The sequence below is a fragment of the Odocoileus virginianus genome, chromosome 1 (assembly GCF_023699985.2).
Source record: "Odocoileus virginianus isolate 20LAN1187 ecotype Illinois chromosome 1, Ovbor_1.2, whole genome shotgun sequence".
NCBI lineage: Eukaryota > Metazoa > Chordata > Mammalia > Artiodactyla > Cervidae > Odocoileus > Odocoileus virginianus.
Genome location: NC_069674.1, coordinates 103,880,397 through 104,002,292, shown reverse-complemented (window position 1 = coordinate 104,002,292; position 121,896 = coordinate 103,880,397). Strand labels below are relative to the sequence as shown.

The window sequence follows — 121,896 nt, the reverse complement described above, 5'->3', positions numbered from 1 at the left end:
GGCACAGAGTAGAGAGGAGAAGCCTGAGGCTCAATTTTGGCTCCTCTTTTTGTTTTGTCTCCTCCCCCTGAGCCTGCCCTATGTAAATTGGGCTAGCCAGGAGGGCTATTTGTTTCACCTGAGGTTCTCACTCCCATCCTTGGACCTTTCTTTGTTCCATTCTCACGGGCTCTTCTCATCTTTTATCCACCACTATTTTGGACTTGTTTTTCCTAATCTAACTACCTAAAGTTCCCTCCTCAAAAAATGGGAGGCCCAATTCTTTGGGAATATGGGCATCGAGATCTCTCTGGCTCCTTCCTGCTGAACTGGGATGGAGAGGGGCATTGGGCCTCCCCTTCTTGCTAGTCTCAAGCCTCAGAATCCTTAGACCAGTGTCCATCTAGGGGTGAGTGATATTTTCTGTGGTCAGCTGTAGTTTTATATATCTTTGTTGAATTGCTACTGCATGTTATAGCTTGTTGACCTGGGCAGAGACAAGATGGGTGAGACAATCGATAATACATGGAGCAATCATAAGTAGAATCAATATGGTGATGACAGGGATTAGTAGGGGCATTAGCCAACTGCGACTTCTCCAGCACCAGTAGAAGGATCCCACAAAGAGAGACTGTACTCACCCAGAGAACTCTCCAGGTCGTTCTTTGAGATCCTGTAGGACCTGAATGTTTTTCTTGAGTACTGTGAGACTTTCTTTAACTTAGTTGTAGGTATTTACCCAGAAGCAACACATGTCATTCAAGATGGCTCAAGTCCCTCCTTGTTCAGGGATCAGGAGATCCATCTCCTGTCTACTTTGGAGGACAACCCCTGCCAAGCTGTGTTGGCTCTTTAGAGCTATCCTGAGAAATCTTATCCCCAGAAACTTAATTTTGGGGGTGTTCACTAGAATGGCACTCATTCGTAGTCCTGAATAGGTATCTGAGATCTCCCAGGGGCTCACAGGTGTATTGAGTGTCTTTCTGTTTTCTTCCACTGCTTGACTCATGAGTGGTGAATCCAGGAGTTGTGTCCTGGTACCCTGACTGCTGTGGGTAGAAAGTATTACAGGGTAGGGGCCCTTCCATGTAGCTGCAGTTGAGCCTTTAGGGACCCATCTTTCCAGACTTTAATTAGGACTTGAGTCCCTGGACTCATATAGTGGTGGCTCTTTAGAATTCTTTGGGAAAAAAAAATAAAGAATCCTTTGGGTCCTGGTTGACACCCTACAAGCATATGTCCTGTTGGAATTGCCCAATGGCCTTGGTATAAGACCAGAGGGTCTGAGCCTCTGGATCTAGGAAGAGGCCATAACATAAACCAAAGGCCTCCCATAGAGCATCTCATGAGGACTCAGACCAGCCTGTTCCTTAGGGGCAGTACAGGTGTGGAGGAGAGCTCTTGGGAAAGCCTCCTTCCATCCAGGGAGGTCTCCTGGGTTATCTTTTTTATCGCCGATTTTAAGAACTGGTTGGCTCTGTTTACTTTTCCTGAAGACTGAGGCCTTCAGACACAATAGAGATAAAAGTAATAGCCAAAGCTTTAGAGACCCCTTGGATGAACTTAGAAGTAAATGATGTCCCATTGTCATTTTGTAATGACCTGGGCAGGCCAAATCTCGGAATGATTTCATGGAGCAATTTTTTTAATCACCTCCTCAGCCTTCTCAGTCTGCGTGGGAAAGCCTTCAATACATCCTGTGAATGTACCTGTCATGAATAATAGGTAGAGATAGGCTCAATACAGGACAGAAATGGTATGAACCTAACAGAAGCAGAAGATATTAAGAAGTGGTAAGAATTCACAGAAGAACTGTACAAAAAAGATCTTCACAACCCAGATGATCACAATGGTGTGATCATTCACCTAGAGCCAGACATCCTGGAATGTGAAGTCAAGTAGGCCTTAGGAAGCATCATTACCAACAAAGCTAGTGCAGGTGATAGAATTCCAGTTGAACTATTTCAAATCCTAAAAGATGATGCTGTGAAAGTGCTGCACTTAATAGGCCAGCAAATTTGGACAACTCAGCAGTGGCCACAGGACTGGAAAAGGTCAGTTTTCATTCCAGTTCCAAAGAAAGGCAATGCCAAAGAATGTTCAAACTACCACACAATTGCACTCATCTCACATGCCAGCAAAGTAACGCTCAAAATTCTCTTACCCAGGCTTCAACAATACATGAACCATGAACTTCCAGATGTTCAACCTGGATTTAGAAAAGGCAGAGGGACCAGGGATCAAATTGCGCTGGATCACATGAGATCTTTGGCTGTGGCACGTGACCTCTTAGTTGCAGCAGACAGCATCTGAGCTCTGGTTCCCTTACCAAAGATCTAACCAGAGTCCCTGCATTGGGTACGTGGAGTCTTAGCCACTGGATCTCCAGGGAAGTCCCTATTTTAGGATGTAACTTGCCAATATTTTGTTAGAGATTTTTGCATCTATGTTCATGAGAGATATTTTAATTTGCATCCCTAATTTTCTTGTAATGTCTGTCTGAATTTAGTATCCAGATAATGATGAGCTCACGAATGATTTAGGACTTATTCTTTCTGCTTCTATCTTCTGGAAGAGATTGTAGAGTTAGTATAATTATAATTAATTCACAAATTATAAATTATAATTATACAGTCACAATTATATATTAAATTATGTCATGTATTTTAATTATAATTTCTTCAATGTTCGGTACAATTTGCCAGTAAATCCATCTGGACTTTCTTTTGCTCTTTAGGGTACAGTCTGGCCAATTTTTTAAGCTGTTTCTTGGACTCAAGTTAAGCCCATTGAGGGGTTCAAAGCCTCATTCTCCTCCACCATCCCATCCACTCTAATCCTGACGTTTATTTCCACCTTCTCTCTGTGCCGCCTCACTGTTGTTTTTGTTCTGCATTCTCCTCCTTGAAGCTCTTGTCTTTTCACTTTTCCACTAATCTCTGCTTTGCTTTCCATGGGCCCATTTCAGGCAGTTCTCAAGGCTGTGTATAAATGGAAAGTTAATCAGCTGACAGTTAAGAATCATGGCTTTTTCCAGGAACGCTGGTTTTCCTTTGTGAGTCTGGGGCTCCCTTCATGGGTAAGCCGACCACCAAACTGAGCGCTGGATTTCTGAAAGCTGAGAGAATGATTGAGTACTGTGTCAGATATTGTGTCAGGAACCTCGTTGAACCTTATTTTGGTTAATCCTCACAACAGCCTTTGGATGGAAGTATCTCCTTTTGATAAAGAAGGAAACCAAGGCTCAGAACTAAGCTCTGAGAGCAGTCTGTGCTGAGCTGAGATTGCCAGATGCTTGTCACAAAAGCATCAGACCCTGGGAGGGTGTGTGCGCCCATGCCTACACGCACATGTGTGTAAAAGAAGTATTTCATTAAACACATTATTTTTTTGCTGATTTAAGCTGACAATTTGTATTTAGAATGATTTTGCTATATTTTCTATCTTTTGGCAAAAGCCCTTTGCTTCAAAATAATTGGATGGAATGTGCAAAACTTCTGTTTTCATAAAGTCTGTTGTTTATTACCAAGCAAAAAGTTAACTGCAGGATTGTTTTTTTACCAGTAACAGACACCAGCGGCCCTGCGTGGAACCAAGGTCTGGTCACAGGTCCCTGCCCCAAACTCTGTCCTCTCCCTAAACCACAGGTTTCTGTACTCTAATACCCTCAAAAGAGAATTAAACAGTCATTAGCTACTGTATCGGGCTTCCCTGCTGGCTCAGATGGTAAAGAATCTGCCTGCTATGCAGGATACCCAGGTTCAATCCCTGGATCAGGAAGATCCCCTGGAGGAGGGAATGGCAACCCACTCCAGTATTCCTGCCTGGAGAATCCCCATGGAGCCTGGTAGGCAACAGCCGGTGGGGTCACAAAGAGCTGGACACGACTGAGCAACTAACACGAACTAAGCTACTGTATCTGTTCCTGATGGTTTTTGTCTTGGGGAGGGAAAAGTGAGGATGGGGTAGGTTTTAAAGAGGAAGGAAAGAGTGACAAAGGAAAGAGTGACAAAGGAAAGAAAGTTGGCAGCTTCCCCTAAAGCTAACTCTCTCTGTTCAGCGCACACACCACTCACCATCTCCTTGTGGCTGATTCAAGGGTACAGATCCACGTGCTCAACTCAGTATCTTTAAATGAAGAATTAACTGAAAACTTCAACTTGAGGTGAGCAAGTACATGATAAGTTTATTTTGGGAAAGAAGCTAAAATAGCTCTGACTTTACTTGGCTGCCTGAAAATCTTCCAGCAGAAAATTTTCATTTTATTAATGAATTAAATGCACAAAATATAAAACTACATTTTATGCTGACTTACATATAAGTGGCAATGAAATTTATAAAATGAGAGAACTGTCTCTGTAGTAAAACATTTTTGTTAAGACTACTAAATTATTTAAACATTTTTACTTAATGCAAAACAATAAATGTTCACTATTATGAATTTCGGTTTATGCAAAAAATATTGTCAAATATTTAAAACTAGAAAATGCTGCAATGTTTTTATATTAAATGTTTAAAAATTCAAGGTATAACAAATCAATTTTTCTTAATATAAACTGTATCACAATATTCTGGAATTAAATGCTGTTTTGTAACAGAAAAATTATTTCTACAAAAATTTCAGGACCAAAACAGTAAAAAAGCTTTTGGGTGAGTTTTTTCCAGTTAAGCATCTAAATCGCCGATTTCAGATTTCAGTAGAAGTGGGGTCCACAGAGGCTCACACAGCAGGAGGTGACGTGATATCTACTGCGGATGCGGAGGAAGCAGCCCTGACATCCTAGGCCAGCAAGGCGCAGCAGGGCAAAGGCCACTCGCCCACCATCCCAGAGAGATGCAAGAAACAAAACCGACACCAGCACCCCCAGGCAGCAGGGAGGTCACATCTGTTCTAAGACGATCACTGTAAGAATCTGTTAAAAAACTGTAACAGGGGACTTGTGACTGTAGCCATAACATAGATCCAGGATGCCCTTTACATCCGCGTTTATTTGAGCTCCACGGGCGTTGAGTTGGGTGGAGGTGGTGCTGAACCTGCAATGTAAAACAAGGAGTCGATGAGTAAAGATATCAAGATGGCCTGTTTCGCAATTTAAACATCTAACCTATTAATTGTATTTTTTTTCTGCAAGGTAATTTTTTTTAATATGTATCATCTTTTTTTTTTTTTTTTGATAGGTAAGAAGTGGGTTTATTTAGAAACAAGCTCCCCAGACAGAGTGTGGGCCATCTCAGAAGGTTGAGAGGCCCATGTGTACCATTTTTAAAAGTCTTTACTAAATTTGTTACAATATTGTTTCTGTTTATGTTTTGGTTTTTTTGGCCAGGAGGCAGGTGGCATCTTAGCTCCCTGATCAGAGATCAAACTTGCAACCCCTGCATTGGAAGGGGAAGTCCCTAACCTATTATTTTAAATAAAAGAAAAGAAATGTCTCTGTACTGATTTACTAAAGTAGTAATCCTATTTACCGGATTATAACTGTAGTCTACATAAAATTCTAGTGTACTGTCCTACCCTCAAGGCACTAATCACGTGTCAGAAACATCGGCTTCCAACTCGCAGGCAGCTGGTGGTCCCCGAGTCAGTCCTGCACGTGCTGAGAAGACTGCTGACCAAAAAATGCTGAGCGCATTGAGGAGTGGGGCTGGGCAGGGGGCGGCTCAGCGCCATCCGGTTGCCCTGCCCCAGCGGAGGCTGCGGGCCCACACCCCGGCGCGGTGCCCTGCACACCGTTCCAGGGACGACATGCTGCCACTCAGCTAAAGGCATGGGTCTGGCAGTGTCAGAAGCACCTAGCGGGGCTGCAAAAATTGCAGTGAGAAACAATAGTTCTGTGTCTAGTTGAAGGAAAACCCATTCAAGAAGACGTGATAAAGTCTAGGCTTGCAGCGGCTGGCTGCGGTGGAGGGCAGGGAAAGGTGGTGCTTTCCATGGAAAGAAAAGGAATGCTCTGGGTGGGCGATTGCTGTTTATCAAGTGAAAAGCCGGGATGGGCAGGAGGAGAACCGGGAGACCCTGGGCAGAGTGTGACCGAGGTCAGCCGCAGCACCCGGCAGAAGTCTTGGTGAGGGAGGGGGAGGGTCGGCAGGCAGGGACACTCAGCGACCCAGAAAATGTGCAGAGGCCGGTTGGCTCAACTGCATGGTGCTTCTGCCAAGTTACAGGGCCTTTCCTGCCTACTCGGTCTTATACTAACTTTGAACTGTGAAAAATTTCCTCTGAGGTTCAGAGGGTCTTGCTGCAAATTCAAACACATGGATATTATATAACACGTGCAATGATTTACTTCCCAGTAGAAAGTATATAACCTTAGACTAATGTGCAGTAATAGTTCTTTAATCAGATAAGATATTTTGGTGGTGGTGAAGTAAATTCTGTCTACTTAAGACCATGCAGAAAAACAATGCTAAAACCCCTCGGAGACCCTCCGTAGGTGGGCCTTGGTGCCTGCCACATCTGTATTTAAATTGGGGTCCTCTCGTGGCCTTTCATTTGTACTCTGTTGCTAAGTCGCATCTGATTCTTTTGCGACCCCATGGACTGTGGCCTGCCAGGCTCCTCTCTCCATGGGATTCTCCAGACAAGAATACTGGAGTGGGTTGCCGTTCCCTTCTCCAGGGGATCTTCCTGACCCAGAGGTTGAATCTGTGTTTCCTAAGTGGCAGGCGGATTCTTCACTGCTGAGTCATCTTGGAAACCCCTTTCACTTCTTTACCATTATTTAAACCCCCAGCTCTCTCACGGTGCCTAATAAAACGTACGTCTTTAAAGTGAACTGAAATATGCTCTATCTTGTGTGATCTGCATAAAAGACTCATCTTATTGTAGTAATGTAAGTGGTCCTTCTTTCGCTGTCCCCGGGCTGTGTCACTAGAACTCGACTTTTTAGAGGGGTAGATGGCATCAGCTTTTATAGTCAGGACACCAGCCATTTGGAGAGGGATCTCACAGGCTTCTGAGCTACATCAGCTTCAGGTTCAAGAACCACGTCCATGGACTGTTCTGTGTGTCTGAGACACGTTTTATATTTGGACGAAGGTCAGTTTCTCTAAAAATACTCACTCGGAGGAGAAGACTCTGGAAAAAGAACAAGTAGATCAGTTTTTCAATTCAATAAAACAGGATGATTTTAAAAGAATTACTTTTAATAATTACTGAAAACTGTGGAGGGAGGGTGTCATTAAGACAGTGGCTGGGGCAGCGAGGTGCCCACTGGATGGGAAGGTGCACAGAGATCACACATAAAACATCACATAAAACTCCTGAGATGCTTGAAGGGACACAGCACAGTTCCTTCCTCCTTAATCAGAGAACTGAAGCCTCAGGGTGAACCTAAGTTTCCTAAAGGTAAATGGTCAATAATTCCTAGAGCTACATACTCCGGGAGACAGTGAAGGCCAGGCAAGCCTCGCCTACTGCTGTCCGTGGAGTCGCAGAGTCGGACATGACTTGGCGACTGAACAACAACAGAAAATAAACATAGCAGATAGACTTGAACATGGACGCAGCCAAAAATAAGACCAATTGTCCCTGTGACTGCGACTGTTATAGAGTTTCTGGATAGCAAATGTCAGGGAAAGGACTAAACTGTTAATATCTAAAGTTTAATGACGAAGTGTAAAAAGTGCTGACAGTGGCACAGCTTCAACCTGAACTGCTAGTGGTTTTCACAGCCATGGCTTTTCCGAAGCTGCCTCAGAGAAGACCAGTCATTGCGGGAATCAGAACCTTTTGGATCCAGGAGACTAAAACCGATGTTATGTGTGTGGTACAACACAAGAAACATCAGAATTTTCGACTGAAAGAAAATGTAAAGCTACAGAAATAGTGACTTTTGCTATTCCTCTGAATAGAGGAAAAAAACAAAATACGTATTATCCTCGTGTGCCTGTAACCTCAATACTTCCTGTAGGTTTTTTATGTGACTTTTGGATCTCTCATTATGATACAATTAATGAGACAAGGGGTCTCGGTGGCCACGCTCCTCACCTGGGGCTTCCCTGGCGCCTCCGGGAGCCTCTGGGTCTGGGGGCGGCTCAGCGTCCAGTGGGGATGGAGATGAGACAGAGGATCGAGGGGTTTGCGGGGTCCTCTTGTCTGAGTCTGCTTGCTGCTGTAACCACTCATCCTTATATCCATTGCTAATCAGTTTGGAAAAGTTTGTAGGTGAACTGGGTCTTTGACCAGGTCTCAAAAAGAGAAAAATGAAGCACTTAAGTACAAAGGTGAATGAAAATGCAGAAGCAAACATATTCATGTTAAGTTACATATGTTATTGTTCCTAAAGACATCATAGAGATGGTTCTCTTCTCTCCCTGCCTCTCTCTCCACCTCTTTCTCAATCTCTCTCCACTTTGAAGCATAAAGAAGTGACCACCAAGCATCTCCTGGACACTTCTACTTAGTTCGACTCACACTTAGCTCAGCTTCCAAAAGCCTTTCTTCAGAACAGCCAATGAGAAGAAGCTGAATTCCAGCATTCTCCAGAGAGCTTTCTCCTGAAAGCACTCTCCCATCCCTGGGCAGGGATGAGTGACTCAGACTCTACCACTTTGCAACAAGTTATTATTATTTCCTTAATGAGTTCTGCCCAGTTCACATTACAGATTATCTTCTGCTTCTTTGCACAGCTTTGCCTTCTATTCACCTCTGTGGCTGTATCTTTACAGACCTTATTGCAACCTACGCTTAGGAGGCAAGGAGATCGACATGGCCAAAGCAGCACGGACTCAGGTTTCAAACAGGGCACGGACATCACCTGTTCCTCTGAGCCTCGGGTTTCTGACTTGTGAACCACTCTGTTGTTATTAGGGGTCTTCCTAACGGCTCTGAATGGCTCCCTGTTTGTGTGTATAGACAGAGAGATAGACATGGAAATATAGATGTATCTATATATCTATAGATATATATAGAAATATCTATATAGATATAGATAGATGGTAGATAGATGGGGGTATGCATGGGTAGACAGGACAGAGAGATGGATGACAGATAGATAGGGGGATAGACAGAAGGACGAATGGATAGAGAGATGGACAGTTAGGCAGATGATAGAATGTTTTTGCCCTCATGGTGTGAGTGCGGTGCTCTCATGACATTTGTCACACATAATGTGACTGACTGATCGCTCCCCTTCCCCTCCACCCATTAGGGGAGAAGCCATTTGAAGAATTAGTCGGACAATTAACAGCATTAGTTCTGGCACTAAAATGGGATTCTGGGAAAGTGAAGAGAAACAGCAGGCATCAGGGGCCCTCTCTCCAGCTGGGCGACTACCCTAACGTCAGGGCACCTGATGGATGCTCCAGCGGAATGCAGTCGGGGGCTCACTTGGCGTGGACCCCGGGGGTCAGGCCCCAGGGACAGAAGGTGGCAGGACTGAGTGGCGCACACGTATCAGGACGAGTGGTCCCAGGTTGGCAGGTTGAGCCTGGGTGAGGGGGTTCCCGAGAAGGGGAAGGCAGGACTCGGGCTGATGGAGGAGAGAACTCAGCCCGGCGCTCACAGGCACCAGAGACGAGAAGGGGAGAGAGGGGACACAGGGCCCGGGAGCATCAGGAGGGAAGGGAAGATGGGAAAAGAGGCCAGCGGACAGGCCGGGCCTCCGGAGGCTATGCAACTGCAGCGACACCCCGAAGCCTGCTGCTGGGAGGCGAACAGCCTTAGGCGGCATCCGCCTTGGGTGTGGAGTGTGGTTGTCACCTGACCAAAGACCAGATCCACACCGAATCCAGACTGCGCTGCCCAGCCCGTGCACTTACATGGGTGGAAAGGACAGTTTGCTTCCTGCAGGGTCTCTGTGGCCAAGAGGGGTCCCCACTTTGCTTGGATACTTAGACTTGATGGCTGGCAGCCTCACCTGCAGAGAAGGGAATGGCAAACCCTTCAGTGTTCTTGCCTTCACAACCCCATGAACAGTATGAAAAGGCAAAAAGATAGGACACTGAAAGATGAACGCCCCAGGTGGATAGGTGCCCAATATGCTATGAGGGAAGAGTGAAGAAATAACTCCTGAAAGAATGAAGAGATGGAGCCAAAGCAAAAACAACGCCCAGCTGAGGATGTGACTGGTGAATGAGAAGGTGGTTAAACAAGAGATGGCAACAGTGACCATTGACATTTTAGGAATCAGTGAATTAAAATGGACTGCAATGGGCAAATTTAACTCAGATGACCATTATATCTACTACTGTGGGCAAGAATCCCTTAGAAGAAGTGGCGTAGCCATCATAGTCAGAAAACTGAGTCCAAACTGCAGTACTTGGGCGCATTCTCAAAAATGACAGAACCGGTCTCTGTTTCTAAGGTAAACCAGTATCACAGTAATCCAAATCTATGCCCCAACCAGTAATGCTGAAGAAGCTGAACGGTTCTAAGAAGACCTTATAAGACATTATAGAACTAACACCCCCCAAAAATGTCCTTTTCATCATAAGGGGACTGGAATGCAAAAGTAAGAAGTCAAGAGATATCGGACTAATGGGAAAATTTGGCCTTGGAGTACAGAATGAAGCAGGGCAAGGCTAACAGAGTTTTGCCTAGAGAACGCACTGGTCATAGCAAACACCCTCTTCCAACAACACAAGAGAAGACTCTACACATGGACATTCACCAGATGGTCAATACGGAAATCAGATTGATTATATTCTTTGCAGCTGAAGATATAGAAGCTCTATACAGTGTACAAAAACAAGACTGGGAGCTGACTGTGGCTCAGATCATGAACTCCTTACTGCCAAATTCAGACTTAAATTGAAGAAAGTAGGAAAAACCACTAGACCACTCAGGTATGGCCTAAATCAAATCTTTTATGATTATACAGTGGAAGTGACAAATAGACTCAAGGGATTAGATTTGATAGGCAGAGTGCCTGAAGAACTATGGACAGAGGTTTGTGACATTGTACAGGAGGCAGGAATCAAGACCATCCCCAAGAAAAAAGAAATGCAAAAAGGCAAAATGGCTGTCTGAGGAGGCCTTACAAATAGCTGAGAAAAGAAGAGAAGCTAAAGGCAAAGGAGAAAAGGAAACATATACCCATTTGAATGCAGAGTTCCAAAGAATAGCAAGGAGAGATAAGAAAGCCTTCCTCAGTGATTCATACAAAAAAAAAAAAAGAAGAAGAAGAAGAAGAAAACAATAGAATGGAAAAGACTAGAGATCTTTTCCAGAAAATTAGACATACTAAGGGAATATTTCATGCAAAGATGGGCACAATAAAGGACAGACATGGTATGGACCTAACAGAAGCAGAAGATATTAAAAAGAGGTGGCAAGAATACACAGAAGAACTATACAAAAAAGATCTTCACAACCCAGATAATCATGATGGTATGATCACTCATCTAGAGCCACACATCCTGGAATGTGAAGTCAAGTGGGCCTTAGGAAGCTTCACTATGAACAAAGTTAGTGAAGGTGATAGAATTCCAGCTGAGCTATTTCAAATCCTAAAAGATGACACTGTGAAAGTGCCACACTTGATATGCCAGCAAATTTGGACAACTCAGCAGTGGCCACAGGACTGGAAAAGGCCAGTTTTCATTCCAATCCCAAAGAAAGACAATGCCAAAGAATGTTCAAACTACCACACAATTGCACTCATCTCACATGCCAGCAAAGTAATGTTCAAAATTCTCCAAGCCAGGCTTCAACAATATGTGAGCTGTGAACTTCCAGATGTTCAAGCTGGATTTAGAAAAGGCAGAGGAACCAGAGATCAAATTGCCAACATCTGTTGGATCATAGAAAAAGCAAGAGTTCCAGAAAAATATCTACTTCTGATTTATTAATTACACCAAAGCCTTTGACTGTGTAGATCACAATAAACTGGAAAATTCTGAAAGAGATGGGAATACCAGACCACGTGACCTGCCTCTTGAGAAACCTGTATGCAGGTCAAGAAACAAGTTAGAACCAGACATGGAACAATAGCCCAGTTCCAAATTGGGAAAGGAGTACATCAAGGCTGTATATTGTCACCCTGCTTATTTACCTTATATGCAAAGTGCATCATGTGAAATGCTGGGCTGGATGAAGCACAAGCTGGAATCAATTTTGCAGGGAGAAATATCAATAACCTCAGATACACAGATGACACCACCCAAGAGGAACGAAAGAGCCTCTTGATGAAAGTGAAAGAGGAGTGAAAAAGCTGACTTAAAACTCAACATTCAGAAAACTAAGATCATGGGATCCAGTACCATCACTCCAAGGCAAATAAATGGGGAAACAGTGGAAACAGTGTCAGACTTTATTTTCTTGGGCTCCAAAATCACTGCAGATGGTGATTGCAGCCATGACGCTTGCTCCTTGGAAGGAAAGTTATGACCAACCTACAGAGTATATTAAAAAGCAGAGACATTACTTTGCCAACAAAGGTCCGTCCAGTCAAAGCCACTGTTTTTCAAGTAGTCATGTATGGATGTGAGTTGGACTATAAAGAAAGCTGAGTGCTGAAGAATTGATGCTTTTGAACTGTGGTGTTGGAGAAGACTATTGAGAGTCCCTTGGACTGCAAGGAGATCAAACCCGTCAGTCCTAAACGAAATCAGTCCTGAATATTCATTGGAAGGACTGATGCTGAAGCTGAAACTCCGATACTTTTGGCCACCTGATGTGAAGATGACTCACTGGAAAAGACCATGATGCTGGGAAAGATTGAAGGCAGGAGGAGAAGGGGACGACAGAAGATGAGATGGCTGGATGACATCATTGATGGACATGAGTTTGAGTAAGCTCCAGGAGTTGGTGATGGACAGAGAAGCCTGGGGTGCTGCAGTCCATAGGTCGCAAAGAGTCGGATATCACTGAGCGACTGAACTGAACTGAGCCTCACCTGTGCAGAGAGACACAGGATAGAACGGGCTTGCTCCCTGCACTTTCTCAGCCCTGCATGACTCTGTCCATGGTTTGGGGGCAATGCAGCGCTTCAGCCTTTAACAGGGCATGTGCACCGACTCTGTTTACCATCTGAAGGCTCTGGGTATTGCTGGGAGGTGTTGCCAGGAACATGTGTGTTCCTGAGAGCAGCCCATTCAGTGATCGTGCAAACGCCAAGACCCAGGTTCAGGGCTGGGACTGGGTGTCCTGAGGGCAAACAGCCAGCTAAATACAGGCAGCTGACCCTGCACATGGGGCTCAATTTTCTGAGCCCTGAAATAAACTTCCAAGGTTTCTCCTTCAACTAGACACTGGGACGTGGGCCTCAAGGCTACTCCCTGGCGAGGCAGGGTTGGTGGGTATGTGTGTGTGTGTGTGTGTGTGAGTGTGAGGGTGGCAAGGCTTGCTCACCGCCAGGACACGGCTGCTAGTTTTAACACAAACATCACCAGCTCACTCACAGATCCCCACATCCCAGGAGCCACGCCAACCATGACCAATGGCCTCTGAACTGAGACACCACCATAAAGCCACCGACTAGAGATGGCCTACACGGCTCCCTTGAAACAGCGAAGCACTGTCTCCTCTTCCCTTCCTGTCCACACAGAGTGTTCTGGGGAGTTTTAACTTAAACCCTCAAAGAGAATGGGCTCGCTCAGAAACTGGATAATGTCCTTCTGGGCAGATAAGAAGTGGTGGCCAACTTTCCCCGTGTCAGCTCCTTAAACAAAAGGCAGTCTCACCTCACAGGGTTGATATTCATAAGAAAAGGAAGCTAATTTATTTTGGTCTCTGGCTTTTGTATTTTCCAATACTTTGACCATCTGATGCGAAGAGCCAACTCATTGGAAAAGACTGATGCTGGGAAAGCTTAAAGGCAGGAGGAGAAGGGGGCGACAGAGGATGAGATGGTTGGATGGCATCACTGACTCAATGGACATGAGTTTGAGCAAACTCTGGGAGATGGTGAAGGACAGGGAATATTGGCGTGCTGCAGTCCCTGGGGTCGCAAAGAGTGGGACATGACTGAGCGACTGAACAACTGGCCTTTGAAAAAATCAAACTTAAAAGGCAGATTCCGGGGCCAGGAGACACGCGCAGCTGACAAACAATGCCATGCTATCTATCTGGTGCTCCTGTCACCTTTTTTTTCTCCTTTTCAAGTTCCTCAGCCTCTCTTTGCCAAACCGTCTTCATGTCAAAGTCGAAGGGGCCCATTCTGGACTCGAAGTTGCCAGTGGCCTGATCGGGGTTAAACTCTTCATAAACCATGTAATCGGGTATGGACACAGCAGGGACCCTGCAGAAAAAGAGGGGAGGGCCCGCCAGCCGCTCAGGGTCACTTCCGGATTCCCCCCTCCCCCGCCCCACCTGGTACCGACCTTCTCCCGGCCCCGCCCACCCCCACCCCACCCCTCGTTTTCTCGGCTCCTCCTTCAGCCAGGATAAAGCTCCAACTCTCAGCTGCAGGAAAGGAGGAAGGGGAGGGGCTGAGTTGAGCAGTGGAGGGAAGGGAGGGAAGAAGGGAGGGGAAAGAGTGCAGGGGCGTGGCGAAGCCTCCCGCACGCGGGGCCGGGGAGAAGCTGGGCAGTCGGCAGAGAGCCAGGATGCCCGGGAGGGTGGGAGAGAAAAGGGCTGCAGGAGGCTGCAAGGAGGCTGCAGGTGGGGCGGCCGGGAGCGAAGTCAGAGGCTGGGGGTGCCAGGCTGGGCGGTGGCTGCAACGCGGGGGTCAGGATACTCACTGTCTCTGGTCTGCCGTCGGCGGCTTGCTGTGGTGGATGTACCAGTCTGGCAAGGAGTAGGCCACCGGGGAGCCCTTCGTGGTCCCGGGGGCAAAGTGCTTCAACAGATCTCGAAGGCAAAAAGACATAGCGGTGAGCATCACCGTCCCCATCGGAGTCTGGGCATCACCAGCCAGCAGGTCGCTGCTGACGCGGGAACTGGGCTTCCTCCGAGGCTCTTTGACTGGGCTCGGAGGAGGGGGTTGGGGGGGGACGTCGGGGTGTCCCTGGTTCTCACCTGCCAGTGCCCGTGCTGCCGGGTGCCGAGAACACCCCCTCCCTCTGCCCCCCCCTCCCCCTCCCATCCAAGCATCCTGGAGGTGGCGAGGGGGTGTCGTTGCTCCAGAACGACGACTGTGGAGACAAAACTCATCGGGCTCGGGCTGGGGGCCGGGGGCCGGGGGGCGGCTTGCTATCTCCTCTCTCAGCCCAGGAGGGTCTGTTCTCTGTCCCTACTCCTTCACACCCGGGGCATTTCTGGGGTAAGCCTCCAGGCTTCTGGTGGGAAGCGGGCACCGGCCCCTCTAAATCATGAGAGTTGGGGTCCTGTTAACCGGTGTCTCCTCCAGGCACAGAGACTCACTCCAGCACGTCTCCATCCCTCTCCCCCAGGCTGGAGGCTTTACACAGCGGGGGCTGGGGGGGGGGGGGTGGGGGTCGACAGTCCGGAGCTGGGAGTGACTGGTTTTGCCTGCTAAGGGGGCAGTGGCCAATACTATTAGTAGACATTTTAAACTTTTCTACTTTTCGAACTTTCCATTTTTTAAATATTTCAAATGTAGACAAAAGTTCCCTCAAATGGTATGAACTCCCCTATACTCTTCACCCAGATTCCCCAAACACCATGCTCCGTTTCCCATTTGCTCCTCCTTCCTCCCTCTCTCCCATTAGTATTAGTATTGTCACTGTCTGTTGCTCTTTGGGGGAACCACGTGGGGTTTTTCCATTGACAGTTATGACATAATCACACTGCAGTGATCAAAATCAGGAAGTCAGTGTGATGCAATCCTTTTATCCAGTTACAGATCTTATTCAGGTTTTGCCAGCTGTCTCACTGATGTTCTTTTAGCCCGTGGCTCAGAGTGAGGAGGGGACCCACTTCTGTGCTTTACACGCAATGAGTCACACAGTCTGTTCTGGGCTTTGCAGCATCACAGCCCAGATGCCACCATCTGCCATGTAGCCCAGACTAAGGAACGGCGGCCAGAGAGAAAGGTCAGCGTTTCTCAGGGTCGCTCTCCACAAAGGCCTGGCAGAAGGTGTTGAGACATGACTCCTAAGCTGAGCAGCAACTTGAGTTAGCACAACTGAACGAGACTTTCACAGTGAAATCACGGATAAAGGTCAGATGTTTGTCAGCGTCACCACTGACGCTCATCCCAGCGTCTGTCATGCAGAAGATACTAATATACACCTGAGGGATGAGGAGACTGAGCAACAGGAAACAAAGATGCTTCACGGGCAAGTGGAGAAGGGCTGACCCCTTCTTACCCCCCAGAAGGGTGACTACAGTGCAGAGACAGCGACTGCAGTTAGACAGCGAGACTGGCGTGGGAGTCACCCCAGGGTGTTGCTCAGGAGAAATCCAAAGAAAATCCCAATCTGGTGAATGCACAGTCTAGTCGATCTTTCCCATAAACGGCAGCACGTCCCTGAAGAGTCTGCACCCTGGGCTGTATCAGGCAACCTGGACGTCCTATGACTTTGAGCAAAATTCCTACCCTTGACAGTAACATGTGTCCAGATCCCAGATGGCATCTGGATGTCCAGATGACAAGGTTACACCCCCCCCCCACACACACACACACACAAAAGCACTGCTCACCAGGGCGGCCACCTTGCTTGGCCAGCTTCACGTACTCCGAGTCTGTCTCCTTCACCCAGTACCTCCGCATCCCGAGCGTGTGCCCGCTGGGGGCTTCCCTCAGGTCGCTGAGGCCAGGAATCTGCGATGCTGGTGGGGCATCCATGGCCTTCTCTGACTGCTTCACAGGAAGGTCGTAATACCAGTCTAGGGAAGAGGCGGCCCAGGGTCAGGATGTTACTCATGGAGCCCAGGCTGGCTTGGTCCCCTGCCCAGGAGACATCAAGGAGGGCGTCTCACCCTCCCCAGGACACCAGCAAAGCAGAAACTGCCCTCTTCTGAACACCTGCTACCTGACGCATCTCCCTGCCGGTCATGTAGTCAGCAGATCCTAAAGGCTGCCAGCAGCAGCCACAGTGCCCAGCAGGAGAACACCCTCAAGGAGGCTGGCTGGCCTCTGCGCCCAGCTGCCCCACTGTCCCAAAGCAGTGAGACCAGAGCCCTTTCCTGGGGGTCTTAGCCTCCCAGTGAGGTTTCCAAATTCCCTACATGTGTATCTCTCTTCTCCTTCAATCTTCCCTGAATTGGGACTTGACTGCATTTCTGGACATGTCAGGGCGTACACATCCCTGATGGAGTAAGAAATGGCAATTCACTCCAGTGTTCTCGCCTGTAAATCCCATGGGCCAGAGGAGCCTGGTGGGCTATACAGGCTATGGAGCCGCAAAGAGTCAGACATGACTGAGCATGCATATGCACCCACACGTTCCTAAAGGATCCAAAATCACTTAAAACATGGGCAAGTCTCTGGACTATGTGGCCAAAAGTTGGCCAAGATTTGATCAACTTAGACTTTCAAAACACTGAGATTTCATGATAAAAACTCTCACCAAAGTGGGCATAGAGTGACCTATTTCAACATAATAAAAAGCTACTATGACAAACCCACAGCCAGCATAATACTCAATGGTAAAAAGCTGAAAGCCTCCCCACTAAGCTCTGGAACAAGACAGTGATGCCCATTCTTACTACCTCTATTCAACATAGTACTGGAATCCTAGGCAAAGCAGTCAAGAATAAAAATAAATAAAAAGTATTCAAATTGGTCAGAAAGAGGTAAAATTGTTATTATACACAGGTGACATGACAATATATATGCTGCTGCTGCTGCTAAGTCGCTTCAGTCGTGTCCGACTCTGTACGACCCCATAGACGGCAGCCCACCAGGCTCCCCTGTCCCTGGGATTCTCCAGGCAAGAACACTGGAGTGGGTTGCCATTACCTTCTCCAATGCATGAAAGTGAAAAGTGAAAGTGAAGTCGCTCAGTCGTGTCCAACTCTTAGCGACCCCACGGACTGCAGCCCACCAGGCTCCTCCGTCCATGGGCGTTTTCAGGCAAGAGTACTGGAGTGGGGTGCCATTGCCTTCTCCGGATACTATATACAGAAAACCCTAAAGACTCCACCCAAAAACTACTAAAAATGATAAATGAATTTAACCACATAGCAGGATACAAGGTTAACATACAGAAATCTGCTGCATTTCTTTGTACTAATAATGAAATATCACAAAGATAAAGTTAAAAAAAATCCTTTTAAAATAGCATCAAAAATAAATAAGTAAAATAAAATGCTTAGGAATAAATCCATCAAGGAGGCAAAAGACACATATGCTGCTAACTGTAAGGAAAATTGAAGATGATTTAAAGAAATGGAAAGATATCCCATGCTCCTAGGTTGGAAGAATTAATACTGTTAAAAAGACCATCCTACCCAAAGCAATTTACAGCTGTAACATGATCCCTATCAAATTACCCATGACATTTTTCACAGAACTAGAACAAATAATCCTAAAATTTATATGGAATATTAAAAGATCCAGAATTTTCAACCAATCTTGAGGAAAAAGAAAAAGCTGGAGACATAATTCTCCTAGACTTCAGACAATACTACAAACCTACAGTAATCAAAACAGGGTGGTACTGGCACAAAAACAGACAGACCAATCAATGGGCTAGAATAAAGAGCCCTGAAATAAACCCACACACCTGTGGTCAACTAACCTTTGATGAAGGAGGCAAGACTATACAATGGGGAAAAGACAGTCTCTTCAGCAAGTGGTATTGGGAAAGCTGGACAGTCACATTTACATCAATGATGCTAGAACAGACTTTCTTACCATACACAAAAATAAACTCAGAATGGCTGAGAGAAAAATATGACATGACACCATAAAGCTCCTAGAAGACAGCACAGGCAAAACATTCTCTGACATAAATCATAGCAATGTTTTCTTAGGCCAGTTTCCAAAGGCAATAGAAATAAAAACAATAAGAAACTAAGGGGACTAATCAAACTCACAAGCTTTTGCACAGCAAAGGAAACGTAAGCAAAATGAAAAAACAAACTATGGACTGGGAGAAAATATTTGCAAACTATGTGATGGACAAAGGTTTATGTCCAAAATACATGAACAGCTCATATAATGCAATAACAACAACAAAAAACCCAAACAACCCAATCAAAAAATGGTCAGAAAAGCTAGATAAACATTTCTCCAAAGGAGACATACAGATGGCAGACAGGCACAACATCACTAATTATTATTGTTGTTATTGTTCAGTCGCTAAGCCATGTCTGACTCTTTGTGACCCCATGGACTGCAGTATGCCACACTCCCCTGTCCTTCACTGTCTCCCAGAGTTTGCTCAAGTTCATGTTCATTGAGTTGGTGATGCCATCCAACCACCTCATCCTCTGTCACCCGCTTCTCCTCCTGCCTTCAGTCTTTCCCAGCGTCAGCGTCTTTTCCAATGAGTCAGCTCTTTGAATCAAGTAGCCAAAGTATTGAAGCTTCAGCTTCAGCATCAGTCTTTCCAATGAATATTCAGGGTTGATTTCCTTTAGGACTGACTGGTTTGACCTCCTTGCAGTCCAAGGGACTCTCAAGAGTCTTCTCCAGCACCACAGTTTGAAAACATCAATTCTTTGGTGCTCAGCCTTCTTTATGGTCCAACTCTCACATCTGTACATGACTCCTGGAAACACCATAGCTTTGACTATTTTGGCCTTTGTCAGCAAAGTAATGTCTCTGCTTTTGAATATGCTTTCTAGGTCGGTCATAGCTTTCTTTCCAAGGACAAAGCATCTTTGAATTTCATGGCTGCAGTCACCGTCTGCAGTGATTTTGGAGACCAAGAAAATAAAACCTGTTACTACTTCCACTTTTTCTCCTTCTATTTGCCATAAAGTGATGGGACTGTATCCCATGATTTTAGTTTTTTGAATGTTGAGTTTTAAGCCAGCTTTTTCACCTTCATCAAGAGGCTCTTTAGTTCCTCTTCACTTTCTGCCATGACAGTGGTGTTATCTGAGGTTACTGATATTTCTCCCGGCAATCTTGGTTCCAGTTTGAGCTTCATCCAGCCTGGCAATTTGCATCATGTACTCTGCATATAAATGAAATAAGCAGAGTGACAATATACAACCTGACATACTCCTTTCTCAACTTTGAACCAGTCTGCTATTCCATGTCCAGTTCTAACTGTTGCTTCTGGACTTATATACAGGTTTCTCAGGAGGCAGGTCAGGTGGTCTGGTATTCCCATCTCTTTTAGAATTTTCCAGTTTGTTGTGATCCACAGTCAAAGGCGTTAGCGTAGTCAATGAAGCAGAAGTAGATTTTTTTTTTTTTTTAATTCTCTTGCTTTTTCTATGATCCAACAAATCACTTGATCTCTGGATCTTTTGCCTTTTTTAAATCCACCTTGTACATCTGGAAGCTCTCAGTTCATGTACTGCTGAAGCCTAGCTTGAAGGATTTTCAGCATAACCTTTCTAGCAGGTAAAATGAGCACAACTGTACCACAGTTTGAACATTCTTTGGCATTGCCTTTCTTTGGGATTAGAATGAAAATTGACCTTTTCCAGTTTTGTGGCCACTGCTGAGTTTTCCAAATTTGCTGACATACTGAGTGCAGCAGACAGATGCACATCAAAACTACAATGAGGTCACTGTAGTTCTGTAGACTGGTCATCATCGAAAAGTCTACAAACAAAAAATGCTGTGGGTGGGGAGGAAAGGGAACCCTCCTACACTCCTGGTGGGAATGTAAACTGGTGCAGCCATTATGGAGAACACTATGGTGCTTTCTTATGAAACGAAAACAGAACTACCATGCAATCCTACAATCCACTCTTGGCAATACATCTCGAAAAGAAGAAAACTCTAATTCAAAAAGTTACATGCGCCCCAGTGTTCACAGCAGCACTATTTACAATAGTCAGGACATGAAGACAACCTAAATGTCCATGACAGGTGAATTTATAAAGATGTGGTACATATAATGGAATACTATGTAGCTGTGAAAAAGAATGAACTAATGCCGCTGCAGCAACGTGGACAGACCTAGAGGTTATCATACTAGGTGATGTAATCAGATGTAGAAAGACAAATACCATGTATCACTCACAAAGGGAATCTTAAAAGATGATACAAATAAACTTAATTACAAAACAGAAGCAGACTCACAGACATAGAACACAGACTTAATGACGACCAAAGGGGAAAGATGAGGGGAGGCAGAAATTAGAAGGTTGTGATTCACAGGTACACACTGCTATATATGAAATAGAAAATCAGTAAGGAACCACTGTCCAGCACATGGAATTATACTCAGTATCTTGTAATAACCTATAATGGAAAGAATTTGAAAAAGAATGTGTATATATATATGTGTAACTGAATAACTTTGCTGTACATCTGAAACTAACACAAACCCACATTGCAAATCACCTATATACTTCAATTAAAACAAACATACTGAGACAGAAGTAACAGCTTTGGTGAACAGGTTTGTTAATTTGACAGTAGCAGGACCGAGTGCCACCTCAAGAAGGCTGGATGGTGAACAACCTGACCTGACACCCACCCCCGGGGGGCATCCTGGCAGGCCCTCCTGCCACATGCTGGCCGCACTCGCTCCGCCCATGCCCCTCAGCTTTCCTGTGGCTCGAGGCGGGAAGCAGGACATCCTGAGAGGTCAGATGGGAAAGGGGAGAAGCACCCTGATGGGCTGCTGAACAGAGAGGCAGGGGCTTTGCCCTGGGCAACCTTGCGCTGTGGGAACACTCTCAGGCTGCAGATTGGTTGGGGGCTGAATGTGGCTCCCGTGGAAACATCCAGTTGGGTCCCACAGAACTGAAGTGTGGTGAGTACAGATAAAGGGTGTGTCCAGTGGTTAAAAATCCGTCTGCCAATGCAGGGGACGTGAGTTTGACGCCTGGTCTGGAAAGATCCCTCATGCAATCTTGGAGCAACTAAGAGCGTGTGCCACACTCCTGAGGCCATGAGCTGCGACTCCTGAAGCCTGTGCGCCCCAGAGCCTGCGCTCTGCCTGCAAGGGAAGACACTGCAGTGAGACGCCTGCACGCCACAGCAAGGAGCAGCCCCGGCTCACCACAACCGGGGAAGGTCCGTGCAAGCAGCCAAGACGCATGCAGCCAAAATAAACAAACACATTTTAAACAGTGTATGAGACTTCTAGCAGATGAGAGCTGATAAACAGGAGGGTGGGAGGGCAAAGGGGGATAAGTGAAGGCCAGCTTACTCTCACCTCCCTCTCCACTGATCTGCTGGCCCCTACCTCCCCCAGAGAGTGGTCACGGGTGGTGAGCGGAACAGGCCTTGGCAGAGCCGAGGCCCCTCAGTGGGCACTCAGGACGGAACCCTGCAGGTGGCTTGGGTGACCACCTGTGAGGGTCCCTGCCAGGAGCAAGAGGTGTCGGCAGAAGCCCGGGGACCTGCAGTTATCAGGCCCACTCATAATCCCACAGAGAGAAGACACTCCGGGCTGTTGGTGTTCTGGTGACACTCTGCATCTGAAACTGATGAACCCACATGTCCAAATATAAGAACAGACATCACAGCTGACTGAGAATTAGGGGAACAAAATCTAGGAGGGGTGTGAAATAAAAAAGATGCCACAACCATGGCACAAGTGTCTCTAGAATTTAAGAGCTTACTGGAACTAGCTGTCCAAAACGCATGGCAGTCAGGGTCTAACACAGGACCAGCTCCCGGCAGGTGCAATGGGTGATTTCCAGAGTCCACTTGGCTAGGCCACAGTTCCCAGACTGAGGTCTCCTGAGAAGGAATTCTGCCCCCAGATGGCCTTCCAACCCAGGACTGTAGCATCAGCTCCTTCTTGGCCTGCTCCACAACTGTGTGAGCCAGTTCCTTAAAATAAATCGATGTCTCAGTCAATCTCTCTTTCTCTTTCTAAACACACACACACACACACACACACACACACACACACACACACAGGCACAGATGTTGTTGGGCTCTAGAGAATTCCGAGTGGTACAGCAGGATCACAGGAATACAGTGCTGAATAGATGGCTTTACACAAGCACACACAGATCCCAGGAACAAGTCACCTTCCTCCACAGCTAAAAGTTAGCCATGCAATTTCTACTTAGAACTACAACTGAGTTCACTGTGTAAAAAATGAATGTTCATGGAAAAATCTTTAAAATATCTAAACAACAGTAATGAGATGAACACTGTAGTGAAAACACAATAGAGGGAAAAGGAGAAAAGAGAAAAAGGAGGGGAAAAAAGCCAACAGGAAAGCTTTAAAGAAGTTTGCCTGAGCTCACAGAGTTAGTTTTAGAACCAGGAGGAAGGGCTTAGGAGCATCATATCTGATCATATTCAGCTCAAATATTTTCTTTCAGAGGGAAGGCATTCGGTTCTTGCTTTATTTTTCCTCTCTGTGTTTTGATTACTAATTAATCCACAGAGAACAGAGTAGTTTCTACGTCTCATTACTGGAAGCTTCGGGCAGGGACTGAGCTCTACTGTGGTTGGCTGTTTATGATGGCGTGCCCTGCTCAGAGTCAGCACATGAGTCACTGTGAACCAACTGTCTCTCTCTCTCTCACACACACACATATACACAGTTGAAGGGTGAGAATTATCGTGTCCTCAACCATGATTAGTACTTGTCTGGCACCAGATCACTCACGACCGTGTAGATTTCTTTACTGGCTCCCCTGTCTCCTCCTGGCTTGCTTTATCTATGAGCCCAGCTCAGAGCTGACTGTTGGTTGACTCAAATCCTGCAGTTCTCTGGTCTTTGAGCCATGAGAGGCAACCCAAAGGCAGCATCCTGGCAACCAGCCTCAGCCTTGGAGAACAAGGCAGCTTTCTGAAACTCTAAGCCTCAGCTTTCTAATCTGCAAACCAGGCTAACAAGCCCTCAGCAGGTTGTCCTGAAGTTCAGTGTTAGCGTGACAGCGTTTAGCACACAGGGGAGGCTACGCAGTAGGGCTCTGAGACACCAGAAATCCAGGCTGAGAGCCCACAGTGGAGACTGGGACCCAGGTCTCCTGTGCCCCCTGCCCCCCATTCCAGCACAGCCACAGCCTCATCAACAGCGGTCACAGCGGAGCTCTGGGCCAGAAGCACGGGGAGACTGTGAAGGCCACACTCAGTCCCACTGCTGGCAGTCCATTTGCCAACCCCTACCCCGGCCTTTCCAACAGAGCTTCGGGACCCTCTTCTTCTCCATCCTCTTACTCCAGTCCTTCACGAGATGGGGAAGAATAAAACCAAAGTCAAAATCAGACCACAGCAGCTAGGTCTTCTTCTTTCCCTTCTTCCAACTTCACAATGAGAAGCCCACTGCAGTGCCAACCTCCACTGGAAGCTTACTTCCTGTGTTCAGCTGCCTAAAGCAGGAGACACAGTTACCCTGGTTGGAGTCTAAATTAGGAGCAAGAGATAGGTGATCAATGAAATACACAAGGATGCAGCTGAAAATGAAAGTGTCCAAGTCAACACAGGGTTCCTGTTACAGAGAAATTTTCAGAGATGCTATTGCTCCAAGAATTGAGTAGCTCTAACAGCAGTGGGTAGCCTGGCTTTCTTTTGTTGAAAATAGGGAAACAAATGAAAAAACCCCAGAAGCCAAGTTCTCCTCTACCCCTAGATCCCCACCTTACTTTTAAGCCTTACTTCCACCCTGGGCACATGGGCAGTGTGTAGCTTTCTTTGATGGTACCCCCGTGTTAGTCCTGTCCCCTCCCCACCGCCTTCTCCTCACACGCATGCAGGACACAGATGAGCCTGTCCAGTAGCAGAGCAAAGGCAGATCTCCTCTCCTCTGGTCACTCACCGCAGGGCGCGTAGCGGCTCGCGGCCCCATGCAGCTCCTTGCTGGTATTCCTCATGCCCTGAGACACGCTGGGCCGGGGGTTCACGGGCGAGCCAGGAACCGTCGGCGGGGCTGAACTGCAGAGGCTGGGCCCGCACCCCTACTCCGTCCGTCCTCCTCCACCTGACAGGTATGCAGGAGTCTCACCATTCAGGTAGTGCGTGCACGCCCAGGCAAGGCATCAGCAGGGACGCGTCCCGGCAAGGTATATGCATCAGGGGCACGCACGCAGAGTAGCCAGCAGGAGACAGCAGGTTCCGAAGTCCCGCCCCGGTCCGGTGCTCCCCCATTTCAGGAGACAGGGGTCCCTCCCCGTCCCGGCCCCACAGGCCGTCTGACCCCGCTCACCTGCCGACCTAGGGTCTGGGTGGGTGCCACCTGCAGCGTCGGAGACCAATCTGTTCCCGCTGGCGGCGGAGACCAATCCCAAACTCCCAGAGAGGCGCGGAACTACAGCAACCCGCGTCGCCGGGGCAACGGCCTGGGCCAACCGGCGGCCGCGGAAGGAGCACAGGCAGCCAATCGTAGCAGTGAGAGGGCAGGCCAATCAGGTCAGGGGCGTGGCTTGGGCGCCTACAGTCAACTGCCCGGGGCTTGGGCGTTGTCTAGGATGGTGGCGCCGGCGAGGCAGAGCGGCTCCTGGGGCGTGCCAGCCTCAGAGTTCTGGTGAGACCTCCGCCCTCCTGACGACCTGGAAGACTCAACAGCGGTTTTCTTGTCCATCTCCGGTGTATTTAATACATTGTTAAAAAGAGGACGAGTAAGTACCTGGAAAACTCAAAAGACAGCCATTTCTGCCAGTTGTGTATTAGTAGTAAAATTACTGTGCACACGTCTTTCCTCATACGTTATTTTTTCAGTATTTCTGGTTTGGAAACTTGGTTTGTAGTCCTCTTGTGATTCCACCAGCCCAGGCAGCAGTTGGAGCTAAGGTCGTCTTTTGCTAAAAAAGAAAAATCACGGTGTCTTAACGGTGGTCATTTGGCAACTTTAAACAAGGCGCTGCTTTTGCTACTACACAAGTTAAGCATTAGAAATCTAGCAGAAGAGAGGTGATGTAACCATTTGGTAGGGAGAAGAGAATTCTTGTGATGGGAGTTTACTCTCACTGTGGGTTATCCAGCTTGCATATAATATTTTCAGGATCCTCAGCTGACCCAGTTTTTGAAAGTAAGCAAGACGTCACTTTTCAATGACAAATGTTTGTCCCATTGCAGGTAAACATGTAGACTCTCACGAAGTGTAACAGGGTTTCCTGTTGCATAAGTCATTGTTTGCCAAGGGGACTGTGGCCAAGAGAAGGTGATTTTTTAAAATAGTGTGTCCTGGGCTGATGAATAAGATCTCAGTGATCCTGCTGCAGAAACAAGATAACAGATGGTTCTGTGGAGTCAGTTGTGATATTTTAAGGAGACAATAAAAACTCTTGATTTGAAAAAAATTAAATAAAATAGTGTATCCTACTGATTGACGCCATCCTGACTAAAGAATATCTCTATTTCTGAGCTTGGTTAACAGAAGAGAAGGGAACTTACTCAAGCTGACAACCCTCTTTACTAGTTGAAATCATCATTTGAGCTATAATGAAGAGTGATCATTCCTCAGAATAAAGTTCTGACTTTTGGAATGTGACTGAAATCACAAGTATTTGCAGATGCCAAATCAAATAAGAATGTAAGTGAGTTGCTATACAAATGAAAACATGACACAAGAAAAATCTATTATCAAAATTTCTCAGTGTTTATTTCCTATACTTTAACACATATGACCTTTCTTTCATACAACAGCCTGGAGTTTTTAGAAGGATCCAGCCTTTCCTCATATACAATCTCACTTCATGTACAGATTTAGTTAGCAGTTTATGGAAAGAAAATGAATTATTCAATTATTTGTAGATGTTTGTTTAAAATATATCTATTTTATATGTGGATAAATTCTTAGAGATTTATATCTTACATAGATATTGTATATGATTATATCCTGTTTATGGGTTTTGGGGGAAGAGGAAAACGTGTATTTGAGTATAAATTCCGATTTTTTAAAGCCCTCTGACTACTATCTCTTGGTTTGCTCAGGTTGTTGACTGAAGCTAATATTGCTAAACTCCTGAGATACATCTTCAGGCTCAAGCCCATCCTTGTTTCATCTTCCAACCCAGTAAATAAATTCCTTTCCCTAAACATTACTCCCAGGAGACTCAGTCCTCCATAATATGCAGCATATTCCTTAGACTCGGGTTTCATAAAATGGAGGAGGTTTCCACATTTGGTGTTTTCTGTTTGATGATAATCTGATCATTTCAAGACAAATGCTTCCTTTTCCACACATTTCTGTATTTCAGTATTATGTAGCAGTTTAGGTCTTCAGTCCAGTTGAAAAACAAGATTACCATCTGTGGAAACAAGATTATCATCTGTGGTTGGCATAGAATGAGACAGGATTTCTTTGTGTCCTTACCAGCATCTCCCCTCCATTATGTGTTAAAGTGATAATAATCTTTCTCTTTGGTAGAAAAACTTCACAGTTTACCATAAATTTAAACAGATTACCTTTCTTAAGATGTAACAGTAAAATGTTTTGGAAAAGTGACAGAGTAAAAACAAAATATAAACAAGTAACAGAACAGTTTAAATCATTCTAATTTAAATTCCTATAAAGTAATTGTATTAGTTTTGAAAAAATACAAAATAAATACTTCATATTTGAAAAACAGTAAGACTATTTATCATGTATGATTTATTATTTATAAAGCTAAGTTGTTGCAGGCTATCAGAAACCAATGTTTTTTTAATTTGTTTGGCCATGCCACTTGACTTTCAGGAGTAACTCCCTGACCAGGGATCTAACCCACAGCCCCTGCAGTGGAAGTGCAGCCTTAATCACTGGACCGTTAGGGAAGTCCTGGACGCCTATCTCCATGTGCTGCCTGCATTCACTGCCAGCCCTGCTGTAGGAGACAACTCCCAGTTTTTTCTGCCAGTCACAGTGGGTTTGATCACTGGGGTGGGGGAACCTAAGATCACAAGTGAACCAACTGAACCTGCGTGCTGCAACTGCTGACCTGTAGACCTGTACAAGGTGATGAAGGTCCTGCATGCTGTGACCAAGACCAGCCAAATAGATAAATAAATATTTTTAAAAATAAATAACTGCAAATAGGTTGGAGTCTTCTGCCAAATATAAGCTTTGGGGTTGTGGTCTCAAGTACCTCCTATTTCCAAACTTATAATGGCAGTAGATGAAATGCAAATAGAAAATAATTTACAACTCGGGGAAGTCATGGGATGCCAATAAACACGGAGGATCAGAGACCAACAAGAATGAAAATAGGAAACTCTTCACTGAAAATAAGTCTGCCATGCACCACCCTAAGTCACCATGGAAACAAGCCATGGAAAGATGGTGACTCATCAGATAATGAGTAATCTCCAGACAGGTTTTATTTTTAATTCAGTTACTTGAAAAGGCTTTTAAAATAAGTACATACTTAATGAAGTAAGTATGCACTTAAAAGACATGAATGAGGGTTTCCCTGGTGGTTCAGTGGTTGGGAGACCCTACCAACACAGGGGACACGGGTTTGACCCCTGGTCTGGGAGCATCCCACATGTAGTGAAGCCACTAAGCTTGTGCGCCACGACTGCTGAGCCCAAGGGCCGCGGCTGCTGGGGTCCATGGGCCTTGGAGCCCATCTCTGCAGCAGGAGAAGCCGCTACAATGAGAGGCCTGCACGCTCCAGTTGGAGAGTGGCCACCCCCACCCTGACTCCTGGCAATGAGAGAAAGCCCACGCACAGCAACCAAGACCAGCACAGCCAAAAATAAATAAAAATTTTAAAAATAAAAACCTAAATGAAAGAATGATAATGATTTTAAAAATAAATTTCCAAGCAAAAGAAACAAAGCAAAAACAGGTAAACAAGAAAAGCAGAACCCAGGAGAATGTGGGTCTTAACCACGTGGGGACAAAAGCTCAAACTCACTCATCAGAATGCAAAAAGAAACTCTCCTGAGGTACCGTTTTTAAAAAGCTATTCAATTGGCAAAGATTAAAAGGTTGACTATACACCATGTTGGTGAATAGGAGGAAAATATCATAAATTCCAGTGGAAACTTAGCTGGTAGAGTCTCTGGAGAGGACAAAGGCAACATTTATCAAAATGACAGACACAAAGAGACGTGGGCCCAGCAGTTCTTCCTCTGGCTGTGCATTCTTACAGATATACTCACACTCGGAATAACCTCAACCTGTGATCATTATTGCACACTGTTCTCAATATAAAAACACTCATCAGGGTAAACGGATTGGTGCACATTCGTACACTGAAACCCTAGGCAACCATGAAAGAAAGAGAAAGATCAACTCAAAGTGAGTCACAAAAACTTCCAAGGAACTTCTTTGGGGGCCCAGTGGCCAGGGCTCCATGCTTCCAATGCAGGGGCCCAGGTTCGATCCTTGGTTAGAGAACTAGATTCTGCTTGCTGGAGCTAAAGATCTGTGTCTATGCCACAACAAAGACCTAGTACAGCCAAACAAAGCAAAACAAAACCCAAGATATATTTTTTCCTAGTATGAATTAATTTATTATGCTTGGCAGATTTTATAATATATTTTTAAAAGATTAAAAACTGTTTGAAACTTTCATAAAACGTTTACTGAGAGAGAAAAGTTACTACCATAAAATCAAAGCTATTTGATCAGATAGCTTTGATAATCAAATTATTTAAAATTTCTTTTTTTCATCACCACCACCACCATCTTGGTCACCAAGATATATTTTTACCTGAAAAAAGCAAGACGTGAAACATGGTTTCTAGCAAGTTACCTTTCACTTTCAACAAAGTGAAGAGGTGGATATATAAAGATAGATAGATGCACACATATTTGTACATAAGTTTATGTACCTATATGTATATATGTACCTATGTACATAAGTTTATGTACATAGGTACATATATATATGTATGTATTTTTACACATGTATCCATTTAGTCAAAGCTGTAGTTTTTTCCTAGTAGTCATGTGTGGATGTGAGAGTGGGACCATAAAGAAGGCTGAGCACTGAAGAATTGAGTTATGGAGCTGAAGAAGACTCTTGAGAGTCCCTTGGACTACAGGGAGATGAAACCAGTCAATCCTAAAGAAATCAACCCTGAATAGTCACTGGAAGAACTGGTGCTGAAGCTGAAGCTCCAGTACTTTGGCCACCTGATGTGAAGAGCAGACTCATTGGAAAAGACCCTGATGTGGGGAAAGATTGAGAGCGAGAGGAGAAGGAGATAACAGAGGATGAAATGGTTGGATGGCATCATCCACTTAATGAACTTCACTCTGAGCACACTCTGGGAGATAGTGAAGGACAAGGAAGCCTGCAGTCCAAAGAGTCAGACACAACTTAATAACTAAAAAACAAAAACAACAAATCATATCTTTGAAAGAAAATAAAAGAAAATGGTACCATGGATGCAAGGAGAGTGGAGAAGTGATAGCTACCAGGCAGAAGTGGGTAAGTACTTTGCTGTGTATCATTTTGCATCTTTTGAATTTTGGATCATTAGGTAAAAAAATCAGAAATCTCGGGAATCCTTGGGATAGGTCTAGACTTTGCCAAGTTAAAAAGAAAATTAGCGTTATTATAAAAATAGCTCCTACAAATTTACCCTGAAATCAGCATTTAAAAAAAAGAAAGAAAAACACCAAAAACAAATTAAAGGGGCAGTTTAGTGCTGTCTTACAAATGTCAACAGGTGGGCCATCGTAAGAAAAGAATGACAGTGGTAGAGAAGCAGCATTTCAGGAACTGATGGCCAAAATAAAAATCCCAGAATTGAAGAAATACACGAGCATGAAATATCTTATGCTTTTTTTCCTCCGAAAAGGAGAAAAGATTAAAAACCACGATCACGATGAGGTACACTGGTGAAACTAAAGAACATCAAAGATGGGGAAAAAAAAAAAAACATCAAATATGAACAGAAAACCTTGAAAATGACCAGAGGGAAAAGAAAAACCAAGTTGCCATTCAGTCTGTCACGCAAAAAAGGAATAAGGAGAGATGAAGATTAGGCAGGATTTTTATCCCCAACAGCCAAGTCCTAGACTATGGAATAGCATCTCCAAAGGACTCAGAGGAAAATAACTGTCAGCCTGCAATTTTATGCCCCAAATAAGCATGCTCATCATTCCCAACAGTTCCATTCCAGAGGTTCACCCAGGGAAGCCCTTGTCGTGTGCACAAGACAAAGGCAGGCATTGAACTTTCACTGTGTTGCTAAAAAACCAAAGCACCTGAACCTTACACTCATAAAAGACTGGGAGAGTGAATTGTGATGTGTTGCCTGCCATTCCAGTAAAGAAGGAATGCTGCCCGACCATCAGGCCATCGGTCACTGCCGACAGGACTCACAGTGGAGAAAAGCAGGATGCTAGCCCTAGAGAAGGCAATGGCACCCCACTCCAGTACTCTTGCCTGGAAAATCCCATGGACGGAGGAGCCTGGTAGTCTGCAGTCCACGGGGTCACTAAGAGGTGGGCACAACTGAGCGACTTCACTTTCACTTTTCACTGTCATGCATTGGAGAAGGCAATGGCAACCCACTCCAGTGTTCTTGCCTGGAGAATCCCAGGGACAGAGGAGCCTAGTGGGCTGCCGTCTATGGGGTCGCACAGAGTCGGACACGATTGAAGCAACTTAGCAGCAGCAGCCCTAGAGAGTTAAGGTCTATATCAAAGTCATGATTTCAGTGAGCCCAGACTCTTGCATCTTCCCATTAATGGAGAAGCATTAACCCATTAATTCAGATGTGTCATTAGCAGTCATCTTTTGATGTTCTCCTGCATGTTGGTCTGTGTGATTTTCAGCAAAATCCCCTATATATCCTAGCTTCTCCCTTAACTCTTTGGGACAGTTCCTGAGAGCTACCTGAGGGATTTTGTCTTGGTCTAGTCCTCAGGGCATTTGTGCTCTGCCACTTCAGTCGTGTATGATTCTTTGCAACCCTATGGACTACTGTCTGCCAGCCTCCTCTGTCCATGAGCTTCTCCAGGCAAGAATCCTGGAGCAGGTTGCCATGCCCTCCTCCAGGGGATCTCCCAGACCCAGAGATCAAACCTGTTTCTCCTGTGTCTCCAGCATTGCAGGCTGATTCTTTACCGCTGAGCCACTGGGAAAGACCAGCCCTCAATAAGACCACCGAGAAAAACTTAACTTTCAGATTGTGTGTTTGTCTGTCATCAACAGATGATGCATATGTAATAAAATACTATATGGCAGTTAAAATGAGTAAGCTGAAGTCAGTATTTCTCAAGACCAGTAATCTAAGAAAGCTGAGAGTGGCTTATCATTTGAATTTGCAGTGTGAAAACATTTATGTATACATATTTACGTGGTAAAATAAAAACATTGTGGGAATTTTGTATATCAATTTTCATTTTTCTGTGGCAAAGAAAGGAGGCGAGTAGTGTTCTGGGATCTTCCATTTTGTTCATGATATTTAATTTTTTGAAAAAGTGCTGAAGCAAGCACAGTGAAACAGACTTCTTGCGGCAGAAGCGTGGGGCCTGGGGGACCCTGGCGTTTCACAGTGTGTCTGGGAGCCGCTGCCGTGGAGCCTTGTGATCCACGCTCGGGCTGGGTGCTGGCTGGTGGGGGGGCCGCGTGCCCCGCTGCCTGCGCATCTGGCCATTGTGATGTGTCACAGAAGGTGATGCAACAGAAGAGCCCGGGGACCTCCTCCAGGGCTAGTTCACTCACGGATTCCCCCTCGAAGGAGAAACAGCCGGGAAGTAGGCAGGCAAAACCCCAAGCCAATCCCAAACCGTTGTGTATCACCTCATGCTTTCCATCAAGCAGTGAAGAGGCCGCCAGCTACTCGGCGGGGGCGATGAGTGGGAGACTCACATCGAGGGTGAGCACCAGGCTCTTCAGGGCTCCCTCTGAGGACGCCAGTAGCAGCTCTAGCGGGAGCGCGGTGCTCCCACAGCAGGAAAACCCCGACGCCAGCAGGTACGTAACTGCAGGGTGACCCCCTTAAGGCTTGATAGCGTGCATGTCATTCATCACCTGTGCTCTGTCCTCCTGGAAAATAACCTTCCTTTACAGAGAGAACCTCTGAAGATTTCTCTGGACCCCAGTCCTTTCTGACCTGTTGTCTCCTCTCTATGGTAGCGGTTAAGGTTAATCACAGCAAGTGGGATGGGAAGATCCCCTGGGGGAGGGCGTGGCAGCCCATTCTAGTATTCTCGCCTGGAGAATCCCATGGACAGAGGAGCCTGGCGGGCTACAGTCCGCGGGGTTGCAAAGAGTCGGACACGACTGAGCGACTAAGCACAGCATACACAGCATGTGGGGGACAAGGGTGATGAAAGAGGAGACGTTCTTGTCTAAGGAATGAGTTTCATCAGCGGTGTGGTTACGATTGCAGCCTGCAGCCTCATGCGTCACTCATTTGTCAGTGGCCTCCTGCTCGGTCTCTGCCAGGTGCAAGGTCCAGCACCATGCTTTACAAGTCTGTACACAGAGGGTGCTTGTTACATCCCTGGGTGAGAGCTGATTACACGGGCTGTTAGTGGGTGCACATCTTGAGCTAATAACTGTGTCTCCTCTAATTGGAAGAAGTGGGGAGACAGCAGGAAATCTTGGACCACTTGGATGGCCCAAAAACCCAAGCTTCATCAACTGTGCCCTTGGCACTGCCTGCTGGTCAAACAAAACAGAGAGTAATGAAATAACCACCCATGGATAACAGCTAAGGTTTAATGAAAAATCTTGGTTAACCTTTGGTTAATATTCATTTAAGCCAGTCCCTTGGGAGGGTCTTCCAACCTTTGAGTAGCCCTCTTTAGACAGTGGATCCCTCATGTGACCAATTAGATGTAAAGGATGGTGGTTTCAAGGTTTCATGTCCCTTCAGAGGAGACTTTTGGGAAGACCTTCTTCTCTGTTGCTTTTAGCCCATGTCTACGACAAACCAAGACAGTGAATTAAAAAGCAGAGATATCACTTTACCTACGAAGTCCATATAGTCAAAGCTATGTGTTCAAGCAGTCCGAGCTGGGATTGGAAAAGGATTTCCAGACAGAGTATTGCAGAAAGGAGAGTTTATTAAGAACAAAAGACAGAGATAGAGTGGGCACTGCAAGCACAGCGGGCCGACCTCCTGACATACCAGGGAGAGTAGGCAGTTTTTGTGGGTTAATAGCCAATTTTTATAGCCTCAAGGCAAAGAAACTTCCTGCAGGAAGGCTGACGCATTTTTGCCTAATTGGGAATCAGGAAGCTTGTTAGTGATTATTAGGGGGCTTTTGGCAACGGTTACGAAGGGGCTCAGTCAGCTCGGAGGTGACCTTGATTCTGGGCTCTGCTTCTGTGGTCTTGGTGCAAAGCCTCCCACTATGGCCTGGGAGACAGGACTCAACACTATGGTTTTTCCACTAGTCATGTGAGAGTTGGACCATAAAGAAGGCCAAGTGCCGAAGAATTGGGGCTTTCAAACTGTGGTGCTGGAGAAGACTCTTGAGAGCCCCTTGGACTGCAAGATCAAACTAGTCAATCCTGAAGGAAATCAACCCTGAATATTCATTGGAGGGACTGATGCTGAAGCTAAAGCTCCAATACTTTGCCCACCTGATGCAGGGAGCCAACTCATTGGAAAAGCCCCTGATGCTGGGAAACATTGAAGACAGGAGAAGAAGGGGACGACAGAGGATGAGATGGCATCACTGACTCAATGAACGTGAATTTGAGCAAGCTCCCAGAGATGGAGAAGGACAGGAAATCCTGGCATGCTGCAGTTCATGGGGTCCCAAAGAGTCAGACATGACTTAGCGACTGAACAATAACGGTAAACCTTGGACAGACAATGGGCACTATTGCTTTTTGTAAGTGGATGAGCTACTTAAAGATTCTGTATTGGGTGGAACTAGGTGGCTCATGCTGCAGAGGAACAAAATTTGCCCCCCACCGTGTGTCTCTTTGGCCTGAGGGTTAATTTCGGCTGATATTTTTTTATGGTTTTTGGCCACACCTCATGGCATGCGGGGGAGAAGGAAATGGCAACCCACTCCAGTATTCTTGCCTGGAGAATCCTGTGGACAGGGGATCCTTGAGGGCTGCTGTCCATGGGGTCACACAGAGTCGGACATGACTGAAGTGACTTAGCATGCATGCATGCATTGGAGAAGGCAATGGCAACCCACTCCAGTATTCTTGCCTGGAGAATCCCAGGGACAGAGGAGCCTGGTGGGCTGCCGTCTATGGGGTCTCACAGATTCAGACACAACTAAAGCGACTTAGCAGCAGCAGCATGGCATGAGGGATCTTAGTTCTCAAGGAATAGAAAGCTAGCCCGCTGCAGTGGGAGTTCAGAGTCCTAATCACTGGAACCACCCAGGAAGCCCGTAGGCTGATTATTTTGAAGAAATGGAAGATCAGGAGGTCCTCTTTTTGTCTTGGCAACACACTCCATACTCTTGCCTGGAAAATCCCATGGATGGAGGAACCTGGGAGGCTGCAGTCCATGGGGTGGCAAAGAGTCGGACATGGCTGAGCGACTTCACTTTCCTTTCACTTTAGCTGCCTGCAGAACTGGGATAAAGGGATTGTCTCTGGATCTGAGTGGGGTGGGGGAACCAGCAGGGCCCAGATATCAGAGTCCACTCTGTGTCCCTCTGTCTCTGCTTTTATTTACCACGCACTTGATTTCCATCCCCACGTGACTTGCCTTCCTCCCCTTTGAAGTCCCAACCCCTACACCCTCTTCCGTCTTTAGCCGAAGAGGACACTTGAAGTGACGGTTTCGGAGATTGACCTCTTCCGTCTTTAGCCGAAGAGGACACTTGAAGTGACGGTTTCGGAGATTGACTTAGTTTTCCTGGCCTCTCTCACCATACCTCATAATACTTGTGTTTGGTTAAGCTGTGTCCTGTCACTTTAATTCTTAGACCAGCCAGAGGAACCAAGAAGGAGAGAGGAAAAAGGAAAAAGTTTTCCACCCAGCGGTCCTGAGTTGGTCTCTACTCCCTAGGGTATTGAGCCACTTCCCCAGCTGCGGGGTTACAAGCCAGTTTGATGGCACAGCTCAGGAGCAGGTCACTGCGGGAGTCATCTGTCCATTTGCTCAGCAAACTCAAGCAAATCGATGCAGGAAATGGTTCCTGTCACATGCGCATAATGTTAAACAGCAAAATATAAAGAAACACACATAGGTAAACATGACTGAAGCAGCTTCCAGACCTGAGGTCACTTCTTAGCCATTCTGCATACACCTGGAGCAGGGAATTCTGCCTTCCCGTTGATGGACACTAGTTCATAAACAGCAGGTCAAAACTCCAAACTCAAACTGATCAAGTGACTTGCTGAAACTCAGTTGTTCAGTTGCTCAGTCATGTCTGACTCTTTGCAACTGCATGGATTGCAGCACCCCATGGACTGCAGGAAGCCAGGCTTCCCTGTCCTTTACTGTCTCCCGGAGCTTGCTCAAACTCATGTCCATTGAGTTGGTGATGCCATCCAACCATCTCGTCCTCTGTTGTCCCCTTCTCCTGCCTTCAATCTTTCCCAGCTTCAGGGTCTTTTCCAATGAGTCAGCTCTTCGAATCAGGTGGCTGAAGTTTTGGAGCTTCAGCTTGGCCCAGCTTTGTATAGGCAGGCTCAAGGCCATTATCACAAGACTATGAGTGTGAGTCTCCAAGAGACTGACCCCTGTTTGTGTGGCCTTGTGGACCCTGAGGGCTGGTTGCGTGTCAGGCATCTAGCTCCTTCAGTGATGACAGCTGGGCATGGTCTGGGTACCTGGCCCTAAGGGTATCACCAGCTGAGATCTGCCTCCTCAGCCTGTCCTGGGCACTGGCCAGTGGTCCCAGACTGGGTGCTGGATGATAGCTCCCAGGCAGGGTGACCAGCCTGCACAGGAACCCCATCCCCTTGTTAGCCAGGGCCTAGACCTCAGAGTACAAAAGTCAAGCCTTGGGACCTTGAATAAATAACATGAGGGCTGACATCATTTTGCTTATAGATTTGTTAAAAGCCACAAGGAGGCTGGGAGGCAGAGTTTAATGCCTCCCCTTCCCTTTCTTGTCCATGGCCTTTAAGAGTGTTATACCTTTATATAAAAAGTTGCAGGACAGAGAATAACGTGTTTTGATGGAGGTTTAAAGGGACTCGTGACCTGACTATTCTGACCCTTGTGGAGTGCTGCACAAAGGACCCAACACCAAGAAGTTTGCAACAACTCTCCATGCCCCTCCTCCCCTTCCCCATGAAGAGGCTTTGCTGAAAGCCTTAGAAAAGCTCAGTTTTTTAAAGGCACTAGCCACCTGTCTCCTTGCATGACTCTGCAATAAAACTCTCTCTGCCCCAAACTCCACGTTTCTGTACTGTCCGGCCTCACTGTGTGACCGGCAGTCGCTGACAGCTTCACCCCCTCTTCTGAGCTGTGACCCAGTGCTTCTCCTGCTACATCAAGGCTTCTGTAATTAATGAGTGATTCACTGTCACCTGGTTTTGGTATATTTTAAATAGAAATTTCAATTAGCCATCTTAGAGGACTTTGTCCCAAAGCTCCTAGCCTTCTGTTGCAGTGAGGTTAGTCTATTTTAGCCATTTTCTTTTTGTTTTTCCTTCTTTTAAAAAAAATCTTTAAAGTTGGATGTGGAAAGGTCACTGCGATCACTTTGTAAAACTCTTTGGAAAGATCTGCTGAGACCGGACATGCAGAAACCCAGCAATTTCTGTCTTGGTGAAACAGAGCAGGACCCCGTGGTACCTGTCCCAACACCCCTTGTCCTCCGCCTTTTGTCTGTGGAAAACTTTAGTCGGAGAGTAAGTTTAATCAGGGAAATGAGAAATAGGGAAACAAAGGAAAATGCAGGAGACCGAGTACAAATACTACAGTCATCAAGCACAGTCAAGGACCTTCCTGTTCCTTCTTTAGTTCCTGATACTCTGAGCCATATCCTGTGAGCTGCCTGATAGATAATGAAACCTCAGATAGAAGACGTTAACTGCATAATGACCAGGCTGACTTTCCAAGGTGAACCCATGACTTAAACTGCCGAAATCCTGAGAACTGACCTCAGAGACATGGGGGGAAATGGACCCTGAAACTGAAGATTAACTGTACCCAAAACAGCCAAGATGATGCTGGTCAGACCACCCATGACCAGGTGAAGACAGCTGTCGGAGCTGACTGCTGTTTCTGCATGGAGCCGCCGCCTCCTGTCTACAGACCTCTTGTCCCGCTGGTTGCCAGTGGGAGGGCGGGGATGGCCTTTGGATCCACTGAGTTGTGCGATCATCTGTGCTTTTTTCTCTATGTATGTTGTATTTAAATAAAAAGTGAGGGAAAGGATTAGGATTGCTTTAGAGAATTTTATCAGATAGCTGTTCATTGTCATAGCTCTTTGGACTTCCCAGCTGGCTCAGCAGTAAAGAATCAGCCTGCCAAAGCAGGAGACACAGGTTCAATCCCCAGGTGGGGAAGATCTCCTGGAGTAGGAAATGGCAACCCATTTCAGTATTCTTGCCTGGAGAATTCCATAGACAGAGGAGCCTGGTGGGCTACAGTCCAGACTCTGACTTTTTTCTTTTTTCTTCCGGGCTGATGATACTTTGCAGACCTCTAAGATAACCTCTTTTGCTTTCTTCTTCATAGACATTTATAGGCATAAAAACATGCAGCAACAGGGCAGTAACGTGTGTGAAAGAGGGGTGTGTATGGTGTATGTATGTGTGAATACGTATACACACCACTCTGAATGCTCTTTCCCCTCAGTTTTACAGAAAGTGGATTAAGAGTTAAATGAACTCACATGCTCAGCCTAGTCATGTCTGTCGACTTGGCTGTAGAGGTTAAAGTTCAAATTAAAGGTTAAGAGTGGTGTGTTGCTAAGTTCTTTTTGCTGTTATTTTTCTTCTTTTTAGGTTAACTCGATCATGGAAGACTGTCATGGGCATGGTGTTTATACTGACTTTGCTTCTTCTGGGTGAGTCTTACTCAGTAATGATCCTTGAAGCCATTTCACAGGGTGTGTGTTTGATGAGAGAGATGGCAGGGGAATGACTAGCATTTGGAATAAGTGGCCCAGAAACCTGGAAGTGACTGCGTGCCCGTAACCATTCCTTTTTCCCCCTCCCCCTCAGCATTTGTTTATTCATTTGTTAGGCTGCATCAGACCTTAGTTGCAGCGTGAGCAGTCTTTGTGGCATCATGTAGCGTCTTCCCTTGTGGCTTGTGGGCTCAGGAGCTGCAGCACTCAGGTTCTCTTGTCAAAGTAATATGGGTTTCTTTGTTGAAAACTTAGTGAGAACTTAATTTCTCTTAGAATTGTTACCAGGTCTAAGCTCGTTCTGTCTGACACAGGACAGGTCAATAAATCGGGAGGTAAGGTGTCGAGGCAAGAAATAGAGGCTTTATTCAGAAAGCTGGGCATCCGAGAAGATGGTGGATGAGAGTCCTGGAGTACTATATTATGGGGTCTGGATGCCAGTTTCTTTTACAGAACAGAGAGGAGGAGGGGAGGAAGTAAAGTAAAAAGACCATGAAGAGAAAGCGTGAGTCACTCAGTTAGTCCTGCGATGCCGGAGTAGTAGTGTGGTAGCGGTAGTCGCCCAGTTGTCTTGGACTCTTAGAGACCCCATGGACTGCAGTCCGCCAGTCTCCTCTGTCCATGGGATTCTCCAGGCAAGAGTACTGGAGTGGGGTGCCATTCCTTCTTTCTCCAGGGGATCTTCCCAAACCAGGTCTCCTGCATTGCACTCTACTCCAGTACTCTTGCCTGGAGAATCCCAGGGACAGAGGAGCCTGGCAGGCCACAGTCCGTGGGGTCTCAGTCAAACACAGCTGAGCGACTAACACTACCCACTACTCCTCCTCCTGCATCGCAAATTCTTCACGGTCTGAGCCACCTGGGAAATCAAAAGGCTGTAAGTGATGCAAAATATCTCCTGGTTTGGCCATCCTCAGGGAAGGGATGCATTCATTTCTTTTTCCTGCTGTCATTCACAAGCAGGCACGGTCAGAGTGTCTACAAGTGAGCTGAACAAAGACAGGTTACTTTAACATTCATGCAGAAGGGAAGGGTTCCCCAAGGCAAGCCATTATGTATAGATAGTATCTTTTTAACAGATAAAAGCCATGGGAAGCAATGATTAACAGAAACAGATCAAATATGGAGTTAGATTTTTTTCTTCCCTGTTACAGAATCACAGTTCAAAATCAGAGAAGTTGCTTTGAAGTTAGGAATCCTTTATATTTTTATTGCAAACACATACAGTTGATCTTTTCTAAATCTGGATGACTCATCTTGAAGGATTTTGACAATCAGAGACTGACTCATCACGGGGTTCTTGAAGAAATGATAGAACACATGGTTTGCCATTTTCTGGCTGTAAATATCACACACCATGAATCCCAGTACAATGGAAAATCGTTTTGTGGTATGTGGACACCTTGAATTGCAGAATGTCCAGGGAAGTCAGAGTTTCACCCTGTTATTGCCACAAAATGCCGTTTTACACAGCAACGGGGGCTGTTCAGTGGGGCTTGCGCGTGGATGCCTGGACTGAGGGCTCTCTGAAGTCTGTACCAGCCTTCCTTCAGCTGCACCTTAGAGCCCTGAGCACCATCCCATCTCAGCAGACCTCTAAACTTCATCTCGAAGATTCCGGTTCTACTGAGAGCTACACGCTGTCTGGCTCTGTTGCTTCCAGCTGTCTGGTCTTCACCTCTGCTGATTTCAGCTTCAGAGCTTCAGCAGCCCTCCCCCGACCCCCTTGCTCCCGACTCATGAGCCCTGTGCCCTTGAGATTTCCCGCAGCCCTACCCCAACCCTGTGTCCAGTGATCCATGCCTGCTCTTCTGAGGCTCCACCTCCCTGCCCATGTCAGGGACACGCTGTGTGAACAGTAGAACTGTTTGTGCTCAGAATTTTCCTTGTTTTGGAAAGGAATGCCCTATATTCCTTAGACATTTTTTAATGTTTTTTTTTTTATGTGGACCATTTTAAAAATCTTTATTGAATTTGTTACAATATTGCTTCTGTTTTACTTTCTTTCTTTTTTTTTTTTTTTTTTTTTGGTTGAGAGGCATGTGGGATCTTATTTTCCAACCAGGGACTGAACCTGTAATCCCTTCATTGGAAGGGGACGTTTTAACCACTGGACTGCCAGTGAAGTCTCTCCTTTGACATCTTTTAAGAACAAAATGTATACATCTTAGTGTGTGCAAACTGCTTCTTTGTCTTTCCCAACTATAAGGTTACCCATTTGCCCACAAAAGTGCCAGATCCTCTTTAGCCACCACTGATGTGTTGATGATTTCAATGGAATTAAACTGAACTTGTATCCATTTTTATTTACTAGGGTGAAATCCACATAATATAAAACTGACCATTTTGACATGAACAACTCAGTGGCATTTAGTGCTTCACAATGTTGTACAACTACTACTTCTATTTCCAAAATATTTTCACCAACCCCAAAAGAAACCCCACACCCCTTAGTCACTCCCCAGCATGCCCCCACCCCAGTCCCTGGCAACAATATGCTTTCTAAGGACACACATGTTCTGAATGTGTCATATAAATGGAATCATACAATGTATGGCCATTTTTGTTGGGCTTCTTTCACTAAGCTCATGTTTTTGAGGCTCATCCCAGTGTAGACGAATCATTCCTTTTTGCAGCTGAATAATATTGCAACGTATGCAAACGTAAATGCAGTTTGTTTACCCATTCAGATGTGGATGAACATCCACCGTGTCCACCCTCTGGGTGTTGTGGATAGTGCTGCTCTGAACATGTGTGTACACGCATTTGTTTGAATACCTATTTTCAATTCTATGGGTGATACACCTACCGGTAAATTGCTAGGGAGGGGCTGCCCTTGTTTTCCAGAGAAACTGCCCCGTGTCACTTTCCCGCTAGTAGTGTGTGACGGTCCCAGTTTTCCCACGTCCTCACCGACACTTGCTATTCTTTTACCACTGCAGCCATCCTGGTGACGTGAAGTGCTGGCTCACTGAGATTTTGATTTGTATTTCCCTAATGCCTGGTATCTAGAGAAGGACATAGCAACCCACTCCAGTATTCTTGCCAGGGAAATTCTGTGGACAGAGGAGCCTGGCAGGCTACAGTCTGTGGGGTTGCAAGAGTCGGACATGAGTTAGTGACTACACCACCACCACCACCAGTGAATGATATCAGCTAATATTGAGCAACTTTTTATGTACTTGTTTGCCATTTATACCTCTTCTTTTTTTTTTTTTAACCTCTTCTTTGGAGAAAATTTCTTCTAGTTCTTTGCCCATTTAATTGGGTTTTTGTCTTTTTGTTGTTGACTTGTAAGAATTTTTTAAAAATATATTCTGGATACTAGACTCTTCTCAGATATATATTTTCTTTCATTCAATAGATTATCCTTTCACTTTTTAAGTAATGTCCTTTGATGCATAAAAGGTTTTAATTTTAGTGATGTCATATCTAAGAATACATTACTAAATTCTAGGTCATGACAGCTTACCTCTGTGTTTTTTCTGAGAATTTTATGGTTTTCACTCTTATGTTTAGCTAATTGATCCATTTTGGTTATTTTTTATATATAATATGAATTTTTAAATTTCATATTCACTTTTAGCAAATGAATTAAAAATGAACCAGATTCATTTTTTAGCAAATAGATATCTTGTTGTCTCAGCATCATTTGTTGAAAAGATATTTTTCCCCATTGAATGGTCTTGTTACCCTTGTCAAAAAAATGCAATCAGCTGTAGATGTATAGGCCTAGCTCTGGATTTGCAATTCTCCTCTTTCTCATCACACTTGATAATTTCAATTGTTCTATTTTTGAGTTCACTGAATCTCTCCTTTTCCCGCTAAGATCTGCTGTTGAGCCCATTCAGTGAATTTTTTCATTTCAGCTATTGTACTTTACATCTCCAGAATTTGTACTTGTTTCCTTTTATAATTTTTCAGTTGATCTTCTCATTTCACTCACATGTAATTTCTTCAGTTTTCTTTAGTTCTTGGTCTGTGGTTTCCTTTAGTTTTTCAGCCCATTTAAGACAGTTGGTTTGCCAAGTTTTGTCCAGTCAGTTCAGAGTTTGAACTTGCTCAGAGATGTCAGTCAAATTTTTCCCCTTTAATGAGCTGTACTTTCCTGTTTCTTTGTATGTGCTGTGATTTTGTGTTGTAACCCAGACGTTTCAGTTTTATAGCACAGTAACCCTGGGAACTGGCTTCTCCCCTTTTCCAAAGGTGGCTTTGCTGCTTGTTGAGGGCTGTAGTCATTTGTTTCGTGATGGTCACTTTTCTGACATCACAGTGGTCAACCAGTGACCTGACAGGTTTCCTAGAATCAGGAATAAGAAGGAGAGAGCAAGGGTGTGAGAACTGCTCTCTCAGTGCGGGCTCTTTGGCTCTGGCCGGGACTCTATTTCAGGGCCAGCCTGGGCCACCCACAGCTCTGCCATAATCTTCACCTCCTGTTTGCATGCAGCCCACAGACCCACCCAAGGTGCAAGCCTGGGGTCTTCTGGGACCTTCCTTGAGCACGCGTCCAGTCCTGGACACTCACACTGCCCTCCGCCTTCCCTCCCAGGCCCTTGCTCCCATGTGAGCCTTCATCCTCTGCCTTCTGTCTGCCATGATGTTGGATCCGTCTGCCACCGTCTCCATTCACCGTCCCTTGCCCAGACGGTCATGGCCAGTTTGTCTTTAATTCTTTGAACAGTCATTATACCCTCCCAGAAAATTTTTCCAGTGCATGGGAGTGGATGGAGGCAAAGATTGGCCTCTGCACTAGACAGTCAGGGCAATACCAGGTAGATGAATGTGTAAAGTCAGAGTAGCTGAAGAACAAGGTCTGTGTTAGATCCCTGGCACAAGCAAGCGGTGCCAGCAATATTGGCCGGCACCCACACAGCCACCGCCACCATTCTGGGAGATGGTATGCAAGTGAGTGATAATGCCACACTGCTCTCTTGCCAAAAATAACCTGCCCTTTCCTTCAGTCCTCTGGTTGATGCAAGCTTGTGATTAGCTTTTGGAATTCCAACAAAGTTCATCTTGTTAGTCTTTGCCAGCTGATGATTGTTTCAATTGGAGGAACAATTTTTTGAGCACCTTTTGCTGCCATTGAAAATTACTGTCACTCAAGAACCTGATATAGGACTTCCCTGATGGTCCAGTGATAAACAATCTGCCTGCCAATGCAGGGGACATGGGTTTGATCCCTGGTCTGGGAAGATCCCACATGCTGAGGAGCAGCTAAGCCTGTGAGCCTCAGCTGCTGAAGCGCATGCACCGTGAGCACGTGCCCTTCAACAGCAGAAGCCACTGCAGGGAGAAGCCAGAGCGCTGCAGCCAGAGAGGAGGCCCCTCGGTCTCAACTAGAGAAAATCCCACACAGCACCGAACATCCCACACAATGAAAGATTAAAAGAAAAAGTAACTTGCTATAGCTTCCCTGCTTAGAGGAATTTCTATTAATATATGTTGTCAACAAAAATTCAATTAACAATCACGAAGAAAAAAGAAGAATTTTATTCAAGCTAAACTGAGGATTTTATCCCATGAGACAGACTCTCAGGAGCTCAAAGAACTGTTCCATGTGTTAGAAGTTGAAGGCACCGTCGTATACATTTTTGAGACAAAGGCTCATGTCAAAATGACATACTGATATTTACATAAAGTTCATCCCCATCTTTGAGGAGCTGTGGTTAATGTGTGATATGCATGCACACCACACATCAAGGAGGGGGGAGGAGACCCAAATGGACACAGAGAAAGAACTTTTATTTTTTTCTTGTGCTGTCTAAAAATATAAATTGTTTCATCAATGTAAAATATAAGTATTTCCAGATAAACTCTTTAATCAAAGTTGATCTTTTCTTTAACAGGATTTATAAATCACATGAAGCTTAAAGAGAAAGAGTTTCCTCAGAAATCCAGACAAGTTTATGCTCTAATTGCAGAATATGGTTCACGGCTTTACAATTACCAGGTGATGTTTCCTTAAATCATTTTGTCTGTTACTCATTTAAAATCTAATGTGCTACAAACAGAGTCCAACTAGACGTGTGTTATATTGGTTTTGCATGTGAATATCTAATAGAACATCTAATAGGTGTTCAAGCTGGATTTAGAAAAGGCAGAGGAACCAGAGATCAAATTGCCAACATCCACTGGATCATCAAAAAAGCAAGAGAGTTCCAGAAAAACATCTACTTCTGCTTTATTGACTATGCCAAAGCCTTTGTGTGGATCACAGCAAACTGGAAAATTCTTCAGTTGATGGAAATACCAGACCACCTGACCTGCCTCCTGAGAAACCTGTATGCAGGTCAAAAAGCAACAGTTAGAACTGAACATGGAATTACAGACTGGTTCCAAATCAGGAAACAAGTACATCAAGGCTGTATATTGTCACCCTGCTTATTAAACTTATATGCAGAGTACATCATGAGAAACGCTGGGCTGGATGAAGCACAAGCTGAAATCAAGATTGCCGGGAGAAATATCAATAACCTTAGATACTCAGATGACATCACCCTTATGGCAGAAAGCGAAGACGAACTAAAGAGCCTCCTGAGAAAGTGAAAGAGGAGAGTGAAAAGGTTGGCTTAAAGCTTAACATTCAGAAAACTAAGATCATGGCATCCGGTCCCATCACTTCATGGCAAATAGATGGGGAAACAATGGAAACAGTGAGAGACTATTTTGGGGGGCTCCAAAATCACTGCAGATGGTGACTGCAGCCATGAAATTAAAAGATGCTTACTCCTTGGAAGAAAAGTTATGACCAACCTAGACAGCATATTAAAAAGCAGAGACATTACTTTGCCAACAAAGTTCCATCTAGTCAAAGCTATGGTTTTTCCAGTAGTCATGCATGGATGTGAGAGGTGGGCTATAAACAAAGCTGAGTGCCGAAGAATTGATGCTTTTGAACTGTGGTGTTGGAGAAGACTCCTGAGAGTCCCTTGGACTGCAAGGAGATCCAACCAGTCCATCCTAAAGGAAATCAGTCCTGAATATTCATTGGAAGGGCTGATGCTGAAGCTGAAACTCCAATACTTTGGCCACCTGATGAGAAGAACTGACTCATTTGAAAAGACCCTGATGCTGGGAAAGATTGAAGGCAGGAGGAGAAGCGGATGACAGGATGAGATGGTTGGATGGTATCACCAACTTGATGGACATGAGTTTGAGCAAGCTCCGGGAGTTGGTGATGGACAGGGAGGCCTGGCATGCTGCAGTTCATGGGGTTGCAAAGAGTCAGGCATGACTGAGAGACTGAACTGACTGAGTGGTAAAGAATCCACCTGCCAATGCAGGAGGTGTAAGAGATGCTGGTTCAATCCCTGGGTTGGGATGATCCCCTGGAGGAGGACATGGCAACCCACTCCAGTGTTCTTGCCTGGAGAATCCCATGGACAGAGGAGTCTGGCGGGCTACAGTCCACAGGGTCTCAGGGAGTCAGACAGAACTGAAGTGACTCAACACACATGGGTGTATAACTGATTCACTTTGCTGTGCTCCAGACACTGACCCAGCGTTGTAAATCATCTATACTCCAATAATGTGTTTTTTTTTTTTAAGAAATAATGTTGGGACCAGAGATCTATTAAGTGGTTTTTATAACTAAGACATCCTAAAAATTCTCCACAGTCTCCAATCCCTGCAGACTCCTGCCGTAGAGTGGATGTTTCTGATTCATCAAATTTTTCTCCTTCCCAGTTTCTCTGATTTGCGATGGGAATGTCTATGGTATGCTGGTCCCAGTACTGTATTTTGAAAGTACACAATTTGTTTGATTTCACAGCATCTTAGCTGGAGGGGAGATTGTTTTGGATGGATTGTGCCTGGGGTCTCATCCATATCTGACTTGGATGATATTTAGTTGAGGCATTGAACTTTAGACATAAGTTGATGCTGGAATGAATGAAGGCTTGGGGGTCTGTTGGGATAAAAGGATGTATTTTGCATGCAAGAACATTAATTTGGGGGACCAGAGTTAAAATGTCATACACTGATTGCTGTGTCCCGTCCAAAATTCATATGTTGAAACCTAATCCCAAGTATTGGGGCTTCCTTTTGAGCTCAGTGGTAAAGAGTTCATCTGCCAGTGCAGGAGACTCAGGTTTGATCTCTGGGTCAGGAAGATCCCCTGAAAAGGAAGTGGCAACCCACTCTAGTCTCGTATTCTTGCCTGGTGAATTTCATGGACAGAGGAGCCTGGCGGGCTACAGTCCGTGGGGGTCCAAAAAGAGTTGGACATGACTTAGCAGCTAAACAACAACAAACCCCAGGTATTAGGAGGTGGGTCCTTTGGGAAGTGATTAGGTCATGAGGGTGGAGCCCCCTGGCTGGGATTAGTGCCATTAAGAAAGAGACCCAGGACTTCCCTGGTGGTCCGGTGGTTAAAAATCCACCTGCCAACACAGGGGACAGGGGTTTGATCCCTGGTCTGGGAGGATTCCACATGCCGAGGAGCAACTAAGCCCATGCCCCACAACTACTGAAGTCTGAGCCCAGAGCCTGTACTCCGTAACAAGAGAAGTCAGCGCAGTAAGCCCACACACCACCATGCAGAGTAGCTCCCGTTTGCTGCAACTAGGGAAGACCTGTGCACAACAATGAAGACCCAGTGCCGTCAAAATGAATGAGTGAAAGGATAAATCAATAAAACTTAAAAGAGAGAGAGACAGCAGCAAGCTTAATGATCTAACCACAGGTGCAATCTGCAGTCATTGTATTAGGTTAGTCAAAAAGTTCCTTTGATTTTTTTAGGTAAGAATAAAACACACGTTTTTCATTTTCACCAAGAACTTTATTGAAATGTATTCATCATTTTGTTCCTCTTTCTTTTGCCATTTTTCAGGCAACTTCATAATTCCATCTTCCCAAAATGTTTTATCCTTTTGAGCAAAGAACTGTTCCATGTACCTTTTACAGTTTTACAGGGAATTGAAACTTTTTCCCTTAAGAGAATTTTGTAAAGACTGAAATAAATGGAAATCCAAAGATGCAATGTTTGGTGAACAGAGCAGATGGATCAGAACTTCCCGGCCAAGCTGCAACAGTTTTTGCCTGGTTATCAAAGAAACATGCAGTCTTGCAGTGTCATGATGGAAGATTATGCCCTTTCTGTTGACTAGTTCTGGACACTGTTTATTGAGTACTAACTTCAGCTGGTCTAATTGAGAGCAGTACATATTCATTTGGTGTGGCTGATGGTGGTTCATTTCACTTGCCCCACAGTCTCTTTAGCTTTTCATTGCTCATCACAATTTGTTTTAAAAACAGACCATTTTCATTATGTTTTAGTAGAGCATCACAGGTGGAAATATGGTCAAGAAGGCTTTTTTCGCTTAAATTATGTGGAACCCAAACATCAAAGCGATTAACGTAACCAAGCTGATGCAAATGATTTTCAACACTTGATTCTGATATTTTGAGTATGGTGGCTGTCTCCCACGTGATGTAATATTGAATGATCTCACTTCATGTCTTGATTTGATCCCTGTCAACTGGTGTATCCGAATGTGGAGCATCATTCAGCCAGAAATCTCCAGCACAAAATTTCACAAACCACTTTTGACATGTTCGATCACTCACAGCAGCTTCTGTGCAAATCTTTGTTTCTTTTTCAGTTGCATTTTTATCTTTCTTGATATATTAAATATGCCAAAAATGGTATATGCATATTATGCCAAACATACTGTGCCAGAAATGTTCCTTTTTTCTTCTGTCTTCAGTATTAAAATGGCTACACAAAAATTCACCAATTTGATAAGTTTTTTTTAAAATGTACACTGGTATGTCAGCAGTCACAATACAATCTAACAAAATTGTTTCAAACGAAGTTAAAGACAACTAAGCAATACTAGAGCCATTTTATAGGAAAAGAACTGAACAAACTTTTGGCCAATCCAAGAGCTTCCAGGATTCACCTGAAAGTTACAGGGTTTAAAATTAGATGACTTGCATGCATGCCCAGTAGTTCAGTCCTGTCTAACTCTGCGACGTAAGGACTATAGCCTGCCAGGGTTCTCTGTCCATGGGATTCTCCCGGGAAGAATATTAGAGTGGGTTGCCATGTCCTCCTCCAAGGGATCTTCCTGATCCAGGGATCCAGTCCGCTTCTCTTCTGTCTTCTGCATTGGCAGGTGGATTCACTGGGTGGTGGATTCTTCACTACTAGCACCACCTGAGAAGCCCTAACTTGCGACAGTTCAGTTCAGTTCAGTCGCTCAGTCATATCCGACTCTTTGCCACCCCATGAATTGAAGCATGCCGGGTCGCCCTGTCCATCACCAACTCCTGGAGTTTACCCAAATCCATGCCCATAGAGTCAGTGATGCCATCCAGCCATCTCATCTTCTGTTGCCCCCTTCTCCTCCTGCCCCCAATCCCTCCCAGCATCAGGGTCTTTTCCAATGAGTCAGCTCTTCGAATCAGGTGGCCAAAGTATTGGAGTTTCAGCTTCAGCATCAGTCCCTCCAGTGAACACCCAGGACTGATCTCCTTCAGGATGGACTGGTTGGATCTCCTTGCAGTCCAAGGGACTCTCAAGAGTCTTCTCCAACACCACAGTTCAAAAGCATCAGTTTTTTGGTGCTCAGCTTTCTTCACAGTCCAACTCTCACATCCATACATGACTACTGGAAAAACCATAGCCTTGACCAGATGGACCTTTGTTGGCAAAGTAATGTCTCTGCTTTTTAATATGCTGTCTAGTTTGGTCATAACTTTCCTTCCAAGAAGTAAGCGTCTTTTAATTTCATGACTGCAGTCACCATCCGCAGTGATTTTGGAGCCCCAAAAAATAAAGTCTGACACTGTTTCCACTGTCTCCCCATCTATTTCCCATGAGGTGATGGGACAAGATGCCATGATCTTAGTTTTCTGAATGTTAAGCTTTAAGCCAACTTTTTCACTCTCCTCTTTCACTTTCATCAAGAGGCTTTTTAAGCTATATATGACAAACCCACAGCAAGCATTATCCTCAATGGTGAAAAATTGAAAGCATTTCCCCTAAAATCAGGAACAAGACAAGGGTGCCCACTCTCACCACTACTATTCAACATAGTTTTGGAAGTGTTGGCCACAGCAATCAGGGCAGAAAAAGAAGTATAAAAGGAATCCAGATAGGAAAAGAAGAAGTGAAACTCTCGCTGTTTGCAGATGACATGATCCTCTACATAGAAAACCCTAAAGACTCTACCAGAAAATTACTAGAGCTAATCAACGAATATAGTAAAGTTGCAGGATATAAAATTAACACACAGAATTCCTATATGCATTCCTATATGCTAACAATGAGAAAACAGGAAGAGAAATTAAGGAAACAATACCATTCACCATTGCAACAAAAAGAATAAAATACTTAGGAGTATATCTACCTAAAGAAACAAAAGACCTATACATAGAAAACTATAAAACACTGATGAAAGAAATCAAAGAGGACACAAACAGATGGAGAAACATACCGTGTTCATGGATTGGAAGAATCAATATTGTCAAAATGGCTATACTACCCAAAGCATCTATAGATTCAATGCAATCCCTATCAAGCTACCAATGGTATTTTTCACAGAACTAGAACAAATAATTTCACAATTTGTATGGAAATACAAAAAACCTCGAATAGCCAAAGTAATCTTGAGAAAAGAAGAATGGAACTGGAGGAATCAACCTGCCTGACTTCAGACTATACTACAAAGCCACAGTCATCAAGACAGTATGGTACTGGCACAAAGACAGAAATATAGATCAATGGAACAGAATAGAAAGCCCAGAGATAAATCCACGAACCTATGGTCACCTTATCTTCGACAAAGGAGGCAAGGATATACAATGGAGAAAAGAGGAGAAACCTCTTTAACAAGTGGTGCTGGGAAAACTGGTCAACCACCTGTAAAAGAATGAAACTAGAACACTTTCTAACACCATACACAAAAATAAACTCAAAATGGATTAAAGATCTAAATGTAAGACCAGAAACTATCAAACTCCTAGAGGAGAACATAGGCAAAACACTCTCTGACATAAATCACAGCAGGATCCTCTATGACCCACATCCCAGAATATTAGAAACAAAAGCAAAAATAAACAAATGGGACCTAATGAAACTTAAAAGCTTTTGCACAACAAAGGAAACTATAAGCAAGGTGAAAAGACAGCCCTCAGATTGGGAGAAAATAATAGCAAACGAAGCAACAGACAAAGGATTAATCTCAAAAATATACAAGCAACTCCTCCAGCTCAACTCCAGAAAAATAAACGACCCAATCAAAAAATGGGCCAAAGAACTAAACAGACATTTCTCCAAGGAAGACATACAGATGGCTAAAATACACATGAAAAGATGCTCAACATCACTCATTATCAGAGAAATGCAAATTAAAACCACAATGAGGTACCATTACATGCCAGTCAGGATGGCTGCTATCCAAAAGTCTACAAGCAATAAATGCTGGAGAGGGTGTGGAGAAAAGGGAACCCTCTTACACTGTTGGTGGGAATGCAAACTAGTACAGCCACTATGGAGAACAGTGTGGAGATTTCTTAAAAAGCTGGAAATAGATCTGCCATATGACCCAGCAATCCCACTGCTGGGCGTACACACTGAGGAAACCAGATCTGAAAGAGACACTTGTACCCCAATGTTCATCGCAGCACTGTTTATAATAGCCAGGACATGGAAGCAACCTAGATGCCCATCAGCAGACGAACGGATAAGGAAGCTGTGGTACATATACATCATGGAATATTACTCAGCCATTAAAAAGAATTCATTTGAATCAGTTCTAATGAGATGGATGAAACTGGAGCCCATTATACAGAGTGAAGTAAGCCAGAAAGATAAAGACCATTACAGTATACTAACACATAAATATGGAATTTAGAAAGATGGTAACGGTAACCCTATATGCAAAACAGAAAAAGAGACTCAGATGTATAGAACAGACTCTTGGACTCTGTGGGAGAAGGCGAGGGTGGGATGTTTCAAGAGAACAGCATCGAAACATGTATATTATCTATAGTGAAACAGATCACCAGCCCAGGTTGGATGCATGAGACAAGTGCTTGGACCTGGTGCACTGGGAAGACCCAGAGGGATCGGGTGGAGAGGGAGGTGGGAGGGGGGATCGGGATGGGGAATACATGTAAATCCATGGCTAATTCATGTCAATGTATGACAAAAACCACTACAATATTGTAAAGTAATTAGCCTCCAACTAATAAAAATAAAAAAATTTTTTTAAAAAAGAGGCTTTTTAGTTCCTCTTCACTCTCTGCCATAAGGGTGGTGTCATCTGCATATCTGAAGTTATTGATGTTTCTCTCGGCAATCTTGATTCCAACTTGTGCTTCATCCAGCCCAGCATTTCTCATGATGTACTCTGCCTATAAGTTAAATAAGCAGGGTGACAATATACAGCCTTGATGGACTCCTTTTCCTATTTGGAACCAGTCTGTTGTTCCATGTCCAGTTCTAACTGTTGCTTCCTGACCTGCATACAGGTTTCTCAAGAGGCAGATCAGGCAGTCTGGTATTCCCATCTCTTTCAGAATTTTCCACAGTTTGTGGTGATCCACACAGTCGAAGGCTTTGGCATAGTCAATAAAGCAGAAATAGATGTTTTTCTGGAACTCTCTTGCTTTTTCGATGATCTTGGCAATTTGGTCTCTGGTTCCTCAACCTTTTCTAAAACCACCTTGAACATCTGGAAGTTCTCGGTTCACGTATTGCTGAAGCCTGGCTTGGAGAAGTTTGAGCATTACTTTACTAGCGTGTGAGATGAGTGCAATTGTGCAGTAGTTTGAGCATTCTTTGGGATTGCCTTTCTTAAGGATTGGAATGAAAACTGACCTTTTCCAGTCCTGTGGCCACTGCTGAGTTTTCCAAATTTGCTGGCATATTGAGTGCAGCACTTTCATAGCATCATCTTTCAGGATTTGAAATAACTCAACTGGAATTCCATCACCTCCACCAGCTTTGTTCGTAGTGATGCTTTCTAAGGCCCACTTGACTTCACATTCCAGGCTGTCTGGCCCTAGGTGAGTGAGCACACCATTGTGATTATCTGGGTCATGAAGATCTCTTTTGTACACTTCTTCTGTGCATTCTTTCCACCTCTTCTTGATATCTTCTGCTTCTGTTAGGTCCATACCATTTCTATCCTTTATCGAACCCATCTTTGCATGAAATGTTCCCTTGATATCTCTGATTTTCTTGAAGAGATCTCTAGTCTTTCCCATTCTGTTGTTTTCCTCTATTTCTTTGCACTGATCGCTGAGGAAGGCTTTCTTATCTCTCTTGGCTATTCTTTGGAACTCTGCATTCAAATGGGAATATCTTTCCTTTTCTCCTTTGCTTTTCACTTCTCTTCTTTTCACAGCTATTTGTAAGGCCTCCTCAGACAACCATTTTGCCTTTTTGCATTTCTTTTCCATGGGGATGGTCTTGATCCCTGTCTCCTGTACAATGTCACGAACCTCCGTCCATAGTTCATCAGGCTCTCTGTCTATCAGATCTAGTCCCTTCAATCTATTTCTCACTTCCACTGTATAGTCACAAGGGATTTGATTTAGGTCATACCTGAATGGTCTAGTTGTTTTTCCTACTTTCTTCAATTTAAGTCTGAATTTGGCAATAAGGAATTCATGATCTGAGCCACAGTCTGCTCCTGGTCTTGTTTTTGCTGACTGTATAGAGCTTCTCCATATTTGGCTGCAAAGAATATAATCAATCTGATTTTGGTGTTGACCATCTGGTGATGTCCATGTGTAGAGTCTTCTCTTGTGTTGTTGGAAGAGGGTGTTTGCTATGATGAGTGCATTCTCTTGGCAAAACTCTATTAGCCTTTGCCCTGCTTCATTCCGTACTCCAAGGCCAACAGTTTTGTTTAAAAGAAGAGAGAAGCAAAGTGCTGGCCACGTGAGGCATTTGTGAACTCTTGCATCCAATCTGCCCCAGCTCGAAGTATCTAAGACATAAAGACACATTCTAAGACATAAAGCTTTGGATCTCAGTCATCCTAACCCAAAAAAAACAGAAGAGCGTTCACCTTGGCAGCTCATATACAAAAACTGGAACAACGCAGAGATCAGCACAGCCCCCACACAAGGACGGCTTGTGAAGGCTTCCATATTTGTTAAAATATTTATTTTTAATTGATAAGTCTTCCATATTTTTAAGGATAAAACAATGAAGCAACAAGAAGAAGCAAGGCTGTGGCTCTGCCCACAGCTGTTTCTTTGCTTTCCCTCCTTCACCCTGCCATTTCTCAGGAGGCTGCCAATTCTATACCCATTCAACTGACTGCACATGCCCCCTGGTCCTCCTTTAATGGGCATGTTTAAGGTTGGGCAGCAGGTGCTTAGTTGGACTTGCTCTAAAGTCTTAATGAAGGCTTTGGACGGCTGTCCTAACCTTCCATGGGGCTCTGCCCACTTGCCAGGAAGGAAGCCCTGGGACCAGCACGCTCTTATCACAGGAGCCTCATGGAATGGATGGATTACCAGCCGTATGCAAAGCAGCCTCTGCCACATCTTTGCCATTTTCTTTTTTTCCCTGTGGACCACTGTCAATTCTTGTCTTCCCCATTCCATCCCACCCACACCCAACCCCATTGTTACAATGTTAGGAACAAATGTAGGGCCTCAGCTGAGAACTGCAGGAGTTGGAGTCACACCCATCTTTCACACCTTTTCTCCTTCTCCAGTCCTTTTTTTCTGTTCACTTTCATTGCCTCACTTTTCTGTTCAGTGACTTTTTATACCATGTTTGTTCCTAAAGTGGAAGCCACCTGAAGTCCTTTTGGGAATGAGGCAAATGCTTTTAAAAATTAGGAAAACATTAGCTTTCAAAGAACTCTCAAATTCATTTATCAGCAAATTAGTGAAGGCATACTTTCTGTATGTTCTTTTAAGGGTAAAACAGAAAAAAGTAACAGAAATGCAAAACACTGCCCCTAGCTAGAGGAAACCTATTCAAACAGCAACCGAAACACTGGAAATAAGAATTTCTCCCTACCAAAAATAAGCTCCCAACTCCACATGTCTGTACAAAGAAAAATATTGAGGAGAGCCTGTAATAAATTGCTCACTAATGAGAACCTACTGTATAGAAGAGGGAAGTTACTCAATTCTCTGTGGGTACTTAAATGGGAAGGAAATCCAAAAAAGAGGAGATATGTGTATACAGGTAGCTGATTCACTATGCTGTTAGCAGAAACTAACACAACATCATAAAGCAACGATACTCCAATAAAAATTTTAAAAATTAAATGCTCAGCAGAAAAAGAAAGGGGAGGTAATTGTCTTCTGCGTGGGGCACAGTGGCGCGAGTAAGATGCCCCTTGTGCCTTGAACCATTTTGGCAGCAAACTGATGGGAAGCCAGCGTCTTTGAAACATGAAAGCAGACTTGTTGGCTGAGAGGATGGGCCTTATTTGTCAGATAATACATGGATGGTCCCTGCGGTGAAAGTGACCCCCAAGGAGCTATTTCACAGCCCAACCCCAGAACTTGCCCACGGGACCTTTATTTGGAGAAAGAGTCTCTGCAGATGTCACTGGGGATCCTGAGAAGAACTTTCCCTGCATTTCCCAGACAGGCTGTCACCACACTGACACGTGTCCTCATGAGAGACTCATGGAGGAGAAGCAAGCGGGAAGAAGGGCTTGTGGGATGAGGCAGAGGCCTGGGTGATGTGGAGCTGGTGGGGGAACCTGGGGTGGGGCAGGGCGCAGCAGCCTGAGCGGACCCTCGGTCCACTGTCCCTGTGTGGCCTCCTCCACCGAGGCCGTGCACATCCTCGACATCAGTAGCATCATCAGCGGGGCTGGGGCACCACCTGTTCAAACACAAGGTGGTTCTGAGACCCCCTATCGGTGTTAGAGAAGCATCTGTGGTCCTCCTGATGTCATGGCTAATGGACTCCAGCAGTCAGCTTCCTCATGTAGAAAGGGGATACTCCTCACTGTTTACAGGGACAAGCTTCAGGGCTGGATGCTTCTGCGTCTCCTCTAAATACAACTCTTTGCAGGAAGATGCAGGTGTCTTAGAGACTCTGGGTCCTACTGGCCAGGTGTGTCTATCAAGGGTGGTCGTGTGATTTCCTTCCCCTCTACAAATAGGAAAAATAACTCCACCTGAGTAGGCAGGATTTGGACTGATTTGGCTTTGCTTTGTTTTATTTTTCAGGCCAGGCTTCGAATGCCAAAAGAGCAACTGGAACTTTTAAAGTGAGTGAGATGTTCTCGTGTGTGTGACTTTTTGGTGTCTGTCCAAACACTGGAATGCTTTTGTAAAATTATAAAACTAATTTCTGCTTCTGTGAATCCTTCTTGAAGGGAACATACACTGGGAGGTGCTTTCAGTATTATTATTTTTTTAATGGGATAAAATTAGAAAACTAGACCAGGGTTTAAATACCTGGAATGGAGAATTATGAAGCCATTAAAATAATTTAAAAATACTAGTGAGACACAAAATTATTTTATTATTTAGTACAGCTTTTTTGCCTGGGATAAAAACTTTTAGAAAACCTATTAACAGTTTCTATTTCTTCAGCAGTTTTGCATTTTTCAAATTGTGAACATAGATTGATTCATAAGTTTTTGCTTTTTTGTATTTTTTAGTCACTAAGTCATGTCTGACTGTTTGCAACCCCATGGACTGTAGCCCACCAGGCTCCTCTGTCCGTGGGATTTCCCAGGCAAAAATGCTAGAACGAGCTGTCTCTTCCTTCTCCCGGGGATCTTCCTGACTTAAGGATTGAACCTGCATCCCCTGCATTGCAGGCAGATTCTTTACCACTGAGCCGTGAGGGAAGCCCATGTCATAAAAGGGGGAAAGAAGTGGCTTCCCTGCTAAAGGGAAGGCCAGCGGTAAAGAATCTGCCTGCTAATGCAGGAGACACAGGTTCAATCCCTGGATGGAGAAGGTCCCCTGGAGGAGGAAAGGACAACCCACTGTAGTGTTCTTGCCTGGAAACTCCCATGGACAAAAGAGCCTGGCGGCTACAGTCCATGGTCACAAAGAGTCAGACACAACTTAGTGACCACACACACACACACACACTCTCACTAAGTATTAATAGTACTTACATTTTTTCAACATAAAGAAACACCCATTGGTTTGAGATTTTCTTATTCTCTCTACCAGTAACTTTCAGACTGTACAAGTAGCAGAGCCGATTCTTGGGAAGTAAAATCTTGCACCCTTGAGCTGGTGGAAGGCAGTTGCCCCGTCCCCACCTCTCTCCCCTAAGCCCCCACCCCTGGCCCCCTGAATCTTTCAGTCACTCGTCTCTAAAGGCTGGTTTACAGAATTTCAGAGCTTGGTTGGGATCCCCCTGCTCCGTACCCAACTCAGAGTGCAAGGTGTCCTGACCGTGAGGCAGTGGGAGGGGGATTTAGGGCACTGTGAAGTTGCCCAGCTCAAGTCGGCGTGGCCTCGATCCCCGCGGGAGGACTGGGATAAGTGAAGTCCTCTGAGCCCCTTCCCTGCACAGAGCGCAGCCCAAGCCTGCGATGCCCTCAGGAGTGCTTCCTGGAATGTCTTTGCTCCTCATACACAGCGCAGTGCAGTTCTCTAGAAAAGGGGGTATCGCCTGGGCACCCCTCACTCAGGGTTCTCTCTTCTGCAATGTAAAGCATCCTTTGGTTTTGCTGGCCCTGAAGCCCAGCATGGGGCTGGCGGGGCGTCCACTGCTTCCTCCTTTCACTGTGAAGGTCTCCATTCACAGGAAAGAGAGCCAGACTTTGGAAAACAACTTCCGGGAAATTCTCTTTTTAATTGAACAAATAGATGCTCTGAAGGCATTGCTTAGAGACACACGCGATGGTCTGCACAATCACAGCTGGAATGCCAACAGAGACTCTGCTGAAGGCTGGAACCACACCGAGATCATCGACGAGGTAAGTGAGCCTGGGACGGAGGCAGGGGCTTGTCCACTTTCAGAAAGTGGACAACTTATGTGATGAGGAAACGTAATGATGACTGGGATGTGTGGTCTGTCTGCTTCTTGAAAATTCCTTTTCTACATTAGCTTGTAAAGTGAAGTGTTAGTTGTTCAGTCATGTTCAGACCCCTTGGACTGCAACCCGCCAGACTCCTCTGTCCTCAGAATTTTCCAGGCAAGAATACTGGAGTGGCTAGCCATTCCCTTCGACACAGGATCCTGCCGACCCAGGGGTCAAACCTGGGTCTCCTACACTGCAGGCAGACTCTTTACTATCTGAGCCACTAGGGAAGCCCCTACTTTACTTTTACTAAAGCTCACCCCTTGGAAGCACACTTTTTCATAATTGCTGTGTCACAGGGAAAATTTTGTATTGCAGTAAGACAGACTTCCATCCAAATAAGTAAATGACTCTATTTTAGTTTGCAGTAAAAAAAAAAAAAAAAAAAAGACTGCTCATTCACAAATGGCAGTCTCTGAAAGTTTATACACAGATACTTAAATAGTAAAATATTTTTATTCAGGGACCTAACGCTAGTGTATCTGACCTAGTGAGCACCAGATCAGGTAACATGATGATGAAGACCAAGAGCTTGGTTTTACTTCTCCTTCTGTTAGCACTGGCTTCGTTTCTTTTTCCTGAGATTCTGTTTTTTGAAATACACATACTGCTGACACTGACCACCACTGCCTCCAAGCCCCCATCCTCACAGCCCTGGGACAAAGTGCTTTGTCATTTAGAACTCAAACTGTTACATTCTCTCAGGATGCTTGCTTTCTTAGACTCAGAACATCCTTATAACACAATATTGATTTAAAAGATGAATAATTTCTAACGCAAGCAATCGGGTGCTCTGTGTAAACTTCCTCGATTCCCAAACACCTACAGAGCGTTCCAGTCTTTATTACTAAGCAGGACACTGAAAGGGGGCCCCCGCGGATCGCGCACACAACCTCACTGGGCTGTTCCACTGTGTGAGCATTTCGGGGTGCTCGTCAGGGGAATGACATCCAGCCGTCCTCCATGGCCTTGGCAAATGGCCCAACACCTCTCAGCTCCCTGTGAAACACGGATCCCACGGATCTGCGGAGGTGATAGGAAGAACCTGTGTGTGTTTGGCAGATTAGCAAACATAGTCAATATAGTCAGTTGTCAAGACTCAAGAAGTTGATGGAGATTGTTAACAGGAAACTCTTTTTACAATTTGTACAGGAAATGTCCAACTTGGTGAATTACATACTGAAAAAGCTGAGAGAAGATCAAGTCCAGATGGCTGATTATGCCCTTAAGTCAGCAGGTGAGTAAAAAAATGTTAAGCTCGGTGTAAAAAGTCAGGACTTCAGAACGATCTCTGTTCACTAGTGTCTGTGAAGAGGACCACAGGCAAAGCCTGCCTGCCACAGCAGGTTTAGGTGTGCATCACAAACTTCGTTGCATTTTGTCTTCTACATACAAAAATGACTACTCATGACTAGTCTCAATGCACCATTAGTGATTAAGTGATAGTGTCTCAAGACTGTCTGTAATGTCCTTTTAAAAATTTTTTTTTCTTTTATTTTGGTCTGCACTGGGTCTTTGGTCTGCACTGGGTTTCTGCTACTGGGCCGACTTTTCTCTAGCTGCAGTGGGCAGGAACTGCCCTGTGCGGTGCATGGGCTTCTCCTTCCGTCGGTGTCTCTTGTCGAGGAGCACAGTCGCTAGCTTGCGGGCGCTTCAGTAATTGCGGCACATGGGCTCAGAAGCTGTGCACGGGCTTAGTTGCTCTGTGACTTGCGAACCTGGACCCCCGGCCTCAGGAGTGCAGTCTTAGCCGCTGGACTGCCAGGGAAGTCCCCAATGGGGTTTTAATGCATGTAGATGTGACGACTCTTGAGGAAGGGTCAATGGGTGAGGTTAAAGTGACCTCTGTGGTTATAAAATTTTGAATTTTACACAAATTGGTAAGATATTAAGTGTAAATTGACTTTGAAAAGTTAGTTATATGTATTAATATTGCCAGAGCAATCACTAAAAAGAACACAAAGTATGTATAGAGGGAACTTACCTCAACATAATAAAGGCATATATGAGAAGCCCACAGCTAACATCAGGCTCAGTGTGAAAAGCTGAACGCTTTTCCTCTCAGATCGGGGTCTGGACAAGGATGCCCACTCTTACTACTTTTGTTCAGCATCGTATTGGAAATCCCAGCCATAAAAATCAGAGAAGAAAAGAAGTAAAAGGCATCCAAATGGGAGAAAAAGAAGTAAAACTATCACATTTGCAGATGACATGATACCATAAATAACCATAAAGACTCTGCCAAATAATTATTATTTATATAGAGATCTACATACAGATTTACATAGCAATCATCAAAACTCTGTTAGAACTAATAAGTGAAATTAGTAAGTTCAACTGTATATATTTCATTTTTAAATGCTCATGATCAGAAATTGGAAAAAGAAAATTTAAAAGCAGTCCTATTCACAATGACAGTGAAAGACATGAAATTCTTGGGTATAAATTTAATAAAATTTTCATAGGATCTATGTGCTAAAAACTGGACAGATGAACAAACAAAACCCACAAATGGAAGAAATAACAGAAGACCTAAATGCTGGACAGAGCTTCCATGTTTGTGGATTAAAAGTTTCAATATTTTTAAGATGGAAATTCTAACTCGTTTATTGATTCAATACAGTCCCAATCAAAATCCCAGCACAATTGTTTGTAGAAGTCTATGAACTCTTTCTAAAATAGCTGAAGCAGTTTTGAAACAAGAACAAATTTGGAGGACTTACTGATGTTAAGCTGCAATATTATAAAGCTACAATAATGAGAGTGTGAAATCAATGGAACATAATAGAAAGCCTGGAAATAATGCCACACTAATTAACTTTTGACAGTGGGGAAAAAGCAAGTTGATGGTGCTCAAAGAGTTGGACATACAGTTCCAAAAGGAAAAGAATGGATAATTTGGGCTTCATCCAAATTTAAAGCTTCTGCTCGGCAAGAAGACATTGAAAAAAATGAAAAGACAAGTCATGGGCTGGGAGACAGTATTACAAACCACACAGTTGACAAAGGACTTTTATCCAGAATTTATAAACACTCTCAAACGTCACTATTGCAAATCCTGCCTTCTCAGAAAAAGCACTGGTGATTTGATATTCACTCATGTTTGTGTTTTTTTGCTGTATTTTGTTACCCATATGGAATTTCAGAAAGTGATTTGCATTTTTTTCTTATGTATAAAACACCTTTTACTTCTAAAATGAAGTAATTTGAAGAGATAATATTTAATGAGTATATTTTATATTTCTTTGATTAAAATTAAAGCTCAATGAATCTAAAGAAAGGCTATTATAAACACAACTTGTTAGTATATTTACGACACTGTTGGTTTTTCTGCTTTTGTTTTTGAGTGAATCGGGCTTATTTATCACACAAGGTGTTAAAATGTGGGGATCCATATGTTTCTTTAGGTAATAAACACAATCCACCTAATAGTTCCATGTCTAAATCAATGGCTCCAGATTTCATTTTTTTTATCATAATGTTAGTTCCAGAAATTTTGTGAAACCACAGAACAAACATGATTTTCTCAAAGTGACAAGATTTCAGTGGTAATGAAAGCTGAAAATCATACTTTTACCACCAATTTCCTGGTATGAGTTTTACCTGTTTGTAAGTTGCCCAGTAATAGTTTTCCAACAACATTAAAATCTAAATGGTGCTTTGAATTGTGTGTTTTTTTTATTTAAAAAATTATTTTATCATATCAGGAGCCTCTGTTGTTGAAGCTGGGACCTCAGAAAGTTACAAAAATAATAAAGCAAAACTGTACTGGCATGGGATTGTCTTCTTAAATTATGAAATGCCTCCAGACATCATTCTCCAGGTAAAAGTTAGATTAAAAATAACCTGTTTATATTTTAGGATCTTGTTCCTATTATTTATCACGAAAATATTAATGTCTGAAAGAGATGCAGCTCTGAACTTGTCAGAGAACCTGAAGCCATCTCCTTGCATTTTTATAGTCATCAAAATACATTATTTCTTATTTCATGGGCAGAAAACTATGATTAGCTAATTGATTACCATTTTAAGATCCGTGAACTAGACTATGTACTTCTCAAATAGGACGTACATGTTCTGTATCTTCTCTTAAAGCTGATCCTGTAGTCTTCCTTTTCCACCAAGAACTTCAGTCACTTGGCAAATATTTGTTGAAGGTGCATGACCCCTGAGTGCAAGTACTGTGCTGTGTGCTATTCAGGTCAACACATTTTTATAAAGTCCAATTTTAACAGTAGAAATTTCCAAGTAAGATCTTCATTAACATTTCAGTTCAGTTCAAAAGGCACTTGATTCCAACCAACAGTAGAGCTCTTAACCGTAATTACACACCTGGATTTATTCCCCATTCAGAAATACCTTCGGGGCGGACCTATAACTCTCAGTCCAGAGTACAGTCTAGATCCAGAAAACAGTGGGCATCATGTTTCTGCCTTAGCACCAGTGCCAGCATTGCTGTCACCACCATTATCATCTCTATCATCTCTATTATCATAATCACCAACATTACAACCACCATCACCACCATTGCCACCATCATCACCAACCACCACCACCATCATCATCACCCATCACCACCACCATCACCACTACTATCACCACCACTATCACTAACCATCACCACCATCATCATCACCCATCACCACCACCATTACCACTACTATTAGCACCACTATCACCAACCATCACCACCATCATCATCACCCATCACCACCACCATCACCACTACTATCACCACCACTATCACCAACCATCACCACCATCATCATCACCCATCACCACCACCATCACCACTACTATCACCACCACTATCACCAACCATCACCACCATCATCATCACCCATCACCACCACCATTACCACTACTATTAGCACCACTATCACCTACCATCACTACCAGCACCACTATCACCAACCATCACAACCACCATCACCACCAACTATCACCACCACTATCACCACCATCACCCACCACCATCACCAACCACAACCATCATCATCATCGCCCATCACCACCACCATCACCACTACTATCACCACCACTGTCACCACCATCACCCACCACCATCATCACCAACCACCACTATCATCATCATCACCCATCACCACCACCATCACCATCACTAGCACCACCATCACCACTACTGTTATCAACACTGTCACTTACCATCACCACTACCACCAGCACCACTACCACCACCATCACCACCACCATCATCACCAACTATCACCATCATCATAATCACCCATCACCACCACCATCACATTAACCATCATCACCATCCCCTGACGTCATCATCACCACAATAATTGCCACCACCCTCTTCATTACCACCACCAGCACCATCTTCATCAGTGCTATCACCATTCATAGCAACCAGCTGCATCTAGCAGCTTACAGTCTTAATTAGAGCAACAGAAGGAAACATACACATGAAATAAAGGTTCTGATTGACCTCAGCACACCTGTGGGAATCTGGAAGCTTTCCTGTTTGGTACATCTCACACCATGCCTTCGTATCATAGGCATAAGCGAGATCTATAGTCCATAGTGACTAGCTGGCCAACCTTGTAGGAGCGGGTTTATATAAGCACGTCAGGGACTGATGCAGCGTTTCCTTTCCAGCCGGATGTCCACCCTGGGAAGTGCTGGGCCTTTCCGGGTTCCCAGGGTCATGCCCTGATCAAGCTCGCCAGGAAGATCGTGCCAACTGCTGTTACCATGGAGCACATCTCAGAGAAGGTGTCCCCCTCAGGAAACACCTCCAGCGCACCCAAGGAGTTTTCTGTCTATGTGAGAAACTGTCTAAATCTTCCTTCAGAAGGGATTACAGGAGGTGGTCAGCTAGGAATTGGGAGCCAGGGTCTCATCTGAACTGTGCGGCTAAACATTCCTATCACTGTGTTTTACTTCCAGTATCTCAGCTTTGTCATCTACAAAGTGAGAGGGTTGGACCAGATGATTACTACTACTTAATGCTATTTTTAAAAACTTTATCCAAGTTATGCGTGTGCAATTCCCATCATTGATAATGAAACATGATTTTCCCTTGTCCCACTTCTCCCACCAATTTTTACTCCCTGGAAGCTTTCACTTGCCAGAGTTAGAGCTGCTCATGTGGTTACTGCCTTCATATTTGCTTTTACTGTCATTCCTTGATTTTTCAGTTTTGATTGTTACTATTGACTTCCTTGAATGGAAAATGGAGATTAGTTCTCTTCCATGCCTCTCTCAATTCTCCCAAAATGTTTATGTCTTAACTTAAAAAAAGATAAAACAGGTATGTTGAGATATAATTCACACATCAGCAATTCAGTCGGGTAAAGTGTACACTTAGTAACTCTTGGTATATTCACAGAGTTGTTTAACCATGATCATGATCAATTTCAGAGTATTTTTACTGTTCTCCAGAGAAACCCTGCACCCCTTAGCTGTCGCTTCTCATCCCCCACCTCACTGCCCAGCCACTGACCACCACTAATCTATTTTGCATCCATAGATTTGCCTCTTTCAGGTGTTGCTGTTGTCGTTTAGTCTCTAAGCCATGTCCGACCCTTTGCACCCTTTGGACTACAGCCTGCCAGGCTTCTCTGTCCATGGGACTCTCCAGGCAAGAATACTGCTCCAATACTGGAGTGGGTTGCCATTTCCTTCTCCAAGGGATCTTCCCAGTCCATGGATAGATCCCCTCTCTTCTGCTTAGCAGGCAGATTCTTTACCACTGAGCCACCTGGGAAGCCCTATTTTGGATAGTTCCTATAAAATGGAATCATATTCTATGTGAATGGTTTTTGTGAATGGCTTGTTTCACTCAGCATAATGTTTTCAAGGTCTATGTGTGCTAGAATGTATCAATATTTCATTTTTAATTGCTTAATACTATTTTATTATATGGATAGACCCCTTTTTATTTATCCATTCAGCAGTTGCTGGACATCTGAGTGGATCCCACTCTTTTGACTGTTAGGAACAATGAACAATGTTGCTGTGAGGCACTGTGTACAGTTTTCTGGGGACCTTGGTTTTCATTTCTCTTGGGTTTGTGCCTCGGAGCAGTTTCTAGATCACGTGATAAATCTGTGTTTCATGTGTGAGACACTGCCAGATGGTATACCTCAGCTTCCATACACATCCAGTGTGTTCATTGTGACTCTGTGAACAGTATTGTTCTTAGCTGAGTCGTGCAATGCCCTTGAATACATTTTCTTTTTTAAAACCTTTTTATTTTGTATTGGGGTATAGCCTATTAATAATGTGATAGTTCCAAGTGAGCAGCAAAGGGACTCAGCCAACATATACACGTATCCATTCTCCCTAAACTCCCCTCCCAACCAGACTGCCACATGACATACAGCAGAGTCCTATGAGCTCTACAGTGGATCCTTGTTGGTTATCCACTTTAAATATATCAGTGTGTACGTATCCATCCCAAACTCCATAACTATCCCTTCCCCACATCCTTCCCAGGGATCAAACCCATGTCCCCTGAATTGCAACGCAGACTCTTCACCACTAGACCCACCAGGGACATTCCTTTATTTTTTAAAGATATCCCTCGGGAGCATTCTGCTCACATCTCTTCCAAACTGGTGCCTGGTCAGGCCTAATGCACAACTGTTATCAGGGGATTTCAGCTCCACTCTCTGAGGATTTGACTTGTTTTAAATCTATTGTGTTAAAAATGTTTTTAATCTTACATTTCTTCTTTGATTTTCTGTTTTACTGTTTGGAATATCTAATCAATTTGTATTTTAAACCTTATGCTGAATTTTAAAATTCTGCTGTCATGAATATTCTAGGATTTTTTTTGCAAATGATCCTTTTTCTAGAATCTAAATATCTTCCTTCATGGTTGCAATACCTTCCCTCCAACGTCTGAAGATATGAGCAGATGTAGTTTTGTTCCATGCTTTCAGTTCCTGCACATACTCCCAAGTACCTCCCTTCCTGTTTATAATATGGGCTTCATCTTCCTTGCTAAGTGCTTTTCTCGTGGTTTGGTGATGCTTGTCTGTCTCACTTAAGAGCTGAACAGTCAAAAGCGGGCTTTTTCTGCACACATTTACGGGCAAGTTGACAGCAAGCGTCACAGCTAGATGGTCTGGTTGGAGACCCCAGAGTATGGTTTCTAGAAGGGTGACCCCAGGAATCCTACAGCCTTGTGCCCAGGGGTTTTCAGCTCAGCTCACATCCTGGGTCATGATAGGTTCCTCCTTCCCCTCTTATTTCTGCAGGATGCTCTTGAGGTCAGTTGTCCTGGAGGTGGGAAGAAGAGACAATTCTTTTCTGGACCAGGACAGGAGTGCTGGCTGGGCTCTAACTGCTCCTTAAAAGGACCATCAGAGGAACTTCTGGTAGTACAGCGGGTGGGAGTCTGCCTGCCAATGCAGGGGACGCGGGTTCAACCCCTGGTCTTGGAAGATTCCACTTGCCGAGGGCAGCTAGAGCCGGTGCAGCACAGCTACTGAAGCCTGTGTGCCTGGAGCCTGCGCCCTGCAACAGGAGACGCAGCCGCCGTGAGAAGCCCGTGCGCAGAGACTGGAGGGTCGCTCCCGCTCACCGCAACTAGAGAAAGCTCGCACACAGTGGAGACCCGGTGCGATGAAAACTTAATCACTTTAAAAAAGATCGTCAGCCCAGCCTCAGATGAGGGGACTCCCAGCTTCATGCTTGGCCTGCACACCGTGGCCCCACCTCTGGCCTTTCTGGCAGCACCAGCTCCAGCTCGCTGCTGGTTGCCCCTGCAGCCCGAGGAAACTGAGCTTCCTCCAGGCCAGCGCACCAGCTGCCATTCGGCGCCTCCAGATGCTTTTCGGGTCTGCTCCCGTGTTTTCCTCAGTTTATGCCTTACTCCGTCCCCTCTGGGTTCCGCTCTGAAGGGGGCTCAGAGTTAAACATGGTGCTTGGCCTGCTTTTCACTTTCATGCACTGGAGAAGGAAATGGCAACCCACTCCAGTGTTCTTGCCTGGAGAATCCCAGGGACGGGGGAGCCTGGTGGGCTGCTGTCTATGGGGTCGCACAGAGTCAGACACGACTGAAGCGACTTAGCAGCAGCAGCCTGCCTTGTGTGTCGTTTGAACACCTTTAGATACTGTGGGTCTAGAGTTATAAACACAGACTGCTGTCCTTTCAGTGTCTACAGACACTTGTAGTGGAGTTATACTCGATTAGAGCAGATGGAACCCTGTCTCAGAATAGTGCACACAGTTGCTCATTAGAGAGGAATTATGAGTGAATCCTTCAGGCAAGAACCCTTTAAGAAATAGACCATATTTAAAAAGTGAAAAAAAAAATCTTTTTAGTAAGACAAAATACTTCTCATTGTTTTTCTCAATATTAGCACATTTATGAACCAAGTGAAATTAAAACAGGATCATAAAGAAGGTTTGAAATAAAACTGGCATGCCAGTCTGAACAGGCTAAAGGAACTATATGAGATTATATATATATATATATATATATGGCAAATATGAAATATGTATGTTTATATATGTCAATATATAGAGACATTACTTTGCCAACAAAGGTCCGTCTAGTCAAGGCTGTGGTTTTTCCAGTGGTCTTGCATGGATGTGAGAGTTGGACTCTAAAGAAAGCTGAGCACAGAAGAACTGATGCTTCTGAACTGTGGTGTTGGAGAAGACTCTTGAGAGTCCCTTGGACTGCAAGGAGATCCAACCAGTCCATCCTAAAGCAGATCAGTCCTGGGTGTTCACTGGAAAGACTGATGCTGAAGCTGAAACGCCAATACTTTGGCCACCTCATGCAAAGAGTTGACTCATTTGAAAAGACCCTGATGCTGGGAGGGATTGGGGGCAGGAGGAGAAGGGGACGATAGAGGATGAGATGGCTGGATGGCATCACCGACTCCATGGACATGAGTTTGAGTAAGCTCCGGTAGTTGGTGACGGACAGGGAGGCCTGGCATGCTGCGATTCATGGGGTCGCAAAGAGTCAGACACAACTGAGTGACTGAACTGAACTGAGCTGATATAGATGAAAAGTATATTTAACTGTGGGGGCATTATTTAATCATGATGTATCCAATTCTTTTATTATCTATTTATTTTTGGCTGCGCTGGGCCTTCCCGGCTGTGCGTGGGCTTTCTCTAGTTGCAATAAGCAGGAGCTATCTCTGTTGCGGAAAGTGGGCTCTGGGCTCGCGGGCTTCAGTAGCCGTGCACATAGGCTTAGAGCTGCGACTCGCAAGCTCTGGGGCGAGGACTCAGTAGTTGTGGCCCACAGGCTTCGTTGCCCTGTGGCGTGTGGGGTCTTCTCAGATCAGGAACCAAACCCACATCTCCTGCATTGGCAGGCAGATTCTTCACCACTGGATAACCAGGGAAGTCCCAGTTCTACAAAATGACTCATAGTTTAAATATTATGATTTTCATTACAAAATGATTGAGCTCATGAAACTTTATTTTTTGTTGTGGTGCTATGATTCAAAGAATCTAACCATAAATTTTAGATTTACAAGATAAATTAATTTCCACCAGTGTGCCCTCTCTCCTCAAAAATCTTCAGTTTTAAAGCGGAGAAAAGGAAGGTCAAAAGCCCAAGGGAAATTGCATACACATATCAACAAAAGCTTACTTTTTGGATGGAGCTACTTGTGTGATCAAAGTTCAGCAAATTGGTGAAGTTTAATGCATTGCGGGTTGATGTGGGGGCTCCTTTTTTGGTTTATTTTACCCAAAGCACAGTAAACACAGTTCGGAGGTCAGAGTCAGTGCTGACACGTGCTGTCGTCTGTCTCTGCATCCTGTCTGTCTGTCTCTCCGCCTTAGTCCGTTCAGCCCTCTGGTTAGGCTGGTTCTTGCTGCACAGTCCTCCCCCCACACATGCCCAGTGCTGACAGGCAGCGCAGCACTGTGTCCCTGGTGGACACCCAGGGATGTCTGGGGAATTGTTTCTCAAACAGACAACTGACTCAGTTTATTTTAACCAAACACACTTTCATTACAACCTCCGTGTCTGTTGCTTTCTTTACAGGGCATCTTGAAACAATGTGAAGGAGAAGAAATTTTTCTAGGTCAGTTTGTGTATAACAAAACAGGGACCACCGTTCAAACATTTGCACTCCAGGTAATGAGAGCCTTGGGAGAAAGGGCGGTATCCGTGGCTCCATCCCCAGGAGGGATGTGTGGGGTTGCTTCATGTAAAGTGGTGTGTGAGAATAATTGTGACAAAAATGTGAGATAAGCAGGCCTTGTCTGAATTCCTGTTCATAAGTTTTAATGCAAAAAAAATAGGCAAATATAACACAAAAGTTGTTTCCAAGACAAATTTTTTTATTATTTGCTATCACTTTTATATATACACACACAAACTCTTCTTCAGTCCTTATTTATCAGATTCCCTTGATAATATTTAATGTGACAGTCACTATCTTCCTCCTTGGTTAGAGGGAGTGGGGATGATGGTACAAAATGAGATGACTGGAGGCAGAGAGGAATTCAGAGAGAAAAAATATTTCATACCAGACAATAACAACTTCTTAGCCTAACTCAAAGGGGAAAGAATGCCAGTTGGTAACTTATAAATCCCTAAAAGTCATTAGGCATAAGAAATGTATTTCATTAGTTCTCATTAGTCACAGGAACTAATGAAAAGATGTCGAAGGCATCTCAAGCCATGTAAACAAGAATTGTGTTACACTTCTTGGCCAGTGGTGAGAAAATCTAAGCTGAAAACAATTTATGAATTGATTGCCCTTACAATTCAGAAATGAATGCTCTTACAGAGTTTCACATTCATCTGTACATTCACATCTCTCCCTGCCCCCTCCCTGGGGCAGCCAGTCAGGACCATCATGGAGGCAGGAGAAGGCAGTGAGGGGTCCCTGGTGTCTAGACCACCATGCTATCTGCCTTCCCTGTGTCTGCCTTTTTATCAGCTCTTCCCTGATGGTAGACCAGGATGTCATCCATTGGTGCTTGAAAGTACTCGAGTTAAGAAGGAAAGAAAGTGTTCTAATTTTTTTTTATTATATGAGCATTACTTGAGATCCTTTGACATAGTTCATTTGATAAGACATTAATTTTAATCTTTTCTATTTTTTCAGCATGAAGTTCCTGAATTATTATTATGTGTGAAACTTAAAATTCTCAGCAACTGGGGACACCCAAACTATACTTGTTTATATAGATTCAGAGTTCATGGCACCCAAAGAGATGACAGCTAGAAGAACTGGTGCAGAAGGCCATGATCACAAGTCCAAAATATTCAAGTACTCCAATTCCCTTTGATTATATCACATCCATAGGAATAAAAAATCAGAAGTGGGAGAGAAACCTTAAAGTGGTTCTTACCTGCAGTAAAAAGTGAATGAATTTTACTATTAAAAATATGAAAATAAATTCAATCTCTGCATTAGTGTGGCTTCTGAGGATGAATCATATTGTTGAAGCACTGAAAAATGAGTTCGCATTAAGAAGATGGTAATTCTCAGCACTCTTTCTCATAATAGCATATTTGCTTTCATTTATTCGTTCATCCATACCAGGCATGGATATCTGCTGTTACCACTATTATTTAACACTGATCTGGACACACTCTGTAATTAGAGAAGCTAAATAAATTAGAGGTAAAATTTAGGAAGGCCAACCATAATTCATTTGCAGATGACTTGATGAATTCCTTCAAAAGCAATAAAATCAATGAAAAAATACATTATAAACAAAGATGGATACAAAATTATCATATATAAATCAAAATCACAAATATAAACCACAACCAGTAAGAGGATATAATTCACAAAAGCCTCAATGGAAATTTTTAAAAAATCAAATGAAAGAAACTGTGTGAAGAGCCAATAAAACAGCAGTGGATAATGAAAAGACCTAAAAAAATGGAAAGACATAGCCTGTCTATGGATACAAAAACTTCACTGTCAAGAAGTCGATTCTGTCTAAATTGATCCACAAATTCAGTTAAATTTTAATTACAACCCAGAAAAAAAATTATTGTATTTAGGCCATATGTGAGGGCTTGTAGACTGCCTCAAACAGTGACAGGATTTCAGAGGCCTGTTTCGTATCTTTATTAGGTGAGAATCCACCTTCTTTCCATGTTGCCTGGTGAACGTGCCCCACGGAGAATGCATAGTGGGAGCCCATGTGTATATCAGCCAGGAGGTGGGCTCTTGTCACAGCAGTGATTTCTGCCTTCTGAGCTGAGCTCCCTGGGGGCAGGGCTTTTGCTTTGATAATCCCTTTAAGTGTTACCACTGCATACCCAGGATCTTCCCTGGTAGCTCAGCTGGTGAAGAATATGCCTGCGATGCAGGAGATCACAGTTCGATTCCTGGGTTGGGAAGATACCCTGGAGGAGGACATGAGTTTGAATTAACACCCTAAAGCTTATACCCTATCTCTCATGTACATAGAGTTTGAGATGCTTTTTAAAGTCTGAGAGTGCCAAAGCTGGGGCTGAGACTAACTTTAACATTTTTATTGGTTTAGAGACTGTTTGGCACTCTTAAGTCTGAAACAGGAGTTCAAGATCGCGTCCCTTCAATGCCCCTTAGCGGGGCTGCACTATGAACCCATAGTTTGGGATCTAAATCCGACAGAACCCTGCCATTTCCAGAAACCCTCTCAGTTGTCTGTGGGTCTTAGGTGTTTCCAATTCTGCAATTGCTTGCTTCCTGTGAGGCCAAAGACCCCCGCTGTCCTTGAGAGACAGCAAAGCCTAGATACTTGCTCTTTGCATATCTGGGCCTTTTTCTGGGAGGCCTTATATCCACAACTGGCCAACTAGTTCAGGGTCCTGATGGTATTTTGTACACATTTGTCACTTGTAGGACTCCCTCTGAGCAACTTATACACATATTGGAATAAGAGTCCTTCATCCAATCTTAAATTTCTAAAGTCTCTAGCCAGCATCTCCCCAAACAAGCTAGGGGAATTCTTAAATCCTTGAGGCAGGACTGTCCAGCAATACTGTTGGACTATCTGTGTTTCTGAGTCTTGCTATTCAAAAGTAAATAGATGGCTGTGATTTTTCTGTAATTGGAATGTAGAAGAAAGCATCTTTTAAGTCCAGGACTAAGAACCAGTCATATTCTCCTGGAATAGTTGTAAGCAGAATATATAGCTCATTCGATAATCTATCTGCAATGCAGGAGATCTGGGTTCGATTCCTGGGTCAGGAAGACCCCCTGGAGAAGAAAATGGCAACCCACTCCAGTATTCTTGCCTGGATAATCCCCTGGACAGAGGAGCCTAGCAGGCTACTGTCCATGGGGTCGCAAGAGTCAGACACGACCTAGTGACTCGACCACCATGGATTAGGTCCCACAGGGTATAAGACTTCATTAACAGCCCTCAAATCTTGGACAGACCGATAACTCTGTCGAGTCTGGCTTCTTGACCAGGAGGATTAGGGGTGTTGTATGTAGACCTGAAAGGTTTAATCAGCCCTATTTTCAAAAACTTTTCCAGAGTTGGCTGTATTCCCTTTGGGGCTTCTTGTCTCAGAGGATATTGTTTTAGATTAGGTGTCCCAGCATCCCTTTCTGATGGGATTTGTATTGGTCTTGCTTGTTTGGCCTTCAGTGCAGGAGACAAAGGTGATGCAGGTTCAGTCTATGAGTTGGGACGATCTCTTGGAGAAGAAAATGGCAACCCACTCCAGTATTCTTGCCTGAAAATCCCATGGAGAGAGGAACCTGGCAGGCTACAGGCTAAAAGGGTCACAAAGACTCAGAAACGACTGAGAGACTTCAGCACAGACAGAGTGCTATCAGCCCACACTTCTGGCCTTACCTTTTCATAGACCTCGGTGGGGAAGAACTCTATCTCCTTCTCTGGGGTTTTCATGAGCATCATTTGTAGGCTCAGCACATGCTCCAGTGGGACCCTGGTGTCAAGCTGTTCTTGGTGGAAAAAGTTACTTGAGCATTAAATTTATAAAGGAGATCTCGTCCCCAAGGTGGGGCTAGAACGCTCTGACATATAAGAAATTGTGTTTCAGGCTGAGATCCCCTAATTGGCATTATAGAGGTTGTTAAAGTGAATGGTTTAGTACTTGTCCAGAACTCCATGACTGGGATACACTGGGATGTTTTCTGTGCCACTGTTGTGTTCACTGCAGAATATGTGGCACCCGTATCTGTCAGAAAGTCCATCAATTTGTTCCCCACTGGCAAAGTCACCCAGGGCTCCTGTGGGGAAATTAGAATCAGTTGCATCAAGTCTAAGGGAGCCCCTGGGACTTTTCGTTCATTATCAGAGTATTCCCCTCTTTCTACCATGAGAGGCTCCTGTCCTCCTGATATACTTTAGTTTAGGGCAGTCGTTTTTCCAGTGCCCACCCTCCTTGCAGGAAGCACACTGCTCCTCTCCCAGTGGTGGTGGCGTGCCTCCTTTGAGGTTATTCGGCTTCTGGGAATCCAATGCTGCTGCCAGAAAGGCTGCCTTCTGGTTTTCATCTTTCTTGCTCCTGCTGTTGTTCCCTGTTGTTGAATACTTTAAAAGCAACATCTGCTAATTGAGAGGGGCTCATTCTGAATACATCATCTAATTTTTGTGATTTTCTTCTTATACCTGAGGCACTTTGCCCAATAAAGTTCATATTTACCATCCTTACATTCTCAGGGGCCTCAGGGTCTGTATCTAACACCATGCACCTCTTGATATGATGCAATGAGAAGGTCAGATCATTGCTTTTGTGGTAGTTCCACTAAAAACTAAGACTCATCTTGAACAAACGTGTAGCTTATCAGCTGTGCTTTTGTTTTTTGCTTCCTTCTCTACCTCTCCTGATCTTACACAGTAGTGCCTGTAGTTTGATAAATCCTTTCTGGAAATTCTGATGGATCTTCATTTGGTTTTTGGTTTACCTCCCGGATTTTGTTTAAGCTCCTTTGTCCAGGGTATCCTCCTTTGAATACCCACTAAGATACATCTTGCAGTGTTCTAAAAGAGGCATGCCTCCATTGTTAGGATCCCAGTAAGTTTCCGCAATAGGGACTACCAGATTTTGCTTCTGGAGTTCCATTTACATCCACTAGATGGTGCTGGTGCACTTTCTCGCCAGCCTTGTTCTTGCCCATCCTTTCATTCCTGCTGCTGCTGCTGCTAAGTCACGTCAGTCGTGTCCAACTCTGTGTGACCCCACGGACGGCAGCCCACCAGGCTCCCGTCCCTGGGATTCTCCAGGCAAGAATACTGGAGTGGGCTGCCACTTCCTTCTCCACCCTTCATCCCTAGCAAGCATTATATTTATAAAGAGGTCAATGTCTGCCCAAGTGGAATCAGTTCAGTTCAGTTCCGTTCAGTCACTGAGTTGTGTCTGACTCTTTGGGACCCCATGATTCACAGCACGCCAAGCCTCCGTGTCAGTCACCAACTCCCAGAGTTTACTTAAACTCATGTACATCGAGTCGGTGATGCCATCCAGCCATCTCATCCTCTGTCGTCCCCTTCTTCTGCCTTCAATCTTTCCCAGCATCAGGGTCTTTTCAAGTGAGTCAGCTCTTCGCATCAGGTGACCAAAGCATTGGAGTTTCAGCTTCAGCATCAGTCTTTCTAATGAATATTCAGGACTGATTTCCTTTAGGACTGACTGGTTTGATCTTCTTGCAGTCCAAGGGACTCTCAAGAGTCTTCTCCAACACCACAGTTCAAAGGCATCATTTCTTCAACACTCAGCTTTCTTTATAGTCCAACTCTCACATCCATACATGACTACTGGAAAAACCATAGCCTTGACTAGATGGACATTGTTGGCAAAGTAATGTCTCTGCTTTTTAATATGCTGCCTAGGTTGGTCATGACTTTTCTTCCAAGGAGTAAGCATCTTAATTTCATGGCTGCAGTCACCATCTGCAGTGATTTTGGAGCCCAAAATAATAAAGTCTGCCACTGTTTCCACTATTTCCCCATTTGTTTGCCATGAAGTGGTGGGACTGGATGCCATGATCTTTGTTTTCTGAATGTTGAGCTTTAAGCCAACTTTTTCACTCTCCTCTTTCACTTCTTTATGAGGCTCTTTAGTTCTTCTTCACTTTCTGCCATAAGGGTGGTGTCATCTGCATATCTGAGGTTATTGATATTTCTCCTGGCAATCTTGATTCCAGCTTGCGCTTCATCCAGCCCAGCGTTTCTCATGATGTACTCTGCATATAAGTTAAATAAGCAGGGTGACAATATACAGCCTTGACGTACTCCTTTTCCTATTTGGAACCAGTCTGTTGTTCCATGCCCAGTTCTAACTGTTGCTTCCTGACCTGCATACAGGTTTCTCAGGAGGCAGGTCAGGGGGTCTAGTGTTCCCAGGTGGGACGGTGGCTGGTACATACGCAGGTGAAGAGTCCAGTCGCACGGAGTGGGTCTCCTTGGCGAGCAGGGTCGTGGTTCCCCTGGGTTTCCTTTCAGATGGTTGCACCACAAGGTGGCAGCCCTCTGATTCCTCTTCCTCCTGATGGAAGCACATAAATGCTTCTGCATATGAAATCTTATCTCTTTCCCCTGCTCTTTTGCAAAACACTTTCAGCTGCGAGACCGTATAATAACTGAATGAGCCATTCAGGGACCATCATTCTTCTGACCCTAATATACTATGTATGAATTCCTTTGTAATAGTATAGCCAGGTCTTCTTAGTCATAGGCTCATGGATCTGTCTGTGCTCATTTATCTAATATACACCCCAAAAGGCCCTCCTTCAGGACAGACGGATTATTTACTACTTTTATGTTTGATAGCACCAAGCAGATCCAACATGGAATCAGGTCTTCTGTGTAACAGGAGGATCAATAAAAAAGATTGGCCACTAAATGATCACTGACTTTAGGTACTGGTTCTCAAGGTTTCAGTTAATACTATTCTGTCTATATTTATGTATTTTTAACATTTTTAATTTTAGAAAGATTTTAAAAGATTAAAACACATATACATAGAAAGCCAAAGGGATGTGTTTTCAACCAAATTGACTCTAAATTTCAATGGAAATATAAACTTAGTGGGAACCTGGAGAGGGTGTCACCAGAGAATGAGACAGTTAGATATCAGTAGCATCACTGACTCCATGGACATGAATTTGAGCAAACTCTAGGAGATAGTGGAGAACAGAGGAGCCTGGCATGCTGCAGTCCATGGGGTCACGAACAGTTGGGCAGACTTAATGACTGAACAACAACAAAAATAAACCTTGAAAAAAATGGCAATCAACAAAGGGAAACAGCTGTATGACTATTATACTATGATTTACAGTCAGAAATATACATTTGGTTTTCTTCCCAGTTTATGGACTTCCCCTGTGACTCAGCTGGTAAAGAATCCACCTGCAATGCAGGAGACCTGGGTTCGATTCCTGGGTTGGAAAGATCCTCTGGAGAAGGGAAAGTCTCCCCCAATCCAGTATTCTGGCCTAGAGAATTCCATGGAATGTATAGTCCATGGGGTTGCAAAGAGTCAGACAAGATTGAGCAACTTTCACTTTCACTTCACTATGGTGCAGAGCTCTGAAAATCCTTGGAATTTTCAGAGCCATAAGAGTGATCAAGGTGTCTTTTACTGTGCCAATGAGGTAACTTCGGAAAGGATGGGGGATGGTTGCCAGGAGAAGCAACCACTGATTAGAGGATTGGAACTTTCAATCTCAGCCCCCAGTGTCTGATGACTGGAGAGGAGATAGAGGCTGAATCGAATGCCAATGGCCAGTGATTGAATCAAACCGATCAGACTTATGTAAAGGCACCTTCATAAAAATCCAAAAGGTTGAGGTTTGGAGAGCTTCTACATTGATGAACCTTTGGAGATTGGGGAACACTGGCCAGTTCTGAGGGATAATGGAAGCGCTGAGCCCCTTCATCACACCTCACTCTATTCGTCTCTTACATTTGGCTGTTTCTGAGTTACTTCCTTTTGTAGTAAGTAAAATGTTTCTCTTGAGTTCTGTGAGCAGCTCTGGCAAAATATTCAAATCCAAAGAGGGGATCATGGCACCCCAATTTACAGCCCGTTGATCAGAAGGATAGGATTGTGACTGCTACTGCTAAGTCACTTTAGTCGTGTCCGACTCTGCGACCCCATCCCTGGGGTTCTCCAGGCAAGAACACTGGAGTGGGTTGCCATTGCCTTCTCCAATGCATAAAAGTGAAAAGTGAAAAGTGAAAGTGAAGTCACTCAGTTGTGTCCGACTCTTCGCGACCCCATGGACTGCAGCCCACCAGGCTCCTCCATTCACGGGATTTTCCAGGCAAGAGGACTGGAGTGGGGTGCCATTGCCTTCTCCGAGGATTGTGACTGGGGGGAGCTAAATGAGGGGGTAGTCTTGTGGGACCTGTGGGGTCTGACACAATCTCCGTGTCAGACTTGATTCATAGGACACCCAGCTGGTGTTGGAGTATTTCTTCTGGTGGGAGGAAGAAAACCCACACACTGGACTGGTTTCCCAGAGTTGTTAGTGACATAGATATAAAATTTAAGTTATGTGGCACTGCAACACTGACAGATCAATGGAACAAACAAAAAATTCTATTTCTGATATTTAGAAATAGATTAATATCTACATCAAAACATAATACTTACATGATGAATGGGGCATTTTAAAAAGGAGAGGGGAAAACAAATGGCTTGGAACAAGCACCTTGTCATTAAGAAAAGAACATTCCATTCATACTTCTCAGTTGGTGAAAGGAAAGAAAGAAAATGAAAGCGTAGTCGCTCAGTCATGTCTGACTCTTCTCGATCCCATTGACTGTAGCCCTCTATGCTTCTCTGTCCATGGGATTTACCAGGCAACAATACTGGAATGCTTTGCCATTTCCTTCTCCAGGGGATCCAGGGATCGAACTCAGTTTTCCCAAATTGCAGGCAGACCCTTTACCATCTGAGTCACCAGGGAAATCCAGCTGGTAGCATGTTGAATTCCTAACATGGTAAAAGATTTATGGGTGTAACAGAATCAAAACATACTATAAAATGATAACAGGAAAACTTGGAATGACTCTTGTATGACATTGGATAGAGGAAGACCTTTCTAAATATACTCAGACTTCAGAAGTCACAAAAGGGGGGGAAAAGTTCTAATACATCCAAATGAAACACAGCAGGCACCCACAAGGCTTCCCTGGTGGCTTAGTGGTGGAGAGTCTGCCTGCCGAGACAGGAGATGGGGAGTTGATCCCTTGGTCAGGAAGGTCCCCTGGAGAAGGATAAGTCAACGCACTCTAATATTCTTGCCTGGGCAATCCCATGAGCAGAAGACCTTGGTGGGCTACCGTTCATGGGGTTGCAAAGAATCAGACACAACTTAGCAACCAAACAACAACAGTCACCCAACAAACACTAAACTTCAGTCTTCCTGGGTGGAGGAGCTCCTTCCTTGGAGCCCTAAGACCCAGCACTGTACCTAACACTTCTAATGGGCCCCACAGATGTTAATGTTCTAAAAATTTATGAAATTTATTGATGTATTTTTCCTTTAACATCTAAAAGATGAAGAAGAATTTCTGAAGAGTTGTTTGAGCAAAACGCATCATTAAAGTAGTAAAAAAGTAAAGAGGCAGAAGATATTAAGAAGAGGTGGCAAGAATACACAGGAGAACTATACAGAAAAGATCTTCATGGCCCAGATAACCATGATGGTTTAATCATTCACCTAGAACCAGACATACTGGAATGTGAAGTCAAGTGGGCCTTAGGAAGCATCACTATGAACAAAGCTAGTGGAGGTGATGGAATTCTAGTTGAGCTATTTCAAATCCTAAAAGATGATGCTATGAAAGTGCTGCACTCAATATGTTAACAAATTTGGACAACTTAGCAGTGGCCACAGGACTGGAAAAGTCAGTTTTCATTCCAATCCCAAAAAAAGGCAATGCCAAAGAGTGCTCAAACTACCGCACAATTGCACTCATCTCACATGCTAGCAAAGTAATGCTCAAAATTCTCCAAGTCAGGCTTCAACAGTACATGAACCATGAACTTCCAGATGTTCAAGCTGAATTTAGAAAAGGCAGAGGAACCAGAGATTAAATTGCTAACATCCATTGAATAATCAAAAAAGCGAATGAGTTCCAGAAAAAACATCTACTTCTGCTTTATTGACTATGCCAAAGCCTTTGACTGTGTGGATCATAACAGACTGTGGAAAATTCTGAAAGAGATGGGAATACCAGACCACCTTATCTGCCTCCTGAGAAATCTGTATGCAGGTCAAGAAGCAACAGCTAGAACTGGACATGGAACAACAGACTGGTTCCAAATTGGGAAAGGAGTCCGTCGAGGCTGTATATTGTCACCCTGCTTATTTAACTTATATGCAGAGCACATCATGAGACATGCTGGACTAGATGAAGCACAAGCTGGAATCAAGATTGCCAGGAGAAATATCAAAAACCTCAGATATGCAGATGACACCACCCTTATGGCGGAAAGCAAAGAACTAAAGAGCCTCTTGATGAAAGTGAAAGAGGAGAGTGAAAAAGTTGGTTTAAAACTCAACATTCAGAAAACAAAGATGATGGCATCTGGTCCCATCACTTCATGGCAAATAGATGGGGAAACAGTGGCTGACTTTTTTGGGGGGGCTCCAAAATCACTGCAGATGGTGACTGCAGCCATGAAATTAAAAGATGCTTGTTCCTTGGAAGAAAAGCTATGACCAACCTAGACAGCATATTGAAAAGCAGAGACATTACCTTGCCAACGAAGGTCCATCTAATCAAAGCTATGGTTTCTCCAGTAGTCATGTATGGATATGAAATTTGGACCATAAAGAAAACTGAGTGCCAAAGAATTGATGCCTTTGAACTGTGGTGTTGGAGAAGACTCTTGAGAGTCCCTTGGACAGCAAGGAGATCAAACCAGTCAGTCCTAAAGGAAATCAGTCCTGAATATTCATTGGAAGGACTGATGCTGAAAGCCCAATACTTTGGCCACCTGATGTGACTGACTCATTGGAAAAGACCCTGGTACTGGGAAAGATTGAAGGCAGGAGGAGAAGAGGACGACAGAAGATGAGTTGTTTGGATGGTATCACCAACTCAATGGACTGGAGTTTGAGCAAGCTCTGGGAGTTGGTGATGGACAGGGAAGCTTGTCATGCTGCAGTCCATGGGGTCGCAAAGAGTCAGACATGACTGAGCAACTGAACTGAACTGAACTGAAAGTAGTATAATTCTCAAAAGACATTCACTCTTGCCACCTCCACAGTATGCTTTCCCTCATTTAACAGTTTTCTCACGTGATAGGAAAAAATAAAGACAAATGCTACCCATCAGGATTGCCACAGTACCTCTGAGCTATGCCAGTCTTTCCCCTTGGGTAATTTTTCCGACATTAACTGGTAACTACAGGACTGCAAATAGCCTTCCTCGGGGGACTGGGGACTGAAGTGGGGAAGCAGGCGCCTGACAGATACTGGCAGACACAGCTTTGGGTAAGAGCTAATAAATACATGGACTTCCCTGGCGGCTCAGATGGTAAAGAATCCACCTTCAGTGCAGGAGACCCAGGTTTGATCCCCGAGTCGGGAAGATCCCTTGGAGAAGGGAATGACCACCCACTCCAGTATTCTTTCCTGGAGAATCCCATGGACAGAGGAGCCTGGTGGGCTCCAGTCCGGGGTCGCAGAGTGGGATGCCACTGAGCACAAAGCATGCACAGTTAATAGTTATCTAGGAGAGTTTACCATCTCTGCAGTTATGAAAAGGTTAGTTCCTTACTTCCAACTCCACACCCTGTCTGATGTCTTGTATGCTTCACTCTAATTGCATTTCCGATGAAGGCATTTCCTTACACAATAAACAAACATAATGAATAGCGTTCACGCTGCTCCCCAGCTCATTTAATCATCTACACTAGAAGACTATGTATTAGATAGGCCAGCAAGAATGTGAATATGTTGTAGGAAGGCAGGCCCCTTCCAGGGCCTGAGAGTGGGTTCTTGTCTAACACTCAGAAATGAACTGTCTGAGGAGATGCATGTGCTGATAAAGCAAAAGGCTTTATTGGAAAGGGCTGCCAGGGCGGAGGGTGGCAGGGCAAGGGAGCCCAGAGGAGCTGCTCTGCCGCAAGGCTCCCAGCCTCGGGTGTTGCAGTGGGCGATGGGCCTAGTTTCTGGGCTGTCTCTGGCCAATGATTCTGACTCAGGGTCCTTCCTGTGCTACACGCATTGTTCAGCCAAGATGGATTTCAGCAAGGAGGATTCTGGGAGGTGGCAGGACACGTGGCATCTCCTTTCATCCTTTCCCGACTTCTTCTGGTTGATGGTGGCTTGTTAGTTCTGTATTCCTTACCAGGACCTCCTGTCATAAAATAACTTACGCAGATATTCACTGTAGTGCCTGGCCAGACTGGGCAGTTTTAGTCAGTGTGTTTGCCCTAACACTGGGGCATGTAAGTATCTCATCTTTTCTGTCCCAAAGGCAAGCTAACCATAGACCTGAACTTGATTAATAAGTCTAGAAACAGAGTTGTCTTCCCTTCTGTTTGTAGCTTTAAAAAAATTGTTATTAGCTACATATACATCCCAGCTAAAGTCAGCTAACCAGATTTAGCTAATCACCAACAATTGGGGAAAAAATATAAAATGATTTTGTACACAATTACCTGATTCAATTCCATTTTATACATTAGAGAACTGAAGTTCAGAGCAAAGAATCCTGTGTCATATTGTTTTCGCCCGTCTGCGCTTACCGGAGTTGGCCTGCAGCCCAGAGACTTTCTGTGCCCAGAGTTTCTTTACTATCTAATGCTGCCCTCTTTCTCACTGCTACATCTCTTGGCTTGGCTTTGGGATCAGATTGCTTCTGGTTTTAAAGTATCTTGCATTCTCTGAAGCAGTGTGACAGATGAGAAAGTGGTAACAGTGCACAGAGAGTAGCTTTTTCCAGAACTAATAAATAGTCCTGTTGTTACTAAAGCAGCAGAAAAATGTCAAATGGTAATAGCAAATATGTACAGTCCTTATTGTGTGTTAGACAGTGTTGCAAATTTTTCTGTGTATAGCGGCTCAATTAATGCTCACTGCAGTTTTTTATATAAATACATTATCATTACAGATGAGATTCTGAGGTACCAACAGGTTCCTTACTTTGCCCAAAGTCATAGGGTGGCAAAGTGGGATAGGAATGGATGCCATTCTTTACTTTCATTTACAACTATGATGCTTTTCCTCAAACTTTTTATTTTGAAAATTTTCAAAAATACAGAGAATTTTAACAGTACAGTGAACACCCACATACTTAACTCTCTCTAGATTTAACAGTTACCAACATTTGCCACACTTACTCTATCTGCATTTATGTGTGTGATCGTGACACTTCAGCATCTGCCCTGGGCAGGTCACCCCCAAATATGCCTCGATGGCATACCCATTGTTTTGAAGTAAAGTTACTTGAGAAACAGCAGGTGGGAAAAGAATGATATACTTGGGATGGACATGTACACACTGCTATAATGAAAACGAATAAACAACAAGGACCAACTCTATAGTACGTGGAACTCTGCTTAATGTTATGTGGCAGCCTGGATGGGAGGGGAGTTTGGGGGCTATACGCCAAAACAAAATAAAAAGTTTGAAAGCAAATAAAAAACACTCTGACCACCCCACACCACCCCCCTCACTGAAAGTGGTAAATAAATCACTTAGTGGGAAATATTTATTTGGGTACCCAACTAAGAATCATTTTTAGCTCTGTTTCCTCTAACTGTTTTGTAGACCTATAACCCAAATCTGAACGGAGGTTAAGGTGTTAAAGGAATGGGGGAGGTGGCACGCAGAGCAGAAAGGCGGGAGGTGGTCGCAGGATATTGCCTGGGACTGCCGGCTCGGTGGATTTTGGGAATTGTAGTCCGCCAGTCGTCCAGGGCATCCCGGTTTAGGGAACCTGACTACGAATCCCAGAAGCCTTCGGAGCAGCTCTCTGGGAACGCACTTTCTGGGACGCCGAGAGGGAGACGCTCCGAGAGGCTCCTCAGTGTGGGCGAGTGAAAATGCCCTGGATGTGAGGAACAGGTAGGTGTGGGCAAAAATGTCTGGTTTCTGGGTCTTTTGCATAAGTAGTTGAGGATTTTGTGTAAGGTTGCTTAAACGAGGAGAGTCAGTCAGCGTTGGAAAGTGCTGACCACCTTTGTGGACGTGAACGCTGAATGAGGAGGTGTTTGATGAAGCTCTCAAAATTAGTTTGGACCCAGTGCTATGAAAATGTCGAGGTGTCTGGCCAGGGCTAGGGGCTTGGCTGGCCGGGTGTGTGCTGTGGAGCTGCTGGTTGCTATTTTTGAATCACTAGCTCATGCTGGTTGTGTAATGATGACCTGCTCTCTGTTCAAACCCACTTCGTGGTGCAGGGATGAGCTTGTTCTGAGAGCCTTCATAGTCACTGTTGCGGTCTCCTTCCATTGGCTCTAACCAGGAAAGCTCTCTGGCTTTTTTATTTTTAACCTCCTCTGTCTTTCTACCAGCTCTGATGCGCCTGAGGACACAGCTCAAAGGGAGTGCAGAAAGGGTGAGGGGGAAGTGAGCTTCTCTGGAAGCCCGCTTTGCTTTTCTCTGAAGCCCAAGTTCTATGTTACAGGCTTTGCAAGGGGTCAGTCGTGACGTTAGAAGGCCAGACTTGGTGACCTGACTTTAAAAGGATAGCTCAGAGATCCTATTGTGTGTTTTATATTGTGAAAACTTAACTTTGGAGTAAGTAAGCAACTGTGACTGAAACCAACCAGACATATATTTAGAAAAGAAAAGAAAGTCTGGTTGAAATCCCTTTCCTGCAGACTGTTGGGAACATCATTCTACTTTGTGATCATTGTAGGGCTAGCAGTATATGTATATAGACACGCCTTAAACCAGGAAGCTCTTAGGCATTACAAGTTTTCCTTCTCACCCTTCTATTTGAGGTAAATAGGTAAATAGTGTTTGAAGAGGAAGTTGTTGATGCTTAAGAAAGATATATGAAAACATTTAAATGGTAGGTTGAGCTGTTGGTGGAACTATAAACTGAAAAGAAATTCTAGTTGCAAGTTTTAGGGGGCATGGTACAAAGCAACTTTGATTAGTTTTGTTGTCAGCATCCTTTTAAAAGGAATAAAACTGAGGAAGAAACCTCAGGAATGTGTTTTATGCCAAGACACTAATTAGATAGTGTTTCATCAGCCCTCCTTCTTCTTTCACTGTAGTTATGAAAAGATTTCCAAAACAGTGATTTTCATCCTTATTTTTCCTATCTTCTTAAGTCATAAAATGAGAGTTAATTTTTTCTTCTGTAGCTCATAAATAGATATTGTGTGAATTTAAGAATAAACTACCTTTTTTTAAAACTTACTGCCCACCTTTTTTGGCTTAAGATTTCTTTGATTTTAGATGGTTGGTAATTATTTTTCCTAATTCCATATGAATTAAAATTGAGTTTTTAAAGAAGTACATATTAATTTGCAGTATTTTTTCCTGTTTCTTTAGGTCCAGGTCATCTTGGCTATGTTCAGATGTGCATATATTTCTTCTAAGTTGATTAAAGTTGTTTTGGAACCTTCAAGTACCTCAAAGAGTAAGTACATCCCTTGATTTTATTTCTTCCTTTTACTTCCATATATGTGACACTTTTTTCTTTTAACAAAATAAAGCTATAGGATAGACCTCCATTCCAGGTGCTATGTTGATGATCTACACTTTCTAAGAAAACCCTTCTAAGGGATACAGTACCTTCTAAGGTAGAAGGGACTGCTAGTGTTACTACTGAGGATTAATGTAGCTGCTATTACAGATGTGTTCTCAGATAGCTATTCCTTAGAACTGTCCCTGAAAAAAATACAGTAATGGATCTGGGAATTCTTAAAGCTCTTAGCCACTATTCCTGCTCCAAACTTCTTTGAAATTTATTCAAAACCACAGGAAAGATGTTCTTTTGAAAAATACTCTTATTTGAAACATCGTTGATAACCTTTAACTGTGTACCATCTCCTCTGCTAGTCACTGTGGAACAGTCAGAAGTGCAGTGGGCGTTTCAGACAGAGGCCTCATCTGATTGGTCAGTAGCTGTTCTCAAAGAGAATGCTCTCAAGTAAACCTACCAACAATCGTCAGACTTAAGTTTCTCACCCTACTCTGTTTTACCAAGGGTTTTACTGTTTATGATCTCACAACTGTCTTGGGGGGCATTTGAGAAATTTGAGATGCAGAGGGCATAGGTGACTTGCCCAGTTTGCAAATGGCGGTTTATGACTGGTGTTTGAGTCTTGGGTCGCCTGGGCTACAATACCACGCTGCCTCCCAGATGGAAACAGCAAGCCCACACACCTGTATATACAACTCAGCTCGAGGCTTGTCGCCAGCTAGTGTTCGTGTGTGCTCCTCAGATTGTTCAAGTGTATTCTTAGCCTTGCACATCTGCTGCAGTCGCTTAAAAGGGGCTTTCATGTGGCAAAAAGATGTTTATTTCTTTTCGTCATTGGGAGAGATATTTTAAAAAGGAAATAGAAATACAAGTATTAAAAAATTGTTTAACTTTGATAAGCAAACATTAATTCGATATATGAACCAGTCTTAATGGCAAGAGGCACATCCTGTATGTAACATACCTATTAAGTTGAAAACACGAGAATCAACTGTCATAATTGATTGCCTTACCATGGTGGGAATTAACCAGTGTCACTAAACTTATATTTGTGTTTCTAGAAGCAGAGGCTGCATATAAATAACCTGGGAATGGCCTCATCTTTCTTGGGAAATTTCTGGGGGAAGAAAATGAACTTCATTTTTAAAAAAGAGAGAGACTTTGGCCAGTAAAGACTGGAAAGCAGGGGCACATTCTAGAAGCAGTTTGGAGGCTTCAGACACAGAGTATGCATGAATGTAATGAATGGAACTGATCCTGGAGCAAATTTATAACTCTCTGTGTCCTCACCATACTCATATGAACCTTCCATTTGTTTTTTTGTTCATTCATTAAACAAATTGAATGCCTTCTATGTGCCAGTGTTGGACACAGTGAATAAAACAGAAGGCTCTCTGTCCTCCTGGAATTTACAGTCTGGTGAGAAGGATAAACACTGAACAGAGAATATAAGCAAATTCACTACTATCAAAGAAAAAATACAAAGGTGCAACCAGAGCGTGTAACTGGGGACGGGGCAGGGGGAACGGTCGGAGGGGAGAGGGCAGGTTAGGTCCAGCCTCCCTGGAAACTAGAAAGATAAGTACATGTCAGCTAAGCAAAGAATAGGACGGGATTAAGAAAGTTCTAGGAGGAAAAAGAGCATGAGAAAAAGCCCACATTGAAAAACAAAATTTGAAAAGTTAAAAGCATTTTGGCTACATAGACTAATATGTAAGGTAGGTAACTGACTCGATAAGGGGGCTAAGAATCTGGCAGGAGCCAGATGGTGGGAAGTAAACCTTTGGAAATTGTGGGAAAGATTTGAAACTTTGGAAACTGTATTCTGAGGAAACTATTAATAGAAAGCTATTGAATGCTAAGAAATGCCGTGAAATGATCAGATTTGCATTTGAAAAAATGATACATGGTTTAAAATTAATTGGTAGAGCTCCAAGAGTCGGCATATCTTTCAGTTTTAAACCACTGAACATATTCCTTCTCTCACTGTCCCTATAAGATGTTACTTCATACCTCTAGTGGAATATACCACTTTCTATCAAATAACACATAGGTAGAGTTAAGAGCAGGGTATAAAATGTAAAGCCGCCAAAGAAGGTTACAAAGAGTGAGGACATTAATTCCAGCACCGAGATTGAAATTCAGTTAAATTGAGGTTCATAATATTTCTCTTCTGAAAAATGCCATGGTATACTTGTTCAGTTCAGTTCAGTCACTCAGTCCTGTCCGACGCTTTGCGGTCCCGTAGACTGCAGCACCCCAGGCCTCCCTGTCCATCACCAACTCCCGGAGTTTACCCAAACTCATGTCCATTGAGTCGGTGATGCCATCCAGCCATCTCATCCTCTGTCATCCCCTTCTCCTCCTGCCCTCAATCTTTCCCATCATCAGGGTCTTTTCAAATGAGTCAGCTCTTCGCATCAGGTGGCCAAAGTACTGGAGTTTCAGCTTCAGCATCAGCCCTGCCAATGAACACCCATGACTGATCTCCTTTAGGATGGACTGGTTGGACCTCCTTGTAGTCCAAGGGACTCTCAAGAGTCTTCTCCAACACCATAGTTCAAAAGTATCCATTCTTTGGTGCTCAGCTTTCTTTATAGTCCAACTCTCACATCCATACATGACTACTGGAAAAACCATAGCCTTGACTAGACAGACCTTTGTTGGCAAAGTAATGTCTCCGCTTTTTAATATGTTGTCTAGGTTGGTCATAACTTTCCTTCCAGGGAGTAACTGTCTTTTAATTTCATGGCTGCAGTCACCATCTGCAGTGATTTTGGAGCCCCCCAAAATAAAGTCAGCCAGTGTTTTCACTGTTTCCCCATCTATTTGCCATGAGGTGATGGGAACAGATGCCATGATCTTAGTTTTCTGTTAAGCTTTAAGCCAACTTTTTCACTCTCCTCTTTCACTTTCATCAAAAGGCTCCTTAGTTCTTCTTTACTTTCTGCCATAAGGGTGGTATCATCTGCATATCTGAGATTATTGATATTTCTCCCTGCAATCTGGATTCCAGTTTGTGCTTCATGAGCCCAGCGTTTCTCATGATGTACTCTGCATATAAGTTAAATAAGCAGGGTGACAATATACAGCCTTGACGGACTGCTTTTCCTATTTGGAGCCATCTGTTGTTCCATGTGCAGTTTTAACTGTTGCTTCTTGACCTGCATACAGATTTCTCAAGAGGCAGGTCAGGTGGTCTGGTATTCCCATCTCTTTCAGAATTTTCCACAGTTTATTGTGATCCACACAGACAAAGGCTTTGGCATAGTCAATAAATCAGAAGTAGATTTTTTTTTTGGAACTCTCTTGCTTTTTTGATGATACAGTGGATGTTGGCAATTTGATCTCTGGTTCCTCTGCCTTTTCTAAATCCAGCTTGAAGATCTGGAAGTTCTCGGTTCACGTACTGCTGAAGCCTGGCTTGGAGAATTTTGAGCCTTTGCTAGCTTGTGAGATGAGTGCAATTGTGCGGTAGTTTAAACATTCTTTGACATTGCCTTTCTTTGGGATTGGAATGAAAACTGACCTTTTCCAGTCCTGTGGTCACTGCTGAGTTTTCCAAATTTGCTGGCATATTGAGTGCAGCACTTTCACAGCATCATCTTTCAGGATTTGAAATAGCTCAACTGGAATTCCATCACCTCCAGTCGCTTTGTTGGTAGTGATGCTTCCTAAGGCCCACTTGACTTCACATTCCAGGATGTCTGGCTCTAGGTGAGTGAGCACACCATCGTGATTACCTGAGTCGTGAAGATCTTTTTTGCATAGTTCTCCTGTGTATTCTTGCCACCTCTTCTTAATATCTTCTGCTTCTGTTAAGTCCATACCGTTTCTGTTCTTTATTGAGCCCATCTTTGTGTGAAACGTTCCCTTGATATCTCTAATTTTCTTGAAGAGATCTCGTTTCTCCCATTCTATTGTTTTCCTCTATTCTTTGCACTGATCTCTGAGGAAGGCTTTCTTATCTCTCCTTGCTATTCTTTGGAACTCTGCATTCAAATGGATATATCTTTCCTTTTCTCCTTTGCTTTTCGATTCTCTTCTCTTCACAGCTATTTGTAAGGCTTCCTCTGACAACCATTCTGCTTTTTTACATTTCTTGGGGATGGTCTTGATCCCTGCCTCCTGTACAATGTCACTAACCTCTGTTCATAGTTCATCAGGCACTCTGTCTATCAGATCTGGTCCCTTAAATCAATTTCTCACTTCCACTGTATAATCGTAAAGGATTTGATTTAGGTCATACATGAATGGTCTAGTGGTTTTCCTACTTTCTTCAATTTAAGTCTGCATTTGGCAATAAGGAGTTCATGATCTGAGCCACAGTCAGCTCCCAGTCTTGTTTTTGCTGACTGTATAGAGCTTCTCCATCTTCGGCTGCAAAGAATATAATCAGTCTGATTTCGGTGTTTACCATCTGGTGATGTCCATGTGTAGAGTCTTCTCTTGTGTTGTTGGAAGACAGTGTTTGCTATGACCAGTGCGTTCTCTTGGCAAAACTCTATTAGCTTTTGTCCTGCTTCATTCTGTACTCCAAGCCTGTTACTCCAGGTGTTTCTTGACTTCCCCTATAATGAAAAGGACATCTTTTTTGGGTGTTAGTTCTAAGAGGTCTTGTGAGTCTTCATAGACCCGTCCAACTTCAGCTGCTTCAGCATTACTTGTCAGGGCATAGACTTGGATTACCAAGATATTGAATGGTTTGCCTTAGAAGCGAACAGAGATCATTTTGTCGTTTTTGAGATTGCATCCAACGACTGCATTTTGGACTCTTCTGTTGACTATGATGGCTACTCCATTTCTTCTAAGGGATTCCTGCCCACAGTAGTAGATATAATGGTCTCTGAGTTAAATTCACCCATTCTAGTCCATCTTAGTTCGCTGATTCCTAGAATGTTGACACTCACTCTTGCCATCTCCTGTTTGACCACTTCCAATTTGCCTTGATTCATGGACCTAACATTCCAGGTTCCTATGCAATATTGCTCTTTCAGCATCGGACCTTGCTTCTATCACCAGTCCCATCCACAACTGGTGTTGTTTTTGCTTTGGCTCCATCCCTTCATTCTTTCTGGAGTTATTTCTCCACTGATCATCAGTAGCATATTGGGCACCTACCGACCTGGGGAGTTCATCTTTCAGTGTCCTATCTTTTTGCCTTCTCATACTGTTCATGGGGTCCTCAAGGCAAGAATACTGAAGTGGTTTGCCATTCCCTTCTCCAGTGGACCACATTCTGTCAGACCTGTCCACCATAACCCGTCCGTCTTGGGTGGCTCCACACGGCATGGCTTAGTTTCATTGAGTTAGACAAGGTTATGGTCCGAGTGATTAGATTGGTTAGTTTTCTCTGATTGTGGTTTCAGTCTGTCTGCCCTCTGATGCCCTCTCTCAGCACCTGCCATCTTACTGGGGTTTCTCTTACCTTGGACGTGGGGTATGTCTTCATGCCTGCTCCAGCAAAGCGCAGCTGCTGCTCTTTAGCTTGGATGTGGGGTATCTCCTCTCGGCCGCTTGCCGCTCCAGGTATACTTGTTGGCTCCCTAAAAATAGGACTTTTAGTTAGTTTCTGGGATCTGAGGCAAGTATGCTTGAGCAGAAGCAAATTCAGGGGACTGATGCAATACCTGGATTGCTTTGATGCAGGATAAATTTGAACACATTTTAAACTGAAATAGATATTAAATATTGATCCAGCTCTGTTTATTAGTGTCATTTGATAGTCTGTAGGCTAAGAACTTTGGAAATTTATTTATTAGTAATAAAATTCATTTTGATCTTGTTTCTCATTCCATTTGTAGGAATCAGGGGTACAGGGGAGCTTGAATGAAGAAAACTCAATTATACTGATACTCCAAGTATTTGTCCCCTGCCTCTGAAAGCAGGAAGGAATTGTGATTGCGTTAGGACTTAGCAGTGGTGATCTGAAGGTGTTCTGAAGCTTTGAAAGGAATTGAGGGAAACCTTTTTTTTTTTAAACATCTTCAAATGTTGATTAAATCGTCTTTCTTTTCATTGCTCAGTTTTTCTCTCACCCTGAATTATTCATTTTTATGAACTGGTATATCTTATTGAGTCACTTTGGTTGATACCTAACAATGATCACTTGATAGGTAGTAATCAGACAACTTTTTCATGATCTGCACTTTGAGTCTTGATAAAACAGCGTATTCTTTCCCTCAGTCTGATGGTTAACATATTGGGGCAAAGTCCAGACAGATCTTCATGGTCTGGGTGTGCCTCTAGGACCTGACATAGTGTTCTGCATGTGCTGAATAGTAAGTCCCTGCTGAATGAGTGATTGCGTAGTCATGGCTACTTCCTTGTCCAGTTCTATACCATTAAGAGCCTACCTACGTTAAGCTACTGTGGTCTTGGATCAGAGCCTAGTATTTATTTATCAAATATTCCTAAAATGACTTGTGTGCCAGGCACTGTGCAAGTTGCTGTCAGTGTACTGGGGAGAAGGTAAATGAGCAGAAACCAACAGAAAGCTGGATTCTAGAGCCTGACAAGACCAGTGGCATTTTCCAGAGTAAACGTCCTCAAACCTGCACCAGAGTTTCCACTGTTGGACTCAGGTGGTTGGTTGGTTGCTAAAACCAGGCATTTAAAATTTGCAGGAAAAAAAAATAAATTATGACCATAATTCCTCCAAGTATTTTCATCCATAACATTTTTTTTTTAAAACAATTACTACTTTTGGTAATATTGACAGAAGACAACATGATAAACAAATAGTAAACTAAGAACAGGAAAACTTACAACTAGTTATTGTTAACTTGAGGACCTTAAAAAATAGTCACTTTTATATTTTACAATATAAAAATTACTTAAACTGATTTTTATATTGTACCCTACATATGTGTGTGTATAAGTATTGTACACATATATGTTTTCTGCTACTAAAATTATTCCCAGTTTCTGTGATTGGACTAAATATATCGTAAATTAAAGCAGTCTGTTCTGTTGCCTTGCAGGAGACGTGATAGAAGGTAGAAAAAAAAATACATTTGAGTGGTGTTTGGAGAGAGAATTTCAAACTCCTGAAGAAATAAAGCTGAATAACATACTGGTTTTTATAATATGTCATATACAGATAAAGAGCCCAGCCATTTAATTTGAGATGAAGGGTCTTGCTAGCATTAGTAGAGACAGGTTGTCATTTCAGAAACCTTTGCATTCATCTTATATGAGCAGTAATAGTAGTCTAACCAATAGTAGTATGTCAGTATTATAACCAATAACCAATAGTTGAATCTGAAAAGCATGCCAGTCATCGTGAATCAGTGAGGAAGTGGTGAAGCAGAATAACATCAGGGGCCTTTTTTTCTGTCTTTTTGGTTTGACTGACTCATTGGAGAGGAGTCTAACCCAGTACATAGGGATGAGCTGTCTGCTGCTCCTTATTTAACGTTTATGCCACAGATGTTCTTTGAACTGCTCCATGATGGCCAACACTGAGCTGATCACCGAGTGCTTAGAATAGTTGACACTCACATCGCACTTCCAAGGCGCCAGATACACTTTTAAGTACTTGGTGTCGTATTCATTCATTGAATACTTAGAAAATCTGTGAGTTAGGCACTGTTACTCTCCGCATTTTGCAGATGAGGAAAATGAGGCACACAGTAGTGTTGCTGATCCCAAGTCACTTGGGTCACTTGGCTAGTAACTGAGGAAGCGGGGGCTTGAATTCACGCCGTCTAGCTCAGCGTGTGCCTTCAGCTGCCCTGCTGCCCTCTTGCCCACACCTTTGCCTGTTCCGCTAGTCTCCTTTCGCATCTGCGTGAGCATCGGAGGCTGGATTTGTGTTTGGAGTTGATGGTTTGCGCGTGGTGCTGTGACCCTGCACATTTGAGTGTCTGACACATCCAAGTGCCTGATACACGGGTGTTGAATGAGTGATTTTTGAAAACTGAGAGAATTTCAGATGTGATGTTAAGCGAATTTGGAATTATGTTGGTTGTTCCTCTGATTCACTGGGTAGGAAAAGGCTCATGTGTGAAGACTTGGGTTGCTGTGTGACCAGCCGGTGGTAAGCAGCGGTGTGTGTGTATACCAGTGCCCTGCGGTCACGGGCGCGTGTGCTCATGCCCGTTCCTACTGCATGTGGAGACCCGGGACAGAGCCCCCCTGTTTGAGCCACGTCCCTGGTTGTGTTTCCAGGCAGCCCCACCCTTCCTGCTCTGCTCTCCCGGGGTCCCCTCATGATCTGTCCTCTTCTGTGTCCCCCAGTCTGACTGGCAGTACTGCACACGCCTGCCTGCCTGCCATGGGCTGTCGGGATGTCCACGCGGCCACCGTCCTCTCCTTCCTGTGTGGAATCGCCTCGGTAGCAGGCCTCTTTGCGGGCACGCTGCTTCCCAACTGGAGGAAGTTACGCCTGATCACATTCAACAGAAACGAGAAGAACCTGACCGTCTACACAGGCCTGTGGGTGAAGTGCGCCCGCTATGACGGGGGCCATGACTGCCTGATGTACGACGCTACCTGGTACTCCTCCGTGGACCAGCTGGACCTGCGGGTCCTCCAGTTTGCGCTGCCCCTCAGCATCCTGATCGCGATGGGCGCCCTGCTGCTCTGCCTGATCGGAATGTGTAACACGGCCTTCAGGTCCTCCGTGCCCAACATCAAACTGGCTAAGTGCCTGGTCAATAGTGCGGGCTGCCATCTGGTGGCCGGACTGCTGTTTTTCCTGGCAGGCACTGTGAGCCTCTCCCCGTCCATCTGGGTCATCTTTTACAACATCCACCTGAACAGGAAGTTCGAGCCAGTCTTTGCGTTTGACTATGCTGTGTATGTCACTGTGGCTAGTGCTGGGGGCTTGTTTATGACAGCGCTGCTACTATTTATTTGGTACTGTGCTTGTAAGTCCTTGCCTTCTCCTTTCTGGCAGCCACTGTACTCCCATCCTCCCGGTATGCATACATACTCACAGCCCTATTCGGCCCGTTCCCGCCTCTCTGCCATTGAAATCGACATCCCAGTTGTTTCCCACACCACCTAATGGGGAAATCGTTGTTTAAAGAAAACTTGTAGCCTCGCGTTTCCCTAGTGAAGGAGCTGTTTTGGACCTATATCCATTTTCCTCTGTTCCTGATCAGTCGATGAAGCCAAATCTGTATGTCTTGGTAGGATGAAGTGCTGCTAGTTTTTATGAAAAGTACAATATTTTAAATGTGAATCATTCCTTTTATCTTGCTTCTTGTGCTCAAAGCATTTTTAACTTTCATATTGATATCTGATCAGTTACTTAGGTAGAAAGGACCTGTGTCTCAATTGAGGTGAGTTAGAGCCACATAGTAAAAAATGATTATTAAGAGGAGCTGTTGTATGCGATCCTTAGAAATATTTCAGAATGTCAGAATGTGTATTGCCCTTTTTCTGTAATTCCTTAAATTGGTGGGGAAAAAAGGGACAATTTCAAATTAAGCCTTCTCTTTTTTCAGGTAAGGGTAATAGTTTATCAGTAGCCAGTCTACCAGCTTAGACTGTAACTTTTCTTACTTCTTTCTCGGGGCTAATTGTATTGAATAGAGTTTGGTATTTTGAAGGTGACTTTCTTTCCTGAGTTCTTATCTTCTACCTCATGCCTATGTTTAAAAATAAAATGTATTTTAAGTGATGTCAGAGAGAATAAGCCTAACGTTGAAAATATCTGTTAGTATGGATAACGTTTAACCTAATTATAAAAGCTAATGGTTCTATAAGTTGTATTATTAGAGTTAAACTGTGCCAGGTGACAGATCGGTGCTTCCTTTGAGGCAAAAAAAACTTTTCTTCCAGATATCATCGACCAGGTGGCACTCAGGCCCACATGGAATCTCTTAGTGACCAGGAGAAAGGAATAAAAAGGCCCGAGTGGTTAGTTCTCCTTCAGATAGTAGCAGGGGACAAGTGTCTGTTCTTCGGTGACAACAGCAGAGACTCATCAGGGTGACTGCCTTTTGGGTGATGGGTGGGGTGAGGCATGGCCTCCCCATGACCATGTTCACTCTTGATTCAGTTCCCGCCCCCATCACCGATTATTTCCATGAGCGTGTATCTTTGCCCAGCACATTACTAGGTGTAGAAGATACATGGAAAGTATGAGATCTCGTCCCATCTACTAAGAGATTTTACTGCAAGATGGAAGATCAAATGGTTAACTGACCTCTGTGGCAGCTGGTCTTCACTTCTCAGTCATTGTTTCGGAGTACATTTCACCCAAAGACATTGCTTTCTGGCAGACAAGCTTATTGTAAATACCAGCAATATTTGGAACCAGAAATTCAGTTTGTTGGATCCTTTAGAGCACCTACCTTAGCCTTGATGCTGTGATAACAGGGTATCAGATTCATGAGAATTGGATGGGCCACAGTGGTAAAAAAACAAACCCACCAATTGTTCCCTTTTCACCTCTAAAAATATGATGACATATCAAAGAGGGAGAAGTATTTAAAATCTCTCTTCCAATGGGATAATGTTTAGAGGAAACCGTGTTAACACCGAGATGAATGCTTAGAGATTCAGGGATATTGGGTCTTCACCCTTAGGAATTTGAGCTGCTTACTTATTTGATGTAATTTGCTCCACATCAGTACTGTGTTCATGGGGAATTTGTCCTATCACCCATTACAAATTTCACATACTACTAGTTGCATGATCAACATGTTATTGTGCCTCTTTTGCAAATCTGAATATGCTTCTGGTACTTCTGTGCATAAAGCAGTACTTTCGTTGCTAATTCCAAACACTGGTTTATGTAAATAGCAAGTAAATCCAGTTGTATAATTTTTAAATGCCTTCAGTTGAAAGCATGCAAAACTCTGGTTTTTAAGTGATAGCTTCTGATTTCCTTCAGTTCTTTTTACTCTTCTTGGATGTAGCTGAGTTTTGATCATTCCAAGACAACAGCAGGTAGAATTTTGAGATTAATATTCATTTTCTCCTTTACTAATTAATTTATGTCCCTGTTGTCTCTGACTTTGTCCAGAAGTGTCAAGAATTCCACCATTCTTTTTATAAACAATGTTAAAAGCAGACCCAGCCTTTAATATTCTAGACAGTTTTTAGTCCATGGGACCATATATATAAAATGTTGAACTTTTACTACAAGCATTTTTTGGATTCTTTTCATAAACTGTAGCCTCAAATTAGTGTTTATTATGGATTCACTTGGCAAAAGAAACAGCTGTTTCCCTTATTGTCATTAATATTTCAGATTTGCTATCAGAAACTATTCTTATTCTTCAAAGCCATCAAAGGAATCCATATATTTATAAATTTTTAAAATAACTTTTGAGCATTCATCAGGCTGTCATTGTGATGGGGGATATCTTTCTTTCGTTGTTACAAGTCTCTTCATGTTAAAGGTCTTTTACAGAAGGTTGGGAAACAGTTTGGAAAACCTTAAATGTAGTATGAAACACCAGTTTTGGTTTATCCAACCATGGGAGGAAAAAATGCCTGAGTTTACTTTACTTGTAAATAAATATACACTATAATAGATAATATGTTTGCTGTAAACTGCTGTGTAAAACTTCGATAAAACTGCACTGTACTTCTTGATGTTTATTAAAAGATGTATTTTTACAAGTTTCTGTTTCTGTCCTCATTTTCATCAGTGGTTTAAGGTGAAATATTTTGAGAAATGTTTCTCAAATATGTGCAAATTGTAAAAGACACAGCCCCTTTTAAAGCCCTGTAGAATAGCAATTGTAATCAGAAAACTTAGCATTAATATTTCAGAAACATCAAGACCCTTCATTTCTAAGAATGATCTTAGGAGTTCATTGGACTATTTCAACATTCCCCAGAAAAACAACAGATAAAGTCAAATGGGCCAGACTTGCCTTGTCAGTGGACTTTTCCAGTCATCTGTGCTCTTGGAGATTGAGAGTTCTCAAACAGTTAAGTGGGAGGATATTTCTTCATTCTTCAGAACTCAAGGTTACCAGGAAAAGTGGTCCTAATAGGTAAGTCACCTCAGAATTTCCTGGACCTGGAATGAGCTTTTAGTTTTTGGCCTCCCAGTGTTAGCGTTCGCAAGCACTCCTCACTGAACCCATGGCTCTAATGAGTCATTAGATGCCAGAACTGTATGTCGCCCTAGAAGTGTGAAGCCATTTCAGGCGGGCCATCCCCATAGCTGATTATACTAACACACTACAATCTGGAGTCTGCCCCCAAGTTGCACAAACTCCCTGAGGGTGGCTGAAATGCTGGAGAAACTCCTCATGCTAGCCAAATTCACAAGAGTGATTTACCAACTGCAAGTGAAAAATATAGCTGGCTTGCAATCACTATCCAAGACCAATTTTTAAAAATATACCCTACACAGAGCTCTATGGAGAAGACTGATTGCAGTCCAGGGGTAGGAAAAATGCAGGATGAGCCCAGCACATCGTCTTCCGCAAAAAGAAACGCTTGAAGAACGATGGGGACTTAGCAAATTACACAGGAACTGGTTTAAAGAGGTTCCTGCTGGTTGAATCTGGGACAATCTAAGCATCAAAATAACATGGACTCTATTGAATAAAGCAAAAATCCATGTATCCCTACTGATAGAAATGGGAAGAAAGAAAAGTTGCTTTTTCCAGTAAAATACCAAATGATTAGTATAGAAAAATAGATGGAGTTGGGAAAACATCAATAGAATTAAAACTGATTGGTGAAAGTTTGACAAAAACAGGATATTTACATAGTCTCAAAATACTGCTCTACAAATAACTTACTAATTTCAGAGGGGAAAATGGTAACAATGGGTCAACTTGGCAGTGGCAGCTTTAACCAAGTGAATCAATTTATCAACAATGTTAAACCAACACCACGCACCTCTTGATATGATGCAATGAGAAGGTCAGATCATTGCTTTTGTGTTAGTTCCACTAAGAACATTGCTTAAGACTTGTCTTGTGGAAACATGTAGCTTGTCAGCTCCACTGTTGCACTTTGCTTCCTTCTCTACCTCTCCTGATCTCACAGCTCTCCAATTTTATAAAAAAGCATAAAAACTTACAGTCAAAATGATCTCTAAAATATTTCATGTCTAGGAGAGAATTTGAAGAGCTTGCGTCAGGTTTCTCTGGAAAAAATAAAAAGGAAAGGTCCTTGCAGAAGAGATATAAATCAAAGTGACAGAACCACAGGACTCAAGGGATCTGAATTAGCTGTCCCATTTCATTGATTAGCAATACCTTCAATCCTGAAGCGTACTGCCAGGTTAGCCTAAGGGCTATCTCTTTCCTTCCCCTTGCCCACACTGGAGACCCTTTCTAGGAGAAAGTCATCCTGCCTGACCCTGCTGGGTGTCTCACCACCCTCTAGCCAGGAAGGTTCTGTGTCGGTGCCATAGCGTGCCAGAGCCGTTTAAAACCTCACGGTAGGACTGTGGAACTCTGCGGGAAAAAAGCACAACTGTGGCCTGCCTAGTATTCCTATACAAATCTGCTATTAACAGGGAATTTAGGTTTTTTCACTTTGTTTGGAAACGTGCCAGCTTTCCACACCATTCTGTGAAACAAATACTTCAGCAGATTTTGATGAAGACAATGAGATGGTGGATGAGGAAAGAAATTTTTTCTTATTTTCACATTGTGAAAAACCCAATGTGACTGGGTCCTGTTAGTAATAATGTAGTAATCATGGTTTCGAGCGGTCCTTGTTCACTTAAGTTCTCTATAGAAAAAAATATATGTGTAGATTCATGTCTCCAGGGTTATGCTTTATAGAAAAAGGTAACAGCTTCTCATTAAGAGAAGAAGTGAAGTTGCTCAGTCGTGTCCGACTCTTTGCAACCCCATGGACTGTAGCCCGCCATGCTCCTCTGTCCATGGGATTCTCCAGGCAAGAGTACTGGAGTGGGCTGCCATTTCCTTCTCCAGGGGATCTTCCTGACCCGGGACTGAACCCGAGTCTCCCACATTGTAGGCAGATGCTCTGCCGTCTGGGCCACCACTGTGCCTGCATTATATATCCCGTGGCCTTGCTCCATAATTCACTCTTAATAGTTTGAAAGGGCGTGTGTGCTGTGCTCAGTCGCTCAACCGTGTCTGACTCTTTGCAACCACACGGACTGTAGCCCGCCAGGCTCAATCTGTCCATGGGGATTCTCCAGGCAAGAGTACTGGAGTGGGTTACCATTTTCTCCTCCAGGGAATCTTCCCAACCCTGGGATTGAACCCAGGTCTCCTGCATTGCATGTGGATTCTTTCCCATCTGAACCACCAGGGAAGACCATGAATGCTGGAGTGGGTAGACTATCCCTTCTGCAGGGGATCTTCCTGACCCCAGAATTGAATTGGGGTCTCCTGCATTGCAGGCAGATTCTTTACCAGCTGAGCTACCAGTAAATGAATACAGGTAATTCACTTAAATTTAAAAATACTTTTTGCCCCTATGCCCATGTCCTTTTTCTTGTCCTTACTCTTAGGCTAATTCTGTGGTCTGGATAGTCCAGGTTGGGAGTTGAGTACCACCAGGATGTTTCTGCAGAGAGTGAGGACCTAGTTCCTGACTGATCCCCTCTGGAGTGAGCAGGTGCCTAAGAAGTCTGCCTTCCCCAGTGCTGGCCATGTGAGTGAGGACTTTGGGTCATGTTCTGACCTGCTAATCTGCTCCTGGCTGCTTCTGCTTAAAGAGCTTGAAGGTAGCAGTGCATGCAGGAGCCTGGTGGTGCTAGCCAGTTGTACACGTCTCTTCCCAGCTCCTTGTCCAGTGAGATAATGTTTGTAGTTTGAAATTGGCTATGGTGAAAGTATTGATGCCGCAGAAATGAGCAGAGTTTTGCTCATTTTGTAGTAGCAAAAAACGACTACAGAGTTTTTTCTTTTCCCTTTTTTTTCTTTCCTCCACTCCCTCCTTCCTTCCCTTCCTTCCTTCTTTCTTTCCTTCTTCTCGTTCCCCACCCTCCTCATGTTTTTAAACACTAAATCAGCACATAACATTGCTCAGGTGAGATTAATGTGCTGAGCTTCAAATTAGTTAGTGAAGGAGCTGGGAATTATAACAAGTGTAAAACTTTATCTGTGATAAAGGGACTCTCTGGAACAGACTTTCAATGGGCCCATCTCCAGTATTGCTCTTTCTCCCTCCCCACCACCAACCCATCCTGTATACTGACAAGAGAAGGAAGCTAATAAAATCCAAATATGACCTTGTCTCTCCTCAACTTTATTCAGCAGTTAGTTACCTCTCAGAACAGAATCTCAATTCTTGCTCTGAGTCTGAGTGGTAGGTCTTGTGCAGCAGTAAGCAGAGGAGTGCATCAAGGAATCTGGAGCCAGGAAAAGCACACTGCCTGTCCTCACACAGCCACATGTATTATCTAGAGAGATTTCTTTTTTCATTGTGTCCATCATTGGTCAGACATTTAGCAATTATTGACATTAACAGTATCTTACAAGTTAATGTGTAACAGAATACAAATTCAATAATAAATAATAGGGAATATCCCTTCTCAAGGACCTTTGGATTGGTCACATACCAATCCAAATTGGTCACAAGAGAGAGAGGCCCTCAATCTCTGGGATCACTTCCTCTGGGGTGAAGCCAGCTGCCATGTTGTAAGGACGTACACAGCCCTATAGTTAATTTAGGAAGAACTGAAGCCCCCTACCAGTTTTCGAACCATGTAGGAAAGCCACGTTGGAAACGAGGGATTTTTGTTTCCTATATAATGGAAAGAGTGGCATGATGAATGTGATAGCTAGCCGTTAAGATGGCCTGCAATGATCCTTGCCTCCTGGGATTTATAACCTTATGCAATCCTATTCCCATACTGAATACACTAGAGTCCAAGCTCTCTCTGCTCGCAGCATGACAGGCCAATAAACTTGGAGAAGAGCTGTTGAAACAAGGAATACGACTTCATTAGGAAAACCAACTGACAGAGAAGATGGCAGACTAATATCTCAAAATAACCATCTTATCTGGATCTAGATGCTAGGAGGTAAGGAAGTCAAGTAAAAAGGCCATTTATCTTGCAACACAGGAGGGGATGTGTTCATTTCTTTCCTGCAGCCATTCACCGGTGGGCTTGTTCAAGTTATCTCTGTGAGCTGAACAAAGGCACTTGTAGTCAGGCAGAGGGGCAGGGGTCCCCAGAGTAAGCCATTACGTATGATTATAATAATAAAGTAACGAAAAGCAAATCAAAGAAACAGATCCAACTAGGAGTCACAACTGGCTCTTCCCTGCAGCAGGTCTGATGTGTTACCAATAAGATTTTGCAGAAATGATAGCTTGTGACTTCTGAGGTTATAGGTCATAAAAGACGTAGCTTCTGCCTCTCTCTTGGATCAGTTCCGCTGGGGCGAAACCAGCTTCCATGTTGTAAGGACATACACAGCCCCTACCAGTTAATTTAGGAAGAACTGAGGCCCCCTACCAATTTGCCAGCCATGTTGGAAACAGATATCAGAGTACTGCCACCTGGGCCAACATCTCAATTGCAACCTGACTGAAAGTCCCAAGCCAGACTCTCCTGGCTAAGCTGCCTCAAGCCCCTGACCCACACACCCTGTGTGAAATAGTGCTTACTGTTGTTTCTAGATGCTGTTTGGAGCTGTCAACTTAAAAAATGATCACAACCGAAAAGCTGAGAGTTGTGCTTTATTCAGTGGGAATTTTCAGGACTTCAAGCCCAGGAGGCAGCATCTCAATAACCCAGAGAGAACTGCTCCAAGGAGGCATGGGGAGGAGGCAGCTTACATAGAAGTTTGCAACGAAGGGCAGGTATTCTGAACATCACAGGTATCTTGTGAATTAAGAAAACCAGACATCTCAGGTTAAGGAATTTAGTGCTTTTCTATACATGGGAAGATTCAAGAGTCTGAGCTCACTGGCATCATTCCTTTGATATGTGCCTCAGCTATCTGGGGCCAGTATCCTGCTTTTTTCACATCTGTAGTTCTCATTGATCACCGTAGGGAGTGGCTGCAACCTGGTGGCTGCCAATGATACAGGCTTCATTCTGCCTCCTGAGAGCCTCTAGAGCTCAGGAATTCACATTTGGAGAGCCAGAATCACTGACGACTGTGACATCCCTGTTTACCGATATGGTGAGAAATGCTCCATTTTTCAGGAACAGTTTGTTACATGGCAGTAGATGATTGATACAAACAGCATAAAGCAAACGGGGGGCAACCTGGAGGAATATTTGTCTTTATGCTCTGAAGAGGTGTTGTGAGCTTTCCTGGCTCCATGTCAGAAAAAAATCTCTCTCATGATCCCAGATTCCCTTGGAAAATGCTGAATATTTATTGCCAAAATGTGGTAAAACAGTCTACTCTGGGTGGGAGGTGAGAAATATCTGGGTTTAGGTTGGGAGCAGAGTCCTCTCTAATTCTGGTTAGCTTATAAGTGACTGCCTCTGTTACCAGGGAGATAAATGGAAGAATAAACACTCATGGGGTTTGGAATAGATGTTAAATCATGCATTTATAGTCAAACTACTAGGATATATGAAAAGTGGAATATTTCCTGCCATATCAGTAAACAAAGGAGGTCACAGTCGTCAGCAATTGCAGCCACCACAGTGGGGAGCTGCTGAGCCCTGAGAGAACTCAGGAAGGAAGGAATACCTGCCCTCTATCATAGCAGCCATCAGACTACAGTCATCTCCTGCGGTGAGCCCTGAGGAAACTCAGGATGTGAAACCGAGCCGATACAGGCCCCAGACGGCTGAGGTGCATACCAAAGGAATGACTTCAGTGAGCCCTGGCTCTTGCATCTACCGATACTCCCACCTGGTGCAAACCACCACCATGGCTCACTGGTGGTGCAGTAGCTTGTCAGTGGTCTCCCGGATTCTACGCTTTTCCTGTATCGTTAATTCTCCACCCAGCATCAGTGGTGGGGGTGGTTTAGTTGCTAAGCTGTGTCTGACTCTGTGCAACCCAGTGGACTGTAGACCACCAGGCTCCTCTGTCCATGGCATTTCCCAGACAAGAATACTGGAATGGGTTGCTATTTCCTTCTCCAGGGGATGTTCTTGACCCATGGATAGAACCCTGTTCTGCATTGCAGGCAGATTCTTTACTGACTGAGCTACCAGGGAAGCCCTCTCATACATAGAAAAGCACTAAATTCCTTAACTTGGGTTATCTGGTTTTCTCTAATTAACAATAATTTGTTGATGTTCAGCTTACCTGAACTTTTTCTGCAAAACTTCTATATAATTTGGCTCCTCCCCTCACCTCTTGTGAACAGTTCTCTCAGGGTCACTTGAGATACTGTCTCCTGGGTTTGAAGTCCTAAAAATCAACCACCGAATAAAATATAACTCTCAACTTTTAGGCTGTCATTTTTTTTTTTAAGTCCACACTTACATAGTGGTTGGGGCTTCCTAGGTCACGCTAGTAGTAAAGAAACCACCTGCCAATACTGGAGAAGTAAGAGACTCAGGTTCTATCCTTCAGGAAGATCCCCTGGAGAAGGATATGGCAACCCACTCCAGTATTCTTCCCTGGAAAATCCTATAGACAGCGGAGGCTGGTGGGCTGCAGTCCATAGGGTTGCAAAGATACAGATGTGACTGAAACGACTTAGCATGCACACATACACAGTGGTTATATTGTTCTATGGTTATGAGGCACAAATAAACCATACCTTAAAAAAATGTATCATTTGTTGTTATCTAGTGGTCAATTATTTCTGGGGTCAGCCTCTCAGGAAGGAAAAACTGATAGTTTCCTAGGTAGAGGAGGAAAGAGCTGATTCTAAGATTTACTAGGCAGTTGAGGTGACAAGCAAAACCTCCCTTTGGTAGAACAAACCGCAAGATGAAATCCTGTGGCAGACTTCCCTGGCAGTCCAGTGGTTAAGACTCCATACTTCCAATGCATGGGGTGGGGGTTTGATCCCTGGCTGGGGAACTAAGATCCATATGCTGTGCAGCCAGAAGAAAAAATAAAAAACTTGATGGCAGCAATTGTGAGACCAGCATTAGGAGCGGGAAGCTGAGTCGTATTGGTATTTCAGTACAGCGAGGTTAATCTGATTGCTTTCCTAATGCTTGGCATGGGAACGGCACAAGCTAGGTTGCTTAGGACTCCCAGAGCGGGGCGGCCGAAGGACACTGAGTTCCTTGGTTGGGGAATAAAAGAGACTGAAAGAAAATGTGACCTGGGAGGTGGTGGGGTGGGGAAGAATGGCTCAGCCCTGGAATGGAAAGCATCAAAAGCCAACTGCCCTACCGTTCTCTCCAGCAGCCGGTACCACTTTGTCAGGCACAGAGGTAGAAAAAGCCACGAATGCTAACGTGGAGTTAGGCAGTGTTCGTGTGTGTGTCCAGTTGCTCAGTCATATCTGACTCTTTCAACCCTGTGCACTGTAGCCCGCCAGGCTCCTCTGTCCATGGAATTCTCCAGGCAAGAATACTGGGGTGAGTTGCCATTTCCTACTTCAGGGGCTCTTCCAGACCCAGGAATCAAATCCCATCTCTTGCGTCTCCTGCACTGGCAGGCAGATTCCTTACTACTGGGAAGCCTGGAGTTAGGGAGGCTAATTCCCTAACTAAATTTCCCCTAAGGCAGAACCATAACTCCAATGGAATTAGCTTTGACAGGGAGCAGAGCAAGAATTAAGGAAGACCTCACACCCTGTGGAAAGTGAGAATTATCTACAGTTCAACTCAATTCTTGCTTTTAGAAATGGTACCATGAAAGGATGATGAATAGAAATTCAGTTTATGCAAAGGACAGAAGTATGATTGTTAAGGAAGTAAAGGAATCAAAATTTAGGATGCTCCAATGAGGAAAATGGCAAAGAAAATCATCTTACCCTGATGTTTTACTAAGGAACCCTGCGATTGACAGTCGCCCTTCAAGGGAGTGCCAGCCTTTTTTCCTGTGTTTATGTATTTGTTTTTGTTTCTACAGATGCCTCTGAATGTTTTGTTAGAAGTAAAGTCACTCTCCCTGCCAAGAGAAATTAGCAATTCTTTTACCGTGGCATGAGCACAAGCTGCACCATGGCCACATAAGAAGCATGCCCCTGTTCCCCCCCAGACCCAGCTGGATCTGTGCTTTGGGAAGGGGCTGTGTCATGAGAGCAGGACTGCCTTTATGGGACCCGTGCGGTCACATGAGGTCCTGGGGTCAGAGGGGCTCTGCCCTTGGTTTAATAGTCTGGGTGCCGTCTGGAAATGCTTTCTTTCTGTATTCGTTTTTGGCTGTGCTGGCTCCTCACTGCTGTGCGGGCTTCCCTCCGGCTGTGGGAGGCAGGGGATGCTTTCCAGCCGCAGCGTTCATGCTTCTCACTGCTGTGGCTGCTCCTGTTGCGGAGCACGGGCTCTGGGGTGTGCAGGCTTCCGTGGCTGCAGCTCAGAGCTCAGCCGCTGTGGCATTGGGCTGAGCTGCCCCACGGCAAGTGGAATTTCTCCAGACCAGGGATGGAGCCCGTATCCCCCGCACTGCCAAGGCAGATTCTTAACCCCTGGGCCACGAGGGAAACCCTGCCTTGAAACTCTTGATTTGTTTCAGTGGGAGGCAGCAGAGGAGCCTGGGTGTGGAGTCAAGAGCACTGAGATCTCTGTAGGCCGGGCCTCCTCTCACTAAGTAGGGAGCCTGCGCAGGTGTCTGAGAGCCCAGCTCCTGTGTCTCAGTTTCTACATCTGCACATTGACACAAGTATTAACCACTTTACTAGTAGTCTTAGTCACTCAGTCGTGTCCTGCTCTTTGCAACCCCATGGACTACAGCCCACCAGGCTCCTCTGTTCATGGAATTCTCCAGAAGAATACTGGAGTTGGTAGCCATTCCCTTCTCCAGGGAATCTTCCTGACCCAGGGCTCAAACCCGGGTCTCCTGCATTGCAGGCAGAGTCTTTATTGTCCTAACCCGCCAGAGAAGGACTGTAGCCACCACACTTCTTTTCAAAGATGGTTGTGAGGGTGCAGTGGACTTTTCTTAAGTTCTGTTTGTGTAAGGCATGTCCAACTAATCCAACCATCTCATCCTCTGCTGGCCCTCTCTTCTTTTGCTTTCAATCTTTCCCAGCATCAGGGTCTTTTCCAGTGAGTCAGCTCTTCGCATGAGGTGGCCAAAGTATTGGAGTTTCAGCTTCAACATCAGTCCTTCCAATGAACACCCAGGACTGACCTCGTTTAGGATGGACTGGTTGGGTCTCCATGTTGTCCAAGGGACTCAAGACAAAAGAGTCTTCTCCAACAATACAGTTTGAAAGCATCCACTCCTCGGCACTCAGCCTTCTTTATGGTCCAGCTCTCACATCTGTCTGTACGTGACTACTGGAAAAACCATAACTTTGATTGTATGGATCTTTGTTGACAAAGTTAATGTCTCTGTGTTTTAATATGCTGTCTAGGTTTGCCATAGCTTTCCTTCCAAGGAGCAAGAGTCTTTTAATTTCATAGTTGCAGTCAGTGTCTTCAGTTACTTTTGAGCCCAAGAAAATCTGTCACTACTTCCACTTTTCCCCCTTCTATCTGCCATGAAGTGATGGGACCAGATACCGCAGTCCTAGTTTTATGAATGTGGAGTTTTCAGCCAGCTCTTTTCACTCTCCTCTTTCACCCTCATTAAGAGGCTCTTCAGTTCCTCTTCACTTTCTGCCATTAGAGTGGTATCATCTGCTTGTCTGAGGTGGTTGATATTTGTCTTGGTAATCTTGTTTCAAGCTTGTTTCCAGATTCATCCAGCCCAGCATTTCTCATGGTGTACTCTGCACAGAAAAATAAATAGGATGACAGTATACAACCTTGACCTACTCCTTTCCCAATTTTGAACCAGTCTCTTGTTCCATATCTGATTCTAACTGTTGCTTCCTGACCCATATACAGGTTTCTCAGGAAGGTAAGGTAGTCTGGTATTCTGATCTCTTTAAGAACTGTCCACAGTGTGTTGTGATCCACACAATCAAAGATGTTAGTGTAGTCGGTAAAGCAGATGTTTTTCTGGAATTCCCTTGCTTTTTCTATGATCCAACGAATGTTGTCAATTTGATCTCTGGTTCCTCTACCTTTTCTAAACCCAGGTAGTACATCTGGAAGTTCTCAGTTCATGTACTGTTGAGGCCTAACTTGAAGGATTTTGATCATAACTTTGCTAGCATGTAAAATGAGTGCAGTTGTACAGTAGTTTGAACATTCTTTGGCATTGTCCTTCTTTGGGATTGGAATGAAAATTGACCTTTCCCAGTCCTGTGGCCATCACTGAGTTTTCCAGGTTTGCTGACATATTAAGTGCAGAACTTTAACGGCATCGTCTTTTAGAATTTTAAATAGCTCAGCTGGAATTCCATCACCTCCACTAGCTTTGTTTGTAGTAACGCTTCCTAAAGCCCACTTGACTCTACACTCTAGGATGTCTGGCTCTAGATGAGTGACCACACCTAATATTGGAGCTGAGAATGAAGAAGGTAATGCAACGTAGCATGTTGTGTATCAGAATCTTCCTTTATAGATGCTTGTCCAGAAAGAAACAATAGTGCAGTCCATGATGATTTTTGAGTTTAGATGATGAGTATCATGCATGTTCAGTCACTTCAGTCATGTCCAACTAACTCTTTGTGACCCCACCAGGGGTCACATAGCCCATAGCCCACCAGGCCCCTCTGTCCATGGGAGTTTCCCAGCAAGTATGCTGGAGTGGGTAGCCATTTCCTACTCCAGGGACTCTTCCTGACCCAGAGGTTGAACCTGTGTCTTCTGCATTGCAGGTGAATTCTTTACCGTGAGCCAGGAGGGAAGCCCAGATGAGTATGACCCTATTCAAAATGCATTACAAGGACTTCCCCGCTGGTCCAATGGTTAAGAACCCACCTTTCAGGGAACAGGGGTTTGATCCCTGGTCTGGGAAGACTCCACTTGCCACTGGGCAATGAAGCCTGTGTGCAACAACTACTGACCCCATGTGCCTAGAGCCTGTGCTCTGCAAGAGAAGCCAGCACAGTGAGAAGCCTGCACACCATAAGCAGAGAACAGCCCCGCTCACCACAGCCAGAGAAAGCCCGCACGCAGCAACAAGACCCAGTGCAGCTGTCAATAAACAAACAGATTTTTAAAAATAACCTCAAAACAAGAAAGCCCAAAATGCATTACAAGTTTAAAGAAATACAGTATCACTCTTAAGCTTTTTCTCGTTAAACTAGCCTTCTTAAATAAGACCAAGTAATTGAGCCAAGAGTTATGAGACCCACCTCTCCCCTTTAACTATAATTTTTAGGGAGGGATACAGGAATGAGAAACAAACTAACTCGGGGAAGGGCCCAGTGGGAAGTTGATGCTGCTATTGTGGACAGGAGTTCGAGTGGGTGGAGGAGACACCATGAAGGATTCAGCCGTTGGTGCTCGTTACACAACATTCGGAAGGTATTTCACACCACTGTACACTTAAACATGATTTAGAGAGTAAATTTTATGTTATGTGTATTTTATCTCAATAAAACATTTTTTAAGAAAAGATAAGCAAGAGGTGGGCTGGGCTTGGCTGGGTTGGATTTTGTGGCTCACTGCCCTGTTGGATCATCATTGGTGCATCCATGCTTAGAAGACCCCTGGTCTACAAAACTGTGTGTTTGCACAGTTCTCCAATAATATGGCATAAGGTAAATTGGGGGGGGGGGGGAGACCCAGTCCTTAACCAGTTTAGAGCTACCACACTGTTCTTTCATCATGTTAGGATAAAGATGTAACTCTTACCATTTAGTTCAAGGATAAGAAAAAATGGACAATGGCCAGGTGCAGGAAAAGGTATTACTCTTTATTCAGTTACAAACCATGGAGAAGGAAATGGCAACCCACTCCAGTATTCTTGCCTGGAGAAGTCCATGGACAGAGGAGTCTGGCAGGCTACAGTTTATGGGTCGCAGAGTTGGACACGACTGAACAACTGACATCATAAACCATGTCCATTTGAAAAAGACGCGAATGAGCTAGAGCTGTGAGGCCAGGGGAGGGCATTAGGGGACTGGGTACTGATGTCATCTCTAGCTTTAAAAAATTTTGTCCACAAGCAATAGGCAGACTTATTTTCCTCTTTTTGAAATGCCTAAGGTTAAAGATATTTAATTCAGTTCGACCTATAGGTTGGATGGAGAAAATTAATAACAGGCTGATAGTATTTGTTCTATCAATCCAAAAAAGTCATTCTATAGGAGAAAATCAAAGAACGTATGAAAATCTGCTTTGAAAATTGTAGACAGTACTACAGACTAAAGGTATTAATATGGAGCTGACTAATATCTAACACTCAATATGCTTATATCTATGACTTTGTTAATATAATTCATTACAAATGAAAAACTTTCAAAAAGCAACTGAATCTTCAGGTTTGATATTCCATGTTTTGCTTTGCCAAAGTGAGACCTTCTCAGCCCTTTCATTACTGATTGTATTTTATATCTGATATAAAACTAATGAGCAGCTATTTGTAAAAGTTATCACCTAACACTATTGATTTGCTTTCCTATTCAGTTTGCACCTCCTGCTTCTGTCTTTGATGAAGAAATTCTTATTTTAAAGCCAAACATTTATTTAGCCCTATGTCTTTGTGCAGTTGCTTTTATTTGGAACTTCTTAATCGGAAACTAAATACGGGTTTGGTTTCAGTATTTGCTTTGACTATTAGTTTATGAGTACAGAAACAAATAAATGATATATGTTTCCTAATATATTTTGTGCATATTTACTTTAGATCAACATCAAATATGCAGCTTGATATGAGGGAAATAGGGGTGACATTAGGAAATTATTGTGACAATACAGATTTTGATAAGCCAAATGTTATCTAGGGCCTTAGGTTCCCCAGAGTATTCACATTTCTCAGAAGTAAGATCTCACTGAATTGTGTCGTATCTAGCTTAAAGGACAATCTAGACATGCAAGACCCAGCCCAAGCCACTGCTTTCCCGCATGCTGTCTCCCCGTCCCCATCTCTTTCTCCAGGCACTCATTTTATGTTTCTCTCCCAGTGGGCTTTGTTCTTGTTAAAGCTCAATAAACCTTTAAAACTATTCAGTAATAGTGCTCAAAGGGTCACCTCATTCAGAGATGTTTTACACTTAACACTTCTAAAAATTGGAAACTCTTAAACTCCTCAACATTAATCTTCCATGGTGAAATTTTAGGAATTATACACGTTTGTGGTGAGATTCTTTGAAGCCAGAGTTCCTCCTGGAAGCTCCCAAATCACATCACAAAAGCCTACTGCATTTCAGTGCATTTTAGAATAAAGTTTTATAAAAACATATAAAAACTTACTGAGACTTCTTTGCGATAAAATTTTTTAATTTTTTAATTGAAGGATAATTACAATATTGTGTTGGTTTCTGCCATACACCATCATGGACCAGTCATAGTTATGTATGCATATGTCCCCTCCCTCTAGAGCATCCCTCTCACCTCCCTCCCTATCCCACCCCTCTAGATTGCCACAGAGCCCTGGTTTGAGTTCCTTGATAGGAGAAAAACATTTTTTAAAAAGATAATTTAAAGATCACTTTGTGAAATACTGTTTTACAAAGTACTTTGTGATGTAAATTGTCCTTGTTGAAGAGTTGGATGGCATGGATAAGCACCAATTATTTTAAAGTGAAAGCCTATATAGGGGCTTCCCAGGTGGCTCAGTGGTAAAGAACCCACTTGCTAATGCAGGAAGCACAGGAGATGTGGGTTCCATCCCCCGGTTGGGAAGATTCCCCTGGAGGAGGAAATGGAAACCTACTCCAATATTCTTGCCTGGAAAATTACATGGACAGTCCATGTGTTGCAGAGTCCGACATGACTGAGTACGCACACACGAAAGACTATATATGCAAAGTTCTTTATTGCCTTCAAATTTGATTGACCCTGGCTATAGCTTTATTTTTGTGAAACAATTGTGACATCTAGTGGTTATTCTAAGTAATTCTAAGGAATGGTTTCATGTGTTTTCATTAAATTCATTCAAATATGAGAACTTGCTCTATAAGCGACACTAGAACAAATATCTTTGTACGCACCCTTTTATATACTTAATTATATGAAAAAAGACCAAGGAGCAAAGCTCGTGGTGGTGGTGGTTTAGTCACTAAGTCGTGTCTGACTCTTGTGATCCCATGGACTGTAGCCCGCCAGGCTCCTCTGTCCGTGGGATTCTCCAAGCAAGAATACTGGAGTGGATTGCCATTTCCTTCTCCAGAGGATCTTCCTGACCCAGGAATCAAACCTGCGTCTCCTGCATTGCAGGCAGATTCTTTACCAACTGAGCTATGAGGGAAGTCTAGTGGAGGTGACGAAATTCCAGTTGAGTTATTTAAAATCCTAAAAGATGGAGCTGTTAAAGCGCTGCACTCAATATGTCAGCAAATTTGGAAAACTCAGCAGTGGACACAGGACTGGAAAAGGTCAGTTTTCATTACAATCCTAAAGAGGGGCAATGCCAAAGAATGTTCAAACTACCTGACAATTGTGATCACTTCACATGCTAACTGAGTTATGCTCAAAATCCTTCAAGCTAAGCTTTGACAGTACGTGAACTGAGAACTTCAGATATACAGGCTGGGTTAAGGAAAAGCAGAGGAACCAGAGATCAAATTGCCAACATTCATTAGATCATGGAGAAAGCAAAAGAGTTCCAGGAAAACATCTACTTGTGCTTCATTGACTATGCTAAAAACTTTGACTGTGTGGATCACAACAAACTGTGGAAAATCACTAAAGCAATGGGAATACCAGACCGCCTTACTTGTCTCCTGAGAAACCTGTGCATGGATCAAAAAGCAACACTTGGATTCGTATGTGGAACAGACTAATTCCAAATAGGGAAAGGAGTATGTCAAGGCTATATATTGTCACTCTGCTTATTTAACTTATATACAGAGTACATCATGCAAAATGCCAGGCTGGATGACTCACAAAATGTAATCAAGATTGCCAGGAGAAATATCAATAACCTCAGGTACGCAGATGATACCACTCTAAGGTCAGAAAGAAAGAGCCTCCTGATGAGGGTGAAAGAGGAGACAGAAAAAGCTGGCTTAAAACTCAGCATTCTTAAAACTAAAGTCATGGCATCTGGTTCAATCACTTCATGGCAAATAGGAGAAAAACCAGAAGCAGTGACAGATTTTATTTTCTTGGGCTCCAAAATCACCAAGGATGCTGACTGCAGCCATGAAATTGAAAGATGCTTGCTCCTTGGAAGAAAAGCTATAACAACTAGACAATATGTTTAAAACCAGAGACATTACTTTGCCGACGAAGGTCCATATAGTCAAAGTTATGGTTTTTCCAGTAGTCACATATGGATGTGAGAGTTGGACCGTAAAGAAGGCTGGGTACCAAAGAGTAGGTGCTTTCGAACTGTGGTGTTGCAGAAGACTCTTAAGAGTCCTTTGAACTGCAAGACAATCAAACCAGTCAATCTTAAAGGAAATCAACCCTGAATATTCATTGCAAGAATTGTTGCTGAAGCTGAAGCTCCAATACTTTGGCCACCTGATGTGAGGAGCCGACTCATTGGAAAAGAAGGCAAAAGGGGAAGGGGGTGGTGACAGAGGATGAGATGGTTAGATAGTATCACCGACTCAATGGACATGAATTTGAGCAAACTCTGGGACATAGTGAAGGACAGGGAAGCCTGGTATGCTGCAGTCCATGGGGTCACAAAGAGTTGGACATCACTTAGAGACAAATTACAACAACAAAATTGAGGAGTGGAATTCCTGAGTGAAAAGATGCATTTAGAATGTTGGTATTGTCAGTTCACCCTCCAAAGAAGAGTGCACCAATTTATACTTCTGCAGCTGCAAGTACAGAGTTCTTCACATCTAACCAAAATGACTGTAACCAAATGCATTTATCTTGGTTTGATTTTCATTTCCTTATGAACGGATATTTCACCTTTTTATGGCTGTTTCTCCTTTCTTTCTTTTGCTTTTATTTTGTTTGGCCACTTGTTTTTCTTTATCCCTGAAGTGCCAACACACACTGAGGAAATTAATCATTTATCTATAATTTGCACTGAAAATATCTTTCTCAGTTTGTCATTTATTATTTATACCTAGTGTTTTTTTTTTTGTTTCACTTTGCAAAGGTTTGAGATTTATGTAGTCAGGGATGTCAGATTTTTCCTTTATAATTTTTATTTTATGTCATATTTCAAAAGGCTGTCTCCCAGGGGATAAAAATTAAAAGTTGTATATCTTTATTTATGTAACATAATCATGTAAGTCATTTATAGTGTTTTAGTATTTTTTTTTGCATTTACTCTTTTATCTATTTGGTATTTTAGTAAAATAGGTAGCTTGGTTTTCCCCTAACAGTGTAAAGGAGGTTGGTAAATGGAATTATAGCTCTTAAGAAGATTGAGGTAGATATCCATACTGATGAGAAAAGATGTCAAAAATATTACATATTTTTGGGTAGAATAATATCAATGATATGATTCCTTTTATGTAGAAAAATTATTTCCCTGCAAAGGCACAGAAAATACCTGAAAGGATGTACACACATGTACACGTTAAACTATTACAGTGGACACTTCTAGGGAGTGCCTGTTAGATATTGGTAAGATAAGTGGGATTTTACTTTTGTCTCCATACAGTTCTCTACTATTTGAATATATTACCAGGAACATGTATTATGTATGTTACAAAAATTATTTTAAAGTAATAGTTAATAATATGGGAAGATATTTAGGGTCTGTAGTTAACTGAAAAAGCAAGTTATAAACAATAAGTAAAATATGATCTCATTTTAGAAAACAGAAGACTGTCTGTGTAAAGAGAAAAGACTTCATGGATATACACCAAAATGTTAATTAACAATGATCTCAGAGTTGAAGGATTTGGGTCATGTTCATTGTTTTCTTTTGTACTAACCTCTATTTCCCAAATACTTTACAGTGGACACACATTTCACTGTGATTATAAAAATATATATATACACACGTGTATATATACTAGAATTGACTAATTCTTGTAAGATACATTAACTGTAGTTTCACGTAGCTTATGGCTTACTTGGGCTTCCCGAGTGGCGATAGTGGTAAAGAGCCCGCCTGCCAGTGCAGGAGATGCAAGAGATGCAGGTTCGATCCCTGAGTCAGGGAGATTCCCTAGAGAAGGGCATGGCAACCCACTCCAGTATTCTTGCCTGGAGAATTCCAGGGACAGAGGAGCCTGGCAGGCTACAGTCCACGGGGTCACAAAACGTCTGACACAACTGAGTGAGCACACACACAGCACATGGATTACTTCCCTAAAGCCCTAGCACTGTCCACTCTTTCTTCCCCACTCTGGTAACCCATTTTATCAGTAAGACGTTTGATTTGACATTTGATTAGACATTTCTGGTAAAATAAGATGATATGCTCTTTAATACTTTTAAAGGGAGAAATTTCTGGTTCATGGAGCCAGAAGATAATTGAATACAAAAATATCTGACATGAAGTTTATTTTTTCCACCAAATTTCAGTCATGCAAGACTGCTTAATCCTAGGGTTTTTCCTCCACAGTTGACTGATTTCATCTATATTTTATGTGGAGTAAGTAGCAAATACTTTTGACGTTCTTAGAATTCTTTTAAAATTATTTATATAATTTTACTCAGTCTCGTTCCAGAAAGGATTTAAAGTCCTTAGTAAAAAAATACACAAGGTTTAAAAATAAGTAAAGTGTAACCAGAGAAAGGAAAATGTAAAATAACTGGCTGGAGAAATCAAGATAAAGAAAACAGGACAGAAGGAGAGAGAAAATGAAATCACGAGATGAAATCTATCCCTTAAGAGCCATTTTTCTTTTGAGGGTGATCTGACTCTTCTAAATAGCTCCCTCACCCTAAAAGAAAGAGGTCAGAGTTGGGGAGGCTCAAACTGTTCTGAGATTGAGGCCAAAGGGAAATGAGTCGGTGCATGAGCCTGATATAGGACAGTGACAGTGGCCAGAGCTTCTGCTCAGGCTTCCTGCGGGTCAGAAACCAGGCTAAGCTCTGTAACTCTTTTTCTTTTTTAATTGATGTGTGGGTTTGTGCCATACGTCAACACGAACCAGCCACAGGTAAACACAGGTCCCCTCCCTCTTGACCCCCTTCTCGTCCCCCACCCCCTTCCACCCCTCTAGGTTTTCAGGGAGCACCAGCTGACCCCCTGTGCTACGCGGCGACTTCCCATTAGCTTCCTCTTTGGCGCATGGTAATGTGTGTATTTCGATGCTACTCTCTTGGTCCGTCCCTTAGGGGTGTATGCCCAGCAGTGGGATTGCTGGGTCGTGGGCAGTTTTATTCCTAGTTTTTAAAGAAATGTCTGTACTGTTCTCCATAGTGGCTCTATCAATTTACATTCCCACGAACAGTGCAGGAAGGTTCCTTTTTCTCCACACCCTTTCCAGCATTTATTGTTTGTAGATTTTTTAATGATGGTCATTAAAAACCTCACTGCAGTTTTGGTTTACATTTCTCTAATAGTAAGCAATGTTGAGAATTTTTTTCATGTGCTTATTAGCCATCTAGATGTCGTCTTTGGAGAAATGTCTGTTTAGGTCTTCTGCCCATTTTTTGATTGGGTGGTTTGTTTTTCTAATGCTGAGCTGCATGAGCTGCTTGTAGATTTTGGAGATTAATCTTTTGTCAGTTGCTTCATTTGCAGTTATCTTCTCCCATTCTGAGGGTTGTCTTTTCATCTTGTTTATGGTTTTCTTAGCTGTGCAAAAGCTTTTAAGTTTAATTAGGTCCCACTTGTTTATTTTTGTTTTTATTTCCATTACTCTAGGTGGTGATTACTAGGTTGAGTACTAGGTTATTACTCTAGGTTGTGATTTATGACAAAAGTGCTCTGCCTATGTTTTTTTTCCCCCTAAGAGTTCTATAGTTTATGGTCTTACATTTAGATCTTTAATCCATTTCGAGTTTTATCTTTGTATATGGTGTTAGGAAGTGTTCTAATTGTATTCTTTTACACATAACTGTCCCATTTTCCCAGCACCACTTATTGAAGAGGCTATCTTTTTCTCCATTGTGTAGTTTTGCCTCTTTTGTCAAGGTAAGATGCCCATAGGTGTGTGGGTTTATCTCTGGGCTTTCTATCTTGTTCCATTGGCCTGTATTTCTGTTTTTGTGCCAGTACCATACTGTCTTGATGACTGTAGCTTTGTAGTATTGTCTGAAGTCAGGAAGGTTGATTCCTCCAGCTCCATTCTGCAAGTCATGGTTTTGCTTCATCTTTACAATAAAACCATTCTTAGTGGGAGACAATTTTTTTCCTATTTACTGTGTTTCTTCTCCACTCCCCAGGTCACTTTGGGAGTGACTTGTTGGGCTGCGTAATCTTCTCCTATGTAACTCCTTCCTCCTCAGGATGAACATGGCAGAGTTGATGGTTTAGAGAAGGGAAAGCAGCTGCAGCTTATTCCCTGGGGGGCTGTGCCCCAGCCTAGGGGACTCTCGATCCCTCTGTACGCACTCAGAAGCCTGCCAATGTACTTCTGGGGTTCTGACGTGTTCCCCAATTCAGCTTTATTTGTAATGTACCTGACACTACAGAATTCCTTATCTGAAGTTCCTGGGACCGGGTCAGTTTCAAATTTGAGAAATTTTCAGACTTCAGAAAGGTTATATGTCTTACAGGTTCTGGGACAACTCCCCATTGTCAAACATATTGTTATTTCTGCAATAAAAGGTATGAATGTTCATGCAAAGTTAAGACTATGTCTTATTAAGTGAGATTAGATTTTACTGTCAAATGAGTTTGAAGATGTTGGATTTTGCTACCAAATGATTTACAAAAACTCTTTTGGGTTTTGAACCTTTTTGGATTTCGAATTGTAGATAAAGGATTGTTTGGCTGTATTTTGATCTCCAACTGTGTCTACTTTCTCAGCTGGTTCCTGGTTTGGAGAGTTGAGAAATGTAGAGGTAGATAAGTGCTTCCTAGGTACCGTTAGTGATAAAGAACCCACCTGCCAATGCAGGAAACGTAAGAGACACAGGTTAAACCCCTGAGTTTAACCTGAGTTAAACTGAGTTGGGAAGATCCCTGGAGGAAGACATGGCAAACCACTCCTGTTTTCTTGCCTGAAGAATCCCATAGGTAGAGGAAACTGGCAGGCTATGGTCCATAGGATCGCAAAGAGTCAGATATGACTGAACCCTTCACTGGCCTTATAACTTTGTATTTATACTTTTATATTCTTTCTCTTAAAGAGATCCCTAAAAAATACAAGCTTCAGACCCCATGAAACCTAGGGCCACCCCTGGGGAGAGTTACGATTGCCTTCTCTAAAACCCAACAACCTGCAGTTAGGTACCATCATCATCCCCATTTTATTTAGGAAGGGACTGAGGGAAAGAGGTTAATAAGTTGGCATCAATTACAAGTGGCAGAGTCTGCAGTCAAACCCAGTCAGTGGAGCTAATGAGTCTGTGCTTTTAATCACTGACTTTCTACATCTGTGGATAAAAATAAAAAATAGTTGACAGTCTCTTTTCAGTTAAAGTAAATCCTGGAGGCTCGCTCTTACACCACAAAAATAACCTAAGGCATCTTAATTTCTACCAAACTCAGTCTGATAAGAGAAGTAGGAAACTCTTCAAATAATGTCCTCTAGTAACGTAGGAGGGGAAAGCACTAAAATTAACATCTCTGTACATGTTCTTCTAAAGAGAATCCTTGGGATTAAATTCTGTTCATGCATGATCATTCCCCTGATATTGAGCCTTTGATATTAGGAGGCAGAGTTTATTCTTTTCCCCCCCAAAGTGATTGTCTTTGCACTCCCCTGACATCTTAACTACATTTGGCTTTTTATAATGTTCAGCCTGAAAATCAGTGAAAACCATGTACATAGGATCCTCTATCATTTCTACAACCGTAAACAGTGTCACATTTCTATCACTCCATTTACTCTGCACAACAAGCCTGTGAGAAGGGAAACAGGGGATACCCACATGTTACAAATGAAGAGACCGAGGACGGGAGAAAGGAAGGAGCTTCTCCAAAGTCACCAAGTAGCGGTTCAGCTGGCCCCAGACTCAGGGCGCTTTCCTCCCTAGTCCAGAGCCACAAAACCCACGTCTGTTTCGTAAGAGCTGGAGGGATAATTTTCTCTATTAGGGGAACTGTAAGAGGTTGTTTTTCTAAAGCATCAACTCTGGTCATGTAGGTTCCAACTTATTGCATGTTTCATCTCTGGCTAACTTGCTGGTGAAGTGCCTAAGAAAAACAGAACTGTTCACTCATTCAGACTGATTCTTATTGCACACTCAGATTCTCCACTTGGTATAAGAGAACAATAAAAAAAAATTTGTGTGTGCCATTCCTTACAATTACAATAGCATTTAAAAGCATTTTTTATGAAATATAAGTAGTTATAGAAAATAATGATGATCCCTTGAAGAAAACAGTGGTATTCACCACACAGCTACAACACACATGATCATTTTACCATATGTTTGCTTCAGATTTTTTCTTAAGTAATAAAGTCCCAATGAATGTTTCTCCAATTCCATTCTTGACTTGCACCTCCCAGAAGTAACCAGCAACCTAAAATTTTTATATTAATCCATGAATGTTTATATAGTACTTTAGCATGTAAATTTTTAACATCAGTTTTGTACTTATATAAAAAGATAAATTTATCAAATTTATATGACTATCTATCTTGTGTCTACCATGCTGCACTTTGTTTTTTTATATTCAATGTTGTTATGGAAACTGTGTTGATATTTAAAGCTAATAGATTTATATCTTTAGCTTTTATGATATTGTATATGGGCCCTTTGTTTCAATTACATTTTCCAACTGGTTTTGACTAGCATATGAGAACACTATTGATTTGAAATCAAGGAAACTTTTTGAACTCATTAATTCTCATAACTTATAGATTCTCTTGGATTTTCCATGTGAGTAATCATCTGAAAATAAGAAGAGGCAAGCATTTTTAGAAGGATCATATTTCTCAGTGTGACCTGCTGTTATACAGAATAGCAAGCTCTTAAGGTTACCTGATTTCTGAAATAAAATCAGTATCCAGTATCTACAAGCATATGTTCCAGTGATATTCAGGATATCCCAAATGTTTCTAGAAGTATACTAAGGGCATCCCTGGTGGCTCAGATGGGAAAGAATCCGCCTGCAATGCAGGAGACCTAGGTTCAATCCCTGGATTGGGAAGATCCCCTAGAGGAGGACAAGGCAACCCACTCCAGTATTCTTGCCTGGAGAATCCCCATGGACAGAATATCCTGGGGATTACCGTCCATGGGGTCACAAAGAGTCAGACACAACTGAGTGACTAAACAGAGCACACACATATGAATAGTTATAACCATGTTCTTTTCTTGCTCTGTTGCCCAAAGCCTCTATTCCTTGGTATGACTTCAAATGGAGCAGCACAATACCAAAGAATTGGAAGGAAATGGGTGATACTCAGAAGAGCATAGTATCCCACTTAATATCTGTGATTTAAAAAAAGCTATTTATTTGACTGTTCTGGGTCTTAGCTATGATACTCAAGATCTTTTTTTGTTGTGGCATTTAAGACCTTTTAAGTGAGACATATGGGATCTTGTTCCCTGACCAGGGATGGAACCTGGGCCCCCTGCATTGAGACTTTGGAGTCTTGGCCACTGGACCACCAGGGAAATCCAATACCTGTGATTTTTTTTAAAGAACAGAAGTCTTCGTGGAGAAATAGTCTTTAGATTTATGTAGCTCCTAATCACATTTCTCTGTAAATAGAATGACATAAAGCTGTTTTCTCTTTGTTGATCGGTAAAAACAAGCTGGAGGAGAGATGTAAAGTCAGCACCATCCATTCCCTTTGAGAAGTAACATAATGTCATATAATGAAAGTCAAGGTCAAAGACCCATTATTTTTGTGGCCATTTATTCTGACCACCTGTCAGTGCTAGGGAAAATGATCAGTAGTCTTAATAAAGCAAGAGTCTCCTGGGAGAACATAGTCTGGTTTCCATGTGAACTTGAAGCCACGGATTTACTGTATGTCTGTTCTTATTATTTTCAACTGACACTGTTAAGGGATATTGCCCCCAAATTCTGCTCAGTAGAAAACATTATGGACCTCCCTGGTGGCCCAGTGGTTAAGAATCTGCCTGCCAATGCAGAGGACGTGGATTCGACCCCTGGGCCGGGAAGACTGCACATGCAGAGGTCAGCTAAGCCCGTGCATCCCGACAGGAGAAGCCACCACAGTGAGGAGCACATGCACCAAACCGGAGAGAGCCCATGTGCACCAACAAAGAGGAGCCAAAGATAAAGAAACAAACAAAATCTTAGAAGAAGATAAAAACATGACATTATCAAATAAACTCTGTGCGTCAATTAGAATTCTTTGGATGCAAGCAATAGAACTTACTTTGCCTTTATAGGTTGGTGCAATTATCCTTGATTTTATTCCATGGTGCTTGCCAGATCACATAGCTTTGAATTCCAATCTATGAGCGTGAAAATGTGTGTGCACGCATTGAATGAGAGAATGACGAGGGTCTAATATTTACTGAATGTTGCACTTCAGATACTTTGCTAGGTTTATTATTGTTGGTAACAAACAAAAGCTAAGATTTTTCTGAAAAAGATTTTCAAAGCAAGATGCAAACATATCTTAGAACTGCAAACACTGCTGAAAGAAGGGGCAATTCAGCCATCCTCCTGAGAAATTTGAGCCTCATTTAAGACTGAAGCAAGGATTTAGATTTAATTTTCCTGCTAGGAATAGGTAAATTCTCTGCCAAAGACATGACCTTCAGCCCCCCCACCACCACCAAAAATGTCTTTCAGAGCCTGCAAAACAAATTCAACTCACATGAGAATGTAAATCAAGTTAGGATATGAGATCACACATGCTGCTTCCAGGCTCCACAGACGTTTGACTGCAGAGTTTAGGTTGCAACAAGCTTCGAGGTATCTGAGAAAACCTTTCATTTCAGGGCTTAAGATGATTAGCTGATTAAAATTGCTCTTTAATAATTAACATGACATATGTATAAGGCAGAGTGTGACCTTTCACCCAAGGTCTCTCAGACTGTTCTAGAATTTCTGCAGTTGGCACATATGGTATCAGAAATCCATTGCTAGTCTTCCTTTGAAATATTAGAGCAGCAGACTTAGAGCAGCTGTTCTCGTGCCGCCAGGTTTCATTGAAATGTGGGTTTTAAAAGCCCTTGGCTTGTCATTTTGAGTTAGCTTACCTTAAACACAAATTTCACCATAATATAATTCGACTGATGCCTGAAACTCAGTATCATGGAACATTTGATGAATAATGCACTTAACAACAATGACCAACCAGAATGTACATTTCTATTGAAATGTCCTTTTCATGTTATACGTGCCCTCAGAAATGCCCAACAAATCATAAACATTCCTTTTCTCCTGTAACGACAAAATACCAAGAAACAATCCCCACTATGCTTTCTTTCCACTGGTTGGGAATGTAAAAAGACTGTGAAGTCTAGAGAAATATCACTGTATTACCGAAGTATTGCTGAAAAACTGGTGCAACCCTGTCATTAAGCCAACAGCAGTGACTAGACAGTAAGTGATGAGTACACTTGCATGCTTGCCTTAAATGTCATCTCACACAACTTTCAAAGCTCAGCGACCCGCAGGTAAGAAAAGAATATCAGTCATTAAAACACAATTTCTCTATATTTTGTGGGGAAAGGGACATCGGCACCAACTTTAACAGTACTCACTAATTAGTCCAGTAGTATCCTGGGGACTTTTCATCTGCTTGCCTTCGATACAGTTTAGTTATCAAGGTTCAGCTGTCAGACAACATTCGAATGCTTTAAATTTTCACTTCAGTGCTTCTTCTGGGGATAAACTCAATTTTTCACTTCCATTAATAACCTATATTGGAAAAGAATCTGAAAAAGAAGATGTATGTATATGTATAGCTGAATCACTTTGCTGTACATCTGAAACTAACACAGCATTATAAATCCACTGTTCTCCAGTATAAAATTAAAAGATTAAGTTCAAAATAAGAAATAAAAATGTGCACTTTCAAATCCAAAACCAAAGATAAATGAGCTAGTCTTATTTTTTTAATAAGGGAAAATTAATTTTTAAAAGGCAAATTGTGAAAAATAAATGAATAGATAAATCAAAGGCAAATTGTGGTCCAAATTCTTAGATTCTGCTATTTGTTTCTCCTGTCCGCATGTAGCCAGCAATCAGGAGAAATTATCCTGTTTGTCTTATTGATGTCTTTATTATACTTAGGAGCCAGATGGAATTCATTGGTCATTAAAATGTAACACAAAATAGTGTACATTTTCCCTTATTCTCCCAGAAAAATTTTAAGCCATCAGGACAGGCAATAAGTATTCATTCATTTAGCTATTCAAAAATTATTTATTTATTAATTCTTCATAACACCATGAATGAGGCATGTAAGAACTGAGTCTTGAGTTAATACAGGGAGCCAGACATATAAAATGAATATTCATAATACAATGTGACTTTATATACAAATACATATTTGTATATAAGTGTATATCAGAGGAGAGGGCTATTTGTTTTGTGAAGTAGAGGTATGGATTATTTACCAGCTAAGCTTTCAGACCCATTCTCCACCCTCCTCTGCCCTGCCCTGACATCCATATATTGCATTATTACCTGTTTCTTTGCCTCTTTGGCTTTGGGAAGCTTGTTGTTCAGTTGCAGAGTCATGT

The 121,896-nt window shown here is 43.5% G+C and overlaps 3 protein-coding genes across 8 annotated transcripts; 2 read left to right on the top strand and 1 right to left on the bottom strand.

Annotated features, from left to right (window-relative positions):
• Positions 1–4,139: 4,139 nt before the first annotated feature.
• Positions 4,140–25,124, bottom strand: C1H7orf57 (chromosome 1 C7orf57 homolog). Of its 3 annotated transcripts, XM_070471857.1 has the most exons (10): positions 25,018–25,124; positions 24,631–24,792; positions 22,472–22,685; positions 16,469–16,654; positions 14,605–14,713; positions 14,006–14,162; positions 9,742–9,839; positions 7,970–8,169; positions 7,043–7,057; positions 4,140–5,013 (listed from the first exon to the last, which is right to left on the bottom strand). In XM_070471857.1, the coding sequence occupies exons 2-10, from the start codon at positions 24,658–24,660 to the stop codon at positions 4,967–4,969; spliced, it is 1,056 nt and encodes a 351-aa protein (XP_070327958.1). In that variant the 5' UTR covers positions 24,661–24,792; positions 25,018–25,124; the 3' UTR covers positions 4,140–4,966. The 3 variants fall into 3 exon arrangements, with proteins under 3 accessions (XP_070327958.1, XP_070327964.1, XP_070327960.1); XM_070471863.1 differs by lacking the exon at positions 22,472–22,685 and having other exon boundaries at positions 25,018–25,123; XM_070471859.1 differs by lacking the exons at positions 24,631–24,792; positions 25,018–25,124 and adding an exon at positions 23,111–23,302.
• Positions 25,125–25,242: 118 nt separating this feature from the next.
• SUN3 (Sad1 and UNC84 domain containing 3) lies at positions 25,243–70,081 on the top strand. 4 transcript variants are annotated; one of them, XM_070471853.1, is made up of 11 exons: positions 25,243–25,429; positions 32,522–32,674; positions 38,591–38,652; positions 44,565–44,668; positions 55,885–55,925; positions 57,431–57,602; positions 58,860–58,944; positions 61,415–61,530; positions 63,333–63,500; positions 68,704–68,796; positions 69,776–70,081. In XM_070471853.1, the coding sequence occupies exons 2-11, from the start codon at positions 32,553–32,555 to the stop codon at positions 69,893–69,895; spliced, it is 1,083 nt and encodes a 360-aa protein (XP_070327954.1). In that variant the 5' UTR covers positions 25,243–25,429; positions 32,522–32,552; the 3' UTR covers positions 69,896–70,081. The 4 variants fall into 4 exon arrangements, with proteins under 4 accessions (XP_070327954.1, XP_020761485.2, XP_020761487.2 ...); XM_020905826.2 differs by having other exon boundaries at positions 32,519–32,674; XM_020905828.2 differs by lacking the exon at positions 32,522–32,674 and having other exon boundaries at positions 25,244–25,429.
• A 14,034-nt stretch (positions 70,082–84,115) lies between these two features.
• On the top strand, positions 84,116–95,855 carry CLDN12 (claudin 12). Its single transcript, XM_020913751.2, has 2 exons — positions 84,116–84,206; positions 92,514–95,855. Exon 2 carries the CDS (start codon positions 92,551–92,553, stop codon positions 93,283–93,285), a length of 735 nt encoding a protein of 244 aa, XP_020769410.1. The 5' UTR covers positions 84,116–84,206; positions 92,514–92,550; the 3' UTR covers positions 93,286–95,855.
• Positions 95,856–121,896: the final 26,041 nt, after the last annotated feature.

Coding starts and splice junctions, on each gene's coding strand:
- SUN3 (XM_020905825.2), top strand. CDS start 32,376: ATGCAACAGAAGAGCCCGGGGACCTCCTCCAGGGCTAGTTCACTCACG. Junction 57,603..58,859: donor ACACCGAGATCATCGACGAG/GTAAGTGAGCCT, acceptor CAATTTGTACAG/GAAATGTCCAACTTGGTGAA. Junction 63,501..68,703: donor CCAAGGAGTTTTCTGTCTAT/GTGAGAAACTGT, acceptor CTTTCTTTACAG/GGCATCTTGAAACAATGTGA.
- CLDN12 (XM_020913751.2), top strand. CDS start 92,551: ATGGGCTGTCGGGATGTCCACGCGGCCACCGTCCTCTCCTTCCTGTGT.
- C1H7orf57 (XM_070471857.1), bottom strand. CDS start 24,660: ATGGGGCCGCGAGCCGCTACGCGCCCTGCG. Junction 14,163..14,604: donor CCGACGGCAGACCAGAGACA/GTGAGTATCCTG, acceptor CTTTTTCTGCAG/GGTCCCTGCTGTGTCCATAC. Junction 8,170..9,741: donor AAACTGTCCTTTCCACCCAT/GTAAGTGCACGG, acceptor TCTCTTTTTGAG/ACCTGGTCAAAGACCCAGTT.